Source organism: Elephas maximus, chromosome 10, assembly GCF_024166365.1.
Source record: "Elephas maximus indicus isolate mEleMax1 chromosome 10, mEleMax1 primary haplotype, whole genome shotgun sequence".
NCBI classification, from domain to species: Eukaryota; Metazoa; Chordata; class Mammalia; order Proboscidea; family Elephantidae; genus Elephas; species Elephas maximus.
This window is the reverse complement of record NC_064828.1, coordinates 72,750,217-72,894,395: the sequence shown is the minus strand read 5'-3', so window position 1 is coordinate 72,894,395 and position 144,179 is coordinate 72,750,217. Positions and strand designations below refer to the sequence as shown.

The 144,179-nt window shown below is 38.4% G+C and overlaps 2 protein-coding genes across 2 annotated transcripts; one reads left to right on the top strand and one right to left on the bottom strand.

The window, feature by feature from the left end:
* Positions 1-46,589: 46,589 nt before the first annotated feature.
* On the bottom strand, positions 46,590-48,465 carry SIX6 (SIX homeobox 6). Its single transcript, XM_049899326.1, has 2 exons — positions 47,828-48,465; positions 46,590-46,758 (listed from the first exon to the last, which is right to left on the bottom strand). The coding sequence occupies exons 1-2, from the start codon at positions 48,397-48,399 to the stop codon at positions 46,590-46,592; spliced, it is 741 nt and encodes a 246-aa protein (XP_049755283.1). The 5' UTR covers positions 48,400-48,465.
* Positions 48,466-73,079: 24,614 nt separating this feature from the next.
* Positions 73,080-123,544, top strand: C10H14orf39 (chromosome 10 C14orf39 homolog). The gene is made up of 17 exons (XM_049899312.1): positions 73,080-73,128; positions 73,227-73,283; positions 74,309-74,435; positions 89,948-90,037; positions 95,558-95,745; positions 95,841-95,883; positions 99,506-99,626; positions 101,112-101,203; positions 102,401-102,531; positions 103,399-103,466; positions 106,914-106,999; positions 107,097-107,155; positions 110,270-110,331; positions 111,805-111,983; positions 113,844-113,988; positions 118,272-118,329; positions 123,342-123,544. The coding sequence occupies exons 1-17, from the start codon at positions 73,080-73,082 to the stop codon at positions 123,542-123,544; spliced, it is 1,758 nt and encodes a 585-aa protein (XP_049755269.1).
* The last annotated feature ends 20,635 nt before the right edge of the window (positions 123,545-144,179 follow it).

Sequence of the window (144,179 nt, the reverse complement as noted above, 5' to 3'; positions counted from 1 at the left end):
ATCTCTTAAGAGATAAAAGGTGGCGCAGGCCACATCCCAGGGAAACTCCCTTTAGTTTTGGTCAGGGAGGTGACCTGAGTAAGGGTCGTGTTACAATCCCACCCTAATCCTCTCAACATAAAATTACAATGACAAAATGGAGGACAGCCACACAATACTGGGAATCATGGCCTAACCAAGTTGATGTATATTTTTTGGGGGACACAATTTGATCCATGACAATGGACATTCAGTTTTGCCAGCACCATTTATTAAAAAGATTGTCTTTTCCCAGTTTGATGGACTTTGGGCCCTTGTCAAAGATCAGGTGACCGTAGGTGTATAGATTTACATCTGGGATCTCAATCCTATTCTATTGGTCAATGTATCTGTCGTTGTACCAGTACTAGGCTCTTTTGACTACTGTAGCTGTATAGTAGGTTCTGAGGTCAGGTAGTGGGAGTCCCACTACCTTATTCTTCTTCAATACTGCTGTACTTCTCCGGGGCTTCTTCCCTTTCCATATGAAGTTAATGATTAGTTTTTTCATCTCCTTAAGGAATGTTGTTGGTATTTGGATCAGGATTGCATTGTATTTGTAAATCACTTTGGGTAGGATTGTCATTTTCACAATGTTGAATCTACCTATCCATAAACATGGTATGTTTTTCCATTTATGTATATCTCTTTTGGTTTCTTGCAGTAGTGTTTTGTAGTTTTCTTTGTATAGGTCTTTTACATCCCTGGTTAGATTCATTCCTAAGTATTTTTTTTTTAAGGGGCTATTATAAATGGTATTGTTTTCCTGATTTCCTTTTCATCATTCTCTTTATTGGTGTATAGGAATTCAACAGATTTTTGTATGTTTATCTTATATCCTGCTAATCTGCTAAATCTTTCTATTAGTTCCAGTAGTTGTCTCATGGAGTCTTTTGAGTTTTCTATGTATAGTATCATATCATCTGCAAATAGGGACAGTTTAACTTCTTCATTACCAATTTGGATGCCCTTTATTTCTTTTTCTTGCCTTATTGCTCTAGCTAGGACTTCCGGCACAATGTTAAATAGGAGTGGTGATAAAGGTCATCCTTGTCTTGTTCCTGTTCTCAAGGGGAATGTTTTCAGCTTCTCTCCATTAAGAATGATGTTGGCCGTTGGTTTTGCATAGGTGCCCTTTATTATGTTGAGAAATTTCCCTTCTATACCTATTTTATTGAGAGTTTTTATCAGGAATTGGTGTTGGACTTTGTCAAAAGCCTTTTCTGGGTCGATTGAGACAATCATGTGATTCTTTTATTTATGTGGTGGATTATGTTGATTGATTTTCTAATGCTGAACCATCCTTGCATACCTAGTATGAATCCTACTTGTTCGAGTGTATTATTTTTTTGATATGATGCTGAATTCTATTGGCTAGAATTTTGTTGAGAATTTTTGCATCTATATTCATGAGAGATATTGGTCTGTAATTTTCCTTCTTTATAGGGTCGCTATGAGTTGGAATCAACTTGGCAACACTGGGTTGGGTTTATGGTGTCTTTGCCTAGTTTTGGTATCAGGGTTATGCTGGCTTCATAGAATGAATTCGGAAGTATCGCTTCCTTTTCTATGTTCTGAAATACTTTGTGTAGTGCTGGTGTAAGCTCTTCTTTGAATGTGTGGTAGAATTCTCCAGTGAAGCCATCTGGGCCAGGGCCTTTTCTTTTTGGGGAGTTTTTTTTTTTTTTTTACCTTTTCAATCTCTTCTCTTGTTATGGGTCTGTTCAGATTTTCAATCTCAGTTTGTGTTAGTTAGGATAAGTAGTGTGTTTCTAGAAATTTGTCCATTTCCTCTAGGTTTTCAAATTTGTTGGAGTATAGTTTTTCATAATACTCTGTTATGATTCTTTTTATTTCAGTTTGACCTGTTGTAATGTCCCCCATTTCATTTCTTATTTGAGTTATTTGCAACCTCTCCTGTTTTTCTTTTGTCAGTTTGTCCAGTGGTTTCTCGATTTTGTTTAGGCTTTCAAAGAACCAACTTTTGGTTTTGTTGATTCTTTCTATTATTTTTCTATTCTCTATTTCATTTATTTCTGTTCTGATCTTTATTATTTCCTTTCTTCTCTTCTGGTTGCTGTGGGCTTTTTTTTTTTCTGGTCTCTTTCAATTTTTTCGAGTTGCGTAGCTAATGCTTTGATCTAGTCCCTTTCTTCTTTTTTGATGTGTGCATCAATTGCTATAAATTGACTTCTGAGGACTGCCTTTGCTGTGTTCCAAAGGTTTTGGTATGATGTTTTTTCATTCTCATTTGATTCTCATTCTCATTTTTTATTCCATCTCTCATTTCTTCTATTACCCAGTGGTTTTTAAGGAGGGTGTTATTCAGTCTCCATGTATTAGATTTTTTTTTCCCCTTGCTTTGCATGTTGTTAATTTCTGCCTCGATGGCATTGTGGTCAGAGGAGATACTTTGTACTATCTCAATATTTTGGATTTTGTTGAGGGTTGCTCAGTGGCCTAAGATGTGGTCTATTCTGGAGAACATTCCATGTAACACACAATCTTAACCATCACAATCTACATCCCTACTATCATCCTATTGCCACCACATTCATCCAGCTCCACATCATTTCTCTCCTGGACTATTACTACAGTCTCCTAAATGATCCTCTTGCTTCAAATCTTACTCCCCTCCAGTTCTTTCTCCACAATGCATTAAAAGTGATCTATTACTCAAGAACCTCTAATCATGAACCACCCCTATTTAAAACTCTTCAGTGATCTCCCATTGTGCTTAGGCAAAGTCCGAATATCTAAACTTGTGTAGCAGGCTAGAACATTTATTATTCTAACAATTGGCACCAGGATTTCTCTTATTAGTGAGAAAATGGTCTTTGCTAAGAAAAATAATTTGACAAGCTACTGGAGATGAGTGGGAGAAGCTGTAATGGTATGAGATGCATGTAGCCAAAGAAACAAACAGAAGCTAACAAAAACAAACAGAAAAGTGAAGTTGGTGAAAGTCCTGATGACGACGTGACTGAAGACTTTACAAAATCAAATTCTAGTATTCACTTTAAGTTTTTATTTTTAATATTGAAATATTTTCATTGTGTTTTTGGTGAAAGTTTATACAACAAATTAGGTTCTCACTTACAATTCCTACACAATTTGTTCAGTGACGTTTATATTTGTTCACTTTAAGTTTTACATTGCAATGAAATAACCCTCTCGTACCCTCTGTAAGATCTGCTACTACACAAATTACCTCGATGTGTGGGTGATAGTGTGTGTGCATGCATAATTGCATGCATGTGTATGTGTAAGTAAAGGAAAAGAAAAGGCTTCATCCCATGTCTTGGTTATGTAGGAATAGGACAAATACTCACTCATCCTAGAAATGATCCTTGGATTAATGAATTAATTCAGTTGGAGCAGGTATTCAGAGACAGTAGTATAAACCTACTGAAAATTTACTGAAATCCTGGGGAAAGAGCTAGACTTTCCAACTTCCTGTGGAATGGTGATTCAGGTATGGCTTTTATAGATATTTGTCAAGCTGACACTGGAATATACTTGATCTACAATATCCTTCCCTATCTCCTTACTGCCTTTCTCTTCAGATTCATCTCTCATTTTTCTTCCTGCTGGACTTTATGTCCCAGCCATACTGAACTTCTTCCAGTTATGCAAATTTGATATAAATCCTCTCTCACCTCCAGGTCTTTGCAAATGCAACTCTTTCTGCATGGAGCACTGTTCTCCCTATTTATAACTGAAACCAAAAGCCAAACCCACTGCCGTAGAGTCGATTCCGACTCCTAGTGACCCTATCGGACAGAGTAGAACTGCCCCATAGAGTTTCCAAGGAGCGCCTGGTGGATTCAAACTGCTGACCTTTTGGTTAGCAGCCACAGCACTTAACCACTATGCCACCAGGGTTTATAACTAGGTAACATTAATTTTATTTCAGATTGCAGCTTGAATGTCATTTCCTCAGGAAACCTCTGCTCCTCATCTAACTCTGTTTACAAAGGTAGGCTGCAGATGGATTAAGTACTTAATATATATGGGAAAGGTAGAACTATAAAGTTAATAGAAGATAATATAGAAAAATATTTTTATGACCTAGGGTGGGGAAGCACAAATCACAAAGAGAAACATTAAACAACTTGATTATATAAAAACGAAGCATTTTTTAAAAAACAAATAGCAGTATGGACAAAGATAATAGACAGAAGACAGATTGAGAAGATCCTTGTAAGGATCTAATATGCAGAATATCAAGCTACTCTTGCACACCAACAAGGAACGGACAGGAACTGCTTGGGCAAAGACTATGAGTAAGCAATTCACAGAAGACAAAATCCAAAAGGTTAACAAGCATATGAAGAGATGCCCAAACTCATTTAGTATTTAGAAATATGGAAGTGAAAATACAAGGAGATAGCATGTTACATGTATCAGATAGCAACAATTAGCCAGCTAGGCGATGCCAAGTGTTGTCAGGAAGAAAGGAACCATTATGCCCTCCTTAGAAAGTTGCTGCAGCCTTTTTGGAGAGCAATCTGGTGCTACATGGTCAAATTAAGTGCATCTAGGTTTTTTAGTCCCTATGAGGAGCCCTGGTGACGCAACGGTTAAGAGCTAAAATCGTTAACCAAAAGATCGGCAGTTTGAACTCACCAGCCACTTCTTGGAAACCCTATGAGGCAGTTCTATTCTGTCCTACAGGGTTGCTATGAGTTGGACTTGACGGCAACAGGTTTTTTCAGTCCCTATGAAAGGAGCCTGAGTGGCACAAGTGGTTTGCAATAGGCTGCCAACCTAAAGGTTGGCAGTTCAAATCCACTCAGTGGTTCTGCAAAAGAAAGCCTGGCAAACTGCTTCCATAAAGATTATAGCCAAGAAAACCCTATGGAGCAGTTCTACTCTGTAAGATATGGGGTCTTCATGAGTTGGGGCCAACTTGACGGCAGCTAACAACAGTAACAGTTGCTATGAGTCACCAGTTCCCTCCTAGGCATGTATTCCAGGGAAATCTCTCCAAAGGTCTGTAAGGAAACCTGTATGTGGATGTTAATCCCTCAGTTGAACTGGGGGCTAATTAGAGGGAGTGGAAATGAAAAGGTGTGGTAGTTGCACACTGTGGAATACTGTAAAGCAGTTAAGAAGTAATTTAATGAGATATTTGTACAATGATGTGGAAAGATCCTAAAAACCTGGAGCTGATGAAAAAAGTAAGAAATAGGATGAGATCTATAGCACAATACCACTTATGAAAATTAAAAAATAAACTATACCTGTTTTATAAAAATGCATATGAGTAAAAGGATACACCAAACACATTAGATGGGGTACCTGTTGGCAGAGAGGGAAATGGGAGTGGGGAATGGAGATAATGAGGTCTAAATAAATAAAACCAGAGGTGACCTGCACTCACCAATGATAACAGTGTGTTCTGAACAGAAGATAATTTTCTTAATCCTCTATAATTAAAAAAAAAAATTATCAGTAATTCTCATTTGAGAAGGTGAGTGGTATATCAGAATCTCTCAGGTGTGTTAGTGTGGAACAACGGCTGAAGAGGAATGGATCAGATGGTTTTAAGAGTCTTTCCAACTATAAAGCTGTTGAAGGTAGTTTGAAGTAGTGAAAAGAATGCAGGGTTGGAAATCAGAAGTGAGTCTTGCTTAGGCTAATGCAACAGCACAGGCAAGAGTGAAAGCCCTGATTAGTGACAGAAGGTCTGGAAGCAAGGGTGGGTGCAAGAGAGGTTTTGGGAGTAGAATCATTAAAATAGGAAGTTTTGTTGGATGTGAGGGATGAGGAAGAGGAAGAAATCAAGGATGATGTTATATGTCTTGTTTTGGATGACTAGGAAGATGTGATACCATCAACAAAAGTGGGGAACACAGGCAGAGGAGGAGGTTTGAGAGTGGTGTAAGATGAATTCAGTTTGAGTGTAGTGAAGTTGAGGTGTGCGAAGACCAGGAAAATGCGCATCTCAGAAAGCTCCCTGACTAGGGGGAGCTTTATTGACTAAGGGATCCAGCTGCTCTGCCCGTGGACATCCATTAAGTCAATTAAAACCAGACCACACCTCCCAAGGACTACTCCCAGCAAATGACTGAGCGCACCAGGGATACTAACCAGATGGTCCAAATAGATTTAGAACTTTTCTTCCTTGACAGGAGTCATTGGTTGGAGAACTCTCCTTCATCCTACGGATCTTTCTTAGTCAGAAGCCTGGATTAGATGCTGCAAAACTCTAATTGTATATATGCACACATACATGGAATTCTTCCAATTTTCAGAAGAATGTTTTATTATTACTATATATCATTAGTGTTGTCTTCAGCTGGTTTGGTTTTAAATTGCATCTATTGGTGTATTAATGAAAATATTTATATAATTTCTGTTAGTTCTTGTGAATTTATGCATAGTTGCCATTCATGTGTAGTCCCCTAAAAAGTGGGAACGTGTAGGATGGGAGGACTTCCTGGCTTTTTCCCCAACTAAGTAGGTTATTGGTGCAGTGGTGAAGAGCTCGACTGCTAACCAAAAAAGGTCAGCTGTTCAAATCCACCAGCCGCTCCTTGGAAAGCCTATGGGGCAGTTCTACTCTATCCTATAGGGTCGCTATGAGTCGACCTTTCTAACACGAGGCGACATTTCTAACTGTTACCTACTTCCAAACCCAAAACCAACGGCAAAGGATTTGGTTTCGGATTTGGAAGTAGGTAACAGAAAGAAAACTGCTGAAGTAGATGGATCATTGGTATAACCTAAACTAGCATTGTTTTTTTGTTTTTAATAACAAGACACAATTGTGAAACACATTTAAGGGAGCTTCCATGACCATGAAATAGAGTGATGCTAACCTGTTTCCATAAATCCATTATGGTGAGCACAATAGAACTGTCTACTCTCTCATGACCTTACTATATGGGTATGTTTTTAAAGTGTTTCTGAAGAGGTCTTTCTCTAATGTTAGTCTAGCTCCAGTGTTATAGAGAAGTAGATATTTTTAAGCCAAGTAAAAAAGAGGTTCACTATGTTATAATGGACATATTCCTTGATGACTTAAAATATTTATATATTTTAGGTTATTTCCTGTCTGTTTCACTATATACACATTTATTGTCTCTAGATTCAAGGATAAGTGAATATGATGGTTCACATTTGCCCTGTAACTAGTTGGAATTGATTCTCTGAGGCAAATGTTTCTACTCCTTTGCTTTAGCTATACCAAAAGATCTGAGCTGAAGCAATCTTTGAAAATGGCTGTGATGCACTCAATGTTTCCCAAAGCAAAGCATTGTAAGCATTTAGATCCTTTATCATTATTACAATGAATACATTGATTCTTCCTGTAGAGTTAATGCATGGAGCTTCCACTAAGTGTTCCCAGAATCTACTCATAAGTAGGCCAATCTTTTATCCTCTCAACTAAGTATTCATATATAAGGCTTGAAAAATATTCACAAACATTGCCAATCAGGGAAGAAAAAACCCTGGAATGTCAGATTTTATAAGAAAGAGGCACTCTGAAGAGGGTTCTTAGAGCTTCAGGGGGGTTTCCAAGGGACAGTAGAATAAATAGACTATTGGGAAAAGCAGCTAGGGGTTTGGAGATCTGATAGTACCACCCCAAAATGGTTGTCAATTTAAATAATCTGTGGGGGAAAAGACAAAGAAAAATAAGCCGATTAGACTAATTAAAATGAAAAGAAGAAAAAATATTATAGCAATCTTTCAGTAAATCTGTTAGTAAAGAACCCTGGCTGCAAGTTATAGAAAATCAATTCAAACTAGGCTAAGTGAAAAAGAGGTCCAACGGACTGTGGAAATTATCAAACAATATCAGGCAAGTAAAATTTTGTCGAAGATAATTTGAAGACAGTTGCAGTAGTACATCAACAGGGAACCACCAGAAATTCAAGTGGGATTCAGAAGAGGACAGGGACCAAGATATCATTGCTGATGCCAGATGGATCTCGGCTGAAAGCAGAGAATACCAGAAAGATGTTTACCTGTGTTTTATTGACTATACGAAGGCATTCGACTGTGTGGATCATAACAAATTATGAATAACATTTCAAAGAATGAGAATTCCAGAACACTTAATTGTGCTCATGCGGAGCCTGTACATAGAGCAAGAGGCAGTTGTTTGAACAGAACATGAGGATATTGTGTAGCTGAAAATCGGGAATGATGTGTGTCAGTGTTGTAATTTTTCACCAACCTACTCAATCTGTATGCTAAGTAAATAACCCAAGAAGCTGGACTATATGAAGAAGAACACGGCATCAGAATTGGAGGGAGACTCGTTAACAACTTGCGATATGCAGATGCTACAACCTTGCTTGCTGAAAGTAAAGAGGACTTGAAGCACTTACTGATGAAGATCAAAGACTACAGTCTTCAGTAAGAATTATACCTCAACATAAAGAAAACAAAAATTGTCACAACTGAACCAATAAGCAACATCAGGATAAATAGAGAAAAATTGAAGTTGTCAAAGATTTCATTTTACTTAGATCCACAATCAATACCCAGGAAGCAGCAGTCAAGAAATCAAATGATGTGTTTTATTGGGCAAATCTGCTGCAAAAGGCCTCTTTAAAGTGTTCAAAGCAAAGATATCACTTTGAGGAGTAAGTTGTGCCTGACCCAAGCGATGGTATTTTCAATCACCTCTTATGCTTGTGAAACCTGGACAATGAATAAAGAAGACTGCAGAAGAATTAATGCTTTCGAATTATGGTGTTGGTGAAGAATATGAATGTACCATGGACTGCCAGAAGAAAGAACAAATCTGTCTTGGAAGTACAGCCAGAATACTCCTTAGAAGCAAGAATGGCAAGACTTCATCTTACATATTTTGGGTTTTTTTTTTTATCAGGAGGGACTAGTCCCTACAGAAGGATATCATTCTCAGTAAACTAGAGGGTCAGTGAAAAAGGGAAGACCCTCAATGAGATGGATTGACACAGTGGCTGCAACAATGGGCTCAAACATAGTAACAATTGTGAGGATGGTGCAGGACCAGACAGTGTTTTGTGCTGTTTTACATAGGATCAAGATCAGTTGAAACCAACTCAACAGCACTGTCATGGATTGAATTGTGTCCCCTCAAAATATGTGTCAACTTGGTTAGGCCATGATTCCCAATATTGTGTGGTTGTCCTCCATTTTGTGATTGTAATTTTATGTTAAAGAGAATTAGGGTGAGATTGTAACACTCTTACTGAAGTCACATCCCTGATCCAATGTAAAGGGAGTTTTCCTGGAGTGTGGTCTGCACCACCTTTTATCTTATAAGAGATAAAAGGAAAGGGAAGCAAGCAGAGAGGGGGAACTTCATGCCACCACCAAGAAAGTAGTGCCAGGAGCAGAGCATATCCTTTGGACTTGGGGTTCCTGTGCAGAGAATTTCCTAGTCCAGGGGAAGATTGATGAGAAGGACTTTCCTCCAGAGCCAAAAGAGGGAGAAAGCCTTCCCCTGGAGCTGATGCCCTGAATTTGGACTTCTAGCCTACTAGACTGTGAGAAAGTAAATTTCTCTTTGTTAAAGCCATCCACTTGTGGTATTTCTGTTATAGCAGCACTAGATGACTAAGACAGGCACCTAACAACATCTCTTCACATAACCAGAAAGTCTGAGGAACTGGCTTTGAACATACCTGGATCCACGATCTCAAAAAATGCTATCACGATTCTCTTTCCTTGTATGTTTCTTACCTCTGCTTCTTTCTGCTTCATTTCATTCTTTCCTACTGCAGGAGGGATTTCTACACATGGCAACAATACGGCTTCTGACAATGCAGGCATCAGTGCCCTACAGTTTTAGCTTCCAAAGGGAGAGAGAAAGTTCTCCAATTTGGAAAATTCCAGGAGTTACTGATCGCTATGGTTTGGATTACTTGCCACACCGGCCACTCAGACAAGTCACCATTTCCAGGGGGCTGTAGTTCTATGAGGAAACCCTGGTGGCATAGTGGTTAAGTGCTACAGCTGCCAACCAAAGGATCGGCGGTTTGAATCTGCCAGGCTCTCCCTGGAAACTCTATGGGGCAGTTCTACTCTGTCCTATAGGGTCGCTATGAGTCGGAATCAACTTGACGGCACTGGGTTTGGTTTGGTTGGTTTGGTAGTTCTATGAAGGACCCCTGGTGGCGCAGTGGCTAAAGCGATCAACTATTAACCGAAGAGTTGGTGGTTCAAAACTACCAGAGACTCTGTGGGAGAAAGATGTGGCAGTCTGCTTCTGTAGAGATTTACAGCCTTGGAAACCCTATGGGGTCGCTATGAGCCAGAATCGACTCAATGGCAGTGAGTTTTTTTGGTTTGGGTAGTTCTGTGATTAGCTCAGCCTGGCTGGTAGGCTACTCCTTGGTAGTGTTGGGGGCTAGAGTCGGTAGAATGCTGTGATTCAAAGATCCACCAGACCAACATAGAATGGAAACTTAAATTGGAATAGTGCAAAAATGAAGATAGTTATGTGTTTTCCAAAGCTATTGAGGAAAACATAATAGTGAAGGGTTTTAAGAATTCTGGAAAAGTGCTTGTCAAAACTTGGAGATTTTGTTAAAGTGCAGTTTCCAGTTCAGTAGGTCTGGGGTTGGGGGGGGGCTTGAGAGTCTGCATTTCTAGCAACCTTCAAGGACCACCCTTTGAGTAGCAATATTCTAGAAGACACTTGTAAATCAGGAATAATTTTTGTAGAATGTGGTCAGTAGAAAACTGAAGGTTACATATGTGAGGTTGAATTTTGAAGGTTTTAGTGTCAATTATTTCAATTAGTCTTAATCTGGAGCACTATCATACAAATTTTGATGTTCTTTTGGGTGATACTGTTCTGTGATGTCTTAAGTGCTTTTTTTTAAAATAATTTTTATTGTGCTTTAAGTGAAAGTTTACAAATCAAGTCAGTCTCTTACATAAAAACTTATGTATACACCTTGCTACATACTCCTAATTACTCTCCCCCTAATGAGACAGCCTGCTATCTCCCTCCACTCTCTCTTTTTGTGTCCATTTCGCCAACTTCTAGCCCCCTCTACCCTCTCATCTCCCCTCCAGGCAGGAGATGCCAATATAGTCTCAAGAGTCCACCTGGTCCAAGAAGCTCACTCCTGACCAGAATCCTTCCCCAACCCATTGTCCAGTCCAATCCATGTCTGAAGAGTTGGCTTCAGGAATGCTTCCTGTCCTGGGCCAGCAGAAGGTCTGGGGGCCATGACCACCAGGCTCCTTCTAGTCTCAGTCAGACCATTAAGTCTGCTTTTTTTAAATGAGAATTTGGGGTCTGCATCCCGCTGCTCTATTGCTCCCTCAGGGGTTCTCTGCTGTGTTCCCTGTCAGGGCAGTCATCCGTTGTAGCTAGGCACCATCTAGTTCTTCTGGTCTCAGGATGATACAGTCTCTGGTTCATGTGGCCCCTTCTGTTTCTTGGGCTCGTAATTATCTTGTGTCCTTGGTGTTCTTCATTCTCCTTTGGTCCAGGTGGGTTGAGACCAATTGATGCATCTTAGATGGCTGCTTGCTAGCGTTTAAGACCCCAGACACCACTCTCCAAAGTGGGATGCAGAATGTTTTCTTAATAGATTTTATAATGCCAGTTGACTTAGATGTCCCCTGAAATCATAGTCCCCAAACCCCTGTCCCTGCTACACTGGCCTTTGAAGCAGTTTATTCAGGAAACTTCTTTGCTTTTGGTTTAGTCCAGTTGTGCTGAGCTCCCCTGTATTGTGTGTTGTCTTTCTCTTCACCTAAAGTAGTTCTTATCTACCATCTAATTAGTGAATACCCCTCTCCCACCCTCTCCCTCCCCTCCTTGTAACCACAAAAGAATGTTTTCTTCTCAGTTTAAACTATTTCTGAAATTCTTATAATAGTGGTCTTATACAATATTTGCCCTTTTGCAACTGACTAATTTCACTCAGCATAATGCCTTCCAGGTTCCTTTCTGTTATGAAATGTTTCACAGATTCCTCACAGTTCTTTATCGATGCATATTATTCAATTGTGTGACTATACCATACTTTATTTATCCATTCATCCATTCATGGGCACCTTGGTTGCTTCCATGTTTTTGCTATCGTAAACCGTGCTGCAATAAACATGGGTGTGCATATATCTGTTCGTGTAAAGGCTCTTAATTCTCTAGGATATATTCTGAGGAGTGGGATTGCTGGATTGTATGGTAGTTCTATTTCTAGCTTTTTAAGGAAGCACCAAATCGATTTCCAAAGTGGTTGTACCATTTGACATTCCCACCAGCAGTGTATAAATGTTCCAATCTCTCCACAGCCTCTCCAATATTTATTATTTTGTGTTTTTTGGATTAATGCCAGCCTTGTTGAAGTGAGATGAAATCTCATTGTAGTTTTGATCTACATTTCTCTAATGGCTAATGATCATGAACATTTCCTCATGTATCTGTTAGCTACCTGAATGTCTTCTTTAGTGAAGTGTCTATTCATATTCTTAAGTGCTTTTTAATAGAAGGAGAACAGTGATTAGCACACTTACCTTAAACACAGTTTTAGAAAATACTGATAGTAAGACACAACTGGAATATGTTATTCCCCTTAAGATGTGATGTATTGTGAGAAAGCACGGCTGAGGGGCTAAGGCTGGGATTGTGGTCCAGGATGGAATGGCACACTCATAGGGCAGGGCTTGGACTGAAGAGGAGACCTAGCTGTGGGCAGTGGGAAGAAGTCAAGCAGGCAGAGTATGGCTTCTAGGTGTTCAGTGCCAGCGAGAATTGGCAGCCAGAAACCGGGCTCCAGCTCCAGGACCAGAGTTCAGGGACAGTATTCAAGCAACTTGAGTTGGGGTGGGGGATGAGAGTAGAGATTTGCATGGGCAAGGTAAAGACCTTGACTTAAACACTGGGGGGTTGGACAGGTTGTTGAGATAAGCATTTAGGTACTAGAACAGTTTACAAGGTAAGGACTCAGTTTTAAAAACACAGTTGAAATCTAGATGACCAAACTGAGGTATGAAACGGAAAGCAAGCCCAATGTCAAGGCTGGCTCTTGAGATCTGTGACGAAAGATTTTAAGTTTTGGAGCTTGAGAAAGTCAAGGGATTATAGGTTAGGATCAAAAGATTCCAGATATAAAGGAAAGCTGTATGGACAGGAAATTAGGCACATTATAACAGTTGGGGAGATTAAGTCCTTAGGCTTTTGTGGTAACTCTTTGTTTTGATTTTTGTTTTTTAAGTTTAGTCACTGTGGATTAATCTACCTCATGAAAAAGAAATATATTCTCTCCACTAGGCTGGTAGTGATACTAGGTAGATAAACACAGTTGTAATCCAAAATCTGTAAAATTGCCCAGAAGCCCTTTGAAGAGGAGTCAGTTCAACCAGACAGTCTACTGAATCTGAGCTATTTACTTTAAACTGACATTTCCTCTTGACCCTTTAGTCGGCTGCAAGGGAACCTAAGCTACAAATTGAAAGCCTTACTAATTTATACTTCTTTGAATTTATTTCTTAAAAGGATAAGATTTGGGATCCATGGGAGAAATCTAATTTGTTATTTACCCAGAGTATAATGCAAATAATCAGAAATGCAATAAATTTGTTTTTAAAAATTCAGATTTTTCATTACCAAAAATTGATACAGTAAAGACATTTTCTAACAATATATAGGGATGTGTGAGAACTTTAAATCCCAAAGGAATAACTGTTTTCTCCTTAAATTCCTCCTTCAAAATATCTACCACTGCTTTCACTTGTCTTAACTCTTGTTAATCAGCCAGAACCAAGTGTAGAAGTACGCTCCCTTTGGAAGCTTTTGGAACTTACTCTGAGATAGGTGAGCATTCACAGACTCTTCCTTGAATTCTGACTCTACACAAAGAAGGAGAAAAGAGTCAGGAATAGCCTTTATTGCCATATCTTTCGCTTGTAAAATAATCATGGGTCTTCGATTTCCTTAAAATAACTTAAACCTCTGTTGCAAAAGAGGGAGAGCAAAAGAATTTATGTAGAAGGCAAGAGCAATCATACAAGTTTAAGAACTAATTCAGAGGCAACATGTTTTGTTTTGCTGCAGAGATTCAATAGAAAGAAATAGTACGTTTTAAAGGATTCTAAAAAACATTGATTAGGGAACACCACATTAAAAAGTCGACGCAAATTAAAAAGCTATGTACTATGGTGATTCATGGTGATTCAGCTAAGGTAATTTGGTGCCTAAAACAGGATGTTCTTCAACGTCCTCCACAGTGTTTTTTTTGGGGGGGGGGAGGTGGGGATAAGGGGAGAAAAGGAGGAAGAGAGGAAAGCAATCTAATGTTTCCATGTAAGTGAATTAAAATTATGCAAAATTACTTCTCTTGTTACTTTGCAGTTTAACAAATGAATAAGCACATGTCTATTTGATGGAACTTCATCGCTGGGAGCACAAACATAACATAGTAGGTGGAAACTTCCTTTCAAGAAGAACATGTTATTTGACTCCAGAATAGGTGATGATACATTTTTTATTTAATATTTTGTAATAATTCTCCACAGTAAACTTAATATTTTCTCTCTTTGTAATTGATAACTATCATAGAGAATTTGAAAAAAATAGTACAAATATTTCACATATACTCTTCACCCAGCTTTCCCTAATGTTAACTATTGACCTAACCTTTCTATAATGATCAAAACTAGAAAATTAACATTACCACATTACTATGATCTAAATTATAAACCTTACTGGAATTCCACTAGCTTTTTTCTAATGTCCTTTTTCCTGTTCCAGTCTCCAAACTTGGATCCCACATTGCATTTAGTTATCGTGTGACTCTTTAGTTTCCTTCAGTCTGTGACATTCCTGAGTTTTTCCTTGTCTTTCATGACCATGACACTTGAACACTGATTAGTTTGTATAACATCCCTCAATTTGAGTTTGTCTGGTGTTTTTTCATGAAGGAATTATGCATTTTTGGCAACAACACAGAAGTGATCTTGTGTCCTTCTCGGTATATCTTAACAGAGGGCACATAATGTTGATACGCCTTATTACTGGTGACGTTAACCTTGGTTATTTAGTAAAGATGGTCATGCAAGCCTTCTCCACAGTAAACTTAATATTTTCTCTCTTTGTAATTGATAACTATCTTGGGCAATACTTTGAGGGTATGCTAATATCCTGTTTCTCCTCAAACTTTTGCCCACTGATTTTTGCATCCATTGGTGGATCTTGTCTGCAACAATTATCACAGTATTTTCCTAATGGTGATTTTGTATTTTTCTTATTCCAGCTATATTTATCAATTAGAATTTTTCAATAAGGAAGTGAGCCCTGGTGGCACAGTTGTTAAGAGCTCAGCTACTAAGCAAAAGGTCAGTAGTTCAAATCCACCAGCCGTTCCTTGGAAACCCTGTGGGGCAGTTCTATTCTGTCCTGCAGGGTCTCTATGAGCTGCAATCGACTCAACAGCAATGGGGTATAAGGAAGTGATGTCTTTTTCCCCAATTTTTATGTCTTTTTCCCCAATTTTAATGTATATTTATTTAATTCTATGTGTTATAATCGAATATTATCATTATTTTGTTACTCAAGTTGTTCCAGATTTGGCCAGCGGAAGCTACTTTAGGTTGGTTCCTATATCCTTTTGACTAGCTCCATCCTTTTTTGAGCACTTCCTTGTTTTCTGGTGCCATAAGATATTCCAGGTTCGTTTGGTTCCCTGCACTGTCCTGGAATTAACTGCTCGTCTAAGGAGACCTGGTTCCTTTTATCGGCTTTGTCCTGGGCTCCTGCACTACTTTCTGCCCTGCCTTTTGGGTGTGCTGTCCTCCTATGTTCAGTTTCCTTCTCTGACTTTAGCCTTGGAATTTCAATCCCCAGACACAAATGTCCATTGCAATAACTAAAGAACCTCTCCTAACGCCTTTGTTGAGCCTCTAAGTTCACAGTTTGAACCATGGATTTTTTTTTTTAATGTCTTTGGCTCTTGGTGTCTCCTAGTTGATCTCCTGCCACTGGCCTTATCTGGCCTAAGACTCAGACACTTGGAACCCAGTACTTTTCTTTCTGGGAGCGTACTCTTTTCTTTCCAGTACTGATGACCCTGCCACTGCTGGGTTCAGTCTCTGCCCAGCCTACATCTCACTCGATGGTACAACTGAGTGCTTTGGAAGAATAACTTTTCCAGTTAACTTTACCTGTGTTGACTAGACTGGGAGGTGGGATAGGGTAAACTTGTTTCACTCTCTGTACCTTGGGGAGAGCTTAGTTTAAACTCTTGAACTCCCAGTGATTGGATGGTCCCAGAGGTAGAACCAGGCCAAGAGTCCTACAAAGGACCCTAAGGGAAGGCCTGGGCCTGTGGACTCTAAGAATAGTTACTATCTTAATTTCCTAGTACTGCCTTAACAGAAATATCACAAGTGGGTGGCTTTAAAGAACAGAAATTTATTTTCTCACAGTTCTGGAGGCTAAAAATCCAAATCAGGTTCTCAGTCTTGTCGATTCCTTCCTTGTAGTTAGTCTCAGGGGTTCCTTGGTTCTTTGGGTCGTAGATGATCCTCACATGTTGTCTGTCTTTCCCTGCCTGTGTTTGTGTGTCTATCTAATCTGCTGTTTTTATAACTCAGAAGTGATTAGGTTTAAGGCACACCCTACACTGCTGTGGCCTCATTAACATAACAAAGAAAACCCAGTTTCCACACAGGATTACATCCATGGGTATAGGGGTTAGGATTCCAATACATATTTTGAGGGGACGTAATTTAATCTGTTATAGTTACTTTAATAGCAGTTGTATTTCCTGTTTTATTCTTCCTTTCTGTTATCTCTAACCTTATGTAAAATTTTATTCAGAAGCTGTGGCTTTCCATTAGCTGTGCTCTAGGGATTTTGGTGGAGTGTCTGTCCCAAATGGATGGAGATGGAAAGGAGAGAACAGTATCTTCTTCCCTAATGCCAGAGAGGAGGTTACAATGGGAGGTTATCAGCGGGGACAGCGGTGCCCAGAGGAATAGCAATCTTATGCAGTAGCAGGAGTGTGGTGCCATGACAAGGTGGTCAAAGCAGAAAATTATAACCATACTTGAAACACAATCTGGGGAACTCTCAGGTAATTTCCTGTAAATTGAGGCCATTGTAATTTCTGTATTTGGTGGAAGTGTGACCTGTGACCTTATTTTGTAGTTATAGGCTATTAAGCCCTGGAAATTTGGCTTATATATGTTAAACTTAATCTTGCTAGTTTTGACCCAACATTCTAACCAAGTAAGCTCATCTTGAATTTTGTTTTATCAAAATTTTATCATCTACCATATTAATAGGAAACCCTGGTGGCATAGTGGTTAAGCGTTACGGCTGCTAACCAAAAGGTTGGCAGTTTGAATCCACCAGTTGCTCCTTGGAAACTCTATAGGGTGGTTCTACTCAGTCCTATAGGGTTGCTATGAGTTGGAATCAACATGATGGCAATGGATTTTTTTTTTTTACCATATTAATTATCATTTTTGGTTATAATTCTTTTTTTTTTTTAAACAATGACTTTTTTTTGTAACTTCATCCAGATCTGGTATAATAATGCTGACCTAGGATGGTGACTTGGGGCACTGTACTGTGGGGTCTCCCTGCAGTTAGACAGAGAACTATGTTTCAATCCATGTTTTCTAAAACCACTTTTTTTTCCTTTTTCTTAACTAAGATCTTCTGCCCATTTCAAGATGCTGGCACCTCTCCCATTGTCCATAGCTTATCTAGGATTTCTGGCAGTGACTCACATCACTTCAGGAAGGTCCTTATGAAAGCTGAATATAATTCATCAAGATTTAGCAGTTTGGAAATTTGAATTCATTTAAGGTAACTAAGCCCTTTTTTCTGACTCTTATTTACTAGACAGTCATTTACTGATAATTACTTGAACTATTAAAGGGTAAAAAGATTTTTAGTGTGGTATCTTAGGCTAGGTTCTTTAAAGAAACAAAACCAGTGAGGCATGTATAAACACACACATACATATAAAACCCATTGCCATCAAGTCGATTCTGACTCATAGCGACACTATAGGACAGAGTAGAATTGCCCCATAGTGTTTCCAAGAAACATCTGGTGGATTGGAACTGCTGACCTTTTTGGTTAGCAGGCATAGCTCTCCATAGCTGTTAACCACTGCACCACCAGGGCTCCATGTATTTATATGTTTGTGTGTGTATATGTGTGTGCGTGTGTGTGTATATATACATACACACACACACGCACACACATATATACGTATATATAGAGAGGAGATTTATAACAAGGAAATGGCTCATGAGGCTGTAGAAGCTAGAAATTTCCTAGTCTGTAGGTCAGGTTGGAGGCTTCTCCTGACTCATGTAGCTGCAGGGCTGATGAATACCAAGTACAGCAGGTAAGACTGCAGGCCACTTGCTCACAGCTGTAGAGGCTGACAAATCTCAAGATCAGCTCGTAAGCTGCTAGCTCAAGTCCCAAAAACCGGAGGTCATATGCAGGATCCAGAGTGAGCAAAAGCCTGGGAGCTTTGCCAAAAAGTCCACATACATTGGTTGCAGGTCAGACCCCCCAGGAAACTCCCCCTCAACTGATTGGCTGACTGGCTGATATAATTGGATCTGATTATATCAGATCTCATTATGGAGGTGATTACATCATTACACTGCTGCCAAACCACATCATAACTGCCAAACCACTGAGAATCATGGCCCAGCCAAGTTAAAACACAACTCCAACCATTGCCGTTCACTCCTTGTCAACCTGGAGCCTGTACACATCTCCCTAAACCAAACACAACCTCTAAATAAAGACAATTATAAAGTCTTACTTGCAACTAACAATACAACAAACACACGCACAACCAAAAATGTAAACTAGCTCTGTTTACATCTTATATTTTATAAGTGAAGAAAACAAAACTATTTGATGCACACATAAAAGGAAGAAATACTCATAACAATTACAGTCCTTGTTTCTGCAAGTGGTCCTGTGGTCATAGCTGGTATTTAGAACTACATTCTTCCACCACCTATTCCATATTCCCTTTGCCCTTGGCAAACAGCTCAGCTGGTCATGGTTCATTGCTGGTGAGGTGACCCAAACTTTCATTCCTGAATAGTCTGGACTATATTAGTAGTCATGTGGGTTGCTGTAGTTTTCCATTGGCTTTAATCACATGGTATGGTAGGACTAAGAGGCGTCCTAAGGGATCTCCTGTATTCCAGACTTACTCTTCTTTGCCTTCGTTATGCAATATCAATCCAATTTCCTCTTGATAATCACGATCAATCATACCAGCCAATACAGTAACTCCCTTCTTTACCCGTTGATCCAGAGCCATGAGGTGCCCAAGGTGGATGAGTGGCATTCTTAACTTCCAGTTCAATGGAATCATTGTTGTGTCTCCTAGTAGGAGCATTTCTCCCTTTGGAACTAAGACCTCTAGAAATGCGAAGCATAGGGTCATGGGACAGGAAGGAAAAATTTTACGAGTGGGTCACTAGGAATAATAGTGAGTGGTGCCACTATTTCCACCCCTTGATTCTTGAACACTTGCATCCTAGCTATGGGAGAAACAGCACCATATACTGAATGCTGGTTTAGAGCATATATACCCTCCTGGAGAATATGCCCCAACTCTGCAAGGTATTGTTACCTAGCTGGCACTATAATTGTATCTTTAGAAGGCCATTCCCTCTTTCTATCAAGCCAGCTGCTTCAGAATGATGGTAATACCAATGAATTCCATGAGCACGGGCCCACTACTGTACTTCATTTGTTGTGAAGTGAGTTCCTTAATCTGAGGTGATGCAGTGTGGGACACCATGATGGTGAATAAGGCATTCTGTAAGTTCAAGGAAGGCAAATCCATATTCAAAGAAAGTATCTATTCCAGTAAGAACAATACACTGCCCTTTCCATGATGGAAGTGGTCCAATGTAATCAACCTGTCACCAGGTTGCTGCTGGCTGATCACCTCGAGGAAGGGTGCCACACTGAGGACTCGGCACTTGTCTCTACTGCTGGCAGATTGCGCATTCAACAGTGGCTGTAGCCAATTCAGCCTTGGTAAGTAGAAGTCCATGTTGCTGGACCCATGTGTAATGCCCATCCCTGCCACCATGGCCACTTTGCTCATGAGCCCATGGAGCAATGTCAAGAGTGGCTGGGGAAAGAGGATGACTGGTTTCCATAGAATGCATCATCCCATCCACTTAATTGTTAAAATTATCCTCTGCTGAAGTCACCATTTGGTGAGCATTCACATGAGACATAAATATCTTCAATTCTTTGGTACATTCAGAGAGGTCTATCCACATACCTCTTCTCCATACTTCCTTGTCTTCAATTTTCCAACTATGTTCCTTCCATGTATCTGACCAACCAGCCAAACCAGTGGCAACAGCCCATGAATCAGTATACAGTTGCACATCTGGCCATTTCTCCTTCCAAGCAAAGTGAACAACCAGGTGCACTGCTCAAAGTTTTGCCCTTTGGAAGGATTTCCCTTAACCACTGTCCTTCAGGGAGGTCCCAGCAAAGGGCTGTAGTGCTGCCACTGTCCAGTTCCGAGTGGTGCCTGCATATCATGCAGAACCATCTATAAAACAGGCACAAATTTTCTCTTCCTCAGTCACTGATCATAAGAAATTCCCCATGAGACCATAGGTGCAGACTGGGATAGTATAGATAATGTGACAGGAGTGGAGACCATGGGCATTTGGGCCACTTCCTCATGCAACTTACTTGTGCCTTCAGGTCCTGCTTGAGCCCAGTGTTGTATATACCACTTCCATTTAATAATGGGGTGCTGCTGTGCATGTCCAACTTTATGGTTCTGTGGGTCAGACAACACCCAGTTCATGATGGGCAACTCTGGTGGCATGGTATCTTGGTGGCCCATTGATGGTTCAGTCCCTACTAAGGGCCAGTAACAAGACAAAAACTGCTTCTCAAAAGGAGAGTAGTTATCTGCAGAGGATGGCAAGGCTTTGTTCTGAAATCCTAAGGGTCTGCACTGTGATTCAGCAATAGGGGCCTTCCAAAAACTCCAAATAGCACCTCTATCTGCCACTGACACTTCAAGCACCATTGGAACAGCTGGATTATATGGCCCAAGTGGCAGAGCAGCTTATACAACAGCCTGAACCTGTTGCGAAACCTTCTCTTGTTCTGTGCCCCACTCAAAACTAGCAGCTTTTCTCTTATGCACCCAATGACAGGGCTCCAAGATACATAAAACAAACTCTATCTGCATTGAAAAGTAAGATAGACAGCTCCACGATAATAGTAGGAGACTTCAACACACCACTTTCAGTGAAGGACAGGACATCCAGAAAGAAGCTCAATAAAGACATGGAAGATCGAAATGTCTCAGTAAACTAACTTGACCTCAAAGGCATATGCAGAACACTCCACCCAAGAGCAACCAAGTATACTTTCTTTTCTAGTGCACATGGAACATTCTCTAGAATAGACCACATATTAGGTCATAAAGCAAGCCTTAGCAGAATGCAAAATATTGAAATATTACAAAGCATCTTCTCTGACCATAAGGCCATGAAAGTAGAAATCAATAACAGAAAAAGCAGGGAAAAGAAATCAAACACTTGGAAACTGAACAATACCCTACTCAGAAAAGACAGGGTTATAGAAGACATTAAGGATGGAATAAAAAAAAATTCATAGAATCCAATGAGAATGAAAACGCTTCCTAACAAAACCTTTGAGATGCAGCGAAAGCAGTGCTCAGAGATCAATTTATATCAATAAATGCACACATACAAAAAGAAGAAAGGGCCAAAATCAAAGAATTATCCCTACAACTTGAACAAATAGAAAGAAAGCAACATAAGAAACCCTCAGGCACCAGAAGAAAACAAATAAAAATTAGAGCAGAGCTAAATGAAATAGAAAACAGAAAAACAATTGAAAGAATTAACAAGACCAAAAGCTGGTTCTTTGAAAAAAAATCAACAAAATAGGTAAACCATCGGCCAAAGTGACAAAAGAAAAACAGGACAGGAAGCGGATAACCTGAATAAGAAACGAGATGGGGGATATTTCAACCAACTCAACTGAAATTAAAAGAATCATTTCAGATTACTATGAAAAATTGTACTCTAACAAATTTGAAAACCTAGAAGAAATGGATGAATTCCTAGAAACACACTCCCTACCTAAACTAACACAAACAGAGGTAGAACAACCAAAAAGAGCCATAAAAAAAGAGGAGATTGAAAAGGTAATCAAAAAACTCCCAACAAAAAAAAGCCCTGGCCCGGACGACTTCACTGCAGAGTTCTACCAAACTTTCAGACAAGAGTTAGCACCACTACTACTACAGATATTTCAGAGCATAGGAAAGGATGGAATACTCCCAAACTCATTCTATGAAGCCACCATATCTGTGATATCAAAACCAGGTTAAATAAATAAATAAATAAAGACACCACAAAAAAAGAAAATTGCAGACCTATATCCCTCATGAACATAGATGGAAAAATCCTCAACAAAATTCTAGCCAATAGAATTCTACAATATATCAAAAGAATAATTCACCATGACCAAGTGGGATTCATACCAGGTATGCAGGGATGGTTCAACATTAGAAAAACAATTAATGTAATCCACTACATAAATAAAACAAAAGATAAGAATCACATGATTTTATCAATTGATGCAGAAAAGGCATTTGACAAAGTTCAACACCCATTCATGATAAAAACTCTCAGCAAAATAGGAATGGAAGGAAAATTCCTCATAATAATAAAGGGCATTTATACAAAGCCAACAACTAACATCATCCTAAATGGAGAAAGCCTGGAAGCATTCCCCTTGAGATCGGCAACCAGACAAGGGTGCCCTTTATCACCACTCTTATTCAACATTGTGCTGGAGGTCCTAGCTAGAGCAATTAAGCTAGATAAAGAAATAAAGGGCATCCAGATTGGCAAGGAAGAAGTAAAAGTATCTCTATTTGCAGATGACATGATCTTATACACAGAAAACCCTAAGGAATCCTCCAGAAAACTACTGAAACTAATAGAAGAGTTCAGCAGAATATTGGGATACAAGATAAACATACAAAAATCAGTTGGATTCCTCTACACCAACAAAAAAAAATCAAAGAGGAAATCACCAAATCAATGCCATTTACAGTAGCCCCCAAGGAGATAAAATACTTAGGAATAAATCTTACCAGAGATACAAAAGACTTATACAAAGAAAACTACAAGACAGTTCTGCAAGAAACCAAAAGAGACCTACATAAGTAGAAAAACATACCTTGCTCATGGGTAGGAAGACTTAACATTATAAAAATGTCTATTCTACCAAAAGCCATCTATAGATTTAATGCAATTCCGATGCAAATTCCAATAACGTTTTTTAATGAGATGGAGAAACAAATCACCAACTTCATATGGAAGGAAAAAAGGCCCCAGATAAGTAAAGTGTTACTGAAAAAGAAGAACTAAGTGGGATGCCTTGCTCTACCTGATTTTAGAACCTATTATACTGCCACAGTAGTCAAAACAGCCTGGTACTGGTACAACAACAGACACCTAGGCCAATGGAACAGAATTGAGAATCCAGACATAAATCCATCCACATATGAGCAGCTGATATTTGATAAAGGCTCCAAAGTCAGTTAAATGGGGAAAAGACAGTCTTTTTAACAAATGATGCTGGCATAACTGGATATCCATATGCAAAAAAAATGAAACAAGAACCCATACCTCACTCAAAATGGATCAAAGACCTAAATATAAAATCTAAAACAATAAAGATCATGGAAGAAAAAATAGGAACAAAGTTAGGAGTCCTAATACACAGCATAAACAATATACAAAACATTACTAACAAGGCAGAAGAAAAATTAGATAACTGGGGGCTCCTAAAAATCAAACACTTATGCTCTTCCAAAGACTTCACCAAAAGAGTAAAAAGATTACCTACAGACTGGGAAAACGTTTTTAGCTATGACATTTCTGATCAGCGCCTGATCTCTAAAATCTACATGGTACTGCAAAAACCCAACTACAAAAAGACAACCTAATTAAAAAATGGGCAAAAGATATGAACAGTCACTTCACTAATGAAGACATTCAGGTAGCTAAGAGATACATGAGGAAATGCTCATGATCATTAGCCATTAGAGAAACGCAAATCAAAACTACAATGAGATTTCATCTCACTCCAACAAGGCTGGCGTTAATCCGAAAAACACAAAACAATAAATGTTGGAGAGGATGTGGAAGGATTGGAACACTTATACACTGCTGGTGGAATGTAAAATGGTACAACCACTTTGGAAATCGATTTGGTGCTTCCTTAAAAAAAACTAAAAAAGCTAGAAATAAAACTACCGTACCATCCAGCAATCCCATGCCTTGGAATATATCCTAGAGAAATAAGAGCCTTTACATGAACAGGTATATGCACACCCATGTTCATTGCAGGACTGTTTACAATAGCAAAAAGATGGAAGCAACCAAGGTGCCCACCAATGGATAAATGGATACATAAATTATGCTATATTCACACAATGGAATACTACACATCAATAAAGACCAGGGATGAATCTGTGAAACATTTCATAACATGGAGGAACCTGGAAGGCATTATGCTGAGTGAAATTAGTCAGTTGCAAAAGGACAAATATTATATAAGACCACTATTATAAGAACTTGAGAAACAGTTTAAACAGAGAAGAAAATATTCTTTGATGGTTAAGAGAGTGGAGAAGGAGGGAGGGTGGGAAAGAGGTATTCACTAATTAGATGGTAGATAAGAACTATTTTAGGTGACAGGAAAGACAACACACAATACAGGGGAGCTTAGCACAACTGGACTAAACCAAAAGCAGTTTCCTGAATAAACTGAATGCTTCGAAGCACAGCGTAGCAGCAGCAGGGGTTTGGGGACCATGATTTCAGGGGACATCTAAGTCAATTGCATAATAAAATCTATTAAGAAAACATTCTGCATCCTACTTTGGAGAGTGGCGTCTGGGGTCTTATATGCAAGGAAGTGGCTATCTAAGATGCATCAATTGGTCTCAACCCACCTGGATCAAAGAAGAATGAAGAACACCAAGGTCACAAGGTAATTACGAGCCCAAGGGACAGAAAGGGCCACATAAACCAAAGACTACATCATCCTGAGACCAGAAGAACTAGATGGTGCCTGGCTACAACCGATGACTGCCCTGACAGGGAACACAACGGAGAACCCCCGAGGGAGCAGGAGAGCAGTGGGATGCAGACCCCAAATTCTCATAAAAAGACCAGGCTTAATAGTCTGACCGAGACTAGAAGGACCCCAGTGGTCATGGCCCCCAGACCTTCTGTTCCCCAGGACAGGAACCATTCCCAAAGCCAACTTTTCAGACAGGGTTTGGACTGGACAATGGGTTGGAGAGGGATGCTGGTGAGGAGTGAGCTTCTTGGATCAGGTGGACACTTGAGACTATGTTGGCATCTCCTGCCTGGAGGGGAGATGAGAGGGTAGAGGGGGTTAGAAGCTGGCAAAATGGACACAAAAACAGAGAGTGGGCTGTCTCATTAGGGGGAGAGCAACTGGGAGTATGCAGCAAGATGTATATAAGTTTTTGTGTGAGAGACTGACTTGATTTGTAAACTTTCACTTAAAGCACAAGAAAAACTAAAAAAAAAAACAAACTAGCAGCTTTTCAAGTCACTTGATAAATAGACTGGAGTAGCACACCCAAATGAGGGATATGTAGCCTCTAAAATCCAAAGAGACCCACCAGGCGTCGTGCCTCCTTTCTAAATACGTGAGGAAACACATGAGGAAATGCTCATGATCGTTAATTGTGGGAGGGGCCAGATGCAATAACTTATCCTTCACTTTAGAAGGAATATCTCGACATGCCCCACACCACTGGACCCCTAGAAATTTCATGGAGGTGGTAGACCCCTGAATTTTTGTCAGATTAATTTTCCACCCTCTAGCACATGAATATTTTACCAATAAGTCCAGAGTCATCCATACTTCTTCCTTAGTGTGTCCAATCAGCATAATGTCATCAATGTAATGAGCCAGTGTGATGTCTTGTGGAAGGGAAAGGCGGTCAAGTTCCCTGTGGACTAAATTTTGACATAGTGCTAGAGAGTCGAAGTAGCTCTGAGGTAGGACAGTGAAGGTGTATTGCTGGCTTTGCCAGCTGAAGGCAAACTGCTTCTGATGGGCCTTAAAAATAGATATGGAGAAAAAGGTACTAGCCGGATCAACAGCTGCATGCCAAGTACCCGGAGATGTATTGATTTGCTCATGCAATGAAACCACATCTGGAACAGCAGCTGCAATTGGAATCACCACCTGGTGAAGTTTCTGATAATCCACTGTCATTCTCCAAGATTCATCTGTTTTTTTCACAGGACAAATAGGTGAGTTGAATGGGGGTGTGGAATTACCACCCCTGCATCCTTCAAGTCCTTGATGGTGGCAATAATTTCAGCAATCCCTCCAGGAATGCAATATTGCTTTTGGTTTACTATTCTCCTAGGTAGGGGCAGTTCTAATGGCTTCCACTTGGCTTTTCCTACCATAATAGCCCTTTCTCTATTTGTCAGAGATCCAGTTGCTGAGTATATCTATTCCAGTTATGCGTTCTGGAACTGGGGAAATCACTACTGGATGGGTTCATGGACAAACTCGAGCCACTGTAAGCAGAACTTGAGCTAAGATTCCATTAATAACCTGACCTCCATCTACCCCACTCTGAGTGGTGGGCCACAGTGATGTTTTGGGTCTCCTAGAATTAGTGTCAGTTCAGAGCCAGTATCCAGTAATCCCTGAAGAGTCTGATTATTTTCTTTTCCCCAATGACCAGTCACTCTTGTAAAAGGCTGTGGATCCCTTTGGAGAAGGCTGGGAGAAAGATTAACAGTATAAATTATTGGCAGTGTAGTAGGACCCTTTACAGGACCCAGCCTCCCCTTCATTCAAGCAGTTGTGGCTCTGTAAACTTGCTTAAGTCTGGGTATTGACTGAGGGGCCGTGATTCTCTATTCTGGCATTTGGAGTTAGATTGGCATTCACTTGACCTAGAATTCTTCTTCTGGTACAGACCAAGTAAATGTTTAGTAGACTTCCAATCTTTTTTACTCCTAGTGACACCATGTTTAATTATCAATGCCATAAGCCCGTACAAGTCAGGCTATTCCGATTACTGCTTTGACTCTGCGTCCATTATGGTAATCATGCCCACTTTGTCTTTGTTAATTGAGTACTGCCACTTGGTCCCTACCACCAAGGGGTTCAATCCGCCGCACTGTAGTGAGCCCACTGCCTTCGAGTCAATTCCGACTCATAGCGACCCTATAGGACAGGTAGAACTGCCTCATAGAGTTTCCAAGGAGTGCCTGGCGGATTCAAACTGCCAAACTCTTGGTTAAGAGCCATAGCACTTAACCAGTACGCCACCAGGGTTTCCGCATTGTAGTTAGGTGTCTTAAATCAGTTAGGGCAGTTCCCACTGTCAAACGACTTACATAAAATAGCCATCACAGCAGTGTTCAAGGATGCTAGGCTCCCTTCACAAATATATTTCTCACCACTGTGATAAAAGGTGTGTCCTCTGGGCACTCCATATGTGGGTCTGTGGGTCTAACCAGATAAATCCACTCTAACAAGCCAATTTTCCTAAGCCTTTGGATTCCTTCTTCTACAGTATACCAAGGCAAGTCTGGGACTTCAACTTGTTTTAGTGTAGGCCACTGTGTAATCCATGCTTCAGTGGCCTAACGAAATAAACTATTAGATCCTTTCCTAATCTCTTGAGGTGAAAAACTGAATGAAGAATCTGTGCTTAGTGGGCCCATATCAATAAACTCAGACTGATCCACTTTATGTTCATTGCACCATTATCCCACACCCTTAATACCCATTCCCACACGTATTTCCTAGGTTTCTGTTTGTACATATTAGAAAAGTCAAGCAGTTCTTTTGGAATGTAGTGTACCTACTTCTGTGTTGTGCTTTTGTACTTCACCTTTTGGTTCTCACTGGGACTTAAGTCTAGTTATATGTCTAGAAGCAAAAGTGGGTGGTGAAGATGTGTTCTGAGAACATTGAGCAATGTCTTAGAAGGCATCTGCCTCGGGCAATGCCCCTGGCAATGACTCAGACAAAGGCCCTTTATACACAGCTAGGTTAATTTCATTAAATGAGGGCAGAGGGGCTAATGGTTTTACTGCGGAGGGTGATTTAACAGACAAGGATGGAGTAATATCTTCAGATTGGAGCGAGAGGCTGGTTCTGCTAGCAGGAGTGATTCAACAGAATTAAAGGGCTCAGTGTCCCCAGCTTCCTGATTAGATAATACATATATAATATATATTTCTAACAGAAACCCTGGTGCTGTAGTGGTTAAGTGCTACGACTGCTAACCAGGAGGTCGGCAGCTCAAATCCACCGGGTGCCCCTTGGAAACCCTATGGGGTTGTTCTACTCTGTCCTATAGGGTCGCTATGAGTCAGAATTGACTCTATGGCAGTGGGTTTGGCTTTTTTTTTTTTTTTGTATTTTTCTAACCCAAGTTTTAGGATCCTATTTCTTCCCGATCAATGCCCTCATTTTAACTTTAGATACCATTCAAGGTTGGGAATTCAATCATCTCTGTTACTACAAGAAATAAAGCTTTCTTTCAAGACTCAAGTGGCAACTTTGAGGTCATTTAAGCTATTTTAGGAGTGTTATTTTAACTAATTACGGAAACCCTGGTGGTGTAACGGTTAAGAGCAACGGCTGTTAACCAAAAGGTCGACAGTTCGAATCTACCAGGTGCTCCTTGGAAACTCTATACGGCAGTTCTACTTTGTCCTGTAGGGTCGCTATGAGTTGGAATCGACTTGACAGCAATGGGCTTTTCTTTTTTATTTTAACTAATTATAAATTCATTATCCTTAGATTTTAAATTCCATTAACCGTACTTAGTTTGGAAACCCTGATGGCGTAGTGGTTAAGTGCTACGGCTGCTAACCAAGAGGTCGGCAGTTCAAATCCCCCAGGCGCTCCTTGGAAACTCTATGGGGCAGTTCTACTCTGTCCTATAGGGTCGCTATGAGGCGGAATCAACTCATAGGCAGTGGGTTTGGTTTTTTTGGCTTGGTATCTAGTTAAAGCAGCCCTGGTGGTGCAGTGGTTAAAGTGCTCGGTTGTTAACCAAAAAGTTGGCAGTTCAAACCCACCAGCCACTCCACAGGAGAAAGATGTGGCAGTCTGCTTCCATAAAGATTTACAGCCTTAGAAACCCTGTGGGATCACTGTGAGTCAGAATCAACTCAAAGACAGTGGGTTTCATTTTTTGCTTGCTTTAAATTAGTATCTACTAAGTAGATTACATTTTATAGGGCCTGACTTTCACCTTTAAACTAGCAGAATGACTGTAAGAGTTTTTTGTCTGTAAATGTATTTAACATTAGTGTCTATTAGCATTATCCATCATAATGATTTATGTGATTTCATTTACATGACAAACTCTTTAAAAATATTAGGTCCATAATTAAAAACAAAATAAAAGCAGTCCTTGGTTGAAAAGATTGTAGATGATTAGACGAGATCGTTAAGATCCCTTCAAATCTAACTTTTTATATATTTTAAAATCATCTATCTTAAAAGTATTGTTGTTTGGTGCCATGGAGTTTGCTACAACTTACAGTGACCCCATACATAATAGAACTAAATAACATCCACTCCTGCGCCATCCTCCCAATTGTTGCTATGGTTGAGCCTGTTATTGCAACCACTGTATCAATCCTTCTTGTTAAGGGTCTTCCTCTTTTTCACTGTCCCTCTACTTTACCAAGCATGATGTCTTTCTCCAGCAACTAACTGGTCCTTGTTGATGAATATATCCATAGTAAGGGAGACAAAGTGTTGCCATCCTCACTTCTAAGGAGCATTCTGGCTGTACTTCCTCCAAGACACATTTGTTCATTCTTTGGCAGTTCATGGTATATTCAATATTCTTCACCAACACCATAATTCAAATGTGTCAGTTCTTCTTCAGGCTTCTTTATTCATTGTCCAGCTCTTGCGTGCATATGAGATGACTGAAAAGAACATGGTTTGGGTCAGGTGCACCTTAGCTGATCATATCTTTGCTTTTTCACATTTCAGAGGTCTTTTGCAGCAGATTTGCCCAATGCAATATGTAATTTAATTTTTTAAAACATTTTCTACTTGTACCATTCAGTGACATTGATTACATCTTCAAGTTGTGCAACCATTCTCACCCTCCTTTCCTGAGTCGTTTCTCCCCCATCAACATAAATTCACCAGCCTTGAAGTTTCCTATCTAATCTTTCGAATTGCTGTTGTCAATTCAATCCCACATAGATAGTTCTTAAAAGAACATAATGCTCAAGGCAGACACTGTTTACTAGTTAGCCTATTGTTTGGTTTTAAGAAGAGTTCAGGGAATACTTTTGGTTTGAGGTCTCAAGATTATCTCAGGGGAATAGTTTCAGGGGTTAATCCAATCTTCATGGTTCCAAGATGTCTGGATGTCACGATAATTTGATATTCTGTTCTGCATTTTCCCCCTTTTGATCAGGATTCCTCTGTGGAATCTTTGATCAAAATGTTCAGTAATGGTAGCCAGTCATCATCAGATCTTCTAGTCTCATGACAAATGAGGCAATTGTTCATGGAGGCAATTAGCCACATGGACAATATCCTCCTCCTATTCCTGACCCTTCTTGGTTGCTCCAGCAGAGTAGAGACCAATTGTTGTGTTTTGGGTGGCTGTTTGAAGACTTTTAAGACCCCAGGCACTACACAATGAACTAGAAGGTAGAATAGAAGCACTAAACATGTTATTAGGTCAATTAACTGGGATGTCCCATGAAACCATGACCCTAAACCTCCCAACCAAGAAACCAAATCCCATGAGGTTTTCTGGTTGTATGTAAGCAGTCTCAGCAGCAAGGTACTCTTTTTTGTTGTTGTTGTTTTTGTAAATATATGTATCACACAACTTTTAAACTTTTTTTACAGGTGTATAACTTATTGACAGCAATTACAATAATTGGCTATGCAACTGTTCATCAATGTAATATTTCCATCACCATTATCCTCCCCACTTCCTCTCTCTTTCCCACCCCTGGTAACCACTAATAAACTTTGTGCTGTATACATTTGCCTTTTCTTGTCTTTTTATATAAGTGAGATCATACAATGTTCTTTTATGATTGACTTATTTCACTCAGCATAATGTCTTCCAGCTCCATCCATATTGTAGCATGTATTGGGACTTCATTTCTCCTACTGTCTGAGTAGTAATCCATTGTATGGATGTACCACATTTTGTTTATCCATTCATCTGCTGATGGGCAGTTAGGTTGTTTCTACCTTTTTGGCTATTGTGAATAGTGCTGCAGTGAACACTGGTATAAAAGTCTCTGTTTGACTCTCTGCTTTCAAGTCTTTTGGGTATACACTTAGGAGTGGAATTGCTGGGTCATATGGTAGTTCCATTATTATTATTATTATTATTATTATTATTATTTTTTTTTTTTTTGAGGAAGCGCCACACTGTTTTCCACAATGGCTGTACCATTTTTAACTCCCACAGCAATGGATAAGGGGTTCCAATTTCCCCACATCCTCACTAACGTTTGTTGTTGTTTTTTTTTTAATTTTTATCTTAGCCATCCTGGTGGGAGTGAAATGGTATCTCATTGTGGTTTTGATTTGCATTTCTGTGATGGCTAATGATGCTAGGCATCATTTCATGTGTTTGGTGGCCATTTGAATGGCCTCTTTGGTGAAATGTCTATCCAAGTCCTTTGCCCATTTTATGACTGGGTTGTCTTTTTGTTGTGAAGTTGTTGAAGTTTTGTATATATTTTGGTTATTAGGTTCTTGTTGGCTATATGGTTTCTGAAGATATTGTCCCAATCAGTAGCTTGTCTTTTCACTTCTTTAATAAAGTTTTTGGGTAAACAAATGTTTTTAATTTTATGGGGTCCCATTTATTTATTTAGTCTTTTGCTGTTTGTACTTTTGTTATTATATTAGATAATCCATTGTTAAAAGCTAGGCCTGACAGTGTTGTCCCTGGTTATTCTTCTAAGAATTTTTTTTTTATTTTAGTTTACACATTTAGGCCGTTAACGCATTTTGAATTTGTTTTTGTGTATGGTGTGAGGTGTGGATCTGGTTTCATTTTTCTGGTTGTTGAAATCCAATTTTCTCAGCACTGTTTATTGTTTTAGTTTTTTTTTTAATTGTACTTTAGATGAAGGTTTACATAGCAAACTAATTTCTCATTAAATAGTCAGTATACATATTGTTCTATGACATTGGTTAACAACCCCACAACTATCAACACTGTCCCTTCTCAACCTTGGGTTATCTATTACCAGCTTTCCTGCTCCCTCCTGCCTCCTGGTCCCTGCCCCTGGGCTGGTGTGCCCCTTTAGTCTAGTTTTGTTTTATGGGCCTGTCCAATCTTTGGCTGAATGGCGAATCTCAGGACTGACTTCATTACTGAGCTGAAAGGATTCTTGGAGCCATAATCTCAGGGTTTCTCCTGTCTCTGTTAGGCCAGCAAGTCTGGTCTTTCTTTTTGAGTTAGAATTTTGTTCTACATTTTTTTCCAGCTCTATTTTGGATCCTCTATTGTGATCCTTGTCAGATCAGTCGGTGGTGGTAGCCGGGCACAATCTAGTTGTACTGGACTCAGTCTGGTGGAGGCTGTGGTAGATGTGGTACATTAGTCCTTTGGACTAATCTTTCCCTTGTATCTTTAGTTTTCTTCATTCTTCCTTGCTCCCAAAGGGGTGAGACCAGCAGAGTATCCTGGATGGCCGCTCACAGGTTTTTAAGACTTCAGATGCTACTCACCAAAGTAGAATGTAGAACATTTTCTTTATAAACTATGTTATGCCAATTGAGCTAGGTGTTCCCTGAGACCATGGTCCCCACAGCCCTCAGCACAGCAATTCAGTCCCTCAGAGAGTTTGGATGTGTCTGTGAAGCTACCATGACCTTGCCTTGTACAAGTTGCCCAGCACCAATTATTGAAGAGACTCTTCTTTCCCTATCAAATGGACTTAGCACCCTTGTGAAAAATCAGCTGACCAGAGATGTGTGGATTTATTTCTGGACCCTCAATTCTATTCCGTTGGCCTATGTGTCTGTTGTTGTACCAGTACCAGGCTGTTTTGATTACTGTAGCTGTACAGTATGTTTTGAAATCAGGAAGTGTGAGCCCTCCTACTGTGTTCTTCTCTTTCAACATTGCTTTAGCTATTCAGGGCCTCTTGTTATTCCATATTAAGTTGAGGATTGGTTTTCCTCTTTCTGTAAAGAAGGCTGTTGGAATTTTGATCAGGATTGTGTTGAATCTGTAGATCTCTTTGGGTAAAAAAAAAAAAAATTTTTTTTTTTTTTTTAGCATTGATATATTAACAATATTAAGTCTTCCAGTCCATGAACATGGAGTGTCTTTCCATTTATTTTTGTCTTCTTCTATTTCTTTCAGTCGCATTCTATAGTTTTAATTGTTTAAATCCTTCACATCCCTGGTTGAATTTATTCCTAGGTATTTTACTCTCTTAGATGCTATTGTAAATGGAATTTCTGTCTTAGTCATCTGGTGCTGCTACAACAGAAATACCACAAGTGGATGGCTTCAACAAAGAGAAATTTATTCTCTCACGGTCTAGTAGGCTGCAAGTCTAAATTCAGGGCATCTGCTCCAGGGGAAGGCTTTCTCTCTCTGTTGGCTCTGGAGGAAGGTCCTTGTCATCAGTCTTGGTCTGGGAGCATCTCAGCACAGGAACCTCAGGTCCAAAGGATGCACTCTGCTCCCGGCACTGCTTTCATGGTGGTATGAGGTCCCCGACTCTCTGCTTGCTTCCCTTTCCTTTTAACTCTGTAAGATAAAAGGCGGTGCAGGCCACACCCCAGAGAAACTCCCTTTACATTGGATCAGGGATGTGGCCTGAGCGAGGGTGTTATATCTCACCCCAATCCTCTTTAACCACAGGCAGAGATTATAACACATAGGAAAATCACAAAATGGAGGACAACCACACATGGCCTAACCAAGTTGACACATATTTTGGGGGTTACAATTCAATCCATTACAGAATTGTTTCCCTAATTTCCCTTTCAGATTTCTCATTGCTGGCGTATAGAAACCCAATCGATTTTTGTTTGTTGACCTTGTACCCTGTGACTTTGCTAAATTCCTCTATATTACATTTCTTGAGGATTCTGGGATTCTGTACATATAGGATCATAATCATCCGTGAATAAAGACAATTTTACTTTTTCTTGCTCCAGAAGGGGTGAGACCAGTGTTGTAACTTACAGGATTTTAAGACCCTAGATGCTACTCACCAAAGTAGACTGTAGAACATTTTCTTTATAAACTATGTTATGCCATTTGAGCTAGATGTTCCCCAAGACCATGGTCCCCAGCTCTCAGCCCATTAACGAAAAACCAAACCCATTGCTGTCAAGTCGATTCCGACTGATAGTGACCCTATAGGACAGAGTAGAACTGCCCCATAGGGTTTCCGAGGAGCAGCTGGTAGATTTGAACTGCCGACCTTTTGGTTAGCAGCCATAACTCTATACCACTGTGCCACCAGGGCTCCACACACAACATTAGGAAAGTAATGTCATCTTTTTTCCTTTCATCTTGTAGGTGAATGATCTGTACAACAGAACCACTTTATTTGGTTATTATTTTATTCATTTTGTTTTAATTCAGCTTTTGAATAAGCAATGATTGATCTGGTTTGGAAATGTTAAAATATTCAAAGGTATACAGTAAAAAATCTCCCTCTCACGTCTGACCCTCATCTACTCAGTTGCTCCTTCAAACTTGAAGCCACAGTTCACAGTTTTTTGTGGGTCTTTCTAGAATTAGTTTATTCAGATGTATATATATAAATATATGCTCTTATTTCACACCTTTTAAAAAACTCTGGTACCCTTTAACATTCACTCTTTCCCTAGGGAGCAGTGAGCTCATTCCTTCTTTTGTTCTTCCTCTGAAAAAACAAAGAATGCTTTTTTTTTTTTTTAGAACTTCAGCTCATTCAGACTAAAATTTCCTAAAATGAAACACAGGGCTTTTGGGTATCCTTTGGTAATATTCATCTATTCAGCAAAAATCTATTGATTTTCTGTTGTGGCAAAGAGCCTGCCCTTAGTTCTTGATGGATAACAAAGATCATGGATTTTGCCCTTGAAGAATATATAGTATAATGGAAGACATAAAACTATGAGAGATGTATAAAATGCCATAGCAGTTCAGAGAAGGAAAAGATTAGCTCAAATTCTATGTATCAGAGAAGGCTCTGGGAGAAAAATGGCCTTTGAGCTGAGCCATGAAGTTTGAGTCTATGTATCTGTGGAGATGGGGGTAAGGGAAAGGGAAAAACATTCTGTGTTATAGCTCAACACTCTTGTTTGCAAGTGACAGAAACTCAAAGTAGACTAAACAAAGAAAGAAAAGGAGGGAGAGTAGTATATTAGTTCTTGTAACCAAAACACAAAGACAAGCCTGGAGCTGGCCTCAAGGTCAACAGCATACAAAGGCTTCATCAATGTTAGCCCTTTCTGGGTTTCCTTCCCTCATCTTGCTTCTCCTTGAAGTTCCTTCCTCTGCTAGTAACTTTGGTATCATATTCTTGCTGTTCTCAATCAAAAAGTAAAGAGGGAACTGCCCCTCTGCTCCCAATTCAGACATTTCTGGGAAAAGATTGACCCAGTTTGGTGGTTATACTCACTGTGGGTTGTCAGGCAGGTACTGTTTGGCAGCCCTACCAGAATCACATTGAATTGAAGAGGAGCAATTCTTTAAGAGTGCTACCAGAAGAAGGTAGGAAGGGGTGCAGGGCAGGCACAAAGCATGGAGTATATTTACCTCTGCAGCATGAGCAAAGGCAAGAAGGCAACAAATTGTAGGCCATGCTCTGAATATGGTAAGAAGCTCAGTTAAGTTTCATAAGCAGGGGTGGAACTAGGGTAAGGCAATTGAGGATCCTAGGGTGAAAAATTTAAGTAGGTACTCTCAAGATGGCAATCCTGCACTTGCAGGATCCCGAGAGTGAGTGCCTCCTTACATTTTGTACCTTAGGCATCTTGCTTGCTTCACCCTAATCCTGGCCCTGTTCAGAAGGAAGAGATGATCAATAGTGCTGAAGATCAACAAGCTAAGTAGAATGGGGACCCACAGACGGACCAGTGAGGGAACCATTTTATGGAATGATGTAGGTAAAAGCCAGATTGTAAGAGGTTAAGGGGTATATAGACAAGAAATGGAGGCAAAGAGTGGTCACTCTTTCATGAAGCTTGGTGGTGAAGAGAACGATAGAGAAGGAATTGCATTTTGAGGGGAAAGCTGAGGGGTAGACAAGTTTATTTTACTTTATTTTTTATTTTTAATATTTTTATTTTGACCCAAACAAATTTTCCATATAGGCAGATATAGTAAGCTGCCATTTCCGTGGAATGTTTTGAAGAACACTTTGCTCCCTTCCAATTAAAAAAAAAAAATCTGCTAGCCTGCTAAAACCCAGTGCCGTCGAGTCGATTTAGTGATGCCTAAATTGCCACCAGTAGTGATTTTGGGTTATTGAATTAAAGGATTATCCCCTAGCAGTTAGTAAGTACCATCTCAGGGCCCCTTCTGTAGGTAATTCATTAAGCTTTTAGCAGCCATTTGTATGTTGATGTGAATTGGTTTATCTGATTCTTTGTGACAGCTGAGAGTAGATTTTGATAAAAGGAGGGTGCAGAGCACTGAAGGGTGTTTGTCAGTTTGACATGGGACACCTGGAAGGAGGTAAGGTGAAGAACCTCTCCAAAAGAAAGGTATCCAGGTTCTAAGGGGTAACTCGCCTGCCTCACAGTTCTACCCAAAGCCAGATCTCCACTTGCGATCTTAAACTCACCTTCCCTCCATCAATAAATCATTTTTTTTTTTTTTAAAAAAAACCTTTTCTGTGGAAACTTGTCAAAAATTTTTTGGAAAATATATTATGTTCCAGGCAATACAAAAGAGTACAGGTTCTGGAGTCAGAGAACTTGTTCTCACAAACACTTACTGGGTCTATGCATAGGCAGAATTATCTTAAAGCAAACGGAGCTTGATCTTCAAGACTATTCACTTGCACAAGCCCCTTCCACAACTCTGGGAGGGGCCCTAGCATTGGGCTCACATAATGTGTTTTTGGAAAATTTGCAAAATAAAATATTTTAACTGCAGTAGATCACTGTCTCTTTCTGCCATAGTCATTTTTGTTGAAATCTGGTAGCTAAAGGGAAATTGAGCTGGAGATAATTTAGTTTGGTTTTGTTATTGTTAATTGCCATAGGTAGTTTGGGTTTAATGGTATGTATTTTTATGGCCTGCTGTTGCTTCTGTGTACTGTTAGGTCATTGCTAACTGCTTCAGTGCAAGAATGTCTAGCAGGAATATTCCTACTGCCCATCATGCTGACTCATGTGTCACAACATGAATGGCAAACTGGTTAATGAGCGTTGTCAATGCAAAGATGATTTAAAGTGTGTCACTGCTCAAGTAAACCTGAAGTGCCCTGAAATCTCATTGCTCATATGCGAAAGAAACTTCATAGGGGTTTTCCCAAATTTGATGACAACCCTAAAAATAATATGTAGCATTGCTAATAATGAGCTATAAAGCTGAAAGAAACTTTTCTAAACTATCAAAAAAACTGAAAACTCATACTAGTGGAATGACTAAATTATCTTTCTAATCTAGACCGTACGAGAAAACTGTCATGTAAAGAAACAGTCAGAGTATAGAGCCAATACATATTATTGGAAAAAACCATTCTAGAGGTGTGTGAGGCAGTTAATAAAATGATTTTGTTATTTGTCCGGATTTTGTGGTGTTTGTGGTATTTGCCAGTTTTTAAACTTTGTAATTGTTGTGATTTCTTTTCTCATACCCAAGTTCATGCTCAAAATTTGTATTCTTTGACATAAAGAGTACCCCTCCACAAACTGTGTAAGCTTTAAGCCCTGCAAAACCTGGATTCTTCCCTGGTCCTGTGACTTTGAGCAAGTAATGGGAGCCTCGGTTTCCTTATCTGAAAGGTAGGAATCACCATATCTGCCCAATTTACCTCATTGGTCCTTGTGAGGAAGTGACATGATGTGGGTAAAGGATTTTATTATTAGCTTGGAAGAGTCAGGAGTCCCTCGGTGGTACAAATGGTTAATCTGTTTGGCTGCTAACCAAAAGGTTGGAGGTTTGAGTCCACCCACAGGGGCCTCAGAAGAAAGGTCTAGTGATATACTTCTGAAAAATCAGCCATTGAAAACCCTGTGGGGCACAGTTAACTGGGAATCAAGTCCATGGCAACTGGTACTGGTAGAAAGAACCATACAAATGTAAGTGAAGTGGGACCACTGCTTTCTCCTCAAAGAAATGGACCTTACATTACCTTTTCAGCAACGATACTTTATGTCTGGGGTTATCCTGACTTGGATAATGGGCCAGGACACCTTTGGGGAGCTTGTACAGAAGGCAAGGAGTCCTGGTGCAGAGTAAAAAGCCTAGGATAGAATGATGGTGTGTTAGCACAAACCCACCCATTATCACTGTTAGAAAACCAACTCATTGGCTCCTTCCTACAGGGGTGGTGAGCAGAAGCTGCTTCTAATACTAAGGACAGCGTTTAGCATTTAAGCTCAATGATATTCCAAATGTGTAGATGACACCCTTAAAAAACAAATTTTAAGGGGAGTTGTACTGCTTATGTATTTATTTTTTTACATTAGCATTTAACCAGGAAAAACAGGAAAGGGGAAGTTCCATTCACCGAACACCTATTACATGTGAGGGTCTATGCAAGGTGATTTATATACATTTTCCCCGTAACACTCACAATATCCCTGGATATTATCAACCCCATTTTACAGATGTAAAAACTATGGCTTAGAGAATTAAGTGACTTGCCCAAGTTGACAGTGATTAGGTATTCTAAGCCAGATCCGGTTGGTCCTGCCCTCAAAGGTGCTCTTACAGTCACAATTACCCGCAAATATAGTTATGCAGATAAAATGTTTAATATATAAGTGCAGGTCTTTAGTTCAAATGCATACTTTCTTTACCATGAATTTATAGAAAGTCCAATACAATAAGAATGCTTTAAATGGTGCTTAATTTAAATGGATAAATCTTTAATAGGAATCTTACAAATCCGAAAGTGTTTGAAATACATAAGTTTACCACCAAGTAGTTCGTGAACCAGACTTTTCACATACCAGATTAATATGCACTACTTGAACTTAGGTGTTTGATTTCATGATAGAAAATTCAAGACTAATCTCTTCAGAGAGAAAAATAATAAATCAGCATTCTCAAGTTGCAGGTTGACAGCCCCAGGCTAAAATGACTTTCCAGGAGGTAGCCTTATATATATTTTATTAAAATTCAAAATTACACACAGTTCACTTGCTTCTTTTTGCCCATTAAATTTTAAAGCAGAGATGAGCTTGGTAGCCAATACATTTTCACAGGGCTTTTGCGATTTAAGATTTTCATTAAGACTCCTTCCCCTCCACCCCCCAGGTTAGCCTAGGGTCTGGGGGTGGGGTGCCAATCCACTATCTTAAAAGTTGGACACCTTGCCTGAGTTTTTCATTTTTTTTTTTTTTACTTTTACATTTGTAGGTCAAGACAAGTGTAGGAAAGGGACAGGGAGAGGGAGGAAGAAGACAGAAAATGGTTATTTTTCCTGGAGGGAGGAACCTCTGCTATTCCATACCAGTACCAGTTGCTTTCAAGTAGATTCTGACTCATGGTGACCTCATGTGTCACAGTAGAACTGTGAGCCATGGAGTTTTCTTTTTCCTAAATTTTATTTATTTTGTTGTTGTTGTTGAGAATATACACAGCAAAACATACACCAATTCAAGCTTCTACATGTACAATTTGGTGACATTGATTACATTATCAACCATTCTCACTCTCCTTTTCTGAGTTGTTCCTCCCCCATTAACATAAACTCACTGCCTCCTAAAGTTCCTATCTAATCTTTCTAGATGCTATTGTCAATTTGATCCTATATAGATAGTTCTTAAAAGAGCATAATGCTCAGGGCTGGCCTTTTTTACAAGTTAAGCTAAACTATTGTTCAGTTTTAAGATGACTTCAGGGATATTTCTGGTTTAACGTTTATAGATTATCTCATGGCAATAGTTTTAGGGGTTCATCCACCTTCCATGGCTCCAGAAAGCCTAGAGTCCATGACAACTTGAAATTCTGTTCTGCATTTTGCCCCTTTTGATCAGGATTCTTCCGTGGAATCTTTGATTAAAATATTCAGTAATGGTAGCCAGGCATCATCCAGTTCTTCTGGTCTCGTGGCAAAGGAGGCAGTTGTGCAAGGAGGCAATTAGCCACACATTCCATTCTTTTTATTCCTGACTCTCCTTCTTTCTCTGTTGCTCCAAGTGAGTAGAAACCAATTGTTGTGCCTCGGATGGCCACTTGCAAAGCTTTCAAGACCCCAGACACTACCCAATGAACTAGGAGGAAGAACAGACACATTAACCAAGTTATTAGCACCACAGGGTTTTCAATCGCTGATTTTTCAGAAGTACATCACCAGACCTTTGTTCAGAGGCACCCGCGGATGAACTTGAACCTTCAACCTTCCATTAGCAGCCAAGAGAGCTAGCCATTTGCAACATCCAGGGACTCCATCCAAATGTTCGGAGTTTTATTTTACAGGATTCAGAGGGTGTAATAGCTAGAATCTTTTAAACCTGAAGGAACAACTCTTCCTTACCGTTTGGGGGAAAATGTCCTGTGAGAAGATAATTTTCACATTATGAATCCAAAGCCACAGAGTTCTGAAAAACCATATGCCTAGAGGGAGAGAGCACTTATGTGAATCATCCAAGAGAGCCTGACAACTAGGTAGGAGCCTGTAACCTGAGGCGGGAGGATTTAAGTGAATTTTGGATCCAGCTAATATTAGTAATCTTTGCTGTTCAAATGAGCTCAAAGCTATAGTGGTCCTCCACTAATGTGCAGCAGACAGGCTTCAAGGAAGATTCATTAATTCATTTATTCACCAACTTTACAAATATTCACTGAGCACTACTTAGGCTCGATGCTGGAAATACAAAGATGTGTAAGATTCTCCGTTCTGGCCCGTAAGAAGCATATATTCTAGTTGTTGTTAGGTGTGTCGAGTCAGTTCCAACCCATAGCCACCCTATGTACAACAAAACAAAACACGCCGAGGAGTTTAATTGTAAACGAACAAAGTGCACAGAAGTATTACAAGTGCTAAAACAGACATTTAGATAAGGTTTGTTAGGAGCATTAAAAAGAGAGTGGAAAATTCTGTGTGGGGGGCCGACTGGTTCTAGAAAGAATCCTTCGAGGTGGTGTAGTCTTGATGGATTGACAGGCTAGCAGTTGAAGTAGGGTATGGCATTCCTGGCAGAGGAAACCATCAGGCTAGCAGAAACAGCGTGAGCAGAGGCACGGAGCTGTGAAACTGCTTGTTCTGCCCTGGGATCGCCCTCACGCCCTTCGTCTCCAGACAAGGAGGTGAAAAGGGGAGGAAAACCAGTTGTTCCCACACTGTAGGGTAGGTCTAAAGATGTCTGGGAATATAAATCCTAGCACAGAGAGTTGCAAGGCAGAATCTAGCGTGAGCAGATTTGTAAGAGCTTAAATGGGAGCTGCAAGGCTTCCGAAAGAAGGCGCCTGGGTGGAGCGGGGGCCTGCCAGGGCTTCTTTGTGCAGTCGCGGACATTTGGCCCTCGGAGCGCCCTGCTCCCTCTCCCCGCCCCGATGGCCGACCAGCGGATCCGCCAGGCGCGCAAAGCCCTTTCGAGGCCGCGAACGGGCCCACCGCCTGCAAATCCCTCTCCTCGGGGCCAGAACCTTCCGTCCTTCGGCGCCGCCGAGAGCCAGGGCGACGAACTGCTGCTCCCGGCCTGGTCAGCGTCGCGGCCCCAGCTGCCAGCAGAGGTCTCCGGCCGGCCAGGCGCTGCCAGTCTCGCGCAGGCCCAGACCTCGCTCCCGCTCGGGTTCCCGCGCCGCCGCCGGGTCAGAGGCCCGAGGGCGAGCGCGTGCCCTCCTGCTGCCGCAGGGCGCGTTTGTGTGTTTGACCCTCACCTTGGTTTTTATTTGCTTTTTTCTCCCGGGTTGTAAGATGCTTTTCTCGTCGAGTAAGGCAGTCTAAAGCTGGGAGTGGGCTCGAGGCCTGCACGTCTGCGAGTTCCCAGGGCGCCGGACTGTAAAGGTGGGTGTGAGTTAAGTGACCCCACAGAGTCGCTGACCGGCCGCGGAGGAAGGACCTACCTTCTGGGGAACTGCGTACCCAGCCTAGGCTTCTCTTGGGAACCAAAGTTCGGGCCTGACCTCCTCGCGCACGGCTGTCGCCCAAAGGAGACCCACGCGGCCGCCGCTCCTGCAGCCACTGCCCGGCTGGCTTTCAGGGAACCCCCTCGCCTGCGGGCCGCGGCCTTGCTGCTCCTGCGCCAGGCCGGGGGGCGGCCTCGCGGCGGAGGGACGCGCCTCGGCGCCCGGGCCACCGCGCGGACAATGACCCCTTCTCCCCCGCCGCCGCCTCCTCCCCGACACCGCCTCTGCCCAGCCCCCAGGCAAACCTATTAGCCATTCAGGCCGACAAAACCCCGCGGCCCAGCCCATTGTCCCGCCGAGCGCCCGGCCACTGTCATTAGTCCTGATTACGCTGAGCCGCCTGACAGCCCCGCGGCCCGCTCGGCAGACCCCCCCATTCACTGCAGCCCCCCGGCCACGCCTCACAATAGGAACGGAAATCGTCCGCGCTCCCGCGTCCCTGCTGAATAGGGCGAAAAGCTGCTTCTCTTCTCCCGCCCCATTCACATTCTCTTTGGATACAATATTTTTTTTTCCTCCCTTTTTGTTAAAATTAGAGAGAGAGAACGAGGTCAAGGAAGACTTTGCTTGAGCTCTTTGCCTGTCATTTGTTTAATGTAAACAAAGAGCAAGTCTTCCCCCATTCCTAGCCGCTCATCCCCTCCCTCTCAGATTTTTATAAACAAACTGGTGAAGGGCAAGGGGAGGGGATGGGTGGAAGTGGAGTGGGTCATGAATGCGGAGCTGAGAGGAACAGCGGCGTTTGGGAAACAGGAGCCATTGGGTTTTAGGTTGAACTAACGGGTAGCATTAAGAGAGCCAGAGCTAGGACTAAGGGTAAAACCCTCACACTGGCCATGTCCTCTGAAATGTAAAAATTCTACTCCGGTGGGGTAACTGCTTTTTGAGAAATTGTGGCAAGAGAGGACTGCAGGAAAAGAAAAGCAATCCAGCATATGGAGAGTCTTCAAATCCAGAAAACTGTAACCTTACTACTACCTGGGTATTTTTTTTTAAGACCTCTTTTCTAGACTAGGGTAAATTGAAAAAAATTGAAGTGAGGAAAAAAAAATCTTAAAAAAGAAAGTCTTTACAATGCACACCCAAAGAAAGATTTGAAGCAATACAAATAAAATAAATCTCCATGGGAAAATTTAGACCAGTTTCCAACATATGGTGGTCATCAAAGAACTGATCGGGCCTTCAGGTTTTAGATAAACTTTTTTTTTTTAGTTAAATAATGTGTCACCCCCTTAAGATTCTAAAGTGAAATTAGAGAAATTTCTGGATTATTAAAAAACAATAAACCCAAAAACCCACTGCCGTCGAGTCGATTCCGACTCATAGTGACCCTATAGGACAGAGTAGAACTGCCCGATAGAGTTGCCAAGGAATGCCTGGCAGATAGGAACTGGGTTAGCAGCCATAGCACTTAACCACTACCCCACCAGGGTTTCCAACATAAATCAACACATGGAGAGCTTTAAGTTACTTTTCTCCTTATAGAACCAGTGTTTGACTAATATTACCTGTGCCCCTTATACCCCTTCCTATCGAGTCGATTCCGACTCATAGAGACCCTATAGGACAGAGTAGGACTGCCCCATAGGGTTTCCAAGGAGCTTATGGTGGATTCCAACTGCTGACCTTTTGGTTAGTAGCCGAACTCTTAACCACTATACCACCAGGGTTTCCTTTAAAACAGTAGCTACTTTAAAATGTAATCCTTAGGCAGCATGTCAGTTTAAGCAAATGGTAGATGTAGCTTAAAGGCTTTCACCAAAGCAGGGAGAAAAAATCCACCATCACTGTTCAGCCTTTCTCTTTTCTCCAAGCAATTAAACACTATTTAAAATTTACTTTGTATAGAGAAAGTTTAGTTCCTAGCGTGTTACCCTGTTTTCATGAGAATGTAGAGTGGACATTTCCTTCTGCTTTTAGGCATTGCCTGAACTGGTGAATGGGGTGGGAGTTTTAGAACCTCAAATTCCTTTATGTGATTCTACTAATGAGTCCTTTCCCTTCCCTCTTGGATCTGGAAGGATCAGCTTAAGAGATAAAAATTCATCAAGTAAGTTGTTCAAATGCTGGCTCTAGAGAGCTATATAGCTAGGATGACATGAGGTTATTGAGGTCATAACTAGAAATCCTTGGATTTTTTTTGTTGTTGAAGTGAAACACCCCAGGCCCAACCAGGACTACTGTGAGCCAAGAGAGGTACCTACAGTGCAAAATTTAAGGAGGCACTCTCTCAGGGTCATGCAGGTACAGGGTCTGCACCTGGGAATGAGTGCTTCCTTAAATTTTGCATACTAGGCACCTTACTTGCCCCACTTTAGTCCTGTCCCTGCCTCTTGGCATTCCAGGAACAACCTGGGGCTCTAGGAAACAAAATAAGAGTCTTGAAGGAGCTCTACCATCCTAGCCTTTCAGGACCCATAGAAGGGCATTTTCTTGCTTTAGGGAGGAACACCAACTTGATGACAAAGACTTCCCCACTCCTTATGTCTAGAGCTCTTGCGCAGGAAACAAGAGTTTTGATTTTCAACAGTTCTCAGAATAAGGCCTGCTGTACGTAATGACAACCATTTATAAAGTCTAAATGAGGCCAAATCTGTTTAAGTAATTTAGAAACCCAGAACAACACTTGTTCATGCCCTGGATTCCACAAGTAAATCAGCAACACGTATCTTGCATTTTTATTGCTTTTTGTCTTTCATGACTTCACTTATTTTTGTTTGGTTTGCCCTTCAGCGCTTCTGACGCATAGTTCAGATTCAAAAAGCATCTTCTGAGGACAGAGAAACAAATGAAAGACCAATTTGGGTGAGAGGGAGACTAATTCAAGTGATTTAAAAATCGATGTCAAATTTGATAATATACAATCCTTTTCTCTAGGAAAATAGAGCCCTTCCGCAGAGCATCAAGTTTCTTAGTGCAAGGGCAGTAGTAGGTGTTTTTGCTTTTGGCACTTTTGGGAGGTAAAATGTGGAGCTTAGTTGTTTTTTTTTTTTTTTTTAAATGCCTGTCACTTCTCTGTAGCCTTCTGTTTTACCTCAACAAGTGACATGATTAGTTCCTTCCCCCCATTTCGATGTCCCTTTCATTGAAAACCAATTGAGTAAAACCTGCTTCTGCAGCATGAAGATGCTAGTCTAGTTATTTGCAACCTCTTCCACTCTCATTTTATTTTATTTTAATGAGAGTGCAATCCTGAATGCAGTATATGCTCAGTCTAACTTGCTCATGGGTGCCCACTGCTTTTGTATCAGAAAGGACCTGGAAGGAGATGGAAAGCCTTTCTAGAGCCCATGCCAGGATAGTCTTGCATTTAAAAAAAAAAAAAAAAAACAAAACAGGATGCACTCCTTGAGTATCTGAGTTTGGCTTCTGAAGTTGTCCCTGAAAGCCATTGATACTTTATAAAAGTATCAGGTGGATAAGTCATAGTTAACCTGTGCTCGGGTGGAGGCACCTCTGGGTGGGTTCGAACCATTAACTGTTTGAGCCACCCAGGGACTCCCACATACATGCATATATATACATATATTTTGACCTGGCAGTTGGCTATGGACCTACTAAGGGTTGTTTTACATATGTACCAGGAGACATCCGAATAGGCAAAAGGTATAGAGAAGACCCATGTGAGACCATTTCACAAGGGTCTTCACCTGGCAGGAATCCGAAAGCAGCTCTTTTGAATAAGAGTCACCAGGTTGTTTTATTGTTTAGCTGCTCCACACAGAACCCACTGGCGCCAGCCTTCGCATTTAGAAACAAGTCCCCCAAACTATAGAGAGGCCTACCGAGGCTGTCCCTTAAATAAGTAAATAAACAACATATATATGTTTTGTTTTTTAAAAACTTTAAAGCAAAAGTTATACATATTTAACAGCGTCCTTTCAACATGAAATGCCCTTGGGAGACTACGGGCAGGCGCTCAGGTGCAGTTCAGATTCCAGAGGCATCTTTGCAGCAAAATCTTTAAGAAAAAGCAAAGCAAGGAGAACGTGGTGCTGGATCAGGCCTAACCACGCGCGGGCCCGTGTGGTCGCTGTTGGAGGGCGTCGGTGGCGCCGGGCTGGCCGAGGGTCTGACGCAGCTGCCAGATCCCGGCGGTCCCTGGCCACCTGGCCTGGGCCAGGGCTGGATTTGCCAGGTCTCACATCCTGCTTCCCTCCTTCATTTTGCTTGTCTCATTTTTACGGCGGATTCTGTTTCTGAGCGTGCCGGGTGGGCGGCTCAGATGTCGCATTCGCTGTCGCTGGACGTGATGGAAATAGCCGAAGTGGCCGCCTTGCTTGACAGACTAGCGGCTGGACTGACCGCGGCGCCCAGCATCTCAGGCGTGCCCTCGTCCTCGGCCCGTAGAGCTCTCCCGGAGCCCTGAGACAGCACCTGCTGCTGGAGCCTGCGAGTAAGGAAGTGGATATTGGTCACAGCGTGCAACAGAGCCGCCGAGCGCCCCTTGGTCCGACCCTCCCCAGCCCGGCTGACAGCAGCTCTCGCTCAGACTCGAGGGGTTAAGGAGAGCTGGAGCCCGCAGCCGCGTCTGCAGAGAGCTGCAGGGAGCTCAGCCCTCTTCCGCGCCTTTTCTTGTCTTCCCACTTTCACGGTCTTTGGGATGTTAGGAGCACAGGGGTTTCCTCGGCTGTTGCCCACTTTTGAGAAATTTACAGCACCATCAGGAAAATCAGGTCTGGATGACAAGGACAGATCAGGCTCCTGCACTGGGGATGCCCTTCCTAGCACGCGTCTGCCTGCAGCACACTCCTGAGTCAGACCCCCGGGCGGCGTCCGCGGAGCTAAAGGCAAAAACGACCCCCTGAGGGTCGCATGGAACGTTTGGGTATGGGAGACTAGGCTGGGCTCTTGACCAAAATGTTTGGCTAATTGAGATCTACACGCTAGGAAATGAAAATCCTAAACCGAGTAGTTTGCTGTTTTGCGACATGGCTGGCCGCGCTTGGGAAGAGGAAAACTCGACTTCTCATCTCCTCTTAGAAACAGGCGTCCATAGAAAACTGTTTTCAGAGCATTAGAGTGGGATGCACCTGGGCGTTTACAATGACAATTAACACTAAACCTCCATTGTTAAAAAGCCAGGCTTTGCAGCCTTGGCCCAGGCTGACAACAATTAGCTTTAGGCCTTGGGGTCCCTCATTGTTTCTGGTATTTTAATTTTTCTTCTTCTTCTTACCCCCCTCCCCTGTCCTCATGCAGCCTTGGTTTGGTGACCCGGACTCACTGCTGGAGCCACCTTGAAACGCCAAGGATAGAGAAGGTTGGGGACCAAGAGCCCAGAAAGGAGCCCACCCCCTCGCCACCCACAGGAGCCTGAAAGCAGTGGTCCGGTAACCGAAGACAGACTGCGCCCCCCCGTTCCTGGTGAATCCGAGGCACCTGACCCCGGGTAAAGGAACCCAGGGCGCTGCCGCCCGCTCCCTCCGCCCCAGACAGGGAGGCTTCTAGGTACAGACCTGTTCTTGGCTGCCGCCGCTCTGTCCCTTTGTCGGCGGTTCTTGAACCAGTTGCCCACTTGCGTGGGGGTCAGTCCGGTTGCCTGGGCGAGCTCACGCTTTTTGCTGGGGTTGGGATACGGGTCCTGCAGGTACCACTCCCGTAGCAGGTGTCGGGTGCGCTCCTTGAAGCAGTGTGTCTTCTGCTCACCGTCCCAAATGGTGCGCGGCAGCGGAAACTTCTTCCTCACCCGGTACTTGTCCACCGGCCCCAGGGGCCGTCCTCGCAGCTTCTCAGCCTCCTGGTAGTGCGCTTCAAGCCACAGCGCCTGAAGCTTGGCGTGCGACTCCTTGGTGAACTTATGATTCTCCAGGATGTGGTAGAGCTCACGGTAGTTGCCACCGTGAAAGGCCACGATGGCCCGAGCGCGCAGCACCGACTCATTCTTATTGAGGGCCTCGCAGGCCGCGGGGGCCACCGGCAGCGACCAGAGGAAGCGACCCAGGCGCTCCACGTCGCCGCTCTCCTCCAGGGTTTCGCATACCCCGGCTACTTGCTGGGGGCTGAAATTCAAGATGGGCAGCTGGAACATCGAGGCAGCACTGTCGGCGGTGGAGGCGCTGAGCCCCGAGCGGGACACGCAGCAGATACCCGCAGGCCTGGCCGGGTGACCTAGGCTCTCCTCAGTGAGGCGCCTTGGGGGCGACTTGGGGGCGGTGGGAGCGGCCGGGAGGGAGAGAATGAGACTGAAGTAGGTGCCAGCTCCACCGCTCGGGTTCGGCTGGGCTCAGCTGGGGTAGGCAGACGCGCGGGCGGGCGCCGCTACTGGGGTGGGCGGATTGGCGGCGCGGGCGCCATGGAGACCCCCTGTCAGTCACCGGCTAGCTCTGCCAATCAAGGCTATGGCTAGCCGGTTCGGGCCATTTCAGCACCTCCCCGCGCTTGACAGCGCCCACCGCTAGTCCGTGGACTTTTCCTCTGTATTTTCGAGAAGCTGGAGTGTAAAAAGACAAGACAGTGACTGAGAAACAGACAAAAGCGGCAGCGTTTCACTCCCACCCCCAACCGCCAGTCTTGCCCCTCCCTCCTTTTTGTTCCCCTAAAGAGGCATCGATGCAGTAGGAATCCACTTTGGGGGGCATTCACTGCCTTGGTCCAGGGGGCTCCAGAGGACAAAGAGGACGGGGCCAAATCGAAATCCTCCGAGAATTCGCAATTTTAGTTGTAAGGAAACAGCAAACCGCGCCGGGAGTGCATGAATGGGAGAGGGAGGGAAAGTGGAGAGAGGATTAATCACCCCGTTTCTTCCCAGCACCCGTCTTTGCGTGCCTCCCCCTTTCCCCTTTTCTAGCTGCCAAAGCAGCCGAATGGGAAGTGAATCTGGAGCGGAAGGAGCGGGAGCAGGGATCTGTAGAAGAGGTCAGTTTGGACTCCATCCCTCTCCCTTACAAAGCCTCCTGAAAGCATTTTTAAATAGGAGCAAGGACAGGCTCACACCCGATAACACAGATGCTGACCATGAAGTCAAACACAACCAAATGAGGGCTGTCGGAATGTCTCACCCGAATAAAATTTATACTTTTCAGCCCCCCCCAAGATAAATGGACTGGAACAAACGTGCAGTACAGCCACATCTAGGGTGAGAAGTCCTTGGTTGGTCAGCACAGCAACTTAAAAGCTTATTTCAAAGGTCTTTTTAAAAAATTTATTTGCTCCTCTCCTTGCAGGCTAATTCTGTCTTTATTCTGTGTTAGCATGTATAACTCGAGCTGGGGATAGAAACTCTAACGTTAGCCTTTTAGCTTAAAAGCAAGTCAATAAAAGTAACATAGAGGAGAGGGATCTGCAGTAATGCCGGGGCCTAGAAAGCGCTTCCTAAGCCCTTCTGGGCAGTGACCCCTCCTGCGGAGGGGAAAGGTCTTCTTGGCGGGACTACCTTCGGGCCTGCAGATTGAATTGGCGACTTTTATTGATTCCCAGTTTAACGTCCATATCGCACCGTTATCTGAAGCCTTGGTGAAAGAAATAGCTGTTTCATCTGGGCCTTTGATAAGGTGTGTTTAGTTCGAAGAAAATAATTGGGAGAGAGGTTCGAAGGAAAACACCAGGAAACCGACCTTGGGAGCCCCATCCCTTGGAAGGAATCAGATGGAAATATTCACCGCCAGACTGGACTGGCCCTGGCTATCTTTTCTTTAGTATCAAGCACAGTTTGTACCGGGCTTGCGCAGATCAGGTAAATCAGAAGGCAGATAGATAGCGCAGATGGTTGGAAGTGTCGGGTCAGATCATGCTACGCCTGAGTGCAGGGCAAAGCTCGTTCTGACGGAAAACCTTGGTATTATTTTCACAGATCTTCACAGTTCACTCGAAAAAAATAGCAGAGGGGAAGAAGGGGGAAAAAAAGCTCTGCAACCATTTACATCATTTCTGTGAGGCTGCCAGTCGCCCCAACCGAGAGGCTTTCTTTTCTAAGAGTTCATTTTCTTGAAATGCGACAGGGCAGGGGCAAAACTAAAAGGGCGGTGAGGATAATGACAAAACACAAAACTTCTCTCTAGGTTGGGGCGACTTCCAACTTAGCCAGAAACATTGCATCCAAGGCCTAGAACACGCAGGCAGAGGAGCACCCTGGTTCAGAGACTCTGGCGGGCGGTGGGAGCCGGGCGGAGGTGAACGCAATTCCCAGAGGACTGCGTCCCCAGCACCTCTGCCCAGGAAAGCAGAGTTTGGCCACAGGAGAGAATTCGCTTTGGCTTTATTTTGCCGAGGTTTCTTATTTCCACTTCTTGGGATGTCTCCCCTCCTGGTTCTTGCTCACAGAATGGCTTCGCGCTCTTCCAGATGGGCCCACCCCTACTCTTGCGCAGGTGCCTGGAGCTGGGGAGAGGTTGTCGGTGTCTCAGGGGACTGCGCCTCCCCCGAGCCCTTTTGCCGCACCCTCTGAAAACGGAGGATTCGGGAAGAACTGGCTGCTTGCCGGTGTGAGCAAGTGATGTTAATTTTCTGAGTTGAGGCGCCTCACCCAGGAAATGGGAATATTTATCCTATAGCCCATTTCTTGAACAATAAAGTCTGTGCGTGTCAAGATTAGATGAGAGGGCGCTTTAGCTTGTGCTTTTCTGGGGCTCGCGGGGCGCTGGGGCCTCAGACTGGGACCCAGCGCCTGGGTGCGCAACTCCAGAGCCGCGAGGGAGAAGGCACCCGCTGCGCGCGAGCTGAGTCCGAGCCTGGCCGGACGCGGTGTCTAGGTGCTGGGAGAGCAGGGCCTGAGAGGAGTCCAGAAGCCCAGGTATACTGTGAAAAAAAATAATTTCGCCATCGGAAAGGACTCGATTTAATTTTATTACCTCAAAGGAAATAAACTGCCCTGGGGCGCTTTGGAATCATGTATTCGTTCACCAGCTTCAAGTGGGAAAGGACAAACAGGAGAATATTAGTGAGCTTTCTTCCCTAGGAGAAGGTGAAGCTCCAAGGAGTTGCTTAGAAGTAATCCCATTGTGGATTAGGCGGGTGCCGCCCACCCTACCGTTAAAGCGCACTTCTCCGGGGTTTCCAGGCGAACAGTTGATATCCGGGTTGACTTTTATTAATTTTACGGAAAGCTAGATTAAAAAAACTAATTTGGGGACTTTGCACCAACCCTCAGGCAACTGCTCCGTCCCCTTCCTCTCACGTACACCTTAGTTTACTTTTGCATTTGACCAAGAAACCTGGAAAGCACAGCAGCCGCCCTTGGCCTCGGGCCTGTCTGGGCAGCTTTGCAACTTTCTGCGGTTGGTTTGCAGCTAGTAGATTTTGGGACCCGAGGTCTCGGGCAAACGCTCAGTTATCGCCGAGAGTCCATAGACTTCTATTTTGCTTTCTGCGGTTAGAGTTTTGCCATGTGGGGAAGAATATGGAGCAAAAAGCACGTGGAAGATGATGTCCGCGGGCAGATTCTGCATCTTCACTGTTCGGAGCTGAATTTAGGCAGAGTGCGCCCAGAGTTGTTTGGCTCAGGCCAGAAATCGTCAGAGTTCGATCTCGGACTTCTTTTTGCATGTATCCGAGTTTCGACCCTGGTTCAGCCCTTTCTGATTTTCCTCGCTGGAGTAGACAGACAGGTAGAATCGTGATTACATCTTCCTGAACATTTGCCAGGCGAGCACAGTGCTTGGAGGTCAATACATTGTTACCTCTGGATTCCGATCGCAGTCTTTTCTTGTCTTCTCCTTTCTTTTTCTCTTTCTCTCTCTTCTCTTGTACTGTCTTATTTTTTCCCTAAGTCAAATACCTGCCAAAAAAAAAAAAAATGTGTTTGTTTTATTTCCCACACAATTTCATGTAGTCAGGAGTTTTAATAATATAGGAATTGAAAGCATCTGAATTACTTGATAAAGACATGTGTGCTGCCTGCATCTGAGAGTCACAGACTAGAAGACAATGAGGGCCCAGCCTTTGTGTTTGTCAGTTTTGACTTTTGAGGGAAGAGATTTTGATTTCCCTTTCCTGTGCTTCACAGCCATGTATTGCCTTGAGAGCAGGCTTTTATTTTTATAAATCTTATTTTTGACTGTAAAATATTCTAGAAAGTTTTAAAAAAATATAGCCTTCGTATGACAGTCTTAAAATTTCACCCTCTCGAACATGTCTAAAATTTTTCTATTCTGGTTTTTAGGTGATAGCATACGCATAAATATAGATGTATGCTTGTTTATGTATTTGGTGGCCCAGATCTTCAGATTTGGAATGAATTCAGTGTCTTATTTTTAAAGTATGAACTACCTAATAAGCTTCCAAGGTAGATGGCTCTATTTCACGCATTCTTCTCTTGCCAGTATGCGCCTTGTAACAAAGGATAGAGAAGCCTCTTTACTGTGGACTCCTGAGAACAGACACCACTTGAGAAATACTCTGAAGATTTCCTAGCACTGTAAAATTAACAGGGCAAAAAAATACATATATACAATTAAAATGTGAATCTGATTTTAATAGTTTAGGATATTTTGTTGTTATTTGCAGATATATTCACCAGTTAATTGTTAAATGACATTTTAAAATAATTCAAAATTGTTTGCTTTTAAGTGGAGGAAATTTTTATAAGTTTAAGTGTGGGAAAAGTGTACCATTTGAAAACAACGGTTAATTAGCAGGAATGCTTTTTTAGAATGTTGGAATGACTATGCAACTCTTTTGACGTGTAGTTTCTGGTTGTTCCAAGGTATATGGATAAGAATTTGCACATAAGCCAAAAAGTATATTACAACTTATACTCCAGCAGAACTGTGGTTTTGAATTCACTTTTCTATTCTCTTCTGTTTCGTTGGGCAAGTCTAAATACGCACAGAGCTAACCACACCACAGTATTGCTTGCTCACAGCTATGCATCAATGGGTTCTTGTCTGAAGGGTTAATGCTTAAAAATATAATCATCGTGTCACTTATAAACACTTTATCATCAGTAATGAAACATCAGTTGAATTGCTGAGAGAATGATTAAGTCATAGTTCTCTACCGGAACATTGTTTTTTTCCACCAGCAGGTTCTTTTTGACCATTTTCACATCCAAAATCAAAGTATCCTTCTGACATACACATAGAAACCTTACAATTCAATAAAGTGAAAGAATAACACAACTTGTTTAATATCCTCTGGGATAAGCCAAACATTATTCACATTAAATTCTGTGCGTAATATATATGTATTAATTATACATGTTATAACCCAACCCAACCCACTGCAGTCGAGTCTATTCTGACTTATAGCGACCCTATAGGACAGGGTGGAACTGCCCCATAGAGTTTCCAAGGAGTGCCTGGTGGATTTGAACTGCCGACCTCTTGGTTAGCAGCTATAGCACTTAACCACTACGCCACCAGGGTTTCCATACATATTATATGTGTAACAAATAATTCCCTTGCAAGTACTGTAAAATCAAATAGAGGCATTAAGAAAAAAAAAAAAGCCTCCAATAAACACCTTGAATTCTCAGAGTTATACAGTTCGTTAGCAGGAAATACTTTTTAATTTGCACTATTAAAAACAAAAAGCACTTACATGGCATTTTACCCTTCAAAGCACTGATTCTCAACTGGGGGCAATTTTGTACACACCCTTCCGCCTCCAGGGGATATTTGACAATGTCCGGAGACATTTTTGGTTGTTAAACTGGCATCTAGTGGTGGAGGCCAGAGATGCAAAACAGGACAGCCCCTCCCCCCAACAGAATGTCAATAGTGCCGTTGTTGAGAAACCTTGCTTCAACGGATCTCAAAATAATCAACAGGGCACAGACATACAAAACCTGCTAAAATTCAATTTATTCTGGAGTTGAAGTGCTTTCAAAGGACCGAACACACTTGTGATTTCACCTTAGACCCGGGGCATGTCCATAAAGTCTGTTCCCAAGAACCTACTACGGTTTTGTTTCTTCTTGAAATTTACTGTAAATGACACAATAAGTGAATACTTACAAACCTACTATGAATATCTGTGGGAAAGTGGAGTTTTGTTTCTATCATGGTAGAATCTGTATTCTACAAGTAATCAGTGGGACAAATGAATAAAATATGGAGAATGAAGAGGTTAAATAACTACGCATATTACATAGTTGTTAGTGACAGAGATAGGTTTAAAACACAAATTCATATGCCTAACCATTAGATACCTTGTTTTCTCCACCCAAGGAAGATGGTTTAATTCCAGTTGAGTTTGAAGGCAAAGGATCTGAATCAGAAGAAAATATTTATCGGTGCCTGCCATTTGCTGTTTTCCTGCTGTGACTCTCAGAGTCTGGTGTTCAAGGATCTCAGAAAGAACTAAACTACTTAAACTATTCTGGGTCTTGTCAGGTGGTATACTCTGCAAGCCCCTGACTCTCAACTGTGGCAGTGGGGCCTTCATTGTCTTCTTTTGGGAGTGGGGACTGTTGGACTCTGAGATTGTTGAAGACCCCTCTCTGAGTCAGCACACTGCCTACTAGCAGGAAAATGGAAAGGAATCCAGCCTCTAGGGGAGAAGAGATTGGATTTGAGGTGTTGTCTTAGTAAGGCTTGGTTTAGGGAAAAAAAGCTCCGAACTCTTTTGTCAAATCTTTCAAAAGAATAACAGCGATGCCCACTAGCATTTCTATAATTAGCAAGCTGTCAACATTGCTATTACTGACCACAGAAGTCTATTACAGACCACAGAATTGTGATAAATGTTTCTTTAGGTCTGAAATGTTAGCCTTTATCTTCTTTTCAGCCTAAGGACAATTTTTGAAACCAATTTTGTTTCAATCATTTTGGATCAGTTGTGTGGTAATTTTGGAAGTGCAGATGCTCTAGGCCCACCTATTGAAATAAAGATTTTTAAATGGAAACACAGAGAGGAGGCTGCTTAAGCCCCAGTGGGGACCAGCTACAAAGCTCTGGCAGGGAGTTAGATAGATAGACAGTGGGAGTAGACTTAAAAAAAAATTAAGGCCAAGAGAAAAATGTGCATGTTTGCTTTAACAGCAGATTTTTTTTTTCATCAGACCCTTCAAACTATGGAATTTTAATCCCACCTTTTTTATTTTTTAATGTTTTATTATTACTTTATTGTTCCTAGGTTTTGGCAAAATTAATGTAAGAGAATCTACTACTGCAAATTTGAGGCTGAATTGATTTTTTAAAATTTTAATATTTAATTTTTACTCTTCATTTAGTTACATTTTTCTACCCCATTCATCTTCTTTCTGCTTATTTGCCTTTTTATTCCTCACTTCTCAGTGTTTTTCAATTTTCATTAACTATGAAAATTATCTTTTCCCCAGTGATTGAATTTCTCTGTATTATGATCGGTATTTATGTTCTACCTTCTCTTTTCTGTTTGTTTTGACTCCATGACCTCTTCCTTCTGCTTCGCATTCTCTATGGCCAGGTACCTCCGCACTAAATTAAGCCTTGTTAAAATTATGAGGTATACAAAGATAAGGCGCCTGCCCGGAGAGGAGATGGAGGGATGTGGAGTGGTTCTCAGAGAAAAGGGTAGTGTCACTATAATATTTTGGAGCATCAGTGTTTCTCAAGTGAAACTTAATGGAAGTGGATAAATTAGTAGAAACAGCAAGGACTGTAGAGCAAGATAATTTAGGTTTAAATAGTTGCACTAACTACATGATTTTGGGCCCTAGTTTCCTTATCTGTTAAAGAAAATAATGCTTATTTTACAGGGTAGCTGTAGGACTTAAATGAGATATGTATGAATATCCCTTGCACAGTGCCTGCTGCATAGTAAATTCTCAACAAGTATTAGTTCCCTTCTTGTGGGCAACTCTCCCCTTAATCGATGAATTAGATATTCAGTATTTCTCTTATTGAAGTCTCACTTTCCATCTTGTCCTTGGCCTCACAATTAATTCATGTTCTGATTAAGTCTCTTGAAACTTTCCAAGCAATAGATTCTTTTGAAGTAAGCCTTTCTATTCTGTGGACCACTGCTGTTGTAATGTTAGTCTCGAGAAATCAATAGATAGCTTACATGAAATTCCCAAAATGCTCCCTGTATTAGTTTCCTGTGGCTGCCGTAGCAAATTACCACAACTGGGTGGCATGAAACAGTCCTGGAGGCTAGAAGTCCAAAATTAAGGTGTTGCCATGGTCACGTTCTCTCTGAAGCCTCTAGGGAAAAATCATTCCTTGGGTCTTCTAGCTTTTGGTAGCTCCAGCTGTTCCTTGATTTATGTCGGCATAACTCCAATCTCTGCCTTCATCCTCACATGTCCATTCCCTATGTGTGTGTCTCTCTCTCCTCTCTTCTTTATAAGGACACATGCCATATTTCGAGTTTGAGTCAAGGTGTTGGCAGAGCTGTGTTCCCTCCAGAGGCTGTAAGGCTGTAATCTGTTTCTTCTTTCTCCCAGCTTCTGGTGGCTGCCATCATTTGTTGGTTTGCAGCTGTATCTCTGCAATCTCTGCCTCCTTCTTCATTACCTTCTCTGCTGAGTGTATGTATCTCAAAACTCCTTCTACCTCTACTTTATAATGATACATGTGATTGCATTTAGGGTCCACGGAGATAATCCAGGATAAACTTCCCTCAAGATCTTTAACTTAATCACGTCTTTTGCCATGGAAAGTAATATTCACTCTTTTTTTTTTTTTGCCCCACACAGTGATATTCACAGGTTCAGGGGATTAGGAAGTGAGTTATCTTTTCTGGGGGGATGCCTTTTTTTTCTCAGCCTAACACTCACTGGTATAACAAAGTATTAGTCTTGTTCCTTGGAAGTGAATTGAAAGAATAGAACATTATAAGTGGTCAATCTAGAAGTATGAAAACAATTGACTTTGTTTTGTTTTTTTTAAATTTTAGACTTTTCACCTCAGGATTATTTAGCATCAAGAGTGACAAAGGCCCAAACAAAAGAGAATTTTCATTAATTATTTTGTCTGAAATTTGGGCTTTGCTTTTAAAGCTTCTCTTGGGATGGTAACGGAAACGAATAACTAAAGTGGTAGATTTGTCTCATGGGGTAAGATAAATGAGAAGATTCATCCCTCTCTGAATGTGATTATCCTAGAATGGTTTGAAAAAATATGTAGTTATTATATTAAATTACAAGTCACAGACTTAAAAAGAGATTTGTGTTTTTATGTATTTCCCTTTATTCCAGTGAACTGAAATGGAACTCTTCCTATGTTTTAGTGTTAATGTATAAAAGTAATCTCTATTCTTATAAGACAAAGGAGGTCAGAAAAGTCTTGTAACAATAAAGATTTTACACAAGTGATTTAGCTCTTCAATACAATTTACTTAATTTAATATATGGCAATTCGTTTTCCATGTTTAGTAAAAATCTGTGTCAGATAAGAGTCTATTTTATTTTACCTAGTCTTTCTTTTCCATTCTTAGCAGAAGGGAAATTATTATTATTATTACATAGATAATAATATACGTGTACATTTTATTGTTGTTGTGAGCTGTCCAGTTGATGCTGACTCATAGTGACCCTATAGGGCAAAGTAGAACTGCCCCATAAAGTTTCCAAGGTTGTAATTTTTATGGAAGCAGACTGACCCATCTGTCTCCCTTGGAGCGGCTGGTGGGTTTGAACCACAGACCTTATGGTTAGAAACCAAGCATTCAACCACTGCACCACCAGGGCTGCTATATATTATATATTATATAGATAATAATGTAATTATTATTACATAGATCTCACCTGTGTGGAAAACAGCTAGTGTTGACAAATTGCATGTACCAAAACTTCTTGCAGGTCTAATTCAGATAGTTAACTCTTTTTCTCCCATTATTTACATGGTTATATTCTTATTTTCCATTTTCTCATTTTTAGTGGCTTGAATAAGTTCCAACATTCAAGTTTTTCCCTATTGATTTGGAAGTTCTGCAGCATTTCCTATTCCATTAATGGTTCTCTTTCCTTTCCCTGCTTTCTTAATTTTTACATAACCCATTGCCCTTGAGTTGATTCCGACTTGTCGCCACCCTATAGGACAGAATAGAACTGCCCCATAGGGTTTCCAAGCAGCAGCTGGTGGATTTGAACTGCTGCGCTTTTGGTTAGCAGCCAAACTCTTAACCGCTGTGCCACCACGGCTCCTAATTTTTACATATGACACTACTATTGTTCTTCATAAGGAAAACTAATATTTCCCCCATGAAGAGACACTGTTTTCCCTACCTAAACAAACAAACCCCATTGCCATCGAGTAGATTCAGACTCACAGCAGCCCTATGGAGCCCTGGTGCTGCAGTGGTTAAGAGCTTGACTGCTAACCAGAAGGTCAGCAGTTCAAATCCAGCAGCCACCCCTTGGAAATCCTATGGGGAAGTTCTACTCTGTCCTATAGGGTCACAATGGGTTGCTATGAGTTTCCCACCTACTTTGCCCATTTTTTTCACCACCCAAATATGTTCAGACTTTTAGAGTATTTTCACTTCTCCACTTTCCTGCTGCTTATTTAACCAGTTTCCTGTTGATATTTAAGTTGTTTCAGTTTTTCACCACTGTAAGCAATGAAGCAACGAACATTTATGCATTGTTACACACTTGACAATTTTTTTCTTAGAATTCTTAGATGTGAAATAGATGGATCAAAGGATTTACACATTTTGAAATTTGATGTTTCCAAATTGCCATCCAAAAGTTTTTTGTTTTTTTTTTAAAACTAATTTTTACTTCTACACATACTGTGAATGAGTACCATTTCCCCACACCCTGATCCTTATTTTTCTTGTAAATCTTTACAGCTTGGTAGGTGGAAAACAATTTCGCATTTTTTTTTAATTGGCATTCCTTTGATTATTAATGTGTTTATACATATATCACGTATTTATTGGTCATTTATATTTCTTCTTTTGAATATTTCCCAATTAATTTGTAATTAATGACATCTTCACAATGTAGAATGTTTCCATTCAGGTACATGGAAGGTTTCTCATTTATTCAAATGTTCTTTTATGCTCTTCAGTAAAATTTTATAGTTTCTTCATATAGAAAGAGCAGACATGAAAATTGAAAACATGTCATCATTTGAGGTTATTATTGCGAAGGCCTGAAGTCCTATACAACTCCATGGATTTTAAAGGCATTACTGTGTTACAGATTAGTTCAACAATTAACATTCAGTATTGTTTAAAATGAATGAGAAAATTCTTCCATTGAGTCTCTGTGAGTTAGTAGATGCAGATAATTGGAGGAGTAAGAGGGGCAGAAAATGAGGTTAGAGCTCTAAGAATGGTGTGGAGAAGGGCTGTGATAATTGGCCTCTCCTACTCCTCTCTACTCCTGTGAATGCACAGAGGCTGAAGCCTGAGAAATACCCTTTAATGAAATTGAATGATTAGCTGGGAAGGTAAACTCTCTAAGTGGAATCCTTACTCTGGGCCTAGAAATTATGTTAGAGCATTCAACAATTAATATGATTAAGGGCCCAGAGAATTTTAATGATATGGTGAAGAAGGCCTATGATTCTTCCCCATATAGAAAAAAAAAAAAATGCAATTGGAAACTTCAGGAAAGACAAAATCTGTGCAATAAATGATAGATCAAATGTGAAACAAACTAAAACATGGCATGATTATGATCAATTTATGGAGACTAAACACAAAATTTAATTGCCTTAGATGCTTGCAAATTTGATGCAAGTAAATTTTCAAGTGACATTGGTGTAGATACACAGTTTCATCATCTTCTGTACGTTTCTGCATTTAACAGGACTCTGTAGGTGCTGGGTCAGAATTGACTCGACGGTAATGGGTTTGTTTGTTCGTTTTAGTTCTACAGATGCAGGTAATATAAACTCAACTTAGACTGTATTGAGGAAACCCTGGAGGCATAGTAGTTAAGTGCTACGGCTGCTAACCAAAAGGTCGGCAGTATGAATCCTTTAGGCGCTCCTTGGAAACTCTGTGGGGCAGCTCCACTCTGTCCTATAGGGTTGCTATGAGTCAGAATCAACTTGACGGCAGCGGGTTAGGTTTTCTTGGTTTAGACTATATTGAATAAAAAGGCAATCAACTGGCTTACAGAACGGAAAGTCTGGGGATAGCAGACTCTTCTGTATCTTGCTTCAGCTTTCATCTGTGTTGCCTTCATTATACGGCAGGCTTTTTCCATATGATGAGAAAGATAGTTACGAGCAGCTCCAGGCTTACAACGTTTTTGGGGCTCACCAGCTCAGAGAGAGACTTTTGTCTTTTACCGTTCACACATGCCATTTAAAGAGAAACTGGCCCCAGAGATGCAGTACTCTGACCAAGCCAATTCACATGCCCACCTCTGAGATCAGAACCGTCGGAACTGGATATGGTGTGGTATTGATCCTTATTAGGAAAGAGGAGTTTTGTTGTTAGAGAAGGGCCTCTTGAGTGGCATGATTTCTTTATTTCTCTATAACTCATATTCTTTTCATTGTGAGCTTCTATCCTGCTGGATACCAGAGGCGGTGGGGCTAGGGTAGAGAGTGGGGGGTCGGGAGGGGACAACTTTAAATCTCTCAATCAGAGATATCTCAATCACTGCCAGTTTAAATGTCTCTTTTAAATAACTCAGTCTTTTTCAGATAAATGCTGTCTTTCATATTTCTTATATCTTCCTTTGCCTCTCTAAAATGTGGAAAATATGACTTCATGGTAGAGTTGATGGGGTCTTGAATATATTTGGTGTTCTCTGGATCTTTTATGGTCTCTGTTGTAGAATTGAGGGTGTTATGGTATGAACTGGTGTGTAACTAGCTTAGCCCCTTTGGGCCTCTTGGGGTGTTGACTAGCTGAAGTGACTAGCCCCACATGGCTCTTTAGAGTATTGTTCTGGCACCTATTCCTAGGATCTGGGGTTCTAGACATTTGCCTTGAGGAGTGAAACACCACACATTTTGTCCTCTGCCCATACCTCTTTAAGTAGTCTCTTCACTAAGGTCTTTTCATTTGAATCATCTGGGGTGAATTTGTTTTCCTTCTGGGACCCTGGCTGAAACAGAGCTGCTGGCTGACATTGAACTAAATGTCGCTGAGGTCTTTGATTTAATATTCTCAACATATTATCTTAATCACATATGTATATCTCTTTTATGGCATTTATCACCATGAGCATCTGCCTCCACTGTTAAATGGTGAGGTTTTTCAGAGCAAGGGCTTCCTTCATCTTTGTAATCCCAGTGTCTAGCATACTATGTAATTAAAATTCTATACACAGTGTCTAAAAAGTACCACAGACTTCAGAGAAAAGGGATACCTATAATAGGATAGGCCTCTGCGGAAGGTAGGTCTTGAAATGGACACTGGAGATCAGATAGATCTTGACTGGGCCAGGAAGAAGAAAATTTCCAGTTGAAAGGAACAACTTGAACACAAAGCCATGGAGGCTTAAATAAGCGTTGTGTGTTCATGAATGAATGAGGAAACTTGCCTCTTTAAAGTAGAGTGATTTTCTTGGGAGATAAAGTTAAGGCCAAATTTTATAAAGTTTTAAAATAGTGTGAGGCATTCCTTTTCATTAGGTAAGTAACATGATGAAATTGATGTAAGAAAAATCAGTACTATTATGGGATAGAATAGGAAGAATATAGGATAGGTTAAAGAGGAAGAGTCTGTTCTGTCTGTTACAATAATCCAGGTGTGAAATTATGCAACCATTTTTTGAACGCTTCTCTATCATTCATTTATTCATTAAGCAAATAAATATCTGTTGAGTTTCCATCATATGTCAGGCACTGTGCTAGGCACTGCTGATACAATGGTGAGCAAAAAAGAGAAATAAAATTAAAGAATTACGTGACATAAAGAATGAAATAATGGGGAGTAAATTGAAATGTAAAATCCCATTTAATAGGATTTTAAAAGTTAAGTAGTCACGTTTGAAGAGAAATGGACCTGCACCAAAAAAGCAGAATCAAAAGTCCATGAACAGTAAAACAACAGATGAGTCACATTAACATTAAACGGTGTCTACAAGATACGCCGGAACAAAAAGTGTTTTTTTTTTTTTTTTTTTGCATTTGTCTAATATGATTTGCGCACACTCAGAAGAAAATCCATTAACATTAGGATTATTGTCAGGAAAGGACTGGAGAGATATCAAACAACTACCCGTAATTTGTTAGCATGGTGATTCAAGGAAATGATGAAGGTGCAAGCCTAATTTGGCAGGAAAGTCCATAGCATTGATCTTCACGCAGGGGACCAAATGAGGAAGCAAAACAGGAGGGGTTTTTCTTTTAGGATTAAAATGTAAATTCAATTACGCACATTTGAAAGGGCTGGCACATTTTAAGCCTTTGCTTTTCCACTGACCTGACTGCTGTTCATGTAAATATATTGGAATTAGCAGATTCACATTGCTTCACCCCCTCTTCTATGAGTTTGCCCTGTAAGGACCATTTCTAGACAAAATGAAACAGCATATATTCCCTCGTCAGTGCTTGCGAACTGAATTGGGATTATAGCCATACTGACAAACTACTGCTGTAGTCTATTCCTTGTGGCTGACAATGTATATGTGTTCATAGTAGGGGGTGGGGAGGTGCGGGGTGGTGTTGGGCCTGCCCTCATGGAGCCTCCAGGATAGTGGATGAGATAGACGTTTATACATAATTGTGCAAATAATGTAGAATTACAATTGTGTTCAAGGCTGTGGAGGGTAAGTACATGAACTATGAGAGTTTATAACAGGTATTGTTGATGCTGTGATACTTGATTTGAGATCTGAAGACTGAGTAGATTATAAATGAAGAATGGTAGAGCATTGCAGGTTGGGGAGTCAGCAAGTACAAGGTCCTTGTGATGGAAAGGAGCATGTTAAGAGCTGAAAGAAGATCCATATGGCTGGAGTGAAGAGAGGAAAGTAGAGTTGCTATAATATGAAGATGCAGAGGTAGATAGGGGCAGGAGCATAAGGGGATGTGTAGGCCATTTTAAGAATTTTGCCCATTATTCTAAGAACAATAGGAAGCCATCAAAGTGTTTTAAGGTGAGAGAGAGAGAGAATGTAAAATTTGCATTTAAAAGAATTTCTCTGCCTGCAGAATGAAGGAAGGCTGAATAAGAGGGCCAGAGTAGATGTGCAACAAAGCCAGTTAGGAAGCTGTTACAACAATCCAGGTGAAAGAATGGTAGTGACTTGGAGTAAGACGGTGGCACTTGAGATGGAGAGAAATGGATGGGTTTGAGAGATAACTGGTAGAATTTGTGATGGATTAGCTGAGGTATGAAAGGAAAGGAAGGCTGTCAAGGATGATGTGTAGTTTTCTGGTATATACTAAAAGATACTGGTCCCAATCATGAAAAGAGAGAGTAATGAAAGAGGCCCAGCATTAGTGGGGAAAAAACATGAGCTGTGTTTTGATTTGTTATGTAGGCAATTAGATATGTAGGCCTGGAACTTAGATAATAGGTATCATGGAAATTTGCTATTATTTCTGACTGCTCAAGATTTAAACCCAATTCTTAAATTTGGAGAATTTCCTGCCTTAAAAATCTGGGAGGAAGAAGAGACTAATCATGTGACCTACCCTTCTCCAATCAAATGTACCCACCCAAGATTTTGAATTGGAAGTAAACAGTACAAAACGTGCTCTAGGAAGAATCTTTTCTGGCAGTGGTAGCAGTTGAAGTAAGACTGAGCTTGAAGGACAGCTGTGGTAGTGTTGGTAACACAAGCTGGTGTAATGTGCTGATGCTAATGGTGTGAGCCGCAGCCCTTAGTCCTTGGTTGTGGAGGTGATATCTGACCACTAGTTCTATGGTGTGACTTTGGATGTTGTCCCTTGCTGTGTAGCTTCTGAGCTTGGTTCTCTAGCTATTCTAGCAATTTTGTGATACCAGTATCTATCTGACAAAATCTCTTTTTACTTTAATCAGCCAGAGTCAGCTTCCATTGCTTGCAACTAGTGTAGTGACTTGGATTGATATCAGTGATCTGGCCTGGGGACATATGTCTGTGTAGTGATGGTATTGCAAGAATGGGAATGAGTCCAGAATGAATGCCTAGGATTGAACCTAAGGAACTTATTGTAATGGCTGAGTAGGGGAAGATGAGCCTGAAAAAGGAGATAGACAAGCTAACTAAAGATACAAATACCAGGTAGATGCTGTGTCTTAGAAACTAAGGGAAAAGAGTATTTTCAGAAAGAGGAGTGAAATACTGTTGAATGGTCATGTAAGGTAAGTACTGAAAAATGTTCACTGGATGTAGTGACATGATGTCATTATTATCCTTAGCAAGAGCAATTTTTATGGAGTAATGGTCATAGAAAGGAGCCCTGGTGGTACAATGGTTAAAAACTTGGCTGCTAACTGGAATGTTGCCAGTTCAAAACCACTGTGGAAGAAAAGACCTGTTCCCATAAAGATTTACAGCCTAGGAAACCCTATGGGACAGTTCTGCTTTCTCTATGGGGTCACTATGAGTCAGAATCGACTTGACAGCACACAGCAATAACAGCGATGGTGATGAAAGTCAGGTTGGAGTAAGTCAAGAGATGAATAGGAGGAAAGGAAATGGACAGTTTGAGTATAGACAATGCTTTAGAAAATAGGTTGACTGTGAAGAAGGTAGAGAAATATGCTGTTGACTGACAGGAGCTTTAGTGCCTAGGGGAGTTTCCTTTTTTTTTCTTTTAACTGGGAGAGCCTTGACTATGTTTAAAGGTGATGGAAAGGGTTCAACTGAATAGAAGAGATTGAATACACAGGAAAGGAATACTTGCTATTTTAGTATTCCTGATGAGACAAAGGGAGATAGCACTCAAAATACAGGTAGAAACTGCTGCACAATTGTGTCAGGCAGATAGAATGGTAAAGATGTAAGTAGATTCATACGTTTGGTAGCTGGAATTTGAAGAAGGTTAATTCTGATAGTTTCTATTTTTTCCATACTATGTTTTTTTTTTTATGTATTGGGCACTATACTGTTGTTGTTAGATGCCGTCAAGGCGGTTCCGACTTAATAGTAACCGTATGGTCAATAGAACGAAACACTGCCTGGGTCTGTGCCATCCTCACAACTGTTATGCTTGAGCCCATCGTTGCAGCCACTGTGTCAATTCATCTCGTTGAGGGCCTTCCCCTTTTTACACTGACTCACTGCTTTACCAAGCATAATGTCCTGCTCCAGGGACTTGTCCCTCCTGATAACATGTTCAAAGTACGTGAGACCAAGCCTAACTATCCTCCCTTCTAATGAACATTCTGGCTGTATTCCTTCCGAGACAGACTTACTCATTCTTCTGGCAGTCCATGGTATATCGATATTTTTTGCCAACGCTGTAATTCAAAGGCATCAATTCTTCTTCCATTTTCCTTATTCATTGTCCAACTTTCATATGCATATGAGGTGTTTGAAAATGTCAATCACTTGGGTCAGGCGCACCTTATTCCTCAAAGTGACATCTTTGCTTTTTAACACTTGAAAGAGGTCTTTTGCAGTAGATTTGCTCAAGAAAATGTCTTTTGGTTTCTTGACTGCTGCTTCCATGGCAGTTGATTGTGGCTCCAAGTAAAATGAAATCCTTGACAACTTCAATATTTTCACCATTTACCATGATGTTGCTTATTGGTTCAGTTGTGAGGATTTTTGTTTTCTTTCTGTTGAGGTGTAATCCATACTGAAGGCTGTGGTCTTTGATCTTCATTAGTAAGTGCTTCAAGTCTTCTCTTTCAGCAAGCAAGGTTATGTCTTCTGCATAACACAGGTTGTTAATGAGTCTTCCTCCAATCCTGATGCCTCATTCTTCTTCATATAATCCAACTTCTTGGATTATTTGCTCAGCATATGGATTGAATAGGTATGGTGAAAAGATACTACCCTGACACACACCTTTCCTGATTTTCAACCATGCAGTATCCCCTTCTTTTGTTTGAATGACTGCCTCCTGGTCTACATACAAGCTCCAAATGTGCACAATTAAGTGTTCTGAAATTCCCATCCTTCACAATGTTATCCATAATTTGTTATGATCCACACAGTAGAATGCCTTTGCATAGTCAATAAAACACAGGTAAATGTCTTTAAGGTGTTCTCTGCTTTCAGCCAAGGTCCATCTGACATCAGCAATGGTATCCCTGATTCCACGTCCTCTTGTGAATCCAGCTTGAATTTCCGGCGGTTCCATATAGATGTACTACTACAACCTTTTTTGGATTATATTCAGCAAACTTTTACTTGTGTGTAAGATTAATGATATTGTTCCATAATTCCTGCATTCTGTTGGATTACCTTTCTTCAGAATAGGCACAAATATGGATCTCTTCCAGTTCATTGACCAGGTAGCTGCCTTCCAAATTTCTTGGCATAGACGAGTGAGCGCTTCTAGCATTGTATCCATTTGTTGAAATATCTCAAATGGTATTCCATCAGTTCCTGGAGCTTTGTTTTTCACCAATGCCTTCAGTGCAGCTTGGACTTCTTCATTCAATACCATTGGTTCTCGATCATATGCTACGTCCTGAAATGGTTGAAAGTCAACCAGTTGTTTTCGGTACAGTGACTCTGTGTATTCCTTCATCTTCTTTTGATGCTTCCTGCTTAGTTCAATATCTTGCCCGTAGAATTCTTCAGTATTGCAACTCGAGGCTTGAATTTTTTCTTCAGTTCTTTCAGCTTGAGAAACGTTGAGCGTGTTCTTCCCTTTTGGTTTTCTAACTCCAGGTCTTTGCACATTTCATTATAATGCTTTACTTTGTCTTCTCGAGCTGCCCTTTGAAATCTTCTGTTCAGCTCTTTTACTTCATCATTTCTTCCTTTTGCTTTAGCTACTCCGTGTTCAAGACCAAGCTTCAGAGTCTCTCCTCATATCCATTTTGGTCTTTTCTTTCTTTCCTGTCTTTTTAATGACCTGTTGTTTTCTTCATGTATGATGTCCTTGATATCATTCCACAACTTGTCTGGTCTTTGGTCATTAATGTTCTATGTATCAAGTCTATTCTTGAGATGGTCTCTAAATTCAGGTGGTCTATAGTCAAAGCCGTACTTTGGGTCTTGTGGACTTGTTCTAATTTTCTTCAACCTCACATTGAACTTGCATGTGAGCAATTGATGCTCTGTTCCACAGTTGGTCCCTGGCCTTGTTTTGACTGATGATACTGAGCTTTTCATCATCTCTTTTTACAGATGTAGCTGATTTGATTCCTGTGTATTCCATATGGCAAGGTCCACCTGTATAGTCTCCATTTATGTTGTTAAAAAAGTGGTATTTGCAATGAAGAAGTCATTGGTCTTGTGAAATTCTATCATGCAATCTCCGGCATCATTTCTATCACCAAGGCCATATTTTCCAACTACTGATCCTTCTTTGGAAACCCTGGTGGTGTAGTGGTTAAGAGCTACGGCTGCCAACCAAAAGGTTGGCAGTTCAAATCTACCAGACACTCCTTGGAAACTCTATGGGGCAGTTCTACTCTGTCCTATAGGGTCACTATGAGTTGTAATCAACTCGACGGCAGTAGGTTTGGTTTTTGGTTTTGGATCCTTCTTTGTTCCCAACTTTTGCATTCCAATCACCAGTAATTATCAATGCATCTTGATTGCATGTTTGATCAATTTCAGACTGCAGAAGTTGGTAAAAATCTTCAGTTTCTTCATCTTTGACCTTAATGGTTGGTGTGTAAATTTGAATAATAGGTGTATTAACTGGTCTTCCTTGTAGGCATATGGATATTATCCTATCATTGACAGCATTGTACTTCAGGATAGATTTTGAGATGTTCTTTTTGGTGATGAATGAGACACCATTCTTCTTCAATTTGTCATTCCTAGTGTAATAGACGGAAACCCTGGTTGCGTAGTGGTTAAGTGCTACAGCTGCTAACCAAAGGGTCCACAGTTCCAATCCGCCAGGCACTCCTTGGAAACTCTATGGGGCAGTTCTACTCTGTCCTATAGGGTCGCTATGAGTCGGAATTGACTCGATGGCACTGGGTTTGGTTTTTTTGATTTTGATGTAATAAATCATATGATCGTCTGATTCAAAATAGCTAATACCAGTCCATTTCAGCTCACCAATGCCTAGGCTATCAATCTTTATGCATTCCGTTGCATTTTCAACAACTTTCAGTTTTCCAAGATTCATCTTACATTCTACCTTCTGATTATTAATGGATGTTTGTAGCTGCTTCTTTTCATTTTGAGTCTTGCCACATCAGCAAAGGAAGGTCTCGAAAGCTGACTGTTATGGATTGAATTATGTCCCCCCAAAATGTGTGTCAACTTGGCTAGGCCATGATTCCCAGTATTGTGTGATTGTCCACTATTTTGTCATCTGATGTGACTATCCTATGAGTTGTAAGTCCTAACTTTTATGATGTTAATGAGGCTGGATTAGAGGCAGTTATGTTAATGAGGCAGTACTCAATCTACAGGATTAGGTTGTATTTTGAGTTAATCTCTTTTGCGATATAAAAGACAGAAGTGAGCAGAGAGGGTAGGGTACCTCATACTACCAAGAAAGGAGCACCCGGAGCAGAGCATGTCCTTTGGACCCAGGGTGCCTGCACTGAGAAGCTCCTAGACCAGGGGAAGATTGATGACAAGGACCTTCCCCCAGAACTGGAAGAGAAAGCTTTCCCGGGAGCTGGCGCCCTGAATTCAAATTTCTAGCCTCCTGTTTTTTTTACACCCTGAGAGAATAAATTTCTGTTCATTAAAACCATCCACTTATGGTGCTTGTGTTATAGCAGCAGTAGATAACTAAGACAGTGACCCTGCTGGTATTTGAAATACTGGTGGCATGGCTTCCAGCATCACAGCAATATGCAAGCCACCACACTATGACAAACTGACAGAGGAGGGCTGGTAAAAAAGTGATAGAACCAGAATTTCAATCAATATCTCTCTGACTACAAAAACTATTTACAAAGTCAATTGGATCCCTACAAGGGATATTTTTTAAAAATCAACAAGATTTTGTGAGTATTCATGATAGATGAAGTGGAGGAATGAGTCATATAAGATACCAAGTTTTTATGTTTTGATTTTTGGGAAAATTACAGTGTCACAGAGATAGATATGTTAGAGAGAGAGGAAAAGAAGCCTTTGGATTTGCATCAGGTTAAACTTAAGTTGATGGAAAAGAAAAGTATGTAAATGTAAATATTTGGTAGGTACTTGAACATACTGGAGATAACTCTCAGATAACAGATAAGGCTTGAAATAAAGATTTGGGAGTCATAGCATAGAAGTGATAACTGAAGCCATTTTAGATAAGTAACCCAAAGAAAAGTGTGCAAAGCTAAGCAGAGTTAAAGAAAGAACCTTGGTAGGAGTATGTAGTTGGGGTGTGGTGGTGAGGGGAAAACAAGTTGAAGCTGAGATCAAGGGGCAGATAGGAGAGCTAGGAGGACCAGAAGAGTAGTGTCTTGGAAGTCAGGCATGCAGAGAGTTTTAATGAGGCTAAATAAGAAAGAGAGTAGGGAAAAAGGGGCAGGGATAAGAGTGAGAAAAGACTAGTAGATTTGGAGTAAAACGTTTTATTGATAATCTTCCAGAAAGCAGTTAAATATGATAGGTTAGTGGTTGAGTTGAAAAGGTCAATGAGGAAAGGACTGGAGAGGAATTGTAGGTAGGATAAATTTAGCAATCAAAGAAAGGAATACAATGCAATTATAATGGTTGGCAGATTTAAATACAGAATTTCTTAAGGTTCTTGTTTGCATGTATGAAGCAATAGGGAATGGGGCTAGTAATAGGTAGGGAGAAAATTTTGTTTTATGAGAGGACTTTTCCAGAGAATGATTTGTTAGGATAGATGATTATCTGGGTCAAAGTCCAATACTTTTTCAAATACAGCACTGTATTTCAGTGGGGGTGGGCGGTAGGGGTATGGGGGTTAAAATTTTTACTTAAAACTCTCCAGTAGATGGAGCATCTTTATTGCTTTTCCAGAGATTTTTGGAATGGGATAGATGGTTTAGCTGATGGTGATAGAACTCAGGTATATTTTTGTGAGGGTAATTAGGAGATACAGAGATCTGATGTTAAATGCAAACAAATTGATTTCCAGGTCTCAATAAGATGGCATTTCTAAATTTCTACAAATCTTCCCAAGAAAAACTAGTGTTAAGTTGCTGTGGTTCAACTCTTTTAACCTATTAGATTTTTTTTGAAAATTACAGCAATGTACTGCCAGCAAGACTAATTAACTTTACTTTTTATATTCATTCTCTCATGCCTACCTAAAAAGGGGTAGTTAATAAACATATACGAACAAGTATAAGAATAAATTTGCTAAACTCTTACATTATCAAAACTTACATTAACTTTGATGTCACACTATCATTAATATTAGCTAGTGAGCAACATTATAATAAAAGTGTTTATGCATATATGATCTGAGGTACTTAAGCAAGAAAAACTTATTAACGTTTCTTTTTCACTAAGTTTGTGAAACAATTTAAGCTGTGGTGAACTAAGACAGTTTTTTTTAGATCACATAGGATTAAAAACATTTTCATCAGAAACATATCAACATTTGAGGCAACTTGGGGAACTGATTTGTGTAAATTATTCTCTCCACTTTTTATTTTACTTTGGATATGCAGACAAAGCCTAAGAGTATGAATTGTGGAAAGACAGCATTTTGGGCCAAAAATGTTAATGTGCACTTCATTGGAAACTGAACAACTGAGTCAGTGTTAAATGTTTTTTGAATCAAAATGTATTTGAATTCTTATGCTTGCTTTTCAAGAAGTTTTGAAAAATGCGGACATCAAAACTGAATTTTGATTCTTGATTTCAGATATTTTTTACTGTCATGATAAAGTTAATATCAATTTTATTGCTCTTCTCCAAAATATTTTCCAAAATGTAATGTTGTGTTACAACAAGAATGAATACTCCTAAACCATTCTTGTTTTCAAAGCCACAGGAGAGTCCCTAGAAGGCCCCCTTGGCCGTAGCACCCACATCTGTGGTTTTAAAGCACTTGATTAGTGCTTTGCCCAGGGACGAAGGAGTGACTGACACAGTTCGAAGCTTTTCGGTGCGATCTGCTGCTCCGGCTGCGTACTCCGCCGGGTCGGGCAGGGCTGGCGCTGGCGAGGACGGAGCGCTAGGCGGGGAGCGGCCAGGTGCGGTTCTGACTCCTCCGCGTCAAGCTGTGCGGTCGCGGACCTCGCTCCTCGGACCCCAGGTGAAGCCTGGGATCCGGAAGGGCACAGACGTTCGACGTCTCAGAGGAGCCGTTAAGGTGGGCGGGGAAGGGAGTGTGTGTGGCGGCTGTTTCCCAGGCAGGCGGCCCTGAGAGCGTGGCTCGCAGGCCCCGCCGCCAGAGAATAACTGGGGACGAGTTCTGGGCGCCGCCGGGCGACTCTTCGCTGACCGCCCTGGCGCCGCGACGGGCAGTGCCGCGTGGGACTGTGGGTGTTGCCGCGTGGCTAGAGCGTCGCGCGCTGAGGCGAGCCGCGCGCTTCAGGGGCAGTGCGGCGTGAGGCGAGCAGCCATGCTGTGAGAGGCTTAGTCGGTGAGCGAGTTTCCCACGTGAAAACGCGCAGAAAGCATAGCGCTCGGAATCTGTGGGTAACAAGTGATACGGCCCCGCTTCCTGCGGAGTTTGTAATGCGAATTGGCAGTCCTGAGAAAACGTCTACTATTTGGACTCCTGGTGGTAATTTCATAAATGTAAGATTGCCTTGTTTCTCCAGGTTTCATCTCGCTGTTGAGTGAGTAGACGACTTTCAGGAAAGGGAAATCCTCAGAGATACTACTGATTTTAAAAGGAGTATCCTTTTTTTTTTTTTTTTTATCCTTTTGAGAAATCTGGGCCTCTGTGGGCCTTAGGAGAGTTAAAGATTTATTGCAGTACTGCTATAAACAATTATGGAGGCCTTCCCTGCCTTACCCAGAAGTTTCAGTAAAACAGTGATATTTAAGTATTTCTTAAGTGTCTACGGGATCGATGTCCAAGGAGCCCTGGTGGCACAATGGTTAAGCGCTCAGCCGCTAACCGAAAGGTCAAGTCAGTGGTTACAACCATCCAGCAGCTCCACCTGGTGATCTGCTTCCTGTGAAGATTAAAACCCCAAAACCCCCCTGCCATCGAGTGGATTCCGACTCATAGCGACCCTATAGGACAGAATACAACTGCCCCCATAGAGTTTCCAAGGAGCACCTGGTGGATTTGAACTGCCAGCCTCTTCGTTAGCAGCTGTTGCACTTAACCACTATGCCCCAGGATTTCCATTACAGCCTAGGAAATCCTGTAGACAATTCTACTCTGTTCTACAGGGTCACTTGGAATTGACTTGTTGGCACACAACAACAGATCTGTGTCCAGTCCCTGGGTGGTACATCAGCGAATATATATGCTAGCCTACTAACAGAAGGGTTGGGGGTTTGAGTCCACACTGAGGTGCCTAGGAAGAAAGTCCTGGTGGTCTTCTTTGGAAAAAAATCAGCCGTGGAAAACCCTAGGGAACACAGCTCTACCCATGACAGCCATGGGGTCGCCATGAGTCAGTCTAGCCGTGGCAACTTTTTTTTTTCTTTAGAGCTGTGGAGCCCTGGTGGTACAGTGGTTAAGAGCTGGGCTGCTAACCAAACAGTGGGCAGTTGGAATCCACCAGTTGCTCCTTGGAAATGCTATGGGGCAGTTCCACCTTGTCCATTACTGTGAGTCAGAACTGAGATTTGCTTTTTATGGTTTTCCAGTGCTAGGCTAGGAATGTAGCTGTGGATTGAAAGGGTCTCTCTCCTCCCCAGTTCCCATTCCACCCACATTTTTCTGTGAAGTTTTGTTACCAAAAATATGACTTTTCAGAAAATCTTTCCTTATGAATGTCTTTTTTTTTTTTTTTAACATAGTATCCAAGATGAATGACAGCCTATTTGTCAGCTTGGACAGACTTTTGCTAGAATTTGGTAGGTATAAAATGAAAATAAAGAAACGGGTAGCTATTTTTACTATCATTTGATATTTTAATAATGATACGAAGTCACAAAAGAATTATTTCTTTTAGTTTTCCAGTATGATCAAGACATAAGAACTAAAGAGGATATGGTTCAACGAATTAATAGTAAGTAGACCAAGAGATATTTTAGTCTTTTAATTTTTTATGGCATATAAGGGAATATACAATTGCCCTGTTTAGCACAACTTGTTGGCATTATGATTTGTCCCGGTTGTATCAAATGACTAGTAATGAGCTATTTACCCAAGGCAAAATAGGTGTGATTTAATTATAATTTTTAATAATTTCTGTATTCAGCTTTTAATTATTTTGTGTTGAAGAATTTTGCTTGAAGCAGAAATGATCCCTTATGTGCAGCTGAGAAGATGTAATTTTGCTTACAAAATACTGGTTATTTCAAATATTTGAGTAAAAAAATTTTTATCTTTATAAAAATCACAAAAAATCAGGGACAAAGATTGATGGATTCCATATTTCCAGGAATAATAATTCTGAAAAATAATAGTATGAATGAAATGGCAAGGCAAGTTATGTAAATACAGCATGTTTAGGATTCTACATAAAAACTATTGTAATAAAATACAACTTTGAATTTCTTAATAGTTCTGAAAAGAGGATTTCATTATCTTTTCTGTGATCAAAAAGAATACAGAGTATGAAGAATTTAATCTTGTCAGAAAATTATATCATTTTATTTTTCTTATGTGTTAACTCACTGGTAAATAAGTGAGTTGAAGATGCACTTAATAATGGATTGACATGGAATCGATAAATAGAAACTTAACATTTATCAAAAACAAAAGCATTTTATTAGTATCATAAATGAACAAATATTATTTATATGATCTCATAGCATCATAGGATGCAATTGACCTTAGATATCACCTGATCTAGCGCTTTTACATTAGAGAAGAGGGGCGGGTGACATTTATTTCTCTCCATACTCAAATAAATCCTTAGCTTCTGGGTCTAGTCTCAAGCCTGGTTCGGGTTCTCTGCTTCTTAGTATCTGGCCCTTTCCATTGTCTGACTCTGCTCCCTTTAGGTAATTTGCCTTATCCCTTTTCCCCACTGTATTTGTTTATTTTGAATTTATGATTTTTAAGAAAATAAACATTCCCTATTTCCAGAATGCTTTGAAGATATTAAAGAAAACAAAAAAATTATTTGTAAGATACATGAAACTATAAATACAACAGATGAAGAAATTGGTTATTACTGTAAACATAGTAAGGAGATCAAAGACACCTGTACTAAGTGAGTATTTGAAAGAAATGAACTTTCAGTAATTGTCACAAGATTCTTCTATTCAAGGTTTCTGAGTTTATAGCTGAAAAAATGGTTGCTTTAAAGCAGTAGTCTGTATTAGCAAAATGATGGATCATGTCTTAAAGTGCCTGGTTACATACCACTGTAGAGAAGAGTTACAGGAGGCTCAAAAGGCAAATAGAAGCAAGAGATTTAAGATCCCACTAATTCAGATCCAATTAACCTGAATATAGAATTTTGAATAATCTAGGCTCAGTATATAAAATTCGTATTAGATAAATAAATTAAAAAATAATTTCCATCTTTGAATATTTTCGTTTTTATTTTCTTGTAAGGGAATCTACCCTAAAATTAGTAGCTTTTAAAAATAAAAGTATTCAATATATTAGGGCTTGTTTCAACATGGCTTCAAGTTCTAGATTCTTGAAACAAAGACTTTTTGTGAATAATGTGAAGAATATTGAAATGACACGTTTTGTTACATATATATTTTTGACAATTAAAAAAGATAAAAAGGACTTATTGTGAATAGAACCTTACCGTATGTTACAAATACTTATAAAATATGTTGGTTTTTTTAACTTAATTTTATATTGATCATTGTATATTAAGTACTATACTATATAGAATTATATTGTTTAAAAACATGGTTACCTATTGGCTTTTAGTAAACCTATTGGCTTTTTCCCCTATTACTTTTCTTTTTAATAGTTTTAAAAAATTATAAAAGTAGCTTATATCTAGTATAAAATTACAGACTATGTAGAAATGTATGAAGTAAAAGTTTTTTCCTTCCTGCTGCCATGTCCTCCTCCTATAGGTAATCACTCTTAATAGTTAAATATTTAACATTATTATTACATATACACATATACTATCTATCTATATATCTTTCTTTTTACAAAAATGAGTTCATACTATACTTATTCTACAACTTGCTTTTTAAGCTTAACATGTGATTATGTGTTGATTTCTTTTTAACAGCTCTGTAGTATTTTATAATACTTCCCAATCGATGTGGAGATATGATTCCTCACATTTATACACTTACTGCTCTAAGTGAAATTGCTAGACCAAAGAGCGTGCACATTTAAATATTCGGTAGTGTCAAACTGCTCTCCAAGAAGATTATACCTACTTATACCCCTGTACATGTCACCAACAATATTTGTGAGTTTCTACTTTCTCATACCCTTGCTAACACTGGAATTATAAGTCTTTGGCAATATGATAGGCGAAAATTATATATTGTTTGAATTTTTTCTCATTATTTTGATTTAGGTTTTCTTGTAGTGGGTTTTGCCAGTGGTTTCCCTCAACTGATTGCAGTGAGTGCTAGAAAAGTATTAATCGTTTCACCTTAGAACCTACCATTTTCCTAGATATACTTTAAACAAGCTTAATCTCTGCTGGGTGGTGAGGAGAGGTGATAGGATCCATTTATTTTAATATATTCAAATTTGTAAATACTTCTAGTTTATGGTTTGAGCATGCAGGTTAAGAGATTTAAATACAAGATATGAATCCATGAAAGTACCAGAAAAAAATATATAGGTGCCTGTATAATTTGGGGGAGAAAAAGGCTTTTCTAAGTATGCCACCAAAGACAGAAACCACAGAGGGAAAGATGGATAAATAGGACTACATACAAATTAAAAAGGAAAACACCCCATAATGACTATAAAAGACAAATTGATAAACTAGGAAAAATATCAAGTAAAGATAAAAGTTTTAAAAATAAATTATGAGCCCAAGAAACAGAAAGGGCCACATGAACCAGAGACTACATAACCCTGAGACCAGAAGAACTAGATGGTGCCTGGCTACAACGGGTGACTGCCCTGACAGGGAACACAACAGAGAACCCCTGAGGGAGCAGGAGAGCAGCGGGATGCAGACCCCAAATTCTCATAAAAAAGACCAGACTTAATGGTCTGACTGAGACTAGAAGGACCCCAGTGGTCATGGCCCCCAGACCTTCTGTTGTCCCAGGACAGGAACCATTCCCGCAGCCAACTCTTCAGACATGGATTATACTGGACAATGGGTTGGAGAGGGATGCTGGTGAGGAGTGAGCTTCTTGGATCAGGTGGACTCTTGAGACTATGTTGGCATCTTCTGCCTGGAGGGGAGATGAGAAGGTAAAGGGGGTTAGAAGCTGGGGAAATGGACACGAAAAGAGAGTAGATGGAGAGAGTGGGCTTTCTCGTTAGGGGGAGAGTAATTGGGAGTATGTAACAAGGTGTATTTTTTTTTTTTTTTAACAAGGTGTATATAAGTTTTTGTGTGAGAGACTGACTTGATTTGTAAACATTCACTTAAAACACAATAAAAATTATTTTAAAAAGTTTAAAAAATATAAAGTACTTCTAGAAATTAATAAATAATAATAATAATAAAAAAGACAAAAGCCCCGTTAGAAAAATATTGTTGTTAGGTGCCGTCCAGTCGATTCCGACTCGTAGTGACATTGTGTTCAACAAAACAAAACGCTGCCTGGTCCCGCACCATCTTCACATCTTTAGGCTTGAGCTCATTGTCGCATCCACTGTGTCAGTCCACCTTGTTGAGGGTCGTCTTCTTTTCTGCTGACCCTGTACTTTGTCAAGTATGATGTCCTTCTCCAGGGACTGATCCCTCCTGACAGCATGTCCAAAGTATGTAAGACGCATTCTGGTTGTAGTTCTTGCAAGACAGGTTTGTTCGTTGTTCTGCCAGTCCATGGTATATTCTTCGCCAACACCACAATTAAAGGCATCAGTTCTTCTTTGGTCTTCCTTATTCATTGTGCAGCTTTCATATACATAGGATGCAATTGAAAATACCATGGCTTGGGTCAGGCGCACCTTAGTCTTCAAGGTGACATCTTTGCTTTTCAACACTTTAAAGAGGTCCTTTGCAGCAGTCTTGATCAATGCAATGGGTCGTTTGATTTCTTGACTGCTGCTTCCATGGCTGTTGATTGTGGATCCAAGTAAAATGAAATCCTTGACAACTTCAGCCTTTTCTTCGTTTATCATGATGTTGCTCATGGGTGTGGTTGTGAGGATTTTTGTTTTCTTTATGTTGAATTGCAGTCCATACTGAAGGCTGTGGTCTTTGATCTTCACTAGTAAGTGCTTCAAGTCCGTTTCACTTTCAGCAAGGAAGGTTGCATCATCTGCATAACACAGGTTGTTAATGAGTCTTCCTCCAATCCTGATGCCCCCTTCTTCGTATAGTCCAGCTTCTCGTATTATTAGCCCAGCATACAGATTGAATAGGTATGGTAAAAGGATACAACCCTGACGCACCTTTCCTGACTTTAAAACAACCAGTATCCCCTTGTTCTGTCCAAACAGCTGTCTCGTGATCTATGTAAAGGTTCCTCATGAGCACAGTTAAGTGTTCTGGAATTCCCATTCTTCACAATGTTATCCATAATTTCTTGTTATCCATAATTTGTTATGATCCACACAGTCAAATGCCTTTGCATAGTCAGTAAAACACAGGTAAACATCCTTCTGGTATTCTTTGCTTTCAGTCAGGATCCATCTGACATCAGCAGTGATATCCCTGGTTCCACGTCCTCTTCTGAAACTGGCCTGAATTTCTGGCAGTTCCCTGTTGATATACTGCTGCAGCCTTTTTTGAATGATCTTTAGCAAAATTTTGCTTGCGTGCGATACTAATGATATTGTTCTGTAATTTCCGCATTTGGTTGGATCACCTTTCTTGGGAATAGGCGTAAGTATGGAGCTCTTCCAGCCATTTAGCCAGGAAGCTGTCTTCCATATTTCTTGCCATAGACGAGTGAGCACCTCCAGTGCTGCATCCATTTGTTGAAAACATCTCAATTGATATTCTGTCAATTTCCGGAGCCTTGTTTTTTGCCAATACCTTCAGTGCAGCTTGGGCTTCTTCCTTCAGTACCATTAGTCCCTGATCATATGCTTCCTCTTGAAATGGTTAAACATTGACTAATTCTTTTTGGTATAACGATTCTGTGTATTCCTTCCATCTTCTTTTGATGCTTCCAGTGTAGTTTAGTATTTTCCCCATGGAATCCTTCACTATTGCAACTCGAGGCTTGAATTTTTTCTTCAGTTCTTTCAGCTTGAGAAAAACCGAGCGTGTTCTTCCCTTCTGGTTTTCTATGTCCAGCCCTTTGCACATGTCATTATAATACTTTGTCTTCTTGAGTTGCCCTTTGAAATCTTCTTTTCAGTTCTTTTACTTCATCATTTCTTCCTTTTCTTTAGCTTCTCAACATTTATGAGCAAGTTTCAGAGTCTCCTCTGACATCCATCTTGGTCTTTTCTTTCTTTCCGGTCTTTTCTTTCTTTCCTGTCTTTTCAGTGACCTCTTGCTTTCTTCATGTATGATGTCCTTGATGTCATTCCTCAACTCGTCTGGTCTTCAGTTATTAGTATTCAACCTGTCAAATCAGTTCTTGAGATGGTCTCTAAATTCAGGTGGGATATACTCAAGGTCATATTTTGGCTCTCGTGGACTTGCTTTGATTTTCTTCAGTTTCAGCTTGAACTTGCATATGAGCAACTGAAGGTCCATTCCACAGTCGGCCCCTGGCCTTGTTCTGGCTGATAATATTGGGTTTTTCCATTATCTCTTTCCACAGATACAGTCAGTTTGATTCCTGTGTGTTCCATCTGGCAAGGTCCATGTGTATAAAAAAAAAAGTATAGTCACTGTTTATGTTGCTGAAAGAAGGTATTTGCAATGAAGAAGTCCTTGGTCTTGCAAAATTCTATCATTTGATCTCCGGCATTGTTTTTCACCAAGGCCGTATTTTCCAACTACCGATCCTTCTTCTTTGTTTCTAACTTTCATATTCCAATCACTGGTAATTATCAGTGCATCCTGATTGATGTTCGATCGATTTCAGGCTGTAGAAGCTGATAAAACTCACTGCCGTCGAGTTGATTCCGACTCATAGTGATCTTATAGGTCAGAGTAGAACTGCCCCACAGAGTTTCTGAGGAGCGCTTGGCGGCTTTGAACTGCCCACCTTTTGATTAGCAGCCGTAGCGCTTAACCACTACTCCACCAGGGTTTCCTAGAAGCTGATAAAAACCTTCAATTTCTTCATCTTTGGCCTTAGTGGTTGGTGTGTAAATTTGAATAATAGTCATATTAACTGGTATTCCTTGTAGGCGTATGGGTATTATTCTATCACTGACAGCATTGTACAGCAGGATAGATCTCGAAATGTTCTTTTCCACAAGGAATACAACACCATTCCTCTTCAGGCTGTCATTTCCAGCATAGTAGAATGTATGATTGTCCGATGTAAAATGGCCAAGACCAGTCCATTTCAGCTTACTAATGCCTAGGATATCGATGTTTATGCATTCCGTTTCATTTTTGATGATTTCCGATTTTCCTAGATTCATACTTCATACATTCCAGGTTCCGATTATTAATGGATGTTTGCAGCTGTGTCTTCTCATTTTGAGTCATGCCACATCAGCAAACAAAGGTCCCAAAAGCTTGACTACATCCACGTAATTAAGGTCGACTCTACTTTGAGGAGGCAGCTCTTCCCCAGTCTTCTTTTGAGTGCCTTCCAACCTGGGGGCTCATCTTCTAGCACTGTAGCAAACAATGCTCTGCTGCTATTCATAAGGTTTTCACTGGCTAATACTTTTCAGAAGTAGACTGCCGAGTCCTTCTTCCCAGTCTGTCCTAGTCTGGAAGCTCAGCTGAAACCTGTCCTCAATGGGTGACACTGCTGGTATTTGAATACTGGTGGCATAGCTTCTAGCATCCCAGCAACACACAAGCCCCCACAGTACGACAAACTGACAAACACACGAAGGGTTAGAAAAATAGGTTAAAAAAAAAAAAAAACTAAAGAGGCAAATAACAAAGCAGGAGATGCATAAGTCTAAGAAACATGTGGACAAATGCTCAGCATTACTAATAAGCAAAGATCTAAATTAAAGCAACAATGAAATACTGTTTTTTTTCTGCCTTTAAGTTTAAAGCGATTTAAGGAAATTAACACCTAGTATTTTTTTTATTGACCAAGGAATAAGAAAATCAGCTCTTACATACACTGTAGGAATGTACACTGGTATAAACTGTTTGGATGACGTTTCAGTATATATTTTTATAAACTTAAAAAATAGTTATGGATAAGGCGGAGCCAAGATGGCGGACTAGGCAGACGCTACCTCGGATCCCTCTTACAACAAAGACACGGAAAAACAAGTGAATCGATCACATACATAACAATCTACGAACCCTGAACAACAAACACAGATTTAGAGACGGAGAACGAACTAATACGGGGAAGCAGCGATTGTTTCCAGAGCCTGGAGCCAGCATACCAGTCAGGTACGGCACAAGCACAGAGACCTGCTCCACCCCCCTGAACTAACCCCGGGAGGGGGACCAGCCGGTTCCACGGGCGGCGTGGGACGCAGCCGTTAGGAGAAGTCCCCGGGAGGCAGTGACTGATCTTGGAGCAGAAAGAGCAGCATCCGAGCCGGGGAACCGTCCCACAGGGATTTGGACTGCACGCAGGTACGCCATAAACACGGAGAGTTGCTCCACCCCCTGAACTAACCCCGGGAAGGTGACCATCCGGGTCGCGCGGGCGGCGTGGGACGCAGCCGGTAGGAGAAGTCCCCGGGAGGCAGCGACTGGTATTGGAGCGGGGAGAACAGCGTTCCAGCCGGGACACTCGGTCGCGGCACAAGCACGGGGAGCTACTCCACCAATCTGAACTAACCCCGGGAGGGGGCCCACCTGGTTCACGGGGGCGGCACGGCCACGCGGCTGGAGGGACGAGAAGTCCCCGGGAGGCAGCGACTGATTTTGGAGTCAAGAGTGCACCGTCCCAGTAGGGGAGCCTTGACGCTGGGCGTGGGGCTGGAAGCGGAGGATCTGACCGTGACTCCAGCGGGCCAGACCCCCCGGGGGCAATCTCCACACAGACAGCACACATAGGCGACGCGCCCGCGGGAATCTCAGATATAATAGTCATTCCAAGCAAGACAAGCAACTCTGGCTATATTCTGAGGTGCTACTCTCCTATCTCTCTGTTCCCTCCCCCACCCTCCCCAGGCGGCTTCATTAACATCTGAATAGCCTGAGCCAGAGGGAGAACTCTGATAGGGATCTGACTGCAGTTTTTTTTTAGCGGATTTTCTGGAAAAACTAGTTTCCCAGTGATGGCTCGGAGACAACAATCCATATCAAACCACTTAAAGAAGCAGACCGTGACAGCTTCTCCAACTCCCCAAACAAAAGAATCAAAATCTTTCCCAAATGAAGATACAATTTTGGAATTATCAGATACAGAATATAAAAAACTAATTTACAGAATGCTTAATGATATCACAAATGAAATTAGGATATCTGCAGAAAAAGCCAAGGAACACACTGATAAAACTGTTGAAGAACTCAAAAAGATTATTCAAGAACATACTGGAAAAATTAATAAGTTGCAAGAATCCATAGAGAGACAACATGTAGAAATCCAAAAGATTAACAATAAAATAACAGAATTAGACAACACACTAGGAAGTCAGAGGAGCAGACTCGAGCAATTAGAATGCAGACTGGGACATCTGGAGGACCAGGGAATCAACACCAACATAGCTGAAAAAAAATCAGATAAAAGAATTAAAAAAAATGAAGAAACCCTAAGAATTATGTGGGACTCTATCAAGAAGGATAACCTGCGGGTGATTGGAGTCCCAGAACAGGGAGGGGGGACAGAAAACACAGAGAAAATAGTTGAAGAACTTCTGACAGAAAACTTCCCTGACATCATGAAAGACGAAAGGATATCTATCCAAGATGCTCATCGAACCCCATTTAAGATTGATCCAAAAAGAAAAACACCAAGACATATTATCATCAAACTCGCCAAAACCAAAGATAAACAGAAAATTTTAAAAGCAGCCAGGGAGAAAAGAAAGGTTTCCTTCAAGGGAGAATCAATAAGAATATGTTCTGACTACTCAGCAGAAACCATGCAGGCAAGAAGGGAATGGGACGACATATACAGAACACTGAAGGAGAAAAACTGCCAACCAAGGATCATATATCCAGCAAAACTCTCTCTGAAATATGAAGGCGAAATTAAGATATTTACAGACAAACACAAGTTTAGAGAATTTGCAAAAACCAAACCAAAGCTACAAGAAATACTAAAGGATATTGTTTGGTCAGAGAACCAATAATATCAGATATCAGCACAACACAAGGTCACAAAACAGAACGTCCTGATATCAACTCAAATAGGGAAATCACAAAAACAAACAAATTAAGATTAATTAAAAAAAAAATACACATAACAGGGAATCATGGAAGTCAATAGGTAAAAGATCACAATAATCAAAAAGAGGGACTAAATACAGGAGGCATTGAACTTCCATATGGAGAGTGATACAAGGCGATATAGAACAATACAAGTTAGGTTTTTACTTAGAAAAATAGGGGTATATAATGAGGTAACCACAAAAAGGTATAACAACTCTATAACTCAAGACAAAAACCAAGAAAAACGTAACGACTCAACTAACATAAAGTCAAACACTATGAAAGTGAGGATCTCACAATTTACTAAGAAAAACGCCTCAGCACAAAAAAGTATGTGGAAAAATGAAATTGTCAACAACACACATAAAAAGGCATCAAAATGACAGCACTAAAAACTTATTTATCTATAATTACGCTGAATGTAAATGGACTAAATGCACCAATAAAGAGACAGAGAGTCACAGACTGGATAAAGAAACACGATCCATCTATATGCTGCCTACAAGAGACACACCTTAGACTTAGAGACACAAACAAACTAAAACTCAAAGGATGGAAAAAAGTATATCAAGCAAACAATAAGCAAAAAAGAAGAGGAGTAGCAATATTAATTTCTGACAAAATAGACTTTAGACTTAAATCCACCACAAAGGATAAAGAAGGACACTATATAATGATAAAAGGGACAATTGATCAGGAAGACATAACCATATTAAATATTTACGCACCCAATGACAGGGCTGCAAGATATATAAATCAAATTTTAACAGAACTGAAAAGCGAGATAGATACCTCCACAATTATAGTAGGAGACTTCAACACACCCCTTTCGGAGAAGGACAGGACATCCAGTAAGAAGCTCAACAGAGACACGGAAGATCTAATTACAACAATCAACCAACTTGACCTCATTGACTTATACAGAACTCTCCACCCAACTGCTGCAAAATATACTTTTTTTTCTAGCGCACATGGAACATTCTCTAGAATAGACCACATATTAGGTCATAAAACAAACCTTTGCAGAGTCCAAAACATCGAAATATTACAAAGCATCTTCTCAGACCACAAGGCAATAAAACTAGAGATCAATAACAGAAGAACGAGGGAAAAGAAATCAAATACTTGGAAAATGAACAATACCCTCCTGAGAAAAGACTGGGTTATAGAAGACATCAAGGAGGGAATAAGGAAATTCATAGAAAGCAACGAGAATGAAAATACTTCCTATCAAAACCTCTGGGACACAGCAAAAGCAGTGCTCAGAGGTCAATTTATATCAATAAATGCACACATACAAAAAGAAGAAAGAGCCAAAATCAGAGAACTGTCCCTACAACTTGAACAAATAGAAAGTGAGCAACAAAAGAATCCATCAGGCACCAGAAGAAAACAAATAATAAAAATTAGAGCTGAACTAAATGAATTAGAGAACAGAAAAACAATTGAAAGAATTAACAAAGCCAAAAGCTGGTTCTTTGAAAAAATTAACAAAATTGATAAACCATTGGCTAGACTGACTAAAGAAATACAGGAAAGGAAACAAATAACCCGAATAAGAAATGAGAAGGACCACATCACAACAGAACCAAATGAAATTAAAAGAATCATTTCAGATTATTATGAAAAATTGTACTCTAACAAATTTGGAAACCTAGAAGAAATGGATGAATTCCTTGAAAAACACTACCTACCTAAACTAACACATTCAGAAGCAGAACAACTAAATAGACCCATAACAAAAAAAGAGATTGAAACGGTAATCAAAAAACTCCCAACAAAAAAAAGTCCTGGCCCGGACGGCTTCACTGCAGAGTTCTACCAAATTTTCAGAGAAGAGTTAACACCACTACTACTAAAGGTATTCCAAAGCATAGAAAATGACGGAATACTACCCAACTCATTCTATGAAGCCACCATCTCCCTGATACCAAAACCAGGTAAAGACATTACAAAAAAAGAAAATTATAGACCTATATCCCTCATGAACATTGATGCAAAAATCCTCAACAAAATTCTAGCCAATAGAATCCAACAACACATCAAAAAAATAATTCACCCTGATCAAGTGGGATTTATACCAGGTATGCAAGGCTGGTTTAATATCAGAAAAACCATTAATGTAATCCATCACATAAATAAAACAAAAGACAAAAACCACATGATCTTATCAATTGATGCAGAAAAGGCATTTGACAAAGTCCAACACCCATTTATGATAAAAACTCTTACCAAAATAGGAATTGAAGGAAAATTCCTCAACATAATAAAGGGCATCTATGCAAAGCCAACAGCCAATATCACTCTAAATGGAGAGAACCTGAAAGCATTTCCCTTGAGAACGGGAACCAGACAAGGATGCCCTTTATCACCGCTCTTATTCAACATCGTGTTGGAAGTCTTAGCCAGGGCAATCAGGCTAGACAAAGAAATAAAAGGTATCCGGATTGGCAAGGAAGAAGTAAAGTTATCACTATTTGCAGATGACATGATTATATACACAGAAAACCCTAAGGAATCCTCCAGAAAACTACTGAAACTAATAGAAGAGTTTGGCAGAGTCTCAGGTTATAAAATAAACATACAAAAATCACTTGGATTCCTCTACATCAACAAAAAGAACACCGAAGAGGAAATAACCAAATCAATACCATTCACGGTAGCCCCCAAGAAGATAAGATACTTAGGAATAAATCTTACCAAGGATGTAAAAGACCTATACAAAGAAAACTACAAAGCTCTACTACAAGAAATTCAAAAGGACATACTTAAGTGGAAAAACATACCTTGCTCATGGATAGGAAGACTTAACATAGTAAAAATGTCTATTCTACCAAAAGCCATCTATACATTTAACGCACTTCCGATCCAAATTCCAATGTCATATTTTAAGGGGATAGAGAAACAAATCACCAATTTCATATGGAAGGGAAAGAAGCCCCGGATAAGCAAAGCACTACTGAAAAAGAAGAAGAAAGTGGGAGGCCTCACCTTACCTGACTTCAGAACCTATTATACAGCCACAGTAGTCAAAACAGCCTGGTATTGGTACAACAACAGACACATAGACCAATGGAACAGAATTGAGAACCCAGACATAGATCCATCCACGTATGAGCAGCTGATATTTGACAAAGGACCAGTGTCAATTAACTGGGGAAAAGACAGCCTTTTTAACAAATGGTGCTGGCATAACTGGATATCCATTTGCAAAAAAATGAAACAGGACCCATACCTCACACCATGCACAAAAACTAACTCCAAGTGGATCAAAGACCTAAACATAAAGACTAAAACGATAAAGATCATGGAAGAAAAAATTGGGACAACCCTAGGAGCCCTAATACAAGGTATAAACAGAATACAAAACATTACCAAAAATGATGAAGAGAAACCCGATAACTGGGAGCTCCTAAAAATCAAACACCTATGCTCATCTAAAGACTTCACCAAAAGAGTAAAAAGACCACCTACAGATTGGGAAAGAATTTTCAGCTATGACATCTCCGACCAGCGCCTGATCTCTAAAATCTACATGATTCTGTCAAAACTCAACCACAAAAAGACAAACAACCCAATCAAGAAGTGGGCAAAGGATATGAACACACATTTCTCTAAAGAAGATATTCAGGCAGCCAACAGATACATGAGAAAATGCTCTCGATCATTAGCCATTAGAGAAATGCAAATTAAAACTACGATGAGATTCCATCTCACACCAGCAAGGCTGGCATTAATCCAAAAAACACAAAATAATAAATGTTGGAGAGGCTGCGGAGAGATTGGAACTCTCATACACTGCTGGTGGGAATGTAAAATGGTACAACCACTTTGGAAATCTATCTGGCGTTATCTTAAACAGTTAGAAATAGAACTACCATACAACCCAGAAATCCCACTCCTCGGAATATACCCTAGAGATACAAGAGCCTTCATACAAACAGATATATGCACACCCATGTTTATTGCAGCTCTGTTTACAATAGCAAAAAGTTGGAAGCAACCAAGGTGTCCATCAACGGATGAATGGGTAAATAAATTGTGGTATATTCACACAATGGAATACTACGCATCGATAAAGAACAGTGACGAATCTCTGAAACATTTCATAACATGGAGGAACCTGGAAGGCATTATGCTGAGCGAAATGAGTCAGAGGCAAAAGGACAAATACTGTATAAGACCACTATTATAAGATCTTGAGAAATAGTAAACCTGAGAAGAACACATACTTTTGTGGTTACGAGGGGGGGAGGGAGGGAGGGTGGGAGAGGGTTTTTTTATTGATTAATCAGTAGATAAGAACTGCTTTAGGTGAAGGGAAAGACAACACTCAATACATGGAAGGTCAGCTCAATTGGACTGGACCAAAAGCAAAGAAGTTTCCGGGATAAAATGAATGCTTCAGAGCTCAGCGGAGCAAGCGCGGGGGTCTGGGGAACATGGTTTGCGGGGACTTCTAAGTCAATTGGCAAAATAATTCTATTATGAAATCATTCTGCATCCCACTTTGAAATGTGGCGTCTGGGGTCTTAAATGCTAACAAGCAGCCATCTAAGATGCAGCAATTGGTCTCAACCCACCTGGAGCAAAGGAAAATGAAGAACACCAAGCCCACATGACAACTAAGAGCCCAAGAGACAGAAAGGGCCACATGAACCAGAGACCTACATCATCCTGAGACCAGAAGAACTAGTTGGTGCCCGGCCACAATCGATGACTGCCCTGACAGGGAGCTCAGCAGAGGACCCCTGAGGGAGCAGGAGAGCAGTGGGATGCAGACCCCAAATTCTCATAAGAAGACCAAACTTAATGGTCTGACTGAGACTGGAGGAATCCCGGCGGTCATGCTCTCCAGACCTTCTGTTGACACAGGACAGGAACCATCCCTGAAGACAACTCATCAGACATGAAAGGGACTGGTCAGCGGGTGGGAGAGAGACGCTGATGAAGAGTGAGCTAATTATATCAGGTGTACACTTGAGATTGTGTTGGCAACTCTTGTCTGGAGGGGGGATGGGAGGATAGAGAGAGAGGGAAGCCGGCAAAATTGTCAAGAAAGGAGAGACTGAAAGGGCTGACTCAAGACGGGGAGAGTAAGTGGGAGTAGGGAGCGAGATGTATGTAAACTTATATGTGACAGACTGATTGGATTTGTAAACGTTCACTTGAAGCTTAATAAAAGTTATTATAAAAAAAAAAAAAAAAATAGTTATGACCAGAAGAACTAGTTGGTGCCCGGCCACAATCGATGACTGCCCTGACAGGGAGCACAACAGAGAACCCCTGAGGGAGCAGGAGATCAGTGGGATGCAGACCCCAAATTCTCATAAAAAGACCAGACTTAATGGTCTGACTGAGACTAGAGGAATCCTGGCGGTCATGGTCCCCAAACCTTCTGTTGGCCCAGGACAGGAACCATCCCTGAAGACAACTCATCAGACTTGGAAGGGACTGGACAGTGGGTGGGAGAGAGATGCTGATGAAGAGTGAGCTAATTATATCAGGTGGACACTTGAGACTGTGTTGGCATCTCTTGTCTGGAGGGGGGATGGGAGGATAGAGAGAGTTGGAAGCTGGCAAAATTGTCACGAAAGGAGAGACTGGAAGGGATGACTCATTAGGGGGAGAGCAAGTGGGAGTACGGAGTAAGGTGTATATAAACTTATATGTGACAGTCTGACTTGATTTGTAAACGTTCACTTGAAGCTCAATAAAAGTTAATAAAAAAAAATTATGACTTTTGGTTAAGTGTTCTATTTCTGAGAATTTTTTCATCAGGAAATAGTCATTCCTTCAAAGATGTCATGTACAACATTACATTAAGGTGTTTATCTTAACTTTTAATAATAACAAAGCATTGGGAACAACTCTAATCAACGTTGTGGAATTAATTGAATGAATTTGGGCATATCCATATGAATGAACACTGAGAAGCCAGTAAAATAGGTATATATTTATTGACAAATGTTAATAGTATTCTACAAATTGAACAAAGCAGGTTATAAAAGAATATTCATAATATAAACGCAGTTAGTAATTGTATATTTACATATAATTAGAAAAAGCCCAGAAAGATATATATGAAAATGGTTACAATGAATATCTTCTCAGTAAACATGTATTTACTATTGAATTTCTAAAATAGTCAGGATATATGTATACATGACCCTTGACCTTATGATTCCATTCTGAGGAATACTTTCTAAGGAAATGAACAGAAATGCAGACAAATATTTAAGAACAAGTTCTGTATGTGATAGGGAAACCTAGATTAAGCACAAATGGCCAACAATATGGGAATGACTGCATAAATTACAGAATATTACGTATCATTGAAATCTTTACAATGAATTCTTAGTGATAAGGAAAATGTATATAAGTTAAAAGTAAGTGATGAAGGAGGATACGTTATTATATGTGAGTTATGATCTCAACAATGTTCAAGTATGTATAATAAAATCTGGAAACTATTAATAATAGTAATTATTCAGTGTTGAGAATATAGATGATCTTTTTTTGTTTCTATATACTTTTGTGTGTTTCCATAGTGGGCATGTATACTTTTTAAATCTGGGGAAAAAAAAGTAGAAAAAAAAGCAAGAGGAAATTTTCGAGCGATATGTAGAATGGAAGCTGCCATGGTGTGTGCTAAATTTAGATTTATTTACTGATAATTTTTTTTTCAAGTCAGGTAATGAAACAATGTATAAGATTGATATTAACTTTATTCTTGTTACCTAATTTTAGAGTTCATATTAGCGTGGTCTCTTTCTTTCTAGCTCAGAAGGGTGTAATAACATGCTTTTCTAAGTTTGGAAGGGAAAAAAAAGCCTCTTTTTAGCCTTATCCCAGCTGTTTGAGTGCTTACTCCAAAAGACTTTCTTCGCCAAGATCTTAAAGAAATATGATGAGAAAGAAATGCTGATGTTGGTGTGTTGCAGAGTGTATGATAAAAATGCCGTGCAACATCTGATCCTTCTCTAGTCATGGTTCCAAAATAGGTTTTATGTAGAAATTAATGGATATTTGAACATATGTATAAGTACATGAATGGTGGTAATGGTGATTATGGGAGATGAGACTATTTTTCTTCATGTAAACTAGTTTTCTCCAGGAAGAGAATGATTCCATTATCTTTAAATTATTGCATTCATTTTTTATTATCTCTGTTGATTTATTTCTCATTCTGAGGTATTAATTACAAATATAATTTTTTTCTGTAGCTGGAAGCCAACATGTGGTGTCTTTCATAAACATGAAGATTATATGCAGAACCAATTTACAGTTTATCAAGAAACTGTTGAAAAAGACAAGTACAGTATATACATTAAGCTTTTCAATTCTGTAAAAAAATTTTTTTAAATCTATAAGCTAGTGTTAATAGGACTTTATGCTTGGTAAGACTGTTAACTGAAAAATGTACAAACATATGCTAAGGGAAAATTTAAAATATTTTTTTAAGTATACAAAATATTTTGGACTCTTTGGGTGCCATTGGAGGTCTACTTACTTTTGGGGAAGCTCTCTCTACCCCGGCTATGTTTAAATGTGTTTTTAGATATAAAACTATCAGTAGCAATTATAGCAAAATGCTTCAAATAACGGTCTTTATGATTGAACTGGTATAGGCAAACATCTGGGGGGAATCTATAGAATTAGTTTATGACAAATTTGGGTTATTGACTTTTGAAGGTTATTTTATATCAAACTTCTGTTTTTGAGACTTTATTGATTGATTTGGGTGGTTATGGTTAATGGAGGAGCACTGATAATTATGTTGGTTTGTTTTATTATGTGTATGATTACATGGTCTTGGAAACTAAATGTAACTGTTGTTGTTAGGTGCTATCATGTCGGTTCCAACACGTAGTGACCCTGCCAACAATATAACGAAACACTGCCCAGTCATGCGCCATCCTCACAATCGTTATGCTTGAGTCCATTGTTGTAGCCACTGTGTCAGTCCATTTTGTTGAGGGTTTTCCTCTTTTTTGCTGACCCTGTACTTTAGCAAGCATGATATCCTTCTCCAGGGACTGGTCCCTCCTGATAACATGTCCAAAGTACGTGCTACAAAGTCTCACTATCCTTGCTTCCAAGGAGCCTTCTGGCTGTACTTCTTCCAAGCAGTCCATGGTATATTCAGTATTCTTCATCAACACCTAATTCAAAGGCATCAGTTCTTCTTTGGTCTTTCTTACTCATTGTCCAGCTCTCACATGCATATGAGGTGATTGAAAATACCATGGTTTAGGTCAGGGGCACCTGAGTCCTTAAAGTGACATCTGCTTTTTAACACTTTAAAGAGATCTTTTGCAGCAAGCAGGGTTGTGTCAACTGAATATTGCAGGTTATTAACGAGTCTTCTTCCAATTCTGATGCCGTGTTCTTCTTCGTATAGTACAGTTTATTAGATTATTTGCTCAGCATACAGATTGAATAAGTATGGTGAAAGAATACAACCCTGAGGCACACCTTTCTTGATTTTAAACCACACAGTATCCCCTTCTTGTTCAAATGACTGTCTCCTGGTCTAAGTACAGGTTCCTCATGAGCATAATTAAGTGTTCTGGAATTCCCATTCTTCGCAATGTTATCCATAATTTGTTATGACCCACACAGTTGAGTGCATAGTTGGTAAAACATGGGTAAACATCTTCCTGGTATTCTCTGCTTTCAGCCATGATCCATCTGACCTTAGCAGTGATAGCCTGTGTTCCACGTCCCCTTCTGAATCCAGCTTGAATTTCCGGCAGTTTCCTGTTGATATACCACTCAACTGCTTTTGAATGATCTTCAGCAGAATTTTACTTGTGTATGATGTTAATGATATGGTTTGATAATTTCCACATTCTGTTGGATCGCCTTTCTTTGGAATGTGTACATATATGGATTTCTTCCAGTCGATTGGCCAGGTAGCTGTGTTCCAAATTTCTTGGCACAGACGAGTGAGTGCTTCCAGTGCTGTATCTGTTTGTTGAAATATCTGAATTGGTACTCCATCAATTCCTGGAGGCTTGATTTTTCACCAATGTCTTCAGTGAAACTTAAACTTCTTCCTTCAACACCATCAGTTCTTGATCATATGCTACCTCCTGAAATGGTTGAAACTCAACCAGTTCTTTTTGGTACAGTGACTCTGTGTATTCCTTCCAACTTCTTTTGATGCTTCCTGCGTTGTTTAATATCTTCCCCATAGAATCCTTCAGTATTGCAACTTGAAGTTTGAATTTTTTCTTTGATTCTTTCAGCTTGAGAAATGCTAAGCATATTCCTCCCTTTTGGTTTTCTATTTCCAGGTCCTTGCACATTTCACTACAATACTTAACTTTGTCTTCTCGAGCCACTCTTTGAAATCTTCTATTCAGCTCTTTTACTTCATCAGTTCTTCCTTTTGCTTTAGCTACTCTGCTTTCAAGAGTAAGTTTCAGAGTCTCTTCTGACGTCCATTTTGGTCTTTTCTTTCTTTCCTGTCTCTTTAGTGAGCTCTTGTTTTCTTTGTGTATGGTGTCCTCGATGTTAGTCCACAACATGTCTGGTCTTCTGACATTAGTGTTCAGTGCATCAAATCTATTCTTGAGATGGTTTCTAAATTCAGGTGGGATATAGTCAAGGTCGTACTTTCCCTCTTGTGGACTTGTTCTAATTTTCTTCAACTTGAACTTGCACGTGAGCAATTGATGGTCTGTTCTGCAGTTGGCCCGTAGCCTTGTTTTGACTGATTATATTGAGCTTTTCCATCATCTCTTTTTACAAATGTAGTTAACTTGATTCCTGTGTATTCCCTCTGGCAAGGTCCAAGTGTATAGTTGCCATTTGTGTTGTTGAAAAAAAGGTATTTACAACGGAGAAGTTACTGGTCTTGCAAAAGCCTATCATGCAGTCTCTGGGCCATATTTTCCAACTACCAATCCTTTGTTTCCAACTTTCATATTCCAGTCGCCAGTAATTATCAATGCATCTTGACCGCATGTTTGATCAATTTCAGTCTGCAGAAGTTGGTAAAAATCTTCAATTTCTTCATCTTTGGCCTTAGTGGTTGGTGTGTAAATTTGAATAATAGTCCCATTCCTCTTCAATTTGTCGTTCCTGGTATAGTAGACCATATGATTGTCTTATTCAAAATGGCCAATACCAGTCCATTTCAGCTCGCTAATGCCTAGGATACTGATGTTGATGCATTCCATTTCATTTTTGAGATTCATACTTTGTACATTCCAGTTCCTGATTATTCATGGATGTTTGCAGCTGTTTCTTCTCATTTTGAGTTGTGCCACCTCTGCAAAAGAAGGTCCCGAAAGCTTGACTCCCTCCATGTCTTTAAGGTTGACTCTTCTTTGAGGAGGCAGCTCTTCTCTACTCGTATTTTGAGTGCCTTCCAACCTGGGGGGCTCATCTTCCAGCACTATATCAGACAGTGTTCCACTGCTATTCATAAGGTTTTCACTGGCCAGTTTTTTCAGAAGTAGACTGTCAGGTTCTTCTAACTAGTCTGTCTTAGTCTAGAAGCTCTGCTGAAACCTGACCACTGAGGGTGACCCTGATGGTATTTGAAATACCAGTGGCAAAGCTTCCAGTATCATAGAAACATGCAATCTACTACAGTATGACAAACTGACAGTCACATGGTATAATGTAATCAGTGAATATAATGAAAAAAGTAAAGTGAGGGACTTTGAATATATTATATAACACTAAAATTTCACCTAATTTAGAAAATAAAGATGTTTTTATTTTTAACATAATTAGTTATGTTAAGATAGTGTTTGTTATAGCTGATGTCTCTGAGCTAGCCGAGTGGAAAAAGGTATTAAATTCTTCCCTAAACCAACCACGTAGGTTGATTAGTTGATGACTCAGCACTAGGCATTTATTTGTAAAAGGAAGAATTGATTTGTTGGTGTCGCGGATAATGAAAGAAGAGGCACCAGCTAACTTCTCCTACTCTCCCATCACTAAGACTAGCATTGCTGGCAGCGAATGTGACAGTAATGACTCTTCTTGAACTATGACTTGGCTATGCTGGCCTCTGCCAAAGTTCCTATATGGAATATGTTAGAAGAGTGAGTGTGAATATACAGTACGAACAGGATGGATGTGGTTTGCTAATCTCATTTGAAACTGGTGACCCAGGCTTAGTCTCACCTATATTTCTCCCCTCCCTGGACCATTTCCCCAAGTCGTTATATTAGAAGTGAGAGCTTCATTAGAAAATATGCATTTAGGGGAATAGGAGTTTGATGGTTTTGGGCTCAACTCTCTTTATCCTGCTAAAGGGGACGGGGTTTAGTAATGTTAAGAAATGAAAACATTCTTAAGATTCAGAGCAATATAAGGCTGTTACTTTTATTTTTCTTCTGATTATCCATAACAGTTTATGAACATTGTTTTTCTTTTCTTCTAAGGTGAGGTAATCATTACAGTATCTTTTAAGAATTTTCCCACGTAGAATGTCTTGATCCAAGATACAAAATTTAGAAAATCTTGAGGAACATAAGGAGTTTATATTTTTCACAAATTTTTCTATAAATATTATTTCTTGAAACTAAGTATTTGATAAAAATAGAGTAAAAAGATTCAAATGTATGTATTCTATAAGGAACCAGATTGAACATTTTTGATGTCGTAGATCAGGGTAAGCAAACTTTTTTTGTAAAGGGTCAGATAGTAAATATTTTAGGCTTTATGAGCCATAGGGAAACCCTGGTGGTGTAGTAATTGAGAGCTATGGCTGCTAACCAAAAGGTCAGCAGTTCAGATCCACAAGGCGCTCTTTGGAAACTCTATGGGGCAGTTGTACTCTATCTGATAGGGTTGCTATGAGTCGGAATCAACTCCACGGCACTGGGTTCGGTTTTTGGTTTTGAGCCATGGAGTGTTCTGTTGTAACTACTCAACTCTGTTGTGGTGCAAAAGCAGTTTTAACAATACGTAAATGAATGAACTATATTCCAATAAAACCTTATTTATGGACACTGATGTTTTAATTTTATATAATTTTAATGTGTCCTGAAATATTATTCTCTGGATTTTTTTTTCCAATTATTTAGAAGTGTAAAAACCATTCTTAGTTCATAGGCTGTACCAAAACAGGAGGCAGGCTGGATTTGGCCTATGGGCAATAGTTTGCTGACCCCTGTTGCAGATCAAGCACTGGTTAAATGAGAAAAAAGGATTAACACACTTTTATAAAATGAAGTGTCCCATTCAAGACTTGTGCCTAAATAGATGACTCTTTCACCTTTACCTGAGATGGACTGGAGAAGTTCCTTCAAACAGTGCTGAAATTTTCTTTATAAAATAGGTCTGAGATATACATGAATGATTGTGAGCTCAGAGTTCTAACACTAAGAACATGACTTCATGTGATAATTTTAGCTTAGAAAATTGAAGGATATTAAAAAGTCACAGTCACAGAGGTAGCTGAAGTGGGGAAAATACTCAGAACCCAGGGAGATTAGAGGTTCATGAAGAAGTAAATGATCAAAAGAACCAGATTCTGCAGTGTCAATTAGAATGAGCACTAAAGAGATAATAGAATTGAACAGATTAGTTCATTGATGACCCTGGGAAAAGGAGTTTTATTAGAATGGTGGGTGTGAAATTTTACTGAAGAGGATTAAGGAATGAATAACTCAGGTAGTGGAGAAAAAGAGTAGAGAAATGTGATGGAGTTATGGAAAGTTTGCAGACAGTATTGAGGGAAACAAGGGTAAGTAGATATTTGATTTGTCTTTTATGCTTAATTTAGTAGACTTTAACAAGTGATATTTACATAGTTTTTACATATACTTTTCTATATAGCCATCATTTCTTTCTTACAATTTTAACAGAAAAATGTACCATAGCTATGTATGCCAGTATAAAGATGTTTTGAAGCAATACCAACTAAAATATTCAGAAGCACCTTTTTCACGTGAATATTATGAGAAGAAAACAGAACATGAAAAAATTCAGAACAGAGTATTGGCATGCTCTGAACAACTAAAAATGAATGAAACTATTTTTATGGAATTTCTAGGTATTAACATTCTTGTTATATATTGTTTTAATAATGGTATATTTATAATGAAAAGAATATAATAAATCAGTCTGAACTATGGTTTTGTTTTTCAGTGCCTGCTCCCTTTCCATCACTTACTAAATGGACATTACACATGTATCCACAATTGTATTTCTACCTAGAATTTTTATTAGATAAGTATTATTTCAGTATTTTAATTTTTATTATGTTTCCTTGGTAAGAATCATGTGAATTTGTTTTTTGTTTAATTAAAATTTTAGTTTACTTTAAAGGCCATCTGGGACTAGTTTTCACGTATGTCCTTGTGATCAGAAGCAGGAAATTTTATGAGAATAAAATGGTATATGTATCTGGCTTTTAGTGGTATATCTTAATGAAAAGGTCATATTGCTCTGTCTTAACCAAAGAAGGAGTTCCAATTAAATAAATTGGTTATTCTTTACTAGGATGGAAGGTGGTAAGGAGGTGAGTTACAATTTTTTATTCATCTGTACAACTTACCTTGTGCCAGGCAGTATCAAAAAAGATACAAAATTTCTTCCAAGGAGCTTGCAGCTTAGTAGGTGAGACAGACACATAAAGAAATAATCTAATACAGTGGCACTGTAATAGATGCTTAAGTAATTCTTAATTGATCTAATTCTTGCTTGTTTTGTCAGAGAAATCTTCCCTAATAATGAATTTGGAACTTTAACCCTCTTCTAACCTCCATAATCCTTCATAGCCTTTCCTATCAGATTATAACTTCACTGTACTAAGTCTTCTTTATCCTTGCATTGTACCTTGCTTCCTGTCTGCTTCATCCTAAATCATCCGTTTAACTCTTCTACTACTTGCTCACTCCATGTTTTGATTTTACCCTATTCTAATCTGAGATGTCCATTTCCTGCCCATCTGTGCTTAACTTCTCAGTGGGGAGGGGCAGAACTTGGTAGGTGCAGAAGGTACTACAGGAGCCTAGGGAGTGGGATGTGAGGTGGGATGAGATGTGAGGCTATATGACAAACAAGAAGAGATGAATGGAGGTAGAAGAATTGAAGATTAGAATTTAAACATGCGTTTCCTAATTAAGAGCCTGGCTGCTAACCAGAAGGTTGGCAGTTTGAATCCACCAGCTGCTCCTTGGAAACCTGTGGAGCAATTCTACTCTGCCTTGTAGGGTTGTTGAGTCAGAATTAACTCGGTGTGCAATGGGTTTGATTTTTTTGGTTTATCTAAAATTTAAATTAAGAATTCTGATAAAAAAACATAGTGATATAAAGAATATTCACCTGAAATTTTGTGTTCCAGCATATGAATCATATTTTTTAAGGCAGATAGGAAAGGTCTGACGTTTTCTGTGGAGTTTTTGTTCACTGCCACTACTCTATTCCTTTTTTAATTCCCCTAAATGGATTGTAATTTAGGAAAATGTATTAGCTAAAACCACACAGTACATCTGTTAATAGCTGAGAAATTCTCTACTTGAAATTAGGCTTAAATCCAGGTCAAGCAGAAAATCCAGATGAAAGATCTAGCCCTCTTCTGAGTTTTGTAGAGTGCACTCATGAACTTTATAGAGCAAAAAAAAAAAAAATCAAGACAAGGGAAATTGGGTGAATTTTAATTTTGGCTTTGGAACCAATAAATAATGGAAACTTAAGGAGTTAAGTTTAGACATGATTATGTATTATCATTCACACCAAATAACATGGTCATCCTGGATAAAAACAAAACAACAACAAAAAACACCCTATGAAAATATTTAACTGAAAGAAAAAATCCTAACAAATATTTTGGATGAAAGGTTCTTTTTAAGCTCAGTATGTAACCTAGATAAATAGTAAGTTACATCTGTGAGTCTGCCCAATGTTTATATTAATCTTACCTCTGTTTCTAGATACTATTATTTCTTGTTGTTAGGCGCCGTTGAGTCAGTTCCAACTCGTAGCGACCCTATGCGCAACAGAACGAAACACTGCCCAGTCCCCTGCCATTCTCACAGTCGTCGTCATGCTTGAGCTCATTGTTGCAGCCACTGTGTCAGTCAGTCCACCTCGTTGAGGGTCTTCCTCTTTTCCGCTGACCCTGTACTCTGCCCAGCATGATGTCCTTCTCCAGGGACTGATCCCTACTGACAACATGTCCAAAGTATGTAAGATGCAGTCTCGCCATCCTTGCTTCTAAGGAGCATTCTGTACTTCCTCCAAGACAGATTTGTTTGTTCTTTTGGCAGTCCGTGGTATATTCAGTATTCTTCGCCAACACCACAATTCAAAGGTGTCAATTCTTCTTCAGTCTTCCTTATTCATTGTCCAGCTTTCACATGCATATGATGTGATTGAAAATACCACGGCTTGGGTCAGACGCACCTTAGTTTTCAAGGTGACATCTTTGCTCTTCAGTGCTTTAAAGAGGTCCTTTGCAGCAGATTTACGCAATGCAATGTGTCTTTTGATTTCTTGACTGCTGCTTCTGTGGCTGTTGATTGTGGATCCAAGTAAAAAGAAATCCTTGACAACTTCAGTATTTTCTCTGTTTATCATGATGTTGCTCAGTGGTCCAGTTGTGAGGATTTTTGTTTTCTTTATGTTAAGGTGCAATCCATACTGAAGGCTGTGGTCTTTGATCTTTATTAGTAAGTGCTTCGAGTCCTCTTCACTTTCAGCAAGTAAGGTTGTGTCATCTGCATAACGCAGGTTGTTAATGAGTCTTCCTCCAATCCTGATGCCCCGTTCTTTATGCAGTCCAGCTTCTCGTATTATTTGCTCAGCATACAGATTGAATAGGTATGGTGAAAGAATACAACCCTGATGCACACCTTTCCTGACTTTAAACCAATCAGTATCCCCTTGTTCTGTCCGAACAACTGCTTCTTGATCTATGTAAAGGTTCCTCATGAGCACAGTTAAGTGTTCTGGAATTCCCATTTTTCACAGTGTTATCTGTAATTTGTTATGATCCACACAGTCGAATGCTTTTGCTCTGATTTTCTTCAGTTTCAGCTTGAACTTGCAGATACTATTATTAATATTACTTATTGCTTATATGAAACATACATGTAAATAATGTTGTTATTAGGTGCCATTGAGTCAGCTCCAACTAACGGCAACCGTATGTACAACCGAATGAAATACTGCCTGGTCCTGTGCCATCCTCACAATCATTGCTGTGCTTGAGCCCATTGTTGCAGCCACTGTGTCAATACATCTTGTTGAGGGTCTTCCTCCCTTTTGCTGATCCTTTACAAGGCATGATGTCTTTCTCCAGGGACCGATGCCTCTTGATAACATGTCCAAAGTACATGAGATGAAGCCTTGCCATCCTTGCTTCTAAGGAGAATTCTGGCTTACTTCTTCCAAAATAGATTTGTTTATTCTTCTGGCAGTGCATGGTATATTCAGTATTCTTCACCAAGACATAATTCAAAGTCATCAATTATTCATCAATCTTCCTTATTCATTGTCCAGATTTCACATGCATGTGAGGTGATTGAAAATACCATAGTTTGGGTCAGGCACACCTTAGTCCTCAAAGTGACATCTTTGCTTTTTAACACTTTAAAGAGATCTCTTGCAGCGGATTTGCCCAATGCAATATATCATTTGATTTCTTGGCTGCTGCTTCCACGGGCATTGATTGTAGATCCAAGTAAAATGAAATCCTTGACAACTTCAGCATTTTCTCTGTTTATTGTGATGTTACATAATATTATTATTATTTCTGATATACATAAATATAAATCTTACTTGTATGACATAGTTCCTTAACATAAAAGGGTTAATATGAGATGTAAAACACAAGAAATTCTTAAACTTGCCAATAATTTTACCAGAAGCTCATCCGAATTGGAGAAAGAAGTAGATGAAATGGAAATGGAAATTAATTACTTAAACCAGGTATATATTTTGTTCTATGTTTCTAATGTATATATAAATGTGTATGTATAATGGTGTTGTAGCCTTGGAAGAGCTATTTTCAAGAGAGCTGAAACATGGAGAAATGATTAAGATAAGGCTTAAAGTTTTGAAGTTAATTCAAAAGGAATTTCTGTTAAATTTAGAAACATTGTTAAAACAATATTAGAAGAATGATTCTCTTAGAACTCAGTGATATTTTCTGCAATTTTGTTTTAAATTCAATTTGAATGTCTATATGTGAAATAAAATATGTTTTAAAGTTATTGCTAAAACAATATCAGCAGGATTCATCTGGCACTTTGTAGGTAGTTCATTTCAAAGGACTGATTTTAATATATGGACCCAGTGTTATTCCGTTCAGTAAAAATAGTAGATTTACTTCTAAGTTACTAGTGAAATTGTTTAATACTGGGAAGATGTATTATTTTTATACTGAGAGTATGTCAGAGGGAAGATAGTTAAAATAATTTATTTGCCTCAGATTACCTTTGGAGCCAAAATGTGTTTTAGCTACTGAACGTTAATGCCTCAGATTACCTTTGGAGCCAAAATGTGTTTTAGTTACTGAGTTTGGGGGAATAGTTTAACTTTCATTGGAGATTGAAGAAAGAAGAGGAAAGAAGATAGTAGCTTAATAGCAGGAATTTAAAAGCATTAAAAAAGCTACAAAAGTCTTGTTAAAAAGGGAGCAAAGAGAGTAAATGGTTTAAAGAACTTAATCTTGATAAATTTATGACTAGATTGTAACTTTTCCAGAGCTACCCTAGAACTAGTTTAGCCTTCAAAATGATGGTGCGTGGTATTTTTTTGAATGCATTGTTAATGTCATTCATTGAGTTGTAGTGGCTTTCATTCATGCAGGTATGAGAACACATCAAAGTTGCTTTCAAATTGTGAGAAAGAAGAGTATAATACCCAATTTTCTAAATTTTTAAAAATCCTGTTTAAGATTGTATATTTATTATTCATAGGTATGAGGTAACAAAATAACAGCAATATCATTTTGATATTGCGAAGAAACTGGGTGCCGTTTCCTTTAAAATATATGGTAACTATGTTGGCAGTTCAGATCTGCCAGGCGCTCCTTGGAAACTCTATGGGGCAGTTCTACTCTGTCCTATAGGGTTGCCATGAGTCAGAATCAACTCGATGGCACTGGGTTCTGGGTATGTGCATATGTAAGAAATCAATGTCTACTTCTAATTTTCCTTTTTTTAAGGAGAAAATAGAAGTTCATTGAAATCTAGGTTTGCTAATAGAGCTGTAAGGAAAAGTAAAAGGATGTGATTTATTGTTAATTTTAACTTGGTTTTAGCAACTTTCAATAAAAGGTGGCAAATACTATCAAAATATAAATCTTGTGACATGTAGAAAAAATAATTTTATTAGTTAAGATAAAGCATATGTTCCTTAATACTTTGCAGGTAATTATTTTGGCTTATTTTTGGTTATCTTTCTTTTTAGCAAATTGCAAGACTTTATGAAACTAAGAATCTTTCAGAAACTTTGAAAGAAAAGAGTAACATTATAGAAAAGAGAAAGGAATTGAAAGAAAGGTATAGGCAAAATTTAAAATTGGATTTTATGTGAGCAGATATTCTGAGTCTAAAAGTTTAATTTTATATTCTATCCCAAGCCATTAATATATACGGTATATAAATAATTTTTACTCTGTCCTATAGGGTCATTATGAGTCGAAATTGACTCGACAGCACTGGGTTTTATTATATACTCATTTCTTCTGAAAAAATATAATTTATACCTTCAAATATTAAGAGCTAATACTTAAAACTGCTTGTTACTAGTAAATCCAAAGATAATGTGTAAAGAAACATGGGAAAGCAGTAGCATATCTTTCCTGTAACCTGTCAGTTGTAACATTTCATCCAGTTTTCCATGACAGTCAGTAATAGGACTAAAACAAGAGAAGCAGTTTTGAGAGTAGCAATGTATTTTACCTTTTTATCATCCTGTCACCAGTTTGACCAGTTTTCATTTGCCACAGAGAGTGAAGATGAGCCAAAGGATGCTTCTGAATCTCTGGCTTCATAGGTTTCCTTGCCTTTCATCCTGATAGTAATGAAAATAGGCATCAGTGGTGGCAGAAGAGGTGGTGGAGGCATTAAAAAAGATTGCTATTACCTGTTATTGTGCAGCAGAAAAACAGATGTACCTAATTACTGTTTCTGATAAACTTTCTACTTTTTCTGTTGATACCCTTTTTTATTCTTTTTAAGTTCCTCTCCTTAGGCTCCATTGCACTTATCAGATTTTTCAGTACGCTCATTTCTCAAGTTAATTTCCCTGACCAGTTACTTTTCTTGATTCCCTTACTCCCAAATCTCACATCTGTGGTAATGTGTCTTTAATTTTATAATGAAATTGGATGGAAAAATAGATCAGTGTACAGACTTTTACTTTATTGACAATTTTTTAATATTATAAACATTTCGAATATTTAGAGGAATTTATATAACTAGTAATTTTTACTTGATATATATTTTGAGAATGTCTATTCTACTTTTTTAATTTAGGGAAAACTCAATTAAACTTTCCTTCCAGTAAACTTCAAAGACTCATTTCTGATTGTAATACTGTTATAATGCCTTCTGTAATCATGCTATTTGATTTGTTTGTAAATAATTTTTTTGAAGTCCCTAGTACTCTGAAACCTAAAGCATGCTGTTTATGGATAAAGTTTTGGTGTAGATTGGTTTGATATTTTTTAAAAGTCTTTTAAATTCACTCTTCAGAATGTTTGAAAAAGATGAACAGGGACTTGTATTGGAGAAAAACCATCAGAACAGTCAATTATTTCTTCCTTACGAATCTCAGAAATTCATCAGACCAGTAAAGATGCATTCTTCAGAACTGAGAGTTACAGGTACAGTATTTTTTTATTATTGGAAAACTTAATATTCTTTGCTAACAGAAGAAGAAACAGAAAAGAAGCAATTTTAGTTATCATTTGGTATAATAAACAAGAACAAATACCAGATAGAGTTAGGATTCTTTCTGAGAGCAGGCAAGATACGTCTTCCTATACTTTTTTTCTCTTCAAGAGAGAAATCACTCACATAATGTAAAAAAGTATCATGATCTGATAGCTGTCAGAGAAGGATGAATAATTGTATATTTTTCATTTGAGGAGTTGTATTATTAGCATAAAGGAGCCCTGGTCGTGCAGTGGTTAAAGCAATCAAAATCTAACCACAAGGTTGGCTGTTCAAAACCATTAGCGGCTTCATGGGAGAAAGATGTGGCAGTCTGTTTTTATAGAGATTTACAGCCTTGGAAACGCTACGGGGTCAATATTAGTTGGAATCGACTCAACAGTGTTTTTTTTTTTATCAGCATGTGTGATTGGAGTAGATAGCTGACTTGTGTTAATGATATCTGTAACTTAGTCACTAAGATACTTGGATCATGTTTAATTCAGTGAATCTGCAGATTAGATTAAATTTACTGGGCTGAGTTTTTTTGTCTTCAGTTGTTAATATCACCACTCTGTCTTTGGTTCCCAGTTATAAAGATATAGCTTTGTCAGGTTTTCATTTCACATTCAGAGTTCACATTAAGATTTACTTAATAATTTTAATTTCATATTTAATTTTAAATCATATTTTTAATTAAATTATATAGACTTGATTTTTTTAATTATAAAAAAATTATAAGGTTAGGTTAAATATTTACTATTATATATGATTCTATCCCTGGAATTGATTTGAAGTGGTACCATTTAATGACCCAGATAAAAAAGAAGAAGGTTCTGTGAAACTCGCCAATGTTGACTTCGGACAAAAAGAAAATGATAGACAGGTATGTATTTCTGTTTTAGTAGTATAAATATTCGTAAGCATTGTACCTGGTTTCATTAAATGAAATAATGAATGTAATGCACTTAGGACACAGGTTTTTGGTTTGTTTGTTTTTGGTGTTATCCAATATGTTAAATCAGCCTGTAATAAAAAAAAATTTTTTTTTTTTTTTTTTTTTACAGAGTCTAAAAAAACGTAAAGGAATTCATTATGGCAGTCTGAGCAAAAACTTTAGCTTTCTCTCTTACTCCTAAAAGTAATAGAAAAGATACTTTAAAATATCAAGCTCTGCACCAAGTAAACCAAAAACTGTGAGAAGTCCCAGATATAGGAAAACGGAAAAGGGGTTGGATTAAAGAGGGAAGTTGTAGCACAGAACATGCATAGGAGAATGCTGTTGCATCAGATCCACCCAAGGCATCACATTCTCTCTAACTAAGTTTCCATAGTCACTTATTCCACCTGGAGATAATTACTCAATTACTGATGCCTGGCCAAAGGCAGAGTGGCTAGGGGTGAACAGGTATTAACTAATCCAGCTCGCATTGAAGTAACTCAAGCAATTATGCTAGTAATTATCACAGGTCCTCTACCTTTACTGCAACAGCATTCTCCTGTGCATGTTCTAAGATAGGTGGGTTAGCACTGTCTCCATAATGTCATTATTTTGGAGGCTTCACCTATTGTTATAGATTGAATTGTGTCAAACCCAAAATGTGTGCCAACTTGGCTAGGCCATGATTCCCAGTATTGTGTGGTTGTCCACCATTTTGTGATCTGTTGTGATTATCCTGTATGCTGTAAATCCTAACCTCTATGATGTTAATGAGGTAGGATTAGAGGCAGTTACATTATTGAGGTGGGACTCAGTCTACAGGATTAGGTTGTATCTTGAGTCAATCTCTTTTGATATATAAAAGACAGAATTGAGCAGAGAAGAGAGGAAATCTCATGCCACCAATAAAGTAGCACCAGGAGTGGGGCGCATCCTTTGGACCCAGGGTTCCTACACTGAGGAGCTCCTAGACCAAGGGAAGATTCATGACAAGAACCTTCCCTTAGAACTGACAGATTGAGAAAATCTTCCCTAGAGCTGGCACACTGAATTTGGACTTCTAACCTCCTACACTGTGAGAGAATTAATTTCTCTTTGTTAAAGCCATCCTCTTGTGGTACTTCTGTTATGGCAGCACTAGATAAACACTGATATTTTATTATTATCTATAGTGCTTTGCTTTCACCTCAGGGTCACCTTATGGCCAAAAGATAGTCACTGCAGCTTTCCCATTATATCTGACTTCAAGGCAGGAAGGAAGAAGCTGGTAAAGCCTAGCTAAGTCAGCCCCATTTTTAAGGATCTTTCCCAGAAATTCCTTAAACAGTTTAGTTCCATGGTCACTTACATTTGCAGGAGAGGCTGAAAAATACAGTTTTTGTTTGTTTTTAAAGGAGAACACAAGGGGCAAGTAGATACTGGGTAGGATAGGCAACTGGCAATTTCTGCCACAGGGGCAAATCAAGCAGATGAAAAACAAGTAAGGATGCTGTTGTTGTTAGGTGCCATCGAGTCGATTATGACTCATAGCAACCCTATGTACAACAGAAAGGCCCGGTCCTTCGTCATCTTCTCAGTCGTTGTGATGTTTGAGCCCATTGCCTCAGCCATTGTGTCAATGCATCTCATTGAGGGTCTTCCTGTCTTATACTGACTCCCTACTTTTCCAAACATGTTGTCCTTCTCCAGGGACTGGTCCCTCCTGATAACATGTCCAAAGTACATGAGACGAAGTCTTGCCATCCTTGCTTCTAAGAAGCATTCTGGCTGTACTTCTTTCAAGATGGGTTTGTTCATTCATCTGGCAGTCCTTGTGGTATATTCAGTTTCTTCATCAGCACTGTAATTCAAAGGCATCGGCTCTTTAGTCTTCCTTCTCCATTGTCCAGCTTTCACATGCATATGAGGCGATTGGAAATACCATGGCTTGAGTCAGGTACACCTTAGTCCTCAAGGTGACACCTTTGCTTTTTAACACTTGAAAGAGGTCTTTTGCAGTGGACTTGCCCAGTGCAACACATCGTTTTATTTTTTGACTGTTGCTCCCGTGGTTGTTGATTGTGGATCCAAGTAAAATTAAATCCTTGACAACTTCAGTTTTTTCTCCATTTATCATGATGTTGATTATTGGTTCAGTTGGGAGGATTTTTGTTTTCTCTATTTTGAGGTACAATTCATACTGAAGGCTTTGATCTTCATTAGTAAGTGCTTCAAGTCCTCTTCACTTTCAGCTAGCAAGGTTGTGTCATCTGCATAACACAGGTTGTTAATGAGTCTTCCTCCAAACGTGATGCCTCGTTTTTCTTCATATAGTCTAGCTTCTCAGATTATTTGCTCAGGGTACAAATTGAATAAGTATGGTGAAAGGATACAACCCTGACGCACACCTTTCCTGACTTTAAACTGTGCAGTATCCCATTGTTCTGAGGATGTAGAGGATTTGAATAACAGTTAGCAAACTTTGTTCATAACATTACACAGGATGCAATTATTTTTTTGCAATGTTTACCAGAATTGAACATTTACTAGAAAAAAGTATATCTTAATTTTAAAAAAGTTGCTATCTTTACTTACCACAATATTAAAAATAGAAGTCAAATAAAAAGATTACTTGAATATGTGTACCAGCAGACATGTACAAACATGTATAGTAGTGTTCAAAACATACATCAAAACAGAAAGAACACTTGTTCTTTAAGGGAGGTTGACTTTTTCTTATGCTCTAAAAGCACAATACGATGACAAAATTAAGATTAACCTCTGTAATGACAAAAATAAATGGGATAAATTTCCTATTAAAAGGGTTTTCATTTTGGGCCACATAACAGAAATCAGAGACCCTTCAAAATAAATGAAATCAGGGAGAATGAAAGGTGAATCAGACGGTGCATACATTAATATAGCAGTGGCTTAGATGTTAATGTTAAACAAAATTTAAAGGTAAAAATATTAGTGCTTTCATAAATACATATGAATGAAAGTGTCAAGCTTAAATCTTTTAACCCATTGGTTTGCTTTCCTGTGTTCAATTTAAGAGGTTATAGGGGATAGACACAGAAATCAGGTAATAAGTTGAGAAAATGGTTAAGATTCACTTGATTAATCAAGAATATGGGACAGAATTTTTTAAAGTTTACCTTAATTATAGAAATACTACCATGCATAATTGTTTATACTTATCAAAAATGTCAAATTCTGTGAGTCTTTAACTGTATTTGTTTTCCAATATTTGACTTAATGTTTTATATGCAGTTAATATTTGTAGTTGTTGATATTGCTGCTGCTGATGACAATGACAGTGCTAATGAAATGAGAGAACACTGAGTAGCCACACAAGCAAATTTTTTAATTGTTTTGTGTAGCTAATTCTAATGCTTAATTTTTTTGGTTCAGATATTTAATGACTCTGCTGTGAATAACCATTCAAAGTGTTCACCTGTTCCAGCTATTAAAAGTTTACAAAATTTCATGCAATTCAGGTAACTTTTAAAAATAAGAAAATGCTTTAATTTTTTGAAATAATTTATGAATATCCACCCAACAAATAATGTAAAAGTTGTATTTATTGCATTTTAGATTGTTAACCCCACAGAAACAATCAGATTGTCACCAGTGGTTTGAAAAAGGAGATACAGGTATTTTCTGTTTATATTTTTCCTATGACGTGGGGGTAACAAATTATATCAGGTTTTTATACTATTTAAATAAATTATTTGGGTTGTTTAATTGACCATGCATGCCTGGTTTTAAAATACATTTTCTCTAAATATAAGAAAAAATACTAGTAGAAAATTTGGAAGATAGAGAAAAATATAAAGGAAACAAAAATACCATTACCCAGATTTAACTGCTCTTAACTCTTGCTGTATATTCTTTGTCTTTTTTCTATGCATATGCAGTCGTACTATATACATTGTTTTGTATTCTGATTTTTTCCCACTTGTTATACTATTGAGGGTATATCCCCATGTCATTAAATATTATTCAAAACTTTTGTTGATAGTGACAGTACACCCTTTCCTCAATTATTGACGTAGGTAGGTCCCAAAGACCAGATCATTATGCAGAATGGGTCATATACAAAAATGGAGGATGACCATATCAAATCACAAAATGGAGGAAGACTACATCATTATATAACTGTAAAGTTATTACATAACTTAAAAAAAAAAATATCATTACCTACTATTAAACCACTGAGAATCATGGCCCAGCCAAGTTGACACATAACCTTAACCATCAAAGCCAACATTTACTCTTGTCTCACACGTTGGTGTTTTTTACTTCCAGATGTATGTAGTTCATATGCAATGTAGTTGGATAGTAGATTTTTAACTATTGTAAATGCGAAATGTTGGATAACAAGTTAGCCGATAAATGAGAAGGCTTATAATGTTCTGTGGTGTAACTGTGCCATAATACATTTAGCCATTCTCTCACATTGAATATTTTGTCATTTTCAGATATTTTTTGTTATTATAAACAATGTTATCATGAATCTTTTACTATTTTAGATTATTTTCTTTAAATAAAATTAAGAGTCATAGGATATATACGTATGAGTTTATTACCCTAAAATCAACTAGCTTCGGAACTTTGACACACCCTTAAAAATACTGTATCTAACTATCTATCTATACATACATGCATATATACATGTATACACACACACGTATTTATATATATCATATATATATGTATTCATACTTTGGTAACCCAGTAATGAATAACAGTTTTTCCACTCATTAGGTTATGTATTGGGGTGGTTCTACTCTGTCCTGTACGGTCGCTATGAGTCGGCATCGACTCGACCGCAGTGGGTTTTTTTTTATTAGGTTATCTCTTCTCATTTGTAGTATATGGATTAGTGCTTCTATTTTGAAGTTTTAAAAATGCCTCATTATGGCAGTATGAAAACTCTATAAATATATGCATATTCAGAATGGTAATATGCTGTGGATCTATTTTTCCCATTTTTAGTATAGGATTTACTCTGCACAATATTCTTATTCCATGTACATGAATATTTCCCCTGCCTTCTTTTGGGAGAAAGAATTGTATCTTTACCTGCACAGGTGCTCTGTTGCCATTAATCCTTTAGCTGACAGGGTTTTAGATGAAAGACGAACAATACATCTGTGATAGAGCTATGTAGGGAAATATATCTGGCAACCACTGCAAATAAAACTACAATGAGATATCATTACACACCCACCAGGTTAGCAAAATTTTAAAAAAGCTAACTACTGTATTTTTACACAAATAACACCCATGTTATGTGTTTTTTTTTTTTTTGCAAACCGTGCCCTCCCGCCTCAGGTATTTTCATAAGCATGCTATGCTAATTTTTTTATAGCAACTTGTAAAAATAGTTAGCATGCTTGTGAAAATAACTCACTGGGGAGGGTGCTGTTGGCAAAAAATGCATAATACTTGTGTTGTTTGCATAAAAATACATCACTAAGTGTTGATAAGAATATAGGGCAGTTAGAACTTTCATAAACTATTAGTAGAAATTATCATTGGTAAATGACTACATATTGAAACCATATTTAAGTTATAGTAAAGCCCAAACCAAACCCTTTGCCGTCTAGTTGATTCTGACTCATAGCGACCCTGTAGGATAGAATAGAACTGCCCCTAGGGTTTCAAGGAGCAATTGGTGAATATGAACTGCCAACTTTTTAGTTAGCAGCCAAACTTTTAACCACTGTGCCACCAGGCTCCTAAATTATAATAGGAGCTAATAATTCTGTCTGGTCAGATTGAATGATTTCGTTTAGTATGGCTAGTTGCCGCAAAGGAGCCCTGGTTTACGCAGTGGTTAAGTGCTCAGCAAATCCACTAGCAGTTCCATGGAAAAAAGATGTGGCAGTCTGCTCCCGTAAAGATTACAGCCTTGGAAACCCAGTGGGGCAGTTCTACTCTGTCCTGTAGGGTTACTGTGAGTCAGAATCAACTCGATGGCAATGGGTTTGGTTTGGTTTTAGTTGCCACAACAACCACTTCAGAAAATAGTTTGGCATCTGGTAAAGAGGAAGACACACCTACCCTATATCTTATAATTCTACTTCTAGATATATACCTAGAAAAATGCAAGCACATATATACAAGGATATATGTAAAAGAATGTTCATAGCATCATTGTTTGCTTGAAATAGCCTCCAACCAGCAACATCCCAAATACCTGCTTGTGATAGAATGGATAGATATATTGTGTTCATTCAATGAAATATTTTATATCAGTAAAAATAAATGAAATAAGTCTACGTGCAACAATGTGGATGAATTTCATAAACATGCTAAACAAAAGAAGCAAGACATAAGCGTACATAGATACTATTCATCATATAACATTTAAAAACGGGAAAAATAAACTATACTGGTTTTGAATCCTTACATAGATGATAAAACTATAAGAAAATCTACAATGACATGATAATTGCAAAAGTCAGGATAGTTGTTACCTCTTAGTAGGAGGACATGGTGAATACAGGGGCTCTTGAGGTAGGTACTCATAATGTTCTGTTTCTTTACCTGTGTGGTGGTTACATAGGTGTTCTCTTTATAATTGTTTGTTAAACTGTTCATGTATGTTTTATTCTCTTACCTGTATATATTGGGCTATAGGATATGAAATTGCTATTTTTGTAGGTAAAAATATTGGTAATTTTATATGTTTTATAAATGTTTTATTTCACCATAAAATGTTAAAAAGAACAAAAAAGTTTTTCTCATATAACAAACAGATGCTGAATGTGGTGGTAAAGAGACAGTAAGAAAATTAAGGGAGTCAAAATGTACTTCAAAAGTAAGTCAAATGTTTGGTTTCTAATTTCTAAACACAATATTCCAATTTAAGACATTCTGTTTCCATTAAACATTCAGATTCAATGCAGTAAAGATCATGGAGGATCTAGTTTTCCTTGGTTATCAGGTTGCTAGGGTGTTAGAGATTCTACCTCTTAGAACAGTTTAGGTAACAAAAAGAAGCCACAAAAAGTTTGCATTAAAATATACAAAAAGAATTGTCATTAGATGACGATATGTGTTGAGACTACAACTAAATTTATGACTAAATAAAACAGTTCTGTTTGGTGAGATTGAATGGTTTTCCATGGCAATTCAAGATCAGTGATTGCCACAAAAATATCTTGACCGAGAACTAAAACCATTCCCGAAGTCCACTCTTCAGACTGGACTATAAAACAAAATAATACTTGAGAAGAATGTGCTTCTTAGTTTAAGCAGATAAATGAGACCAGATGGACGAGTCCTGTCCAGAGGTGGGATGAAAAGGCAGGAAGGGACAGGAACTGGCTGAATGGACGCAAGAGACCCGGAGTGGAAAAGGAGAGTGTGGTATCACATTATAGGAATTGCAACTAATGTCACATAACAATATGTATATAAATTTTTTGTATGAGAAATTAATTTGAACTGTAAACTTGCACCTAAAGCACAATTAAAAAAAAAACACAATGAAAAAACCAAAACAAAAAAAAAAATCTTGAAAGTATTTTATAATAGTAGAAAGCTTTAGTAATTATATAGACAATGTGTATCAAGTAGTGATTCAACAGAATATAAAGCTGTGGTTTATATTACCCAAGCTACTAAAGGTTAAAACAAAAGAAACAATAGTATTCTGCTGTAAAGAAATACAAGTAAAGGCACATTTTAATTTTGGTGGGAGGACCCAAGTTGTTTCTGTAATGGAATTTGGTGTAACAAACATATTTGAAAAAGCACATTCCTAGCCTAGAGAATGAGATAAAGTAAACTTAGTATTCAGGTTTTCAATTTTTATAGCTGAAGTAGTATAATGAATTAATACGGGCAAAAAAAAAAAAACAAGAACACACTAAACCAGTGAGTGCAAGATTGTTCTGAAGTAAATTGTTTTTCCCTTTTAAGGAAGTAGCATATACATTTCTTCACCCAGAGCATGATTGGAAAATTTAAAAGAAAGTAATTCCTAACCATTTTTCTTGATCAACTTTGAGTATGTTCCATTTTTCATTTACTTTTTTAGGTAGGGATGGGGAAGATGGAGCTGAGAAGAGAAGAAAAATTAGATAATTAAAAATAATTATTTATATATTTTTTGACATATATATTTTGGTACTATTTTTACCAATTATTTTTATTTTAGTTATTTTGCCTATTAAGTAATAACATCATAGATTAATATGGTGTTTTCCACCTCACGCATTTTTAGATATGTGAGTTTATTAATGCAGTAACATTGATTTTTATGTTTTCTGTTATTTTGAATTTACAGGCTATATATTCAGAACACTTTGGGAAGCCAGTAGAAAATAAAAATAATGAAGTAGAAGAAAGGACTGAGAATTTTCCAAAAACTCCTGAAATTCCTCTATCTTTAAGAACTCCTGAAGCTGTGAAAACACCTGAATCTTTGGAAAAATTACAGTTTCCTAAAACACCCTCATTTGAAATGTAGGATTTTAACTAATAATTTAAAATATCTACATATGGAGTTGTATCAGTAATTGATAGAAGTAGTAAAATGCTTTACCACCTGTAAATTTAGAAAGTTTTTATTATGAAAAATTTAAAACACACAAAGAAACTAGTTTAATGAACCTCCACGTATCCATCACCTTATTTGAACAATTAATGGTGTGCTGTTTTTGTTTCACAGATCCACCCCTCCAACTTTCCTGTAACATTTAGCTGAAGATGGCATAGATCTTGAGTACTTATCTAGGGCAATAGTATGTGGATTAAATACCTTCTAAAAGATTTTAAAAAATTGTAGGAAAATTAAAAACATTAAGCTAAAAAGCTGCTGCCACAGATAGTAGATTGTGGATTTATGACTGAATAATGTTCTAGCAGTCATTTTCCTATATGTTGTTGTAGCTGAAGCAAGAATTGCCATTCTGTTAGATATCATTTGGGGGCACAAATATCTCCAAATGATTAATTATTAAATTTGGAAGCCACAGATTTATAATCTGTAGCCAAGAAAACAGTGCTGCATTTAACCTTTTTGTTTAGTTCTGTCCTTAATGCTGAAACTCTGAGGTCCGTCTAAACTTAGATCATAAGGTATCTCTCATATGTGTTCTACTTTTGTATTTTAAAATGCTATTAAGAGTTTTAGATATGAATGTCATGTTGTTGACTCAAGCACAGAATGTTCAAAGTGAAACTCATCATCAAGTCTGAGAATCTGAAAAAGAATGAGGTGATCATATGCTAAAACTTCTCTTTATGAATGAGAAAACTATGACCTGTAAAAGTTAAGTGACTCATTCATGGTTATACATCTAGTTCTGGCAGTATCTTCTATTTAGCAAACACTTATATAGGGCCAATTATGTACAAGCTGTTGTTCTAAGCATTTTATAAATATTGCTTATTTAATACTGCAACCTTATGAGGTATAAGTACGATAATATCCTTCTTTTACAGTTAAGGAAATAGAATTACAGGTGGTACAGCTAGTCAATGATAAAGTTGAGATTTAAGCTCAGGTAGTTTTTTTTTTTAGTATAGCTCCTATAGGACAGTTCTACTCTGTCCTTGTTTATTTTAGTTTGGCTCCAGAATCGATGCTTTTAACCACTGTCATATACAACTTCATCTAAGTTTTTCCCCAAATTAATTACTTTTACTGTAATGACTGGTTTCTCATCAAGGCTAAAATCTTACGACTGGTTTTCAAGACCTTGGAGACAATATATCATCGGGGTTAACGGTTTGGACTTTAAATCAGCATTGCTCCATTCAAATTCCAATTCTGGTACTTATGTACCTTTGAGAAGATCATTTAACCTTTTTATGCTTCAAAATCCTCTTCTGTAAAATGAAAGTGATAATAATAGTATCTATTTCATGGAGTAGGAAACCCTGGTGGTATAGTGGTTAAGTGCTATGGCTGTTAACCAAAGGGTTGGCAGTTCGAATCCTCCAGCTGCTCCTTGGCAACTCTATGGAGCAGTTCTACTCTGTCCTGTAGGATTGCTGGAATTGACTCGACGGCACTGGGTTTGGGTTTTTTTTGGGTACTTTCTGGAGTTATTGTGAGAAATCAGTAAGTTAATACCTATGAAAGTATATAGAATAGAGGTATTAAGCAATATTATCCTCAGCTTGATTGTTCTACTTTATTTAACATTACTCTGCACTTAAAACCATATTCTCTCCATAGGTTTGTTACTTAAATAACTACTTTCTACTTTTCCCTGCTACACTGGTTCTCACCTCTGTGCTGTTGCTTATGGTGCCATCAGTCTGAAATGTTTAATAGTAGATTTTTAAAAAATGTTTTGATGATTTCTTATTTCTCTGTAACAGAAATAGAAATATAGTACCTGAAAGTCAAACACAAAAGGAATCCCCTGGATATTCTTTTCTATCAAGTTATACTTCTAGATCACCTGGATTGAATTTATTTGATTCTTCTATATTTGAATCAGAAATCTCATCAGATCAGGTAATATGAGAAGCTAAAATTTTCCTACAAATTGTACACTGGAAACTCAAGTAATTTTAGTTCTTTAGTACCAAACTTTTGGGGCAGAGGACAAAACAGAGGCAATTAAAAGAAAATTTGGAGTAATGATAGTAAATCAAAACTCCCCAGCATCTTTTTGTTTCCAACTCCAGGTACCTCAAATTGGCATCTATTCGTAAAAACAGAATCTTGGGGAGAGAATGATTTAAGTTGCAGTTAAAAGGCTGTTTAAAAGTGAATTTGGCTTTATGGTTATTATATCTAACTTTTAAATAAACTTCATATTCTTAATATGAAAAGCACTACATTTTAACTTGGTCTTGTGTATATACACAAGCTGCATGTGTATACATAGCAGCATTATCATCAGTTAATTAAAAAAGACAAAGAATTTCCTTCTAATACTGATTTATACTCTTTAGTTACAGAAATCATGAGTAAGTACTTATTTCTGTATTTACCAATTAAGACCAAAAGTTAAGATGTGCTTTATTTTACCAGTATTTTACAGTATAATGTAGTGGTTATGAGTAAAATGTGGCGCCACACTGCTTGGGTGTGTACTGAATGTGGGATTTTGGATAACTCTCAGTGCTTCAGTTTCTTTATCTGTAAATTGGAAATAATAATAGTTACTATATAGTTTGTGAATGTTAAATGAGTTTATATACATAAAGCATGTAGAAAAGTACAACCACTTAATAATGCTGTATAAGTATTTTGATGATACAACATAATATAATTTAATATAAATATTGTGTTGTTATTCATTTAAATTAATCATATTTAGCCAATTTTATATGGATTGGAATACTTTATTCTTAGGTCTCCCTATACCAAATTAAATAATTGAAATTTGGAATTTGTTGATGGATGATATAGCACTATGTATTTCATAGTATTTCATGTCTTCAACTTTTGTCTCAGTTTTTATTTAAATGTTTATTATAAAATCTGGCAATTTTTAGAAGGGGTTTGCGGGCATGAAAAAATAATTATCTAGTACAGTTGCTCAATTTTCATTTACAGTAGTCACATAAATACAAAATACATGTGTATAACCCTAACAAGAAACATGTACATTTTGGGTAAAGAAAACTACAAAAACTTTACTGAAAAAAATGATTTGAATACATAGAAAGATACATGAAGTACCTTTGTATAGGGAGAAAATATTAATGAAGATGATTTCTTTATAAAATAATTTATAGATTTAATTCAGTTTGAATCTAATTGAAATCCCAGCAAGATTGTTTGTCTTTAATTTTTTTTGTTTTGTTTGTTTTGCTTTTTGGTAGAAGGATTGGGGGAGGAGATTGACAAAATAATTTTAAGTTTTCTGGGGAAAAGTGATCAAGAATAGCAAGAATAATCAAGAAAATTTTCAGATAGAAGATTGTTAATAAATTAAAATGGAATTCTAAAAAAAATTTAACCCAAAAGCAGGTAGAAAAGGAGGATCAGAGTATCGAAGCACAAATGGAACAAACAGTAAAATAGAAGACCAAAATAAGAACTTTTTAATAATTACATTAACCATTAATGGACTAAATACTCCATTAAAAGGCAGGGATTGTCAGAATGGATAAACAAGCAAGACCCAACTATAAGCTATCTACAGAAGATACATTTTAAATATAAAGACAAAGGTTGAAAGTAAATGGATGGAAAAAGATATACCATGAAAACTATAAGCATGAGAAGGTAGCAATGCCATATTAATATCATTTTAGGTGGTCTTAAAAATAAAGAATATTACTAGTGGTAACAAAGAACATTTCATAAGGACAAAAGGGTCAATTCACCAGTAAGAAGTAACAGTCACAAGCGTATACAAACCTAATAACAGCTTCAAAATACATGAAACAAAAGTTGATATAATTAAAAGTAATATATAAAACATGAACATAGTTGGAGATTTTTAACACCCCTCTCAGCAACTGATAGATATTGGACAACAAAATCAATAAAGATCTTCTATAAGATATGAACGATATCAACGTCCTTGACCTAATTGACATTTATAGAACACCACATTAACAAACTGCAGCATATACGTTCTTTTCAAGTGTCCATTGTACATTCACCAAGATAGATAATATTCTGGGCCATAAAATGAGACTTAATAAATTTAAAAAGATTGAGATCATACAGTGTATGTTCTCTGACCGTAATGAAATTAAATTAGAAATCAGTAAGATATCTAAGAAAACCCTAAATACTTGTACCATGAAAATCACAAGAGAAATTAGAAAATACTTTGAACTGAATGATTATAAATATTCAGCATGTTAAAAAATTATGGGATGCAGCCAAAGTCAGAGCAGAATGTATAGCTTTAAAAATTTAAGTAATTAATAGAAAACAAGATCAAAAATTAGTGATTTATGGTTTCGCCTTGAGAAACTAGAAAAAGAACAGCAAAGAAAATCCAAAGTAAGTAGAATGAAGAAGCTAAAGGAATATAAAAACAAATCAGTGGAAGGGAAACAAACAATAGACAAATTAACAAAGCCAAATTTGGTTCTTTGAAAAAATTGCCAAAATTATAAACTCCTAGCTAGACTGACAAAGAAAAAGAGAGTACAATTTATCAATATTAAGAATGAAAGAGAGGATATCACTATAGATTGTATGAACATTAATAATAGAATATTACAAAAAGGAAGATTGGTGAGGGGGAACTTCACTTTCTGCATATTAAAACATCGTATAAATGTAGCATAATCAAGATGGTGTGATAATGGCATAAGAATTGATAGATTGAACAACGGTTGTTTCTAGAAAGTCTTGAAACAAAAGAATGTGATAAAGGTGGGACCAAAAATTAGTAGGGATAAAATAGGCACTCATCTTACACTGTACACCAATAGAAGTTACAGATTCATTCAATTAAAAAAAGTAACCATAAAATATTTCAGAGGAAATATAGGTGAATATTTTTCAGATCTTAAGAGGAGGAAGAATTCTCCAAGCATTAAAAACAGTGGAAGGAGAACCAAAAGAAAAAAAAAAAATTGGGGCTTGGTTAACCCAAACCCAAAAACCCAGTGCCGGGGCTTGGTTACATACAAAAACTTAAACTTCCATATGTTAAAAAGAAAATTAAGGGCAAATTGATATAATGATATAAAATATTTGTAATAACGTGATAGTCAATATCTTTAAAATATAAAGAGCTTATATGCACCAGTAAGAAAAAAATGACTGCTTCAATAGAGAAATGAACAAGGTCTATTTGATGAGTGAATAAGTCATTGAAAAAGAATTCAAGGGACTAGGAAATCTCTGGGAAAAACAGCTTTTCTTATTAATTGTCAAAGATACATAAATAACATGTAGAACAGTGTTTATTCCAGTGTGATTTACATTAGAAAAAAATTAGAAACAACCTAAATGTACAAAATAAAAGAATGGTTGAAAATTGTGTATGCATTGCCATCAAGTTGATTCCGACTCATAGCAACCCTATATTACAGAATAGAACTGGCCCACAGGGTTTCCAACGTTGTAACCTTTATGGAAGCAGACTGCCATATCCATCTCCCACAGAGCAGCTGGTGGGTTCAAACCACCGACCCTTTGGTTATTAGCAGCTAAGCACTTAACCATTGGGCCACCAGGGCTCCTTGAAAACTATAGTATGTCCATATGGTAGAATATTATATTGCCATAAAAAATCATGTCTGAAAAAAAGCAACATGGAAAAATGCTTAGAATGTAATATTAAGAGAAAAGAAGACAGGAAGCAGTTCTGTATATAGCATGATCCTGGTTTTTAAAAGTCCGTCTTGCAGAGAAAGTATTCTTGTTAGCAAAATTTGATCTGAACTGACACGAAGCTGTCATACTTCCTATTACTTTCATGGGCAGAAAAACAATACCAAGAACCTAATTTAGTAAAGGCCTTTGTAATAAAGCAAAAGTTGACTTGAATATTAGGTCGTACTAGTAATCTAAAGTAGGAACAATCCTTAGTACAATGTATGTTGCCTGTTTATATTTTATCTATTGCCAGAATTAATAGGCCTTATTTTCTAAATAAATGGCAGGTAGTTTTGAAGACATATTTCTTTTTAAGCACAATAATGTGCTGTATAGAAAGTTAACGATTTTGTGTGCCCTAATTCTGAAGAACTAGGCTTTATGTGAAAGGTGTATCTGGCCACACTTGTTTTACGTGTAACTTAGACTCAAGTATGAATGCTATGTATACTGTTCTACTGATTTCACAAGTATATTTAATGGAAATTATTTTTCAGTTTAATGAACGTTATTCTGGAGCAAATTTAAATTCCCTTTCATCACAACAAGAAATTGGTAAGTGCTTTAAATTTTCTGTGTAGAAAAACATGTTAACTACCCACTTAGTATTGGGTTTGTCACTTAACTGATTTTCTTAGGTACTCAGTTTATCTTTAAAAATTACTGTTAGTTTTGTCCCACTCAGTGATCATCTTTTAGCAACTTAGCTTCTGCTGTCACTATATCAGAACTTCTTTTCTCCATGTCTACTACTGACTTTCCAATTAACAAACATTATGGGGTTTGGGGGATTTTTTTGCATTTATTGTTACATTCAGGCTTTTTGCAGCATTTGACACAGTTGACTACTGCCATCTTTCTAGAGTTTGGGATTTCTTCTCCTCTGGTACTTACTTTTCGTTGGATATTCTTCATCTCCTTTTGACTGGGGTTTGAACAGTGGACAAGGATACACAGTTGTTACAGGGCTTGTGTTTTAGTGGGAGAGATTTAAAATAGACAAATTAATGAATGTATGTCAGGTAATACATTAAAGAATGGTTGTTATGGGCTTGAATTGGCAGTCAAACTCTCAAGTTATAGTAAACTTAATCTAATAGTATATTTACTTAGCTTCGTAGAAGATACAGAATAGGAGATAACAGCAGGTGCAGCATCTTTATCTCAATGAGAGGCTATCAGCTGCCCAAGTATAAGCTTTCTTTTGCCGCCTCACATAGGGTAAGAGGCATGGTGCATGTAGGTCACCTTGACACAGAAAATCTGCTGTCTCAGTTTCCCTCCAGTCTTTTTTACCATCAGTCACGAAGCCCAAGCCTATATGCTAACTTGTAATTCCTCCAATTCAGGTGTAGTTCCATACAGTAGATAAGGAAGACACAACGCTCCATACTTAAGTCTGTATTTTCAAAGAAAACAGTACTGTGAGAAGTCAGACTCCAAGGTCATTCTCCCAGGCAGGCCTGGATCAGCCCAGATTAACTCTTTACTCACAGGTGGTGATAAGTACTATGAAGAAAAGTAGAGTAAGGAGAATAAAGAGTACTTGGTTTGGAAAGGTAGTTACCGTGTAAAACCAGGAAATCAGGGAAGGTATCACTAAAAGGCAACATTAGAGCAGAGACCTGAAGGATGTGCAGGTACAAGCTATGGGGAAAAGTGTTTCAGGCAGAGAGTGCAAAGACCTTGAGATGGAGGCATGTGCAACATGTTCATGGAATAGCATGTAAATTGGTATGTTTGGAATGGAATAAGGAAGGGGAAAACTGGTAGGAGATCAAATCAGAGAGGATAGAAGGGGAGAGAATCATTTGTGCTTGTAGAACATTAAAGACTTGTTTTTTTTCCTAAGTGAGATGGGAAGCCGAGATGGGAGGGTTTTGAGCAAAGGACTGAAATTATCTGACAGGTTTTAAAAGAATTATTTTAGCTGCTATATGAAGAACACAGTACATGGAAGCAAGGGTGAAAGCAAGGATAACGATTAGGATGCTATTAAAACAATACAGGTCGGAATTGATGGTGGCTAGAATGGTCGCTGTGTAGGTTGTGAGAAGGTGTCAGATTTGGGTTATAAAGTATTCCAAACGTAGATTTGGAAGGATTTGCTTATTGACTGGATGTAAAGATTGAGAGAAAGAAAATAAGAATGATGTCAAGGTTTTGACATGAACAACCATAAGAGTGGAATTTCCATTTACTGAAATACGGAAGGCTGTAGAAGTTGATATGAGATTGGCAGGAATTGGGAGCTTAGTTCTCGAACTGCTTTAATTACTAGATAATAAAGTGAAGTGAAGTGGAAACCCTGGTTGCGTAGTGCTTAAGTGCTGTGGTTAAGTGCAAAAGGTCGGCAGTTAGAATCCACCAGGTGCTCCTTGGAAACTATATGGAGCAGCTCTACTCTGTCCTATAGGGTCGTTATGAGTCAGAATCTACTCCACAGCAGCGAGTTTAAGGTGAAAATAAAGTAGGAGGTTGGATATATGTCTTAGTCATCTAGTGCTGCTATAACAGAAATAGCACAAGTAGATGGCTTTAACAAAATTTGTTTTCTCATAGTCTGGTAGGCTAGAAGTCCAAATTCAGGGCATCAGCTCCAGGGGAAGGCTTCCTTTCTGTCGGCTCTGGGGAAAGGTCCTTGTCATCAGTCTTCCCCTGGACTAGGAGATTCTCAACACAGGAACTCCAGGTCCAAAGGACGTGCTCTGCTCCCGGCACTGCTTTCTTGGTGGTATGAGGTCTGCAGCTCTCTGCTTACCTCTCTTTCCTTTTATCTCTTGTAAGACAAAAAGTGATGCAGGCCACACCCCAGGGAAACTCCCTTTACATTGGATGAGGGATGTGACCTAAGCAAGGTGTTACATCACACCCTAATCCTCTTTAACCATAGGCAAAAATTATGATTTATAACATATAGGAAAATCACAAAATAGAGGACAGCCACACAATACTGGGAATCATGGCCTAACCAAGTTGACACATATTTTGGGGGAACAGAATTCAATCCATTACAATATTATGAGTCTGTAATTCAGCGGAGTGGAGACATAAATTTTAGATTTATCATAGGTGATACTTAATGCTATGAGACCAGAGGGAATCCACTAATTGTAGAATTCTTTAAATGTCTGCCATATAAAATTTTAAATCTGTTTACATTCTCTTTTTTGACACCCTCATTCACTTGACACTCATGTACTTCAGTGCTTCCAAATATAGTACAAGTAATGACCAAATTCATATCTTCCCCACTGACTTTTCTCCTAAACACAAAGGCCTAATTCCTGATTGTATAATCCAAATCTCCTTATATCCAAGGCCTTTGTAGATATTAAAGACTCAGCATATTTGAAATCAAACTTGTTCTCCTTCTCATGCCCCTAAAAATATCTCCATTTTTCTAATTGCCAGGATTCAGAACCTCAGTGATAATTTTAACTTCTCTGTGCCTGTGACTACATTCGGCTAGTCACCAAGTTTTATCCGTTCTGTTTCTAAAATATTTCTTTTTCTTTTCAATTTTCATTGACACCAGCATATTTCAGACTCTTACTACCATTCGCTTGGGCTGTTGCAGTAACATCTTAACTGATCTTTTCATCTCTCAGTTTACCTATAGATTACCTTACTTAATAAATCTTCTTTATGCAAAGCACTGACTATGTTATTGCTCTAGTCAAATACATTTAGTGACTCCCCACTGACTATCAAATTATGCTCCTACTTTTCTAGCCTAGATCTAACATACCTTTTAAGCCTTTTATCTTATTTATATAACCTGTGCTTTGGCTAGATTAGAGAACTTGGTGCCTCTCAAATATGTTCACACTTTCTCCCCTACTTTTTCTTCTGGAAATCCTCAACATCATCTCTTTCCATCTTTACAGACCAAATTCTCTTCCACAAAACCTCTTCTTATTTCCTCTCTCACCCTTCCATTCCAAAAAGATCTCTCCCTTGTTTTTCTGAGTCTCTTATTCTTTTTTTAGATACTGTTTTACATTATACCTTCTATCACAGTTATTTATGAATATGTAGAAAATCTACTCTAGATCGTAGGCCCTTTGAGGCAGGGATTCTATTTTATTCACCTTTCAATTTCCCACAGCACCTACAATACTGTCTTACACAATATTCTGTTATTTTATTTACAGTGAGCATAGGAGTTTTGTGAAGACCTTATGTGAATCTTTTTTCCTCTCAAATTAAAAAAATTCTAATTTATTTATTCAAAGGAAGATTCAAGATTTTGTTTCTTTCTGGATCTATATTTACATTAATAGCTATTTTCTTTGCTTAAGTCTTGTGATTGTGTACTGAAGTCAGTGGAAAAATAAAGTAAAAAAGGGAGAGAGAAGGAACTGAAGTATTTAGTAATCACTTCATCCATCCATCCATCCATTTGTCTATCCAACTTGCTTTTGGTTGGCTTAGCTCTATTTAGAGTGAAATAATCAAGATGTTTAAAAATATATGAAAATCTCAAAGTGGCACAAAGTAAATTATTTTGTTTAATGTACTATTTGAATTGGTTCTCTATTTAAAAAATGTAAATATTTTAAAAGATTTGTTTCAAGTAAGGATTTGGATTACTGTACATTTTTAATTGCTTAATAATAATTGATTTTAAATTATAATTAAGATGCTGAAAATGTTTTTTATATTTATAGGTTTAAATAATATAATAAATGAAAAACAATATTTTTCCTTAATGGCAATTCAGAGAGTCATGAACGTGTATTTACATCTACATGTAAAGTTTACTTTAAAAATTCCTTTTAAAACTATAGAACTCTTTGCACAACTCTGTCAATTCCCTTGAACAATGCCATGAATAGTGTCGTGTAGTTAATAAATAATAGTTGAATAAGTTTGACTTGTACGATGTCTCTCAGATTCAGCATTTTCCTTCATTCTAGTCGCTAAGGTCGGGCTTTTATTACCTCTTGTCTAGACAATAGATATTTCTTCCTTTCTGTTATCCCCATTTCTAGACACTCCTGTTCCAGCCTTTCTACGCATTCTTTTCTGAGTAATCCTTATAAAGCACAGTTCAAATCATGCCATGTCTCAGCTTGAAAACCTTTAATGGCTTACTGTATTTTACCAAATAAAGTCCAGATTCTGTAGTTGGGTATTCAGCAATCTTTTGAAACTCATCTTGAGTAATTTCCTCTACACCTCTTTATTATTTCTCAGTGCTCCTGCCAACCCAAATTGATTTCTGTTATTCTTTACTTCCTGTGGATGCCTCTTTCTGTGCCTCTGTGCTGTTCTCTCCATATGAGGTATTTTACCCCACTTTCTACCATGTATACTAGTTCTTTGTATTCTTGAATTCAAATTACTTCAAAGTAAGGTTTAAGTTTGAGTCCGTTTTTAACTGTCCATAGTACCCAGGACAGTGCCTTGCACATAAAAGGAACACAGTTAAGTATCTGCTTAGTAGGTAAAGGATTCAATGTTACTCTATATATTATTGTGGTTATGTATATTGTAATTCAGTAGATTATACAAACTTTATATAACATGAATAACTATACTGTAATGTTTATCTTTCTTAGGAAACTTATTTGGGAAATCAGAAGGAGAAGATGCTTTTACATTTACTTTTCCATCAGACTCGTCAACTCATACATTTGTAGCTGGAAAAGATGATTTTAGTTTTCCGTTTTCATTTGAACAGGATCAAAATGTCACATATTCTTCCTCTTTAAAAAGTTTTCCGTCTTCCTCACAAAATACAACACAATTTCCTTTTTTTTGAACTGGTTACTAATTTCTTGAATTATTTTACTGTTCTTAAATTATTTGCAGTGTAAATTTACATTATTATTAAAACATGAAGGCGATTAAATCAATAATAGATTTTTCATAGTTGCATTATCTGATTTTATTGAATATTTACAGAAATTAAGCCTATGTTATCTAATTTTGTTTTTATTTGTAACATTAGCCTTGGTTTTGATTTTATAATCCACATTCAGGGTAGAATCTTTATTAATCTTGATGGAATTTGATACTTTTTTTCTATTAATCTTTATTGTGAATATCAAGCCTGATTGTCCTCAGAACTAAGTTTCATTCTGGAAGTATTTTAGGTGCTTTAGTAAGAACAAGGACTACTTCAGGTCATCAGGAGACCTTTTAGTGGTAACTCTGCAGAATTAGTGCTGAGGTGGACTTTAGGTACTAAAAAATTATTTTAAAACTATTGGATTTTATTTATGCTTCACCATTGCATTGCAGGCCTACAGAGTGGTACTTTAGTAATAATCTCAAAGAATTTATGTTCTTGGTAGTGAATAAAGTCTGTGTTATTTTCTTCCAATGTAACGAATGGTAAAAGCAGGGTCAGTCAGTTATTCTGATATCCTTAATGAAAGGAAATTAAACATGAAGGTATAGACTAATTTCCAAAATTTGATTATTGTATCAATGATGACACTGTTTATTTTTTTCCTAAGGCTTTTTTTGCGTTTAAGATTTTGCTTCCTGTTTTCAACAGAAAATGATTTCATCTTTTATGTATAGTATTTGCTTGTAAATTAATTGTATGTGGGTTATGTGAGGATATATAAAATTTGATAAAATTAAATAAACATATTGCTTAATATCTTTGTATTTTTTTTATAAGTTGTATTGAGTTATCATATAATAAAGAATCTGAGTCCATTATTTTGGTATTTGATTGCTGACAGTTTTTAAGCCACACTCTTCAGTCTTCCCTTTCTGTCCCACAATGGGGCAAGCTGACAAGAAAGGTCCTCCTTTAGCACTATCATGCACAGGAATCCTCACCCTAGCCTCACCCACTAACCACCATAAAAACCCAAAGCCAGTTTCCTTTCTCTCTCTCAAGCCATTTTCTAACCTGCCTGAGAGGCCTGCCCTGTACTCCCCAGAAAGCCTCATTGTGTGAATAGTAAACCTTTTCATACCTTATTGGTCTCAACGTTTGAACCAAATTTTGGGTAAGGATCCATCTTGCTTCTTCAGGGTAGCTACACTATAAATTAAATTAAACCTTACCCAAAGACATTTAAGAAGTCAGAAGAATGATCTAACTAATGATGGAATTTAAGAAAACCTTAGACTGTGTTAATAAAAACAACAACAACCACCTTCAACAACTGGTTGAAAGATGAAAATTTCAGTGAAAAAGCTGGAGTTTTTGTTTTCATATTAAATATTTAACTTGACCCTGTAATTCATTGGTAGTTTTTGATATTATAAAGGCATTAACTATATATGGAAAAGGAGAAAAATATTGAAATTGGTTTATTTGGTGTTTATTAAGAAATTCAAAACTGGATTTAGCCTTAAACTGTACAGTGACTCAGTGGTTTATTTTTAAGCAGAGATATGCCTAGCATACCAGTAGAGTCAGACTTACCATGTATCAGCGAGGTAAAAGCAGTGTTTTTTTTTTTTTATATATATATAATTTTTATTGTGCTTTAAGTGAAAGTTTACAAATCAAGTCAGTCTCTCACATAAAAACTTATATACACCTTGTTACATACTCCCAATTACTCTGCCCCTAATGAGACAGCCTGCTCTTTCCCTCCACTCTCTCTTTTTGTGTCCATTTCCCCAGCTTCTAACCCCCTCTACCCTCTCATCTTCCCTCCAGGCAGGAGATGCCAACATAGTCTCAAGAGTCCACCTGATCCAAGAAGCTCACTCCTCACCAGCATCCGTCTCCAACCCATTGTCCAGTCGGATATGGTTCCTGTCCTGGGCCAACAGAAGGTCTGGGGGCCATGACCACTGGGATCCTAACAGTCTCAGTCAGACCATTAAGTCTGGTCTTTTTATGAGAATTTGGGTTCTGTATCCTGCTGCTCTCCTGCTCCCTCAGGGGTTCTCTGTTGTGCTCCCTGTCAGGGCAGTCATCGGTTGTAGCCGGGCACCATCTAGTTCTTCTGGTCTCAGGCTGATGTAGTCTCTGGTTTATGTGGCCCATTCTGACTCTTGGGCTCATACTTACCTTGTGTCTTTGGTGTTCTTCATTCTCGTTTGCTCCACGTAGCTTGAGACCAATTGTTGCATCTTAGATGGCCACTTGCTAGTGTTTAAAACCCCAGATGTCACTCTCCGAAATGGGATGCAGAATGTTTTCTTAATAGATTTTATTATGCCAGTTGACTTAGATGTACCCTGAAATCATGGTCTCCAAACCCCTGCCCCGCTACACTGGCCTTTGAAGCATTCGGTTTGTTCAGGAAACTTCTTTGCTTTTGGTTTAGTCTAGTTGTGCTGACCTCACCTGTATTGTGTGTTGTCTTTCCCTTTACCTAAAGTAGTTCTTATCTACCAACTAATTAGTGAATATCCCTTTCCCACCCTCCCTCCCTCTCATAACCACAAAAGAATGTTTTCTTCTCAGTTTAAACTATTTCTCAAGTTCTTATAATAGTGGTCTTTTACAATATTTGACCTTTTGCAACTGACTAATTTCACTCAGCATAATGCCTTCCAGGTTCCTCCATATTCTGAAATGTTTCAGATTCCTCACTATTCTTTATCGATGGGTAGTATTCCATCGTGTGAATATACCATAATTTATTCATTCATCTGTTGATGGACACCTTGGTTGCTTCCATCTTTTTACTATTGTAAACAGTGCTGCAGTAAACATGGGTGTGCATATATCTGTTGGTGTAAAGGCTCTTATTTCTCTAGGATATATTCCGAGGAGTGGGATTGCTGGATCGTATGGTAGTTCTATTTCTGGCTTTCTAAGGAAGTGCCAAATCGATTTCCAAAGTGGTTGTACCATTTGACATTCCCACCAGCAGTGTATAAGTGTTCTGATCTCTCCACAGCCTCTCCAACATTATTATTTTGTGTTTTTTGGATTAATGCCAGCCTTGTTGGAGTGAGATGAAATCTCATTGTAGTTTTGATCTGCGTTTCTCTAATGGCTAATGATCATGAACATTTCCTCATATATCTGTTAGCTACCTGAATGTCTTCTTTAGTGAAGTGTCTATTCATATCTTTTGCCCATTTTTTAATTGGGTTATTTGTCTTCTTGTAGTTGAGTTTTTGCAGTATCATGTAGATTTTAGAGATCAGACGCTGATCCGAAATGTCATAGCTAAAAACTTTTTCCCAGTTTGAAGGTAATCTTCTTACTCTTTTGGTGAAGTTTTTGGATGAGCATAGGTGTTTGATTTTTAGGAGCTCCCAGTTATCTAGTTTTTCTTCTGTGTTCTTAATAATTTTTTAATACTGTTTATGCCATGTATTAGGGCTCCTAACGTCCCTATTTTTCCTTCCATGACCTTTATCGTTTTAGATTTTATATTTAGGTCTTTGATCCATTTTGAGCTCGTTTTTGTGCATGGACTGAGGTATGGGTCTTGTTTCATTTTTTTTTGCAGATGGATATCCAGTTACGCCAGCACAATTTGTTAAAGGGACTGTCTTTTCCCCATTTAACTGTTTTGGGGCCTTTGTCAAATATCAACTGCTCGTATGTGGATGGATTTATGTCTGGATTCTCAATTCTGTTCCATTGGTCCATGTATCTGTTGTTGTACCAGTACCAGGCTGTTTTGACTACTGTGGCAGTATAATAGGTTCTAAAATCAGGTAAAGTAAGGCCTCCCACTTTGTTCTTCTTTTTCAGTAATGCCTTATTTATCCGGGGCCTCTTTCCCTTCCGGATGAAGTTGGTGATTTGTTTCTCCAGCTCATTAAAGAATGTCGTTGGGATTTGGATCAGAATTGCATTAAATGTATAGATCGCTTTTGGTAGAATAGACATTTTTATAATGTTAAGTCTTCCTATCCGTGAGCAAGGTACATTTGTTCCACTTATGTAAGTCTCTTTTGGTTTCTTGCAGAAGTGTACTGTAGTTTTCTGTGTATAAGTCTTTTACATCTCTGGTAAGATTTATTCCTAAGTATTTTATCTTCTTGGGGGCTACTGTAAATGGCATTGATTTGGTGATTTCCTCTTTGATGTTCTTTTTGTTGGTGTAGAGGAATCCAGCTGATTTTTGAATGTTTATCTTGTATCCCGATACTCTGCTGAACTCTTCTATTAGTTTCAGTAGTTTTCTGGAGGATTCCTTAGGGTTTTCTGTGTATAAGATCATGTCATCTGCAAATAGAGATACTTCTTCCTTGCCAATCTGGATGCCCTTTATCTAGCCTAATTGCTCTGGCTAGGACCTCCAAAACAATGTTGAATAAGAGTGGTGATAAAGGGCATCCTTGTCTGGTTCCCAATCTCAGTGGGAATGCTTTCAGGCTCTCTCCATTTAGGATGATATTGGCTGTTGGTTTTATATAAATGCCCTTTATTATGTTGAGGAATTTTCCTTCTATTCCAATTCTGCTGAGAGTTTTTATAATGAATGGGTGTTGAACTTTGTCAAATGCCTTTTCTGCATCAATTGATAAAATCATGTTATTCTTTTGTTTTATTTATGTGGTGGATTACATTAATTGTTTTTCTAATGTTGAACCATCCCTGCATACCTGGTATGAATCCCACTTGGTCATGGTGAATTATTTTTTTGATATATTGTTGGATTCTATTGGCTAGAATTTTGTTGAGGATTTAAAATCAGTGTTTTTAAAGTATCTACAGAGTTCTGGCATTTTGAGGGCATATAAAAGAGCTAGAGGACATAGTCCTACACTCAAGGAACTTATAATTTATTTGAAACAATAGACCTAATCAGAGTAGAGAATAATAGTAGGAAATTGAATTTAATAGATATGGTAGGACTGATTTATGGAGTATCTTGAAGCTGATTTCTTAGGCAATAAAGACCTTATACTTTAAATGTTGGAGTTGTGAGAGAAAAGGAATGGCTAAGGAAAACTAAACTGATGATACAATCAGAGCTGGGAGACATTAGGGTTAGGTAAACCAATGAGGAGACAATTGCACTGGCTCAGGTGTGCAGTGATAAGTTCCAGATGATAACAACTGATTGTCTTGTGGTCTGATGCTGCTGACACCTAAAATTGGAAAAACGTACCTTGTGTAAAAGAAATACATATGATTGAATACCATGTGGGTATAAAGTAAAAGGATAAAGGAATCAGAGTTGTTTGGTTGTGTTTGAATATCATAGATTATCCAACTAGTGCAGTCATGTGCAGTTTTCTAAGATCACAAAAAGAACTTTGGGCAATCAAATAGCTTTCTGAAGTTATTTTATAAAGATCAGTCTTTTCCTAAAGATAAATCTGCTATCATTCAAAACAGGAATTTGTCACCCCTTCCAGTCAATAAGATTTCAGAAATATGGGGTCCAGTCTCAGCCCTCATTTACATTTAGAAGAAAAGTTAATTTCTCTATCTAATTATTTTTAAGAAAAAAAGTTACTTTAATATGGTTAAACTAATTTTTCTCTCTAAGGTTAGGAAAGGTGTTCCAAGAATATAAGAGTAATACTCCAAAATCAATCAAAATTCTGATTTATACTCAAAGGAGATAAGCCTAAGCACACAATAACTACTGGGGTACCACTGGACAGAGCTAGGCTTTCTCAGTAGACAGAGCTAGGAAATACATATCTATACTAGTCCATCTGTACACACATGTGTATCCATCTACCTACCTGTTATGTTGTTAGGTGCTGTTGAGTTGGTTCCAACTTATAGTGACTGTATCTACAACAGAACGAAACACTGTCTGGTTATGCACCATCCTCATGATCATTGCTATGTTTGAGCCCATTGCTGCAGCCACTGTGTCAGTCCATCACATCGAGAGTCTTTTTCTTTTTCGCTGACACTCTTCTTTACCAAGCATGATATCTTTCTCCAGGGACTGGTCCTTCCTAAGAACATGTCCAAAGTACATGAGATGAAGTCTTACCATCCTCGCATCTAAGGAGCATTCTGACTGTACTTTCTTTCAAGACAGTTTTGTTGGTTCTTCTGGCAGTCCATGGTATATTCAATATCCTTTGCCAATACCATAATTCAAAGACATCAGTTTTTCAGTCTTCCTTATTCATTGCCCAGCTTTCACATGCATATGAGGCAATTGAAAATACCATGGCTTAGGTCAGGCCATTTTAGTCCTCAAAATGACATCCTCGCTTTTTAACACTTTAAAGAGGTCTTTTACAGTGCTCTTGCCCAATGCAATACGTCGTTTTATTTCTTGACTGCTGCTTCCATGGGTGCTGATTGTGGATCCAAGTAAAATGAAATTCTTGACAACTTTAAATCTTTTCTCCATTTATCGTGATGTTGCTTTTCGGTCCAGTTCTGAAGGCTGTAGTCTCTGATCTTCATCAGTAAGTACATCAAATCCTCTTCACCTACCTACTTACCTATCTATTAATAAAAAGACATGAGTTTATACTGATAACTCCAGCAACAAGAGATTGATTTATTCTAGTATTCCACTTTTGCTTATTTGTAATTTCTTTCTCTGACAGTGATAAACCTGGCTGTCATTATCTACAACATATTTACCTTCTTGTTCAACCTTAGTACACATGTAGTTTCAGAATTTTTAACCCTGTGAGAAACAAATTTATCAACTAGGGTATATTAGTTTTTTGTGGCTGCTGTAACAAATTACCACAAACTTGGTGGCTTAAAACAACAGAAATTTATTCTCTCATAGTTCTGGAGATCAGATGCCCAAAATCAGTTTCACTGGACTGAAATCAAGATGTTGGCAGAACCACTCTTTCTCTGGAGGTTCTAGGAGAGAATCTGTCCCTTGCCTCTCCCACCTTCTGGTGGATGCTGGTAACCCTCACCTTGTAGCCCCATCACTCCAGTTTTCAAAGTCAGCATCTTCAAATATCTCTTTACTTTCTTCCCGTGGCTTTCTCCTGTGCATGTTTCACAAATCTCTCTCTTCTTCCCTTGTATAAGGATACATATGTTTATGTTTAGGGTTCACATAGGTGTATAATTCAGATAATCTCCCCATCTCAAGATCCTTAGTTTAATTACACCTGCAAAGACTCGTTTTTCACCATATTAGGAAATATTCACAGATTCCAGGGATTAGAATATAAGTATCATTTGCAGACAGTCTCTGGGTAGTGCAAACAGTTTGCACTCGACTACTAACCTAAAGATTGGCCGTTCATGTCCACCCAGTGGTGCTGCAGAAGAAAGGCCTGGTGATCTTCCATAAAGATTACAGCCAAGAAAATTCTATGGATCAGTTCTACTCTGTAACACATGAGGTTGCAATGAGTTGGAATTGACTCAACAGCAACGGGTTTGGGTTTTTTTGGTTTTACCACCTGGGAGGGGGTATTTTTTAGCCAGTGACATAGGGTATAGTGTTTGTATACTATATTTTTGTCTTTAGCCTTACAGCATCCAATCAAAACACTGTTTTCCAAAGTTATGTAGGTTAGCTTCTGTTTCCCTCACCCCCTTAAGTGTGATTATGTCACGCATTTATAATACAGTTATATTCATTTATAGCCATCTACATTCCATCTTGGGTTTATCTGAATTCCTGATTGGTTTTTAAAATGTCGTATATAGTAAAATTTCTTCTTTGTAATGTACAGTTCTGTGAGTTTTCACAGATAAAGAGAGTCATGTATCTACCACCATGGTACCATACCAAACAGTTCCACAACCCCCAAAATTCCCTAGCATTGCCTGTTTATAATCAACCCTTCCTCTGACTTCCAAAGCCTGGAAACCACTGATCTGTTTTCTGACTCTGTAGTAGTTTTATCTCCTCCAGAACGTCATATAAATGGAAACATACAAATTGTAGACTTTGGGATATGGCTTCTTTCATTTTGAAAAATGCAATTAAGCCTTTTCAGTCTTGTTGCATGAATCAATAGGCTGTTCCTTTTTATTGTTGACTATTCTATTGTATGGATGTAGTACAGTTTGTTTACCTGGTGGTAGGTATTAAATAGTTTCCAGTTTTTGATGATTATGAATAAAACTTCTATAAAAATTCATGTACAGGATTTTGTGTGAACATGAGTTTTCATTTCACCTGAGTAAATAGCTAGGAGTGAGATTGCTGGGTTGTATGTACCAAGTGTATGCTTAACTTTACAAGAAACTACTGAACTGTTTTCCAAAATAACTGTACCATTTTGCATTCCAACAAGCAATATATAAGAATTCCAGTTGCTTCACATCTGTGTCAGCACTCGGTTATTGTAAGGTTTTCTTTTTTAAATTTTAGCAATTCTAATAGGTATAAAGTTACATATTATTATAGTTTTAATTTTCATTTCCCTAATGTCTGATGATATTGAACATCTTTTCATATACATATTTGCAGTCTAAATACTGTTTATTTTTTAAATTGGGGTATTATTATCGAATTGTGCAAGTTCTTTATATATTCTGGATGTAGGTCCTTTATCAGATACGTGACTTGCAAATATTTTCTCCCTATCTATGGCTCATCCTTTCATCCTTTTAATAGTGTCTTTCGCAGAGCAAAAGTTTTAAATTTTGATATAGTTCAATCATTGGTTGTGATTTTGGTATCAAATCTAAAAACTTTTTGTCAAACCCAAGGTCACACATATTTTCTTCTAAGAGATTATGTCTGTGATCCATTTTAAGCTTATTTTTGTATAAGATGTGAGGCATGTGTCAAGGTAGATTTTTTTGGACCATTTGTTGAAAAAAAACTACACTTTCTTGAAAAAATGCCTTTATACCTTTGTAAAAAATCAATTGACCATATTTGTATGTGTTTATTTCTGGGCTCTGTATTCTTTTTCATTGATTTGTGTGTCTATCCTTTCACCAACACCACATTGTCTTGATTATTGTAGCTTTATAATGAATCTTGAAATGGGATAGTGTGAGTCCTCCAACTTTGTTCTTTAAAAAAAAAAAAATTTAGCTCTTCTAGTTCCTTAGCTATTTTTTAAAAGCTTGTGGGATTTTGATTGGGATTGTGTTGGATCTACAGCTTTAACATTTTAATGATTTTGAGTCTTCCAATTCATTATCATGGTATATCTCTCCACTTATTTTTGCATTTTAAAATATTTTTTCACCAATGTTTTATAGTTTTCATAATATATACCCTGCATCTATTTTGTTATGTTTATACCCAAGTATTTCATTTTTGGTACTATTTTATATTATTAGTGCTGATATTTGTTTGGCAGATGTATCAAGCTTTCTCTAGCTTTTGTAATGTCTTTGAGTTTGGGTTTTGAGAGAGCCAGCAGTGCATGCCAGTTTGCTGTCTTTATACTGTTGTTCAGTCTTTATTTGTATTATTTTTTAAGATGGCCTTTTTTAATTATTGAAAAATTTATAAACTCTGGGATAATTACATATGCTCCATTCAATATCTCTGGTGCCCCACTTGCTAATCATTATTTTCTTACACAGCAGTCTCAAATTACCCATTCAACAAGATAATTTTTTTAGAATTATAGAGTAAAATATTTGGGAATTAACTAGGGCATATTTGCCTTCTTTCCAAAAGAAGTAATCCCATTAATTCTAAGTATTGACATTGAATCAGGAAAAGCAGCCTATTTGGTTAAATTTGAGTTTTAAAGGAAACATAACAAAACTTAAAGAAATTTGAAAAGGGGGTTGGTCAAGAAACTCTACAGAAGAGGAAATATTATTTTTATCTCTGACAATGAAATTTAGGCATCATTTTAATACTCTGAGCTAAAGAAAACTTAAATTGGATTGACCTTAAGAGTCCTGAAATCATCCTGTCACCATGCAAAAATCATTTGACTTGGTTGCACTTGAGTGTTTGATTTCGTATAGGTATTGTTCTTTTGGAAACCCTGGTGGCGTAGTGGTTAAGTACTACCGCTGCTAACGAAAGGGTCAGCAGTTTGAATCTGCCAGGTGCTCCTTGGAAACTCTATGGGGCAGTTTGACTCTGTCCTATAGAGTCGCTATGAGTCGGAATCAACTCGATGGCACTGGGTTTGGTTTTGGTTTTATTGTTCTTTTAGTGTTTTATTCAATTTTTAACAGTGTAATTTATACCACATTTAAAGCTCAGAGGAATGAAATAACTCTCTACTTGGATGTTATAGCATTAATGTACTTAAGCATAATCAGAAAATAAGCTGTAAATACTATTGACTAGAGCAGATTGGAATTTATAGATTTACAGTATTAAAAAACAGTAAGCCTTCTACTGCCCTGCTGATTGCAGGGTTGTAAATCCTTTTTGGTGAATGGAAAATATAAAGATTATTTTTTTTATTTATTGCAGCCAAGTAGGTCATTAGAATTTCTGAGCCCTGAACAGGTGACCAACTAGAGCTTTCATAATTGCTTGACGGCCAGAGAGTGCTAGTAATTTTCAGGTGGTATTATCACAATTTTTTTTAAAAAGGAAGTTTTTCTGACCTTTTGAAGGAGTGAATGAACAAGCAATGTATATCTAGAGATGGTAAAACTGGCAGATTGATGCTTTCCCTTTGAATTTCAATTGCTGCCATATAACTTGCCTTAGAGGCTGAATGGCTCATTTAGAAACATTTCTATTGCCTTAGTTTTATGTTTTGCTCTTGATTTCTCTAGAGTTGACACAAGTCACATGCAATCAAATCTATATCCCGGGTGGACAAGCCTGTCCTAATATTCTCTGACTTACACCCGGGTTGTTTGCAGCTCAGCAGTTCTGCTTCTAGACACATTATTTTGTATTCTGATGTTAACATCTTGCCAAGAAATTGCCTTTTAGCACAATGTATCTCTAATCTTGTACATTTTTTGATTTGATATGAAGACGATACTCTAAAAAACTTTTAACTACCTACTTTTGGGGAGGTAGCTTTTCCAAAGTATCAGCTCACATTTTTTTGCGTGTATGTACGTGCGTGTTTGTTTGTTTTAGAAAGTGTTTTTTTAAGAAGTATTTGTGGCTCCAGATTGATGAGCCACAAGGGAGTATGGCAGAGGGATGTATTGAATAGTGGTTAAGAGTGTGGGCCCTGAAGTTACTGTCTGAGTTAAACAGTGAAAGATTCTTGGTTAAAGTGTGACTCTGGGCAAGTTATTGATCCTTTTTGCCTCAGTTTCCTCATTTTTAAAATCAGGTTGATGACCCTACCTATTGTAGAGGGTTGTTGTGAGTATTAAATGAAATGATACATGTAAAGTGTTTAACATGTTACTTAGCTCATGGTAAGTGCTTCATGAATGATGGTCAAATTTGTTTTAAAAATAGATGATAAAGATTTTCATGCAAAATGTGATAAAATAATTTGCTGTTCAGAATTTTAAATACTTTTATTAAGGTATACTACATACTTTTCAAATGATGGAGACAAAAGATATTTTAAAATAACTATTACAGTCTGCCCAATCATAGAGAAAATATTCAATAGGAAGACATTTCATGTTAATTCACTAATACCATGATCCAAATGGGTCTGAAAAATAACTGCCTGCAAAAGTTATACATGTTTTTCCTAGTCAAGCAAATAATAGTTCTGTTTTCCAACACATCATAAGAGTGGCATTAAAATATTTTCTCCCTAATAGTCTTGTTTTTATTCTTTTTCCTCTTCATAGCTAATTGATAATTCTGATGATACAAAAGTATTTCAATTGTACATTGAGTTTTTTTAATATAACTAATAATATTCTTTATCTTTTGAATTAGTGTGTCTCTTCCTCTTTATACTTGATAGGTAGAAAGGAAAAAAAATCTCAGAAGTAAAATGTGGCTAACTTAATAATAATTACATCAAGAAACATGTGTTAAGGCCTATTAAGTGGAAAAGATAGGCAGTACACAAGACTTGTATATATACTTAAATTATCTGAAGTAATGGGTTTAAAAAAAAAACCTAAAACCTGTTGCCGTCAAGCCGATTCCAACTCATAGCGACCCTATAGGACAGAATAGAACTGCCCCATAGAGTTCCCAAGGAGCAGCTGGTGGATTTGAACTGCTGACCTTTTGGTTAGCAGCCAAGCTCTTAACCACTGTGCCACCAAGTATCAGTAAACGTCTTGAGGAAGGAACTTCAAATTTCTAGGAGGGGGAAGCCAGTGTCACCAGAGCATACTGAGTAAGGGGGAGAGAGGAAAGGAAAAAATAGTATTATATCTTATCTGAGCTAAAAAAAATTAACCCTTCACAGCAACAGTAACACTTCCATAAGAACCTGAATTTATTCATACATAAAACTTGGTCTCACAACTTGGTCTGACAAACACAGTTGAAAATATAATAAAAAAAATTTTTTATTCCTACATTTCAACGTGACACAGGAATAACTTATGGGGGTATCTCTAACACATAGCTTAAATTAAACAGAAATGTAATTAACATTCCGTGGCTACAAAACAAAATAAGTAATTAGTGGATATGTTTTTCTTTGTGATTAGAGAATTATGGAAAAAAATTTCTTATATACTTCCGTTGATTAAAATGCCACCTATATGCTAGAGACTCCTTCTTACCCTTTAAAATTCAGCTCAAAAACACCTCTCCAAAGCCTGCTCTGATTTCACTAAATAGATCTTGGCATTTCTTCTTACGTGATCCAAAAATGCTTTGTTCATACCTCTTACTACAACCTTTAAAGCATTACTCTTATTATTTGTCTCGCTTTCATTTAGGCTTGGTGTTCCACAAGGACAAAAATTATGTTCTAAATATCTTAGTATCCCTAAGTGCAATAATACTTTAATTATTTTTATAATTCTTGTGTACTGCCCATTTTCCCCACTTGACTACGACTAACTTATTGGCTACTGCTTTCTTAGACAGAGCCTAGCACAGTACCTACCTCATGGTAAGCACTCAATAAATATTTGTTAGAAGAAAGGAAGAATGGTATGAACTATGTCACTAGACTAGCTAGTCTTCTAGATCAAAGACTAGATCTTTGTCATCTTTGCATTACCAGTGTCTAGCACTACTCTCTTGCAGAATATAGTTTTCACATCCCTAGATGTGCTCCTTGAGAGCAGGGGCTTAGTCTTTAATCTGTGTATCCCTATGGGCTGTCTCTTAGAGGTGCTCAATGAATGTTTACTAAATGACTGTGTGGCATGTGGCATGCACTTGGTAAATGTATGTGCAGATGATATTTTGAAAAGTACTCTTTCTAGATATTATTTAAAGTTACTTGAAAATACTTGGAATTTTAAGGTGTCTTATATACATTTTCTTTGAATTCTCAAACCATGGCACTTCATAATTAAGATCATCAGGGACTAAGCATAGTGGCTGGATCAATGGTAAGTACTAACATAATATAAGACAACTATTTGTATTTCTGTTTTTTGCCATTTATTGCTTCTCGTTAGTTACAACAATTACTTTGACAAGAGAATGCTGAAGGCTTAGCAGTTTTTTCCAGGACTTCAAATATAGTTACCTTTTTCTGGACGACCAATATATGAGAGATGACATATGATGGTCAGTGCTTTTACCACATCTTTGTAAGTGAAGAAATGAAGTTAGATGCAAATGCATGTATTTTTGTTATAACATTAACAAGCACAGATTTATAAACTATTAATAAGAATGGAGACGTTACAATCTTTTTGTATTGTAATGTCTCCGAACGTCATATGGTAAACTCATAAAGAAAAATAACATGAGCTCTGTCCAGATTTAGTCTTATAGACGTGTAGTATAAATGTATTATTTACCTTTTTTTTCTATTATTGGTCAACTATGATTTCTGCTATTGGGTAGAATATTTTAGAAAACAGTGGATTAGTTATTACCAAGGAGTTGGAAGTAAAATTTGCATGATGTATTTCTTTTGGATTAAAATAGTATCTATTTAAGAAAGTGATATTAAATTTAGTAAATGTATATCTAGTAGCTTAAGAGGCGCCCTGTTGGCATAGTGGTTAAGAGCTATGGCTACTAACCAAAAGATCAGCAGTTCGAATTCACCAGCTACTCCTTGGAAAGCCTATGGGGCAGTTCTACTTTGTCCTATAGGGTAGCTATGAGTTGGAATTCACTTGATGGCAATGAGTTTGGTTTTTTTAAATATGCTATGTATAACACATAGACATAATAATGTCTATCATATATAATAATGTAGTTGATATATGGATGATAAATTGGTTACAGTATTAATGTAGGACATGGGATTAGCTCATATATGGAAGAAAGGAGAGCTTGAATTTTATATACCACATCTTTCCTCTGTTAATTTCCACATATTTTGAGAAGAAAATCTAGAAATAGCTTTCCACTTCCTCTTTACATATATATCTTGGGTTTCTTTGTTTGCAAGCAATAGAAACTGACTGGCTAAATTAAGCCAAAACCAAAGAAAGGGGAGAAGTGAGTGAGGATTTACTGTAAGGATGTGAATAGCTTGTAAAATAGAAGCAAAAGCTGAACAGTTAAGCCTTGGAAAGGATAGGAACTAGACAAGTTCCAGGAATCTAGGTCTCTTCAGTGTTGTGCCAAGGTAATGAATGAACTCTAGTCATTTTTCTGTCTTACATCACTCTGCTTAAGGTTCAAATTGCCAGAAGAGCCTGCTTGGCCTATCCTGGTTCATGTGTTCACAACTTGGCCCATGAAGATGAAACACTTTCATTGATGGTTCCACCAAGACTGCGTGGAGTTGGGTAGAAGTAGCTTCCAAAGAGAAAATGGGGTTGCTGTCGCCAAAAGAACGAGCACTGGTGGCACAGTGGTTAAAGCACTTGGCTGCTAACTAAAAGGTCGGGGTTTTGAACCCACCAGCTGCTCTGCAGGAGAAAGATGTAGCAGTCTGTTTCCATAAAGATTTCAGCCCTGGAAATCCTATGGGGCAGCTTTGCTCTGCCCTATATGGTTGCTAGGAGTTGGAATTGACTTTACAGCAGCAGATTTGGTTTTGATTTTTTTGATCATTACCAAAAGAAAGGAAAAGAGATGATAGACAAAAACAGCACATGTCAACGACAATATAGCCCACATACATTCTTGCTAGTAGAAACTGTTCCCAAATAGACAGTATTTTGTCCTTGTCAGAATTCAGTTATTTATTCAACACATACTATATACTAGGCCATGTAAGATGTCAAGGACACTAGAATGAGAAAATAAGAATTTGTTTCTACATAATACAATAAATACAAAAAAATATCCATTAGCAAACTAAGGAAAAAAGATATGTCTCCTCTGCATTCTACCTCACGACTTTCCTTCAGCCCAATGTTGACTTGAGTTTCAGGGCAGCGGTTGCTGAGGAGACATAAGACATAAGCTTCTGCTATGGGCATGCTTGTACAGAAGCAGCAATCTGAAAGTCTGAGGGTCTTGTTTGTTCTGCCCTTAAAAAAACCCGAACCAGTTGCAATTGAGTCAATTCCAACTCATAGTGACCTATAGAACAGAGAACTGCCCCACAGGGTTTCCAAGAAGCAGCTGGTGGATTTGAATGACCAACCTTTTGGTTATCAGCCTGAGCTCTTAACCACCACGCCACCAGGGCTTCTGTTTGTTCTACAGCGTGTTTTAATTAATTGCTAACATTAAAAAAAATAGGACGAAACGACTAAATGCAATATGGGATCTGTGTTGCTCCTGTTACAAAAAACAAACATATCAATGGAACATTTGGTGAAATTTGAAGGAGGACTGTAGATTATTAGTTAATAGTGTTGTATTAGTGTTACTTTTCTGACTTTGATAATTCTACTATGGTTATGTAAGATATTAACACTGATGTAAGTCTAAAATATTTTTACTAAAAGAACTAATAAAAATTTCTGGCTTCTCTTGAAAAATGTGGAGATTCTGACAAGACTACTTTGATGGAATGAGTGATTTTCTAGGAAAACACTATCAGAATGGACTCAAGAAGAGAAATAATCACATAATAAGTTGAAAAGTTTATTAAAATGTACCTCTGTAAAATGTACTAGGCCCTAAGTGTCTTAATGGTTGTTACTAACGAACCGTCAGGAAACAGATGACTCATTGCTCTTTAAAGTATGTCTGAGCACAGGAAAAATATGGGAGCGTCTCAGTTCATTTTAATAGCCCTGATATCAAAATCTGTCAAAATTCACACACAAAGAAAACTGTAGACAGTTCTTCAATTAATGTGAAATAGCTTCCAAATAAAATATTAACAAATTAAGCCCAGAACTATATATTAAATAAATAAACAATGCTCAAGGTAGATTTATTTTTCTAAAATGTAATGATGGTTTAATATTAGAAATATATTCACATAATTTATCATCTTAGGTCAACGGAATAAAAAAAGTCATATTGATAGATGTGAAAAGATACTTATTAAAGCTCAGCTTCTTCTCCTGATAAAATGTGTGCAAGCACATGCACACACACCCCTCCAAAAAGCTCTCTCAAACTTGTAGCCAATGTTGTACTTAATGATAACCCTAGAGATATTAGTGATATTATTATATCAGATGTTATTATAGTTAAAATATTAGATATACAAAATATGTAAAGTGTGATGAAATTTATGCATTTATGCATAGGCATTACAATTATGTATGTCTGGAACTTTTTTCCATTCCTGGGGGTGTAGTGGTTAAGAGTTCGGCTGCTAACCAAAAGGTCCGCATGCTCTGACAGGGATCACAATAGAGGATCCTAGACAGAGCTGGAGAAAAAGGTACAGCAAAATTCTAATTCACACACACACAAAAAGGCTAGACTTACTGGTCTGACAGAGATTGGAGAAACTCTGAGACTCTGGCCCCCTAGACTCCCTTTTAACTCAGTACTGAAGTCCTTTCTGAGGTTCACTCTTTAGCCAAAATTTAGACAGACCCATAAAACAAACAATAATACACATAGCTCAACCACGTATATGCGAGACTAAATGGGCACACCAGCCCAGAGGCAAGGACTAGAAGGCAGGAGGGGAAGGAAAGCTTGTAATGGGGAATCTGAAGTCGAGAAGGGGAGAGTGTTGACATGTCATGGAGTTGGTAACCAATGTCATGCAACAATATGTGTATTAATTGTTTAATGAGAAACTAATTTGCTCAGTAAACCTTCATGTAAAATACAATTAAAAATTGTTTCTTATTAATTCACGTAGTTCACACACTTATTTATAAATACCATAGTTTTATGCAAATAACACACTCCTAGGTTTCTTTACCCACTTATTTTCCTAAGCATGCCATGCTCATTTTTTTACATGTTGCTGTTGGTAAAAATCTACAGGGCAGTCCTACTCTGTCCTAAAAGGTCGATGTGAGTCAAACCGACTCGATGGCACTGGGTTTGGTTTTTCGGTTTTAGTTGGTAAGCAAAAGTAGAACAGTCGTGTTATTTGCATAAAAATACACACTTACATCAACTCTATGGAAGGTCAGTCCTATGCTAAGCATCCAGTCCTTTGTACTCAATGAGGGTGCTATGGACATTCAGTGCACAAGCCAAAAGTCGTTTCTATTGTATTTTTTAAATCTACTTTGTGTTTGTTTGCTTTTTGTAGTGATAGCTCTTGTTTCCAGCACTTCTTTGAAACTATGTTTTAGCTCTCCAGTCTAAAGTTTTGCTTAAATCAAGCTAAATTTTTTAAAGTTCTTTTTTTAATTTTTTTTATTATTGTACTTTAGATGAAGCTTTACAAAACAAACTAGCTTCTCATTAAACATTCAGTACACATATTGTTTTGTGACATCGGTTACCAACCCCACAACATGTCAACACTCTCCCTTCTCGACCTTGGGTTCCTTATTACCAGCTTTCCTGTCCCCTCCTGCCTTTTAGACCCTAGGCTGGTGTGCCCCTTTAGTCTAATTTTGTTTTACTGGGCTGTCTAATCTTTGGCTGAGCCTCAGGAGTGACTTTATTACTGAGCTAAAAGAGTGTCCAGGAGCCATACTCTTGGGGCCTCTCCAGTTTCTGTCAGACCAGTAAGTCTGGTGTTTTTTTGTAAGTTAGAATTTTGTTCTACATTTTTCTCCAGCTCTGCCCGGGACCCTCTATTGTGATCCCTGTCAGAACAGTCAGTGGTGGTAGCCAGGCACCATCTGGTTGTACTGGGCTCAGTCTGGTGGAGGCTGTGGTAGTTGTGGCTCATTAATCCTTTGGACAAATCTTTCCCTTGTGTTTTTTCTTCATTCTCCCTTGCTCCCTACACGCTGAGACCAGTGGAGTATCTTAGATGGCCATTCACAGGTTTTTAAGTCCCCAAAGGCTACTCACCACAGTAGAATGTAGAACATTTTCTTCATAAACTATGTTATGCCAGTTGAGCTAGACGTTCCCTGAGACCATGATTCCCAGCACTTGACCCAGTAATTCAGTCCCCTGGGGAGTCTGGATGTGTCCATGGAGCTTCCATGACCTTGCCTTGTACAAGTTGTGCTGGCTTCCACAGTATTGTAAATCTTTTCAGGGGTTTTTATAGTAGTGTTCTCATACAATATTTGTCCTTTCGTGATTGACTTATTTCACTCAGCATAATGCCCTCCGGATTCATTCATGTTGTGAGATGCTTCACAGATTCATCATTGTTCTTTATCGTTGCATAGTATTCCATTGTGTGTATCTACCATAGTTTGTTTTTCCATTCCTCTGTTGATGGGCATCTAGGTTGTTTCCATTCAAGTTAAATACTTTCTATTGCCATATGTTCTGTCATCGTTCCACAAAATGTGTTCTTCATAATGTTGCTTCTGAGAGATAATCCATGAAAAAAAAATCAGCTTCTGTGGTCAAGTAAGTTTGGGAGACGTATATTGTATATCCTCTTAGAGACTCATCCACACATAATTTCATCTAATGGAATGTTCTTAGAAGATGTTCCACAGTAAAGAACTTGTTTTTAAATGTGTTGAATAGAGTGTTTCTCAAGCAACTTAGATTACATATAACTCACATTAACATCCCAAGGAAAGAGTGTTCCACAAAACACATTTTAGAAAATGTTCTTCTAGCTGTTCAGTCATGTTAATCAATTTCCCTTCTTTTTGTCCTGTTGATTTTAAACTCACAAAGATTGCTTGGCTTTCTTAGTATCACAGTCCTAAAATAAAGAAGGGTAAAATAATTCTTCAACTTCGTATTTTTTTTGAAAATTTGATTATGGGAAAAGATTTTAAGCCTTTTGATTGTTTCCAAAAATACACAGGTTTTAGCAAACTACATGACGTAAAAGTTTACTGCTAGTTTTTATAATTCAGCAATTAATGAATGGGTTTTAAATGTGAACCTGGCCATTTCCTTATGACCCAGGGTCACATAGCCAGGCTTAAAACCCATTCATTAATTACCGCTGGTGGATTTGAACTGCTGACCTCTTGGCTGGCAGCTAAGCTTTTAACCACTGTGCCACTAGGGCTCCCAAATGTGACCCTGAGCCATTTCCTGAAACACTTTGTGCCTCAGTTTCCTCATAAGATTCACAGGAGTGAAAAGTAAATGAGTTAACATATGTAAAGCACTTAGAAAAATACCTGCTTTGTGGTAACCAGTTACTGTGGAGTCGATTCCCACTCATGGCAACCCCACGTGTGTCAGAGTAGAACCGTGCTCCGTAGGGTTTTCAGCGGCTGATTTTTTGGAAGTAGATCGCCAGGCCTTTCCTTAATGGTGCCTCTGGGTGGACTCGAACCTCCAACCTTTCAGTTAGCAGCTGAGCATGTTAACTGTTTAAACCACTTAGGAACTCCTGGTTTGGCTTTATGGTAAACACATATACATGTTGTGTTGGTTCCAGAAACATTATAAATACTTCTTGCTCCCTACAATAGCAGTTACATTTAAAAGTAGAAACAAATTCCATTATCACTGTAGGTTTTCCATTTATTATTTTTGTCTATGATGTATAAGATGGCTGTTTTAAAATTTTTGTCATCATAATTACTTTTCTATCTTTAATATCAGTTATGCTGTGATTATTCAACAAACATTTATTGTGAGGCTATTATGTACTAGGGATAGGCCCTGCATTCCAAGAGCTTACAATAAAAACAAACAGACAAACAAACCAGAAAAACAGCTTTTGATTTGATTAGATACTGGGGTTATGTTCTGAAGGTAGGTCAGGGAGGCATATCATTCTATTTGTGATAAAGCTGCATGAAGTCACTTAATGCTGCAAAGATTCTTTTGATTTGATATACCATTTGTTTAGTCCAATTTGTTCATTGATAAAATAATTTCCAAGTACTTTTAGAATTATATTGATTTTCATCAAGATCCTACTGACTTAAAGTTCATACTATGAGGCAAGATGAATCAAATTATAAGATATATTCCTTTCTCAAACTGCAGAAAGTCATAAAAGATCTTCTTTGTTGATTGTATTTTTTGTATCTAAATAATCTTTACATATTATACATAAACTCATACAGCAAGTAATAAAGTTAACTTATGAAACAGACAAAAAATACAGGGAAAATAGCAAATTAGAAAGCTTTATTCAAACAAATATCCATTAATTGCTGGAAAAGTTGCAAAGGATTATTGCAGAAAAATGATTAATGATTAGTGTTG

Excerpts from the sequence above, each read along its gene's own strand:
- SIX6 (XM_049899326.1), bottom strand. The coding sequence starts at position 48,399 with ATGTTCCAGCTGCCCATCTTGAATTTCAGCCCCCAGCAAGTAGCCGGG. Across the intron at positions 46,759-47,827 it reads GCGGCGGCAGCCAAGAACAG|GCTCCAGCAGCAGGTGCTGT; the intron begins GTCTGTACCTAG and ends CCTTACTCGCAG.
- C10H14orf39 (XM_049899312.1), top strand. The coding sequence starts at position 73,080 with ATGAATGACAGCCTATTTGTCAGCTTGGACAGACTTTTGCTAGAATTT. Across the intron at positions 73,284-74,308 it reads TATGGTTCAACGAATTAATA|AATGCTTTGAAGATATTAAA; the intron begins GTAAGTAGACCA and ends CCCTATTTCCAG. Across the intron at positions 103,467-106,913 it reads AAAAAGAAAATGATAGACAG|ATATTTAATGACTCTGCTGT; the intron begins GTATGTATTTCT and ends TTTTTGGTTCAG.